We start from the raw sequence: 140616 nt of genomic DNA on the forward strand, positions 1-140616 counted from the left end.
ATTGTTCTTCAGACTCCCATCTCTAAAATAACCAGAGAAAAATGGACTGGAGGTGTAACTCAAGTGATAGAGTGTCTGCTTTGCAAGCCTGAAGCTCTGAGTTCAAACCCCAGTCTCACTAAAAAAACAAACAAAAAAACACAGGGACATGTAAAAAGGACACAAAAGGCAGTATGAAGCAGTCTCTACTAGTCAAATCTGGGACAATTTCAGCATCAAAATAGTGACAGTAAGGGATCGTACCCCATTGTATAAAAGTAGAATTCAATAATCCATAAGCCACCTATGTACATACCCACAGCATAATGGGAAAAGAAAGGTTTCTTTGTATAGGATGACAATAAATGTAGACAACTAGACAATGCTATAGCCATTATAGTAACAACCCATTCTGCACTACCAATGGGTACAAAATTGGTGTACACAAGTGGTGGTCTTTAACGTATCTCCCCAGGAATGACAGTTTCAAAAGGAAAGTCCATAGGTTCAGAGAGGATAACTGCCAGACACTTCCTTAATGAACCCAATAATCCAAGTTCACCAATTCCCCAGAAAGGGACAAACTTGCCATGGGCCTCCTAAAGTGATATAGCAAAGATGCACCATCACTATGGAGAACGCCTACAAAAGTGCTGGTGGAGAGGCTCAAGTGGTAGAGCACCTGCCTAGGAAGTGGGAGGCCCTGAGTTCAAACCCCAGTACCACCAAAAAGAAAGTGCACGTCCTTAGGATTTAGGAACAGGGGCAAATGCTCTAAAGGAAGTTTTTTGACAATTGGTGAACTGTGAAGCTGGGCTAACTCACATTGTAGTAATGCTAAGTGTTCTCATTTGACAGTTACATTATGGTTATGTAAAAGGAGTCTCCATTTTTAGGAGATAATCTCAGATGGCCCAGAAATTAAACTTTTCTCTCAAAATTAGTTTGTCCATAGGACTGAAAATTTCCAAAATGAAACAACAAACCAAAACCAAATAACCCCCAAAAAATGAAGATCGCTCTCGCAGACACGTGTGGGATGTTCCAGGGGAGAAAGTCAGATGGACTTGCCCTAAATGGGGAGGGGCACCTTGAATGATAAAATGATGCAATTAGATCTGCCATTCTCAAGTTTACTGGGGAGGCAGGGTGGAGCGTGGCCCATGAACCGTGCATGTGGCCAAAGAACAAGTCTGGTTTCCAAATTCTTTACTTTGATTTTCCTAAATACTATTTATTTATTTGTGAGACTACAGTTGAATTGCAAAGCAGGTGCAGAGATGAGGTGTCTTGAACTACTTGTCCTGGCTGGCTTAAACCATGATTCTCCTGATCTTAGCTTCTGAAGTAGCTAGGATTACAGGCGTGAGCCAACAGCACCCAGTTAGCAGCTAGATTTAAGTCAGAAGCAGAAGTGGTTTTATGTTTGCTTGTTTGTCTTTTTGTGGTGGGGATTAAATCTAATGCCTCTCATATGACAGGCAAACTTTCTACCCCCACCCCCAGAGTATAAGTTTTAAAATATGATATTTAATACTGTGAACCTAATGAAGTTATAACACATTAAATATGAAGACAGTGGTACTTTTTTAAAAAAGATAATATTGTTAAATGACAATTCACTATTGCTGACAATTTCTAGAAGCAGGTATCATGGGTCATCTGAACCTTCCGCTTTTTGTCTTCTGCATACCCCCTAACTTTGGGTAAAACAATTCACTTGAATGTGTCTTTAGACCTATGGAGAAAACTGACAGAGAATCCAACCTCTCTTCCTATTTGTGCTCCCCGTTTTCCTATGGAGAAAGGTGGGTGAATGCAGGGAACCTACAGTGGGTCAGGTTTCCTCTTGGAGGAGTCCACAACAAAAAACCCAAAAAATTTCCCAATATATTTGAATTGGGAGCCAATTCTCTTCCCAAAGCATAAAAGACTTTGCAAGGAATTTTCTTCCCAGCCACAACAGGAGACAGAGCAGAAGTTGCTTCTACAGTTCTGTATCTTCTTAAAATTGATGCCCTTGTTGCACGAAGAATGTCGGACCAGCCAGAACAAGACTCAAATCCAGGTGGTTGGAGGAAAGGAAGATTTATTACACTAGCGGGCCAGCACCTGGATCTTTTTAAAAATATCACCAGCCCCATAGCTTAGGGCTGTGGGGTTTTTGTGCCTCAGGATGCAGAAGCAAGCAATTGGGAAGGACAAAGGCAGACGTGGCAGTTAGCCTCTCGCCAGGAGGTTACAACATATCACACTAGCACAAGGTTACAGCATACCACACTAGCACATCTGTGAAGCCAGGGCCTTGCCCGGGGAGGGAGCACATCTGTGAAAGCGGGGTCCAGCGGAGGGGAGGGAGTTTCTACTGCCTTCGGAGCTTTCCCCTGGGTTTCTTTATCACCCTTTGTTTCCTTCCCTGTGGATCAGGGGAAAGTTAAGACAAAGATGTCCTTGTCTTGCAACAATTGGCAAAGGGAATGTGTGTAGGGAGGGCAAAGGAGGTTGTGAGCTACCTCAATTACCTGACTATCTCAGCGGATTGTCACTGGCAGCATATGCTGTCCTGCTGCACCATGCCCTCTGGAGGAGGCCTGGCAGCACTGGGCACTGGCTTGGCAGTTGGGACCAAAGGCAGAAGCAGTGGATCTGCAGCAAATTTTGTAGACTCCATGCTGGGCACTGGTGGCTGACACCTGTAATAGTTCCTGAGACCTTATGTCAAAAACAAAAAACAAAAAATCCATCACAAAAAAAAGGTGGGGGGCTGCTGGTGGAGTGGCTCAAGAGGCAGAGCACCTGTCTAGCAAGCATGAGGTCCTGAGTTCAAATGCCAATTCTGTCCCACCCCAAAAAAATAGAAGAAAGGGAGAGAAAAGACTTAGATTTAGGAAGCAGATGAGGATGGTGAGCTGGCAGTCATTGTAGGTAGACGCCTTCAAGGACGGGTTTGTGAACATTCTTCTATGTTTCAGAAATTTGGGCTGGGGGTATAGCTCAGTGGTAAAGTGCTTGCCTGACATGTGAGACCCTGGGTTTAGTCCCACAACCACAAACCAAACCAAACCAAATCTACATTAGAGGCTGGTCTGAGATTCAAAGAAGCTAATCCACCTTTAGCCATAAAGACTATTCAGTTAGATGCAATGGAATTTCAGAAACCCATCAGCAAGCCCATCACTCCACTCTCACCTGTGAAGAAGGGTGCTGGTCCTTTTCACTCTCTGGAGCCCTATTCTACAAGTAAACTCATTGTATGGCCTGGCATGGCTGCTTTGACCTCTGAAATGAGGGCTCCTCAGAAAACCCTCTAATAGGGCATGTGCATGAAGCCCCAGCACAGGGAGTCCAATAAGTGGTGGCAGTACAACAAATGCTAGTCCTTCCTTTTGTCATTCTGAGAGGCTTTCTGTCTCTGAACGTGGGGAAGTTCAGATTAATGCTGGCAATGCCCCAATAGCCAATAAAACAAAACCAACTCTTCTTAAATATGCTAGTGAAAATTTTAGTGTGTGTACATTTTCCTACAAGCCTCCCACCTGAACCATCTAGTGTTAATTCAAATATGAACCTTACACAAATTACTTATCTTCATGCAATTAAAGCTGTAACTCGTTGATTCTGGTGTGTTACTATTTCAACCACACATCATCGATCCATCAGTTTCCACTAATTTCAATGTATGATTTTAAGTTTTCAGAATACGACTTCCCTGAAAGATACATGCGAGAAAATGTTGTACAGTTGTTTTCCTGTTAGGATGAATTTCCCTATGAAAGATAGGATTTAATTTTCCAGTGCTGCTGAAGGACTGTTTCAGGAGCTCCTCTTTCCTTTTTTTGCCTCCCTTTTTAGGGTACTGCCCATAACGCTGAGAGTCAAAACCAGATCCACCTGTTCCCCAAGGTCAGACAGCTCTGGGGAAGTCAACCCAGAGAGTTGGAGAATGTTTTAAGTTCTCGCCCCAGGTTGACAAGAGCCACTTTATCTGTGCCCCTGTTGTCATTGTGAAAGGAGAGGCTTAGACATGCACCTTGTCTGAGGTGCATCTGTGCTATAAAATTCTATGATCAATGAATAGACAATGAACAAAACCTAGACTACTAAAGCACACACACTAAAGTGTTTTTCCTTGGTCAGATTCTCTAGCCTAGAGGTCAACTTATTGAACGGGAGGAAGTGTCACTCAAAAACAATTATCAACTGAGGTATTTTCTGTAAGGATCTACACACAACATAAAGCAAAATATAGAAAGGCTTAAAACTTTAACATGGATAGTTAGCATGCAGATTTTCACTCCCAAGAATAGAGGATGCATCTACATAGTCACAAATCATATGTCTGGTTTCTTAATGATATTATACCACAAAACAATAAAATTATACATTTGCAAAATATGAAAATGCCTAAGTAGTAAAATTACCTGATTATATGATTTTTTTTTTCTTTTATATAAAAACATATGCGTTTTGTTAGAATTTCTAGCCCATTCTATTTTAAGGTGACTCATGCCTGTAATCCTAGTTACTCATGAAGCAGAGATTAAGAGGATCTCAGTTTGATGTCAGCCCTGGCAAATAGTTTGGGAAACCCTATCTCAAAAAAGCACTTCATGAAAATAGGGCTGGTGGAGTGGCTCAAGGTGTAGGTCCTGAGTTCAAACCCCAGTACCACAAAAAAAAAAAAAAGTGTGGCAAAAATGATCTGATATATAAGTGAACTACTTGACACTTAGTTTGCCATTTAGGTAAAGTCACTCTCATAAAAACAATGTGTTGACCATGGTGGCCACGCCTGTAAAACCAGCATTTGAAAAGCTGAGCCAGGAGGATTATGAGTTCAAAGCCAGCCTGGGCTACTTAGGGAATTCCAGGCCAGCTTGGACTACATTACAAAGATAGATCCTGTCACAAACAATAACAAACAGACTAAATGTCACCAGATACTTGTATTTCAGAAATTCTAGGGAGCATTAGGACAACTTCCATGTCACAGCTATTCAACACAAGACCTGCTGCTTTCACATTTCTGATAACCCGTGCACTGCGAGGCCTTTCTGCCGGAGCTCTAAAACAGTGTGAAAGGCCTCTTTCTCCAGGGACTTGTGACGCCAAGGTTTCAGTTCATCAAGACTCATTTGCACAGCATCTCCCTGACTCCAAGTCTCTGGCTGTTTCTGTTACCCTACAACCATGTAGACCACTTTTAATTTAAGGTGTTCTCTGCTTTTCTTAGGAAAAGAGCGGGCAGCATGAACCCAAGCACTAAACTTAAGAAAAATTCCTACAGAGGTGTGATCTCTACTTCCAGGCTTTGGGAGACCATGCTCTACACTTACTTCCCTCATGCAGCAGTGCTTAGGGAAAAGTTCACAGCAATAGAAGTCAAATAACCCCTGAGGGAGGGGCACCATTAAAATGTGCATTTCTGACAGGTTTCCAGGGGGAAGGGCTCAAATTCTTCCTTCTCTTCCCCAGCCTGGCAGGATTCTGCAGACTTAAGATGTTAAGATGCTGTGGAAATAAGGAATTTTATTTTTCAAAGGTAGAATTTGGGGCCATGGGATCTAGAAAGACTGCTTTTAAGCTTTTCACCCTTCTAGACACTACTCTGCAGATTTGTCTTCCAAAATGACAGTTGTGTAAGTTCCAGAAAGACCAGAGATTTACTTGAACCCAAATCAACGACCATTTGTGGTGAGGATTGTTAATGGTGCAAGACTTCCAAATTCTTGTCCTGTGTGGAAGAGTCCATGGCTGGACACATGGGTATAAATGGAATTTATTAAAAGTTAGGGAAAGGAAATACAAAGGGAAGCATGGTGGGGCCCGGTAGAAGTCGGAAACAGAGCTCTTCAGATGCTTTCTAAACCTGTTTTAATTTAATCTATGGGAAAGGAAGAACAAGGAGATTCCCACCCAAGTTAACGATTGGGGCGGGGGATGGGCTGTTCCTGGCCAGATGAGGGTGGTTGCTGAGCCAAGGCATGGCTAAGCTAAGATGTAATCTTTTTTTTTCCCGTGAGTCCCTAATTTAGCCTGCATCAAGGATGACCTATAGTTTCTAAGATAAAAAAGTTCAAGTACTAAACTCGACACTTGCTTCAATCATAATATAATGGGGTCCATCTTTCCGAGGGTTTTTTTTTTCCTCTTTTTAATCAACTCAATGAGTCTTGGTCCTTTTGGTTTAAAAATTCTCAAGTTCTGCAGTCTACTCTACCTCACACCTATGGAGTTCTGGGCCATTTAACTTATTTTTCTACAAGCCGGCAGGGCAAAAGACCTGGAGTTAGGCTACTGGGAAGGGCTGTGTAAGGGATTTTTGGTGACTCCTTAAAGGAAGCTGGACACTGGGGGTGGCATCCGCCCGGGACACCCGACACCAAAGTTGGAGGGCAGGCAGACGGGCCCCCAGCACACTTTACCTCTGATTGGTGGAACCACTCAGACTGTTCTTTATGGCGTCACGGACTACCTGCCTGTAGCAAGGCCCCGTCTCCGTGACGTCACTCCCTGAGGACCAATGAGAGGCCTCGTCTGTGGCCCCGAGGAGGGTTGTGGGCCTTTTATTTTTTTTGTGAATGAAGCTGCACAGAACCGCGGTCCTGGGGTTCCCGGGAGTCGTCCTGGCCTCTGCGCTTCGACTCCTCCACGGCGGCGTCCACGGCGGCAGCGGGCGCGCGCTCACCCTTACAGCCCCTGCCGGGGGCGGCACCGCCGCCTCGGCCACGCGCTTAGCGGGCTGGGGGCGCCCGCGGCGGCGGGAGGCGGCCGTAGGGGGCGCTGTGGTGAGCGCTGCGGCGGCGGAGCGCGCGGGCCGTGCGCCGAGGACCGGGCCCCTGGTCCGGGGCTCCTGCGCCGCTGGCTCCCTCCCGCCCGCCGTCGCCGCTGGGAGAGCCCTCGGCGGGGCTGGCGGCGGCCTCGGCGGGTGCGCGGGGGCCATGGTCGTGGCCTCCTGACGGGCCGCGGCCGCCTCCATGAAGCGGAAGGGCGAGCGGTGGCTGAGCCGGGCCGGCGCGCCCCCCTGCTCGCGGCGCGGCTCGTCCACCTCGGCCGCGGTGAAGAAGAGCCGCAGCTCCACGTCGGAGGACCTGGAGCACCTGGAGCACCGGGACGACCTGTACCTGGACATCACCGGTGAGCCCCAGCCGCCACACCCCTTCCTAGATCCAGGCTCCCTGGAGAGACCCCCCAACACCTGGAGTTTCTACCTGCCATTGCTCAAAGCTGTAACTTTATCTCGGGTGCCTCCTCCCCCTCCTCCTCCTCCTCCTCCCCCTCCTCCCCCTCCTCCTCCTCCTCCTCCCCTCCTCCTCCTCCTCCCCTCCCCCTCCTCCTCCCCTCCCCCTCCTCTTCCCCTCCCCCTCCCCTCCCCCTCCCCCTCCTCCTCCTCCACGGCGGGCCCCAGGGTCACCTTTAAAGATTGCATGCGTCCCAGGTGCTCTTCTGCTCTGCACCTTTCCCTGCTGCATGCATGCTCCATTGGCCTTCACCCGCCGATCTGCCCATCCTCCCTCCGCCAGGGTTCATTTCCTAGGGCACGGAGCACTCCTGGCACCCTCTGTGAAGGTGGCCAAAGCCCTGTTGCTCCTTGGGTATGGATCCCCTAGGTCCCCGGCCAGGCATGGAAGAGAGAGCCTCCTGGCCCTGTCCTCCTTCCTTCCCCAGCGTGCACACGTGCTATCTGCAAACCTTCTTGGGAATCCGCACTCATCATCCCTGCCCCAAGAAGGAAGGTGTCCTGTTGGTGGCATTTGCACCATCAGCATGCTGAATGCCCAGAGCTGTCACTTGTGAGAAATGCCTGGCAGCCCGTTAGAGCAGGTAGAAAAAGCAGCCCAAGGTAGTGGGTTGATGAGTGCTGTTGTGCAGTTCTTGAAGACTGAATTAATGTGGTTTGGCAGCTGTTGGGTTTGCCAGGATTGGTGAGGATGCATGCATTCCGTGGGATGATGTATGTGGAAATGCTTCGTCAACACGTTGGTCTGCAGTGTAGAGGGGATTTGCAGTTTTCTGCGGATCGGGTGGAATTTTTAGAAACTGTTTCCCTCCTACAGCCTTGGTAAACCAGGTAGGATGGAGTGGTCAGTTAATTTAGGAAGGGGTTAGAGAAGCACAAAAACTTAGTAGAAACTGTATTCCAGGTTAGTGACAGTCTGAAAACTAAGGTCCATTTTAAAGGAAGATGAGGGTAGAGGGCAGGGAATTGAGGAGGGAAGAGGACTGGTTGTCCCTAAGTTGCTGTCCCTGGCTTGCACGTGCTCTGGTCCAAAGAACAGGGGTTATGTTGCAGGAGGTGAAGCCAGTTTGCTGAGCTGAGAATGCAGGGGTGGTGTGGGCTCTACATATTCCTTCTGTCTTCCCTTACTTGTCACCTCTTACAGGGACCTTTGTTGAATGGCATTGAATTTTAGGGCAAATAATGCACTAACATGGCACTTAACTGTTGCTCTAAATGAACATAACTCTCACTCTAAATGCATGCAGAAGAGCTGGTCTCACAGCCACTAGGTGCATCCTTGTCTAAAGGCAACTAATGTTGCCAGTTTCTCCTGACTTTCCAGAAATAGACTAGACTGCAAACATATGTATCTATTCTCGCCAGACTCAGAAGGAAAAATACAAACTGCTGTTTGTACATTGTTCTGTTTGCACAGTACTTATGAGCAGACTGTTTTGTATTGCTGCATACAAAACTGGCTCATTGGACTTAATTACTGCTTAGACCAGAAGGTATATGGTTTTAAAGGATAAAAGTATAAAAAGTAAATGTGGATTTAAATGCATATATCAGTTTAAATGTTTTACAATTTACTTAGGCAGCTCCATATTAATGAACCTTTAGGTTATTTTTAATCAAAGGTTTTCATTTCTTGTGGTACTGGGGATCAACTCAGGGCCTTGCACCTTGTAAACAAGTTTCCTACTCCCAGCAAAAAGGTCTGGACAGCACAGTCTTTGCAGTACGTCCTCCTGCTAGATAAAACATTAGGTGGGAAGCCTTCCCAAGGCAGTGATCAATGAAATAACTTCACAGAATGGCAGCAAGCAGAATAGAGGAGAAGTTGGTGTATATATTTAGGTTATCAGCCTGAAAATGGAAAGGTCCAGCCTCAATGTAAGGTTTTAGTTCTAGGGAAGGAAGTAAGAGTTACGGGATTTCTCCAGGTGTCCCTCAGTGAGGGAGAGTCTTGGCCTCTTGGAAGAATGACAGTGAAACAGTCTTCTGTTTTAGTTTGAGATGGAAGACAAAGTAACTTTGGATGGCGTTCAGACTACCTTTTACTCTCATTACTTTTGTTTGGAGGGAGGAAGACTTGAGGCCTTTTGCTTGGTTCACAACTTTGGTTTTTTGTTTTTTGTTTTTTTTGTAGTACTGGGGGTTTGACTCAGTTTTTTTTTTTTTTTTTTTTTTTTGGTATTGAGGACTATTGCATGTGCTGGGCAGGCACTCTACTGCATGAGCCAGGTCTCCAACCCCTGTTTTCTTAATTGAAATAGCATATATACACTTCCCCGTCATTTATTTTTATTTTTTATTTTTTTGCACTACTGGTTTTGAACTCAGAACCTCACACTTGCTAGGCAGGCAGTGTACCAGTTTTCTCTATGTATTGCAGTTTCTAGAAATCACACCATCCTGCAAGGAGAGTCCTCCTTTTAATTGCTGCTTGGTATTTCATTGTGTGATTGGGTTGTGACTTATTTAGAGACAATGAATGAATGAGTTCATAAGAGTTTGCTAGTCCCTGCCCCACATGATTGCAGGGGGTCTGCTACATGTGTTGACTATTTGTAAATTTCTCAAAGTGAGAAGTCCAGGGCATCATCAGTGCTCTTGGATTGCTAGGATAAGTGCTGTGGTGAGCATTAGCTTAACAGGTTTTTGCATAGGTTTTGAGGAACTGCAGGCTCTTTTCCACTGGGGCTGCATCAGCCCCATTCCCTCCAGCAATCCTTGCCAGCCCTTGTATTAGATGGCAAAGATTCGTTCACAGTGGAGTCATTTTGTAAAAATTAATGCTTGCTGTTACTTTTGCCTATGCTACCCTTCAATACATTGATTTTTTTTTTCTGGTTCTGGAGTTTGAACTCAGGACCTTGAGCTTGCTAGGCAGGGGCTCTACTACTTGAGGCATGTCTCTAGCTCTAAAAAAAACTTTTTTTTTTTTTTTTTGGTACTGGCGCTTGAACGAACTCGGGTCTACACCTTGAGCCACTCCACCAGCCTTTTTTGTGATGGGTTTTTTCATGAAAGGATCTCTCGAACTATTTGCCAGGGCTGGCTTCAAACTGTGATCCTTCCAATTTCTGCCTCCTGAGGGACTAGGATTGCAGGCGGGAGCCACTGGCTCCTGGCCTTTTTTTTCTTTTTTAACTGTAGTCTCTTGACATTTTTATGGCAGTCTGTTTAATCTGTAAATAGAATTCTTGTGGATACCAGGGTATTATCTGTGTGTACATTTAATATAGGATTAAATGTTTTTCTTTTATCATCCCTTGTTATGTAATCACTATTGTTTAGGGTCTAGCCAGCCACACCCCCATATTAGGCACTTATTCTTTTGTTTCTTTGGTGGGACTGGGGTTTGAACTCAGGCCACATCTGCAGACCATTTTACTCTGGTTATTTTGGAGATGGGGGTCTGTGCCCTGGCTGGCCTTGAACCTTGATCCTCCCAATTTCAGCCTCCCAAGTAGCTGGGATTACCGGAGTGAACCACTGGCGCCCTGGTGGGGCATCTAATCATACAGGAGCACGTTAATAGAGCATCCTCTCATGTGGCCTTTCACTTAGTTGTTGGCATGTTCAGTGCCGTGTTTGTTCTTAGCTTGAGCTGTGTCCTGGTGCAATTCCTGCATGCCATGAAGATGATATAATGCTAGCAAGTAAAGGTTCAGAATGAGCTGGTGCCAGTCAAGGAAGCAAGGAGGAAAGGGGAGGGGAGCATGATTTTCAGCTGGATTTGGAGCTAGTTAACCCTCAAGATGGGAGATACACCAAGAGAGAGAATGTTGGGCGCGGGCAGGCATTTGGCTTCCTGTGAACCTCCTTGATTACAAAGGTCCAAATTTTGTTCAGTTTCCCATCCTTTCAGTGTGGCCCTCCTGACAGTGCCTGTTCTCTTTCTTCTTTATTAACAACAGGAAAAACATTTTTAAACCCTCTAACACTGCTTCATAACTCTGGTCATTTATAGAATTTCATAGTTACTACAGAGCTTTTATTTATTTAAAAAAATTTACTTCATTATTTTTAAAATTTTCTGATTCATAAAGAAAATTATTGGTGAAAAGATTCTTATCAGTTTATCTGAGATTTCTTTACTTTTAGAAAAATTTCCCAGTGTCATGATTTCAGTTTCACTTTTATTTTTATTTATTTATTTTTTGGTGAGTCTGGGATTTGAACTTGTGGTTTCATGCTTGCAAAGCAGGCATTCTTACTGCTCGAGCCACACGTCCAGTCCGTTTTGCTCTGGCTGTTTTGGAGATGGGGTTCTCCTAAACTGTTTGTCTTTGCTGACCTTGACCTGCAGGTCTCCCAAACTCGGCCTCCCAGGTAGCTAGGATTACAGACATGAGCTAATGATGTAGACTTTAGAGTCGCTATATTACAGTGATAAATAATTTTGTTGGAGAAACTCCAGTTGAGATCAGGATTGTCACTTTTTCATTTTTTGGTGTTACTGGGATTAGAATTCAGGGCTTCATGCTTGCTAGGCAGGCTGTTACCTCTTGAGCCACACCTCCATCTCAGGACTGTCATTTTAAGGCTCTGGTTAATAGTGATATACTGATACCAATCAAATGAAATTGAACAGATACAGTGGCCCCCTCACCTTTCTTTTTATGATCTGTAAGAATCAAAGCAGTCATATTAGACAGGGAAAATTTATTCATGAATTCAACAAGTATTTATTGAATGCTTAACTCTGTAAGATACTCATGCATATTCAATGTTTGCAGAGAATTTTTCTGGATAGAAGAGGAATGCTGTTACCTAGAACACTGAGTCAAGGAGAAAATAAACTCACTGTTGATTAGGTTTCATGTTGTAACTAAGAGGATTGAATTTCAGGTTATTGACTCTCACCAAAGTGTGCAGTGTTCATTTGTCTTACTGCCTGTGACTTGTTTCTTGTAAATTAGTGCCTCATGTGAATTTGTTGGTTTGTACGCTTACTTAATTCTTTAGCATCTTTACTTTTGGTGTTTCATGTTAGTTATCTGCCTTACTAAGTAATTTTATTACCACATACAGGCAAAAATTTAAGTTTGAAATGTTACTCCTTCTATGGACATAAAGAGTGTTGGGCCCAGGTTCACGCCTGTCATCCTAGCTACTTGGGGACCTGAGATCAGGAGGACTGAGGTTCAAGGCCAGCCTGGGCAAGTAGTTCAAGAGACCCCCATCTCCAAAAATAACCTGTACATTTTGTGGCTTAAGTGGTAGAGTGTCTGCTTTGCAAGCCAGAAGCCCTGAGTTTAAGCCCCAGTTCCAACAAAAAGAAAGAAGGAAAGAAAGAAAAGCGGTTAGACATACAGAGAAGGGAAAGTGGAAGAACTGTGTTGCAGGAATGGTACTAATGCTAGGGAGTTGCCAGTCAGTGCAAGTTGTAGTGCCCTTGAGTGGGAACAAATTTCCCCAGTAGCTGTTGGTGTTAGGAGAGCTGGACTGGCACTGTGTTGTAGTTTTTGGGTGGAAGAAGGTGTGGATGTAGGCAAATGATATTTCTTGGAGAAGTCTGAGATAATCTCTGGGAATGTCTGTGTGGGTAGTGAAGGTGAGGTTTTTGTGTGTATGTGCTTAAAGAATTTTAAAACATTGTCTAGATATAACACATATTTCCACATTTTCCCTGCCGAAGGGCCAGAGATAGGTGATTTGGCTAAATTGATACTTGTTTTTTGGTGGAACTGGGGTTTGAACTCGGGGCCTCATGTTTGCTACGCAGTGTCTTGCAAGCTGTTTGCCTGGGGTGGGCATCAAAATGAGATCCTTGTAATCTCTGCGCCCTGAGTAGCTAGGATTACAGGAGTGAGCCACCAGTGACCAGCTAAATTTATTGCTTCTTTTTGGCAGAGCCATGACTACTGACTTTACTCTTTCCAACAGATGAAGCTGCTGCGCAGTGGTGTGCATAAGTGCTTCATCGAATACCTGCTAGTTAGTCCTGTGTTACACAGGCCAGGACACCATGTCACAGAGGGAGGTTGACAAATAATATCTGTAAAGTTGAATTTAGCCAGTGAGCAAAACAAATGATAACTGTGGTCACCACTCACCCTGTTCTCCAGATTGAGGTCACAGTGCCTGTTTTCCAGCAATGTCATTCCTTGAAGAATTCATTCGAAAACCTAATGAATGTTGCTTTCAAGGGCTCGCCATAGAGCAGCACTGCCGGAGGAACGGGGAGTCCCTGTTCCCGTGGAGGTGCAGTTGTTTCCGGTGTTCATTGAGAAAACAGAACTTGGGGGTCTGAGGGAGAAGTGGACAAAGGAGAGGCCAAGTGGTGGTTGAAATCTTCGGGGCAGAAACCCTGTGCTGGACGACTTTGGAGATCATGTTCTGTGAAGCCAACTAAGCTAGCAAGCAGTTAGGCTTCTGCTCCACTGGGACTGGGCACCAGTGGGGGCGGGCGAGGCTGGATTCTCTCATCCGTCACAGATTTGCCATGACAGTGAAGTGCAGGAACTGCGAGTCAAGTGCCTGGCCTGGTGCCCCATTACTGATGGCCAGGGCTGTACCCGCGTGCTGTGGAGCTGCCCTGTACAGCCGTGGGTGGGCTGAGAAGTCCCCAAGGTAGGGAGCACATGATCCCTCATCTGTGCAACTAGACATCAGGCTCAGTGAATCAGCAGAGATGTGGTGAGCTCCTCGGCTTCTGACAGAGATCTGGGGGCAGCAGGGCTCTAGAGAGCCTGGCTCTAGATGTGTCAGCAGGGAGCGGGAGGCTGGCACTGCCTGAGCAGATAAATGTTAGGGGTTTTCTTAAAGGGTCTTCAGAAGAGGAAGAAGTAAAAGCAAAGCTGAGAACACATTCTTGTGCTATTGTGATATATTTTTATCAAACTGAAAAGTCTGTAGGTTGCCTGATATTAAATAGCATCTGACGACGTAGAGGCCTGTGGGAGAGACACAGGTAGGAGGTTGTAGAAAATGCAGCAAACATCTGAGATTCTTTAATGGAGAAACATACACTTTTCAGAGTGGTTAATTTAAAGCATGATGTGTCTGGATAGCTATTTTAAAATTGTAAGCCAGGTGCCAGTGGCTCACGCCTGTAATCCTAGCTACTCAGGAGACAGAGATCACGAGGACTGAGGTTTAAAGTAGGCCATGGGAAATAGTTTGAGAGACCCCATCTTGAAAAAAACCCAACACCAAAAAGGGTTGGTGGGGTGGGCTCAAGTTGTAGAGCACCTTCCCAGCAAGTGCAGTGCCCTCAGTTCAAACCCCAGTGCCACCAAAAAACCCGAAAGTATTTCACAGATGATTATCCAGACGGTTTGATCCTGGCATTACACTTACTTTATTGGCAGGCAAGGCCCTTCCTATATACCTTTCTTTCTTTTGTAAAGCAAATTTCTTTTCAGAGGACCTTAGCATACTTAATGTGTAGCACAGAGACACAAATTTGGAAGGGTGGAGAATCTGATAAAAATAAGAAATTATATCTTTAAATGTAGTATTTATTACACTAGAAAGTTTACTTTTTATTTTTTGCAGTCCTGGGATTTGAACTCATGACCTAATGCTTAGTAGGCATGTGCTCTACCACTTGACCCACTCCACCGTCTTAAGAGCTTTCCATTGAAGGTGTTTATAATTATCTATAAGTTGAAATGAAAAACATGAGCAGATTGTTTATCTGAACATCTCAAAGCCTTTTCTCACTTGGAACAGGCACCTTTAGGAGTGAGAGACATTCATGCAGGGGCTCTTGTGGACAAAAGTGACAGAATTGTATTAAAGACAGAAACTGGTTTAACAGGAGTTAACCAGTCTGCCCGTTATTCTTTGCTTTTTAACTTATAAAGTTAGTCATTTAAGGTCTAGTTCTATAAGATGATCTGATTGAGAGGAAAGCATTTTCTAAAACAAATTAATTTTTATTGTTCCTGGAGTGAAAGCAGTTGAACTGCACTGTGTACTTCTCATGTGCATTCTGGACTACGTGAAAGTTTTACACCCTTCTCTCTCTCTCTCTCTTTTTTCCTATAGCTTTTCTTGGATACTGCGTCAACAAAGGCATTTGGAAGCTTGACTGCTTGCAGGTCCCTCTGATGATTTTGAACTAGAGTTGAATGTGTTAGTTGTGGTTCTTGATCCCATCCTTTCCTGTCTTCTTCTTTTAAATTAGTCTGTGGTAGCTGATTCAATTTTCCCAACTGTAGAGTACCTCTGCTATTTCTATGACTTAAGTTGAAGATGGCCTATTGAAAGGTTTTATGGTTTCTGTGTATAGATAGCACTGCAGTGGTTTCTGTCATAGTTTATTGGGTTCACCATGAATGCCACGCTTGGGGTGGTAGATGTTTATGGTGATACTAAACTTTGGCTTTTTAATTGAACCACTTTTGTGGGCTTTTTTTTTTTTTTTTTTTGCAGTACCTGGGCTTCAACTCAGGGCCTATACCTTGAGCCACTCCACCATCCCTTTTTTTTCTGATGGGTATTTTTGAGATTGGGTCTCTTGAATTGATCTCTGCTTCCTGAGTAGCTAGGATTACCACAGGCACCAGCTGTTTTGTGGGCTATTGCTGAAACAATACAGTGAGTTGTTAGAACTATAACAGCTATTTATTCTTGATTTGTTTTAGATTAGGAGTTCTTTCTAGGCATTTCTGTGCTTAGTGGGCGGGTTTACATCTTATTTACTGCCTGAGATAAGAGAGAAATTTCATGAGATGCTAACTTGACCTTGGGGAACCTTATGTATTCCTTGGGGCGAGGATGCTGGGGATCAAACCAGGGTCTTGTGCATGCTCAACGAGCACTCCACACCTTCAGACCCTATGTTCTGTGTTTTTTTTTTTAAAAATTGAAAAGTATTCTGACTCACTTTGTCCAGTTCCTCAAATAAGGGCAGTTAGCCAAAAAACAAATCTGAATGGACCCACGTTTTTTATTCAGTTAAAAGCTTGTTAACTTTATTGTCTGGATATAGCTCCTTTAATTCTTAGTATCATTTAGATTCCAGGGAGCAGTTCTCTTACCGAATGCCTTGTTCATCAACCAGTTTAGAGATTCCGTCCCATCGTCTTGGAGCTGGGGAAGCTCCGCTGGATATACTAATCCTAGTCCTGTATCACATACTGACTTCATTTCTCAGGTGGCTCACTTTATACCATGCAAGTGTGGTGGCCATGTACTTTTAACAAAAGAAAACATCTTGTTCCTGATGTCGGCAGAATTTGTTCCTTCAGGTTCTCATTTGAAAGTGAAATTACTTTCTTGGCACTGCTGTGCAACTTATGCCATTGATCTGTTTATGCCCAGTCCATAATGTATACCATCATTTATGGATTCTGAACTCTGCAGGGCCTCTCTTGTAGGACCTTCTTAGCTGACTCATTCCCTGCATTTTGCTCATTAACACTCATTTGCGTGACTTACGCTGTAGAATTAATGTATCCACTCTACACCTATTTATTGTGCAACTACTTGGGGTGGTGTCCTTTCCCTGAAGGTGGAGAGGGAGTAAATTCTTCAAGTCATCTGAGTGAAGATGTGCAGTGAAGGAATCGGTCGTTCTGTACTTTTCATCTCTTCATTGGAAGTGTCAGCTTGAGAGAATGTTATGTTGGAAGTGTCACTTGATCGATCGTGAATTCTTCCCAAAATCTCGTGGAAATGAGTGTGCACATTTTAACCTTTAAAAGCAATGAGGGAAAAGCTTCATTTTAGTGTATAATTAACTATATACATGACATATATGAATAAATATAGTTAATAATTTACTGAAAGGGCTGTCGGAGTGACAGTAAGAGCACCTGCCTAGCAAGCATGAGGTCCTGGGTTCAAACCTTAGTGCTACCAAAAAAAAAAAAAAAAAAAAATTTACTGAAAACCCTATCTACCAAAATCAGAATCAAAGTGAAAGGTCTACATTTCAATTGATCTGTATCTCTAATTTGAATCTCAAAGTGTCCTAGAGGATATAACTTAAAATGAGATGCCTTGTTTATTTTGGGTAAGATATAATTATGGCTAGGTACCAGTGGCTCGGGCCTGTTATCCTAGCTACTTGAGGGGCTGAGATTGGGAGGATCATGATTTGAGGCCAGCCCAGGCAAATAGTGCATGAGGCCCCATCTCCAAATTAACCAGAGGTGTGGCTCAGGGTAGAACACTTCTTTTGTTTTTGTTTTTCTTGTTGTTGTTGTTGTTTTTTGTTTTTTTTTTGCAAGCACCAAGCTCTGAGTTCAAATCCCAGTCTCACCAAAAGCAAAAAGAGAAGTGATTACAGCACTTTTTTTTTTTTTTTTTGGTATAGTATATCTTTCAAGCCAAGTATTATTTCTTACATTGAAGGCACCAAAAATTAAGATCGCTAAGTACTTCAGGAACTAGGTTTGGCATGTATGACTTGAACTGAAAATCTTTATGGTTTTCATATTCCCTGTTGGGTGCTAACGCAGAATGGCTTTGACATGAATGTGGAACAATTCACACCATGGTCTTAACTTTGCACATGCTGTTCTCAAACTGCTCTTGGAATTTATTATTGTAATACTGTCATTAGATAGCTTGAAAGCTCACTCAACATGAAACTGAATCATCTTAGCATGCATTTCTTTCCTTTTGCCAACAGTGTCAAAAGTGTAGCCAGCAAAGGCATCTGAGGCTAGGATTAATATAGTTGAATTTTAAGTTACTGCAACTGAAAGGCCAGAAAGCACAGATTCCCTGAGGATGGATGTGAGTGCATTTCACAGTCTCACCCTTGCGTTTGTGGCTGCAAGAGGACAGTGATGTCTAGGAAGTGACCTAGCACACAGAACTGGGCACCCATCCTTCATGGAGAAGAGAAGCTTGTTTGTAAATGTCACAGAGTCTCAAACATGGATGCCTATGAATGACTGGGAATCTCCAAAAGGAGCTAGAGCTGGCTTTAAAAGGATTTATTTCCCCTCCAGAACTAGCAGGAACTGAACTTGACCACATTGACCACAGTCAGACAAGAGCCCCTTCCTTTTTTTTTTTTTTTTTTTGTGCTATGTGGGAAATTGAACCCAGGGCCTCGCACATGCTAGGCAAGTTCTCTTCTACTGATCTACAAATCCAGCTGTCTTTAAATTTCATTTAGAAACTTGGGACCCTCCTGTCCTGGCTTCCTGGGCCCCTGTGATTTCAGATGTGTGCCTCCATGCCCAGCTCCTTTCTCTTCCTTGCCAGCATCATGGTCCCTCCCGGAGAGGCAGTTGGGCACATGGTGATCTCTGGGCTCGGGGACAGGACGGGCTCTACCCCAGCTCAAGAAAGATGTCCTCTGCAGATTTCCCACACCCCCATCACCTTGCTCTTACTGTGTCACAAGCATTGTGACATATTTAGTCTGAATTAGATAACAGCTTTGCCTCAGTGATTGGAGAGGGCAGGAAAAGAATCTTGATGTTTTTATCCAATAAATGTGTAGAGCTTAAATTTGTAGATTTCAAAGAGAACCGTTGGAGGAGGTGTGGCTCAAGTGGTAGAGCGGCTGCTTTGCAAGGACAAAGCCCTGAGTTCAAATCCCAGTCCCCCCCCCCCACAAAAGACAACAATTGACTATTGCAGGGACAGTGCTAAAGGAAGTTTTTTCTTTTCTTTTTCTCCCTGCCACTCCCCTTCCCCCTTCTGTTGGGCATCGAACCCAGGGCCTCCAGCGTGCTAACCATGCACTCTACCACTGAGCTATGCCCCGGCTCTCAAGGACTTTTTTCTTTCTTGGAGTTTGAACTCAGGGCTTTGCATTTGCAAAGTGGGCACTCTATCACTTGAGCCATGCTCCAGTTTTGTTTATGTTATAAAATAATGCCAGTGTTTTTTGTGTGTGTACCAGCTACACATTCTGTTTAACACAACCCAGTGCAATATTGCTTTGTTGTAATTACACTGTCTTTGAAATGGTCTACAAAATAAACAGCATTATGTAAAACTGTAGTCAAGGTAGTTATCAAGCATGTTGGTATGGTGTGAACCTCGGAGCCACTATGGAACATTCAGCGTTGTCCTCACTGTGGGTGAGTCCGGGGCCACTACAGATAAATCCGTCGTTGGTTGGGTTACTTGGGAGGGTGTGAATTGCCATGGCCTGTAAGAATGGGCAAATAGTTCAAGAGACCCCATCTCCAAAACAGAAAGCCCCAAAAAGAAAGGAACATAGGTACAACTGGAGCATGTGCTGCAAGGAGGAGAGGGTGAAAGTGTGGTTCTTAAGGTGCCTTTGCAGTTGTACCATTAATTTTCTTCTTTATACTCTTAGTGCTAGGACTGTAAGGCAGTTTGCTGTCACCCAGTATCCCAGTGTTGTTATCCTTCTTGTTGCTGGTAGGAATTTATTTATTTTTTGGCAGTACTAGAGTTTGAACTCACAGCCTCATGCTTCCTAGACAGGTGGTCTTACCACTTGAGCCACTCCACCAGCCCTTCTGGTAGGAATGTTTGGCAGGAGTATTTCTGTGACAGGGCAGATTTGCTAGAAAAAACAGTGGAAGAATACCAGGCCCTACGTTGAAAATGCACACTTCGTGAGGCTCTTTCAAGGAATTTTTTTTGTGGGTTTTTTTTTTTAATTGTTGTGTTTGTGGGGGGGTTACATTGTGGCATATACAAAGGTTATTACAACCCCTCCATCATTTTCCTTTATCTTCCCCTCTCCCATTCTTGGAATGGCTTCAGCAGGTCTCATTTTTCCATTTTCATACATGAGTACACAGTATTTGCGCCATATTCACCCTCCCACGCCCTTTTCTCACCTCCTCCCCTTCCCACTGCTACTAACCCCCTAGACAGGTCCTGTTCTCTGGTTTTGTGAAAGAAAAAAAAAAGACATTTTTGTGAAAGAAAAAAAAGACTTTTTTGTTTCTTTAAGATACCTACATAGGGAGTTTCCTTGTGATATCTCCATGTATATATATATGTATTATAACCCAAATTGGTTCTTCCCCTCTATTTTTATCCTTTCTACCTTAGTCCCCTTCTTGTGGTGATTTCAAGAGGTTTAAAAATCCTATATTCATTCTTGTATTGGAAATACATCAACCATGTTCACCTTCTTAAGTTCCTTCTTTTACCCTCCCTCTCCCGTTAGTGACCTCCCATTAGCGTGAGCTGTGTTTCATATGTGTTCCACATACGAGAGAAAACATGCCGGCCTTTGTCTTTCTGAGCCTGGCTAATTTCACTTAAGATGATGATCTCCAGTTCCACCCATTACTTGCAAATGAGAAAAGTTCATTCCTTGTGGCTGAATAAAATTCCATTGTGAGAAATACCACATTTTCTTAATCCATTTGTCAGTAGTGGGACATCCTGGCTGTTTCCATAGCTTGGCTATTGTGAACCGTGCTGCCATAAACATGGGTGTGCAGGTGCCTTTGTAATAACCTATGGCACATTCCTTTGGGTACATCCCTTGGAGTGGGATTGTTGGATCGTATGGCGGATCTTTTTTTAGTTTGTTAAGAAGCTTCCATATTGTTTTCCATAATGGTTGTACTAGCTTGCATTCCCACCAGCAGCGTGTGACGGTTGCTTTTCCCCCGCATCCTCGCCAACATTCTTGATGGTAGCCGTTCTAACAGGAGTGAGGTGGATTTTTTTTTTTGGTACTGGGGCTTGAATTCAAGGCCTACACCTTGAGCCACTCCATCAGCCAATTTTTGTGATTTTTTTTCGAGATAGGGTCTCACGAACTATCTGCCCAGGCTGGCCTCAAATCACGATCCTCCTGATCTCTGCATCCTGAGTAGCTAGGATTACACGCGTGAGTCACTGGCGAATTTAGTTTTTTGAGCTCTCTGGAGGTTCTGCTTATTAGTCCTCTTTCAAGGAAATGTTGAAGAGAACAGGTAAAGACCTAGTTTGCAGTTGCGTGCTTGGAAGTTGTTTGATTTTCATGAAGGCTTTATAAACATCACTGGGGCCTGAGGGTTTGATTAGCAGTGGTGTGCCAAGCATCCTGAAGAATCCTGGCAGTGACAAGTTCTGACTTTTGTGAATGTGAAGTGACTGGGGAGGCTGAGCACTTGCCAGCAGAGTGCCAGGAATGGATCTCTGTGGAGACTTTGTGGATTCAGATCTGGTTCAAGTTCCATTTCCAGGAACTCCTTGCCCTTGGGTGAGCAGTGTGTTCCTGGGTGTGAAGTCAACCACCTTGTGTTCAGGTTCTAACCAGGCCACGTAACTAGTGTCAGGCCTTCTTGTTCTGTTAAAGGTAAGTACATCTGGCTAAGTCAAGAGTTTGATCGTCCGTGTGTGATGTGACCGTACAGAGTTGCACAGGTGGGGTTCCAGATGTGATGTAACCACGCGCCTTTTTCCATAGGGTGTTAGCTTGCATGGTAGCTTTTTGGTTTTCCTCTGCAAGAATAATTCATTTTATTATTCTTAGATCAGGGGTAGAATCAGACATAGCACTCTTGTAAGAGCTGGAATTTAACCGTGCTGCAGATTTCACCTCCATGAGGATTCTGTGAAAACCTCAGCTTTGGAAGCATGAGCAATCCTTTCTCTTTGGTTCCTTGAGCATCAGTGACAGCGTTTAGAATTTACTTGAGTAAAAACTGTGGCTGCTCCTTGCCCCTCCCAGCCTGTCCCCTGAACTTGGGGAGCAGTTAGGATTCTGTGTTCCTGATGACATTTATTTTTGGCCCATGTGTCACAGAGTTAGTGGTGACTTCTGGTCGTACTGTTCTTCATGAACCAGTGGGAGGGAAATAATGAAATTGCCATAATAATGTTAGAGTTTTTCAGTCCAGGGACCCGAACAGAGGCAGAGCGAGTCTGCACGTCTCTGTGTCCGTCTTATTTCCGGGCCTTACTCCAGCAAGGGCCAAGAGGGCTTCTCTCCGGGACAGTGTGATTGTGTAAAGAGCAGTGATGATCTCTCACATTAGGATTTTCCTGGTGGCCGAGTTCAGGGCTGCCCTCTTGACAGCTTTATTGAGGGGCCAGTCCTTCCTGGGGGCTTTTGGGTGGTGTTAGCACAGCTCAGCGTTCTAAGAAGGAAACTCAATTTAAGCACTGTTAGGAGTATTAATTCATGTTACTCTTTGATGTGCATACTCCTAGATGTGTCTGCTTCCCCCTCCCCCGCAATAACTCCAGTTGCTAGGAACAAGCCACTCAACTGCTTGATGGCACTTGTCACATCCCTTCCCATGCCTGGCTGCCCCAAGTGGGAACCTCCGGCCAAGCAGGCCCTGGACAAACAACCAGAGCGCCTCCAGGACAGCCCAGCTGTTTCCAGTCCTCTGCTACCACTCCTAGGAGTACTGGACCTGGCAGCCAGGACCTCTGTAATGGAAGCCAGGATTCCTGCACCTTGGAAAACATCTCTCCAAGACCAGCCTCCCTGAACTCCAGATGACCCCGCTCACCCTGTAGCTCAACTCACTGGAGGAGACTGTCTCCCCAAGTGTGGGCTGTGTGAAATTCGAGGCCGCTTGAGCCACCCCTCCAGTCCATTTGCTCTGGTTATTTTGGTGCTGGGAGTCTCACAAAGTGTTTGCCTGGGCTGGCCTCAAACTGTGATCCTCCCAATCTTGGCCTCTAATGTAGCTAGGATTGCAGGTGTGAGCCACTAATACCTGGCTTTGGCTGACTTTGTGAGTTCACCATGAAACACCCTCCAGTGCTGCCCCCTGCTGTTGCAACACTTGGCCCAATGAAAGAATTCTAAGTGGTTTTTTTTTTTTTTTTTGGCAGCACTGGGGTTTGAACTCAAGGCGTCATGCATGCTAGTCAGGCACTCTGCCACTGAAGCCACCCCACCAGCCCTTTTTGTGATGGTTTTTTTTCGAGATAGGGTCTCATGAACTATTTCCCTGGGGGTAGCTTCAAACTGCAATGACCCTGATCTCTTTCTCCTGAGTACCTGGGATTACAGGCATGAGCCATGGCACTTCACCCGTGTTTTCTTCTGTCCACTTGTCCTCATTTTGGGTGGAGCAGGCTGAGATGGTAGCTGAAGGGGGTGGTGGGACACAGTGGTTGTGATGGTAACAGGAAAGCAACTGAGAGATCAGGGCTTGTGGGAGGACAGAGAGGGTGGGAGAAGGTGAAGAACTAAGGTTGGGAAAGGCAGGGGGCTGTGGGCCCTGGTTGCTGAACAAATGCAGAAAGCCACCAGAGCCAAAGGAGACGGGGTCCTGACACTGAGCACCCCAAAGCCATATATCTCAGGCTCCCGAGCCTCCTCATCTGTTGAGTCCAGCCCAGCTGATAACTCATGTGCAGACCTCTCTTTGGCTTGCTGGCTCTATTTCTTTCTGTGGCACCGCAGATGGAAGCCAGCGTCTTGCCACGATAAACAAGAGCTGTACCCCTGAGCTGAGCCTCCAACCCCAGTCCTATACCCCTTTGCCTAGAGTTGCATTTTATTTTTTAATTTGTCACTTTATCTAGTTTGTGAGTAGGTAATACCTGCCTATGATTGACAATTCCGCAGCACACGGCATGGAGTAAGACACCTTACCATCCCCTGGCTCTCTTTTCCTTCATGAGAAATGTGTTAGTTCTCATCTCTGTGATGGAAGCCTGACATAAGCAACTGAGAAGAGGAAAGATTTAGCTGGGTGCTGGAGCCAAACACCTAAAACCCTAGAACTTGAGAGTAAGGCAAGGAGAACCAACCTATGCACATAGTGCATTAGACCCAATCATGAAAATAATCAGGGCAAAATGGATTGGCGGTGTGGCTCTAGCGGTAGAGAACTGATTGCAAGTGCAAAGCCCGGAATTCAAATCCCAGTCCCAGCCAAAAAGAAAAGGAAGAAAGGTATATTTTGGCTACAGTTCCAAAGATTTCAGCTCACAGTGCTTGGATGTGGCGATTCTGGGCCCTTGGTGAGGCCTAGCGTCATGGCAGTCATGGCTGTGGAACACGGGGAGCAGGAGACTGCTCACCTCCTGGCAGACGGGAAACAGAGACCAAGAAAGGGAGTGGGGCTCAGTATAGCCCTCAAAGTCATGCTCCAGTGAGTGACCTAGTAAGAAGGTTCCCAGAACCTCTCAAAGTGGCCACACGGCTGGAGAGCAAGTGATCAACTCCTGATCTTGTGGGGCACATTCCATATTCAAGCCATAGCAAGAATCTTCATAACCTCTTGTATGTCTTAGCAGACGTGTTCATACGTGCCTTGGTTTGTTTTCTTCTGTTACAGCAAAACACCTGAGACCAGGTAATTCATAAAGAAGCAAAGTTGAAGCTAGGCATGGTGGTACATGGTTGTAATCCCACCAGCTGGGAGGCTGAGAGGATTGTGAGTTCAAGGTCGGCTTCAACTCCATAGGGAGATCCTGTATCAAAGAAACCAAAGAATCTTTTGAAGTTTATTTGGCTTGCAGTGTCAGAGGCTGGCATTTTCTTGGCATCTGGTGAGGGCTTCTTCATTTTCTTCCTGTCCTGACCTTTCTGTTACTATTTTCAAGAATTTTACTTTTGCAAATATTCCAGACCCCAGAGTATGTGGTCACTTTTGTTAAAGGAATCACCTTTCTAGAGAGTTCTAGATGACAATAAGTCTGTAATACAGGCGTGTGTGGTGCTCATTCCTTTGTATAGAATCAGGTTTCCAACTGGTATTGTCTTCTACCTGAAGGACGTCTTTCCACGTTTCTTACACGGCAGGTCTACCGGGGTGACCGTTTCCATCCTTTGTCTAAAACGTCTGTTATGCCTTCATTTTTGAAAGATTTTGATTGACATTTGACTTGCAGGTTGACATAATTCTCTCAGGACTTTACAGGTGTGGCTGCATGTGCGCTTGTTCCCAAAAAGATGTCTAACAGCCTCATCTTTATTTTCTCTGTAGGTAACAGGGCCCCCTTTTCTTTGGCTACTTTCAAGATTTTCTCTTTGTCACTGGTTTTGAGCAACTTGGTTATGATGTGTCACATGCGGTTTTCTTCATATTCCTGTGGGTTTCTGGCGATCAAGTTGGAAGGTCTTAAGTCTTTCTTTTCTTTTGGGGGGATGGCTGGGACTGGGGTTTGAACTCAGGGCTTCATGCTTATGAAGCAGGTGCTCTAGCACTTAAGCCACACCTCCAGTTCATTTTGCTGTAGTTATTTTGGAGATCAGGACTTGAGATCTATTTTCCTAAGCTAGCTTGGAACTGTGATGCTCCCCATCTCGGCCTCTCAAGGAACTGGGATTACAGGTGTGAGCCACCGGAGCCTGGGTGTTACTTCCTACTGAGGCAAGACCTTCTGAGGACCCTGTGAGCTAGGAGTTTATACCAGCTGATAGTGGGACAAGCCCTTGTGGGGGTCTGGCACTGTCTGCTCTGGGGCTCTGCAGTGCTGCCTTCCTGGGGCCCTCCAGCCTCCCTTACATACATGTTCTGTGTTCTGCTAAACACCTGAGACCATTTGCAAATCCCTGTGCTTCTCTCTCTCCAGCTTTCTTCTCCTTGGTACTGTGTCCTGTGAACTCTCCCTGCCTTGGGTTCCCTGGTCTCTACTCCAGCTCCTCAGTGCAGAGAGTCTGCTAGGTTCTGCCTCAGTTTACCCTCTGTGCAGTAGCCATACTCAGAGGCCATTGTGGGGGTTCATCTTTTTGTTTACCACATCTCAGGGCTTACTGTTCTCCTGTGCATGATATCCACAGTCTTGAAAAACATTTAATGTATTTTGTCTGTTTTTTAAAAAATGATTTTTTCAGAAGGAATAGTAAATGTTGTCTTTGTCAACATGGAGTGGACTAGCAGTGGAAATCCTATGCTTTGTTGCACATTTTATGTTTTTATTTTCATACATTTGCACATTTTTTTCATTTGAAATGTATTCTGCTATGCACTGGAGGCATGGTTCAAGTGGTAGAGCACCTGCCTTGCAAGTGCAAAGCCCTGAGTTCAGAACCCCAGTCCCACCACCACCAAAAGAAGAAACATACTTTGCTGTGAGGTTATTTATTTATTTACGGTGGTAGTGGGGTTTGAGCTTAGGGCCTTGTGCTTGCTAGGCAGACACTCTACCACTTGTTTCCGGATGCTGACCTAACAGCACATATTTACGTGGTATCTGGTTTGATTTGTCTGCCCTCCTCCCCCCAGTTCTCACTATGTAACCCAGGCTGGGCTTGATGTCATGATCCTCCACCATGTCGAGTTCTGATTTATCATCTTAAGCATGTGTTACATTCCCGACTATGTCAGGATCTGTTTTAGGGTTCTCTTCTCTTGTGTATGTTCATCAGGCGGCAGGAATACACTCTTGCAGTAATGCGGGTTTTTATTTGTTATTTAAATGGAACCCGGATCAATGTCAGGGCTTTGTGCACACTAAGCAGACCTCTGAGAGCTCCCTCCTGTCCCAGCCCTTGTGTGCTTATTCTGCCTGCTTTTTCTTTTCTTGTTTGGTTTTTTGTTTTGTTCTGTTATTTGGAGGCACTGGGGTTTGAATTCAGGGCCTCAACGCTTGCTAGGCAGGCACTCTGCCACTCGAGCCACTCCACCAACCCTTGTTTGTGAAGGGCTTTTTCAAGATAGGGTCTCCTGAACTATTTGTCCAGGCTGGCTTTGAACCTCAAATCTTCCTGATCTCTGCCTCCTGAGTAGCTAGGATTACAGGCGTGAGCCACTGATGCCCAGCCTTTGCCTTCTTTTTTCCATATGAACTTTAGGAAACTTGTCTATTCTATGAACAAATAAATAAAAATGCTGCTAATTACTTAACATAAGTAAACTTAGGGAGAAAAAAATTCTCAGTGACTCTTCTACAGACAAGCATGCATGTCTTTATTTGCTGGAGTCTTCCCTTGGGTCCTTGTTGTCTTAACTTTTCATCATTGTCTTGTCCCTTCCTTGTTAAACTGCTTCCTAGGCGCTTGGTATGTGTTATTCCTGTTATAAATGAGATTTTTTGCCTGTAATCCTAGCTACTCAGGAGGCAGTGATCAGGAGGATGTGGGTTTGAAGGCAGCCCCAGGAAATAGTTCTTGAGACCCTATCATGAAAACCTCCAGCACAAAACAGGGTGAGAGATCGGGGCTCCTCTGTGTTCTTCCATGCTGTCAGGCAATTCTTGGTATTGAGCTTCTGTATCTGACTTGATTCTGGGGGTACTGGTTGTGTGTGTCTAAACAAGCTGAGTGACTCCAGCAAATTACTCTTCTCCACCTTGGTCTCCCATCTGTAAAATGGGGCAATGATGCCATATCACCAAGCTGGTGGGAAGCAAGTGAGATGAAATAAGTGCCTAGACCAGGATGTACTCAGTCAAAGGGACAATGCCATTTTGCTAGCTTTATCTGCCCTTGCTTCCTTTACTTGTTCATTCAGTTATTAAACGGGTGTATAGGCACCCTGCCAGCTCAGGTATGTTTCTTTCTTTCTTTTTTTTGGTACTGAAGTTTGAGGTTAGGTCCCTAACTTGCTAGGCAGGCATTCTACCACACGAGTCACACATCCAGCTCTTTTGGTCTTTTCAGTTTTGAGACAGGGGCTCACTTTTTGCTAGGACTGCAATTCCTGCTGCTTGTGTTTCTGTTGTTGCTGGTTCAACACACATACACACCTCCATGCACAGCTTTTTCTGTTACGATGGGGTCTTGAGAACTTTCTGACTGGGCTGGCCTGGAGCTGCAATCCTCCACCATCTCCACTCCTTACTCCTTTTTATGGACAAATAGCATTCCTTTGTGATGGATGCCTAGGTTGGTTTCATGTCCTGGTTATTGTAAATAGTGCTGCAGTAAACACGCGCATGCAGATGTGTTTTCAGTGTGCTGATTTCATTTCTTTCAGATATGCACCCAGTAGTGGGATGGCCAGATGGTGTGGTGGTTCTGTGTCTAGTTTTTTTAGGAACCACATGCTGTGTTCCTTAGTGCCTGTGCTAGTTTGCATTCCCTCCAGCAGGGAATGGTGGTTCTCCTTTTCCTGTGTCACATCAATCCTGTTTTCAGGCTCCATTAGCAGTGAAATGTTCTCCTCCAGCAATTGTGTTATCATTCTAATTTTAGGCATTCTCTCCGGTGGGAGGTGCTTTTCATTGTGATTTTAACTTTTTTCCCTGCCTTCCAGTGCCTTTTTCGTGAGCTTATAGGCCATCCCTCTTCTGTGAGACATCTTCAAGTCTCTTTAAAAAATGTAATAGGGCATACTAATGCACTCCATACCATTAAATGAAACACAGGGAGGGGGTGGGGGCAGGGGGGAGAAATGAACCAAGCCTTGTATGCACATATGAATAATAAAAGAAAAAGAAAAAAAAAACAGAAAGAATAAAGGTAGTCTAATATTCAAAAAAAAATAAGTAAATAAATAAAACACAGTAAAATCGGGATGGCTAGTTGTCTAGAATTATGACAGACCCTAAATATTGTCAGGAGAGAGTTAAAATACTGGATATAAAGTATTGTAATAACTTGTTGCTGGTAAGGGAAGGTATACCAGCCTCCCCAGTATAGCTAGGATTACATTGTGTGTTTGTGTGTGTGTGTGTGTGTGTTTCTGGCATTGGAACCCAGGGCTTGTGCATGCTAGACAAGTGCTGTACCATGGCATATGCCCCCTCCCAGTTGCTCCTGGGGATGGCCCAGAAAAGAGAAAGGCTTCTCCTGCCCCCTTCACTTCAGAGTTACGTGTTTTCCGTTGTGAGTTATAACACCAAGATCCTCTTAAAAACCTCAAGTGTAGCTGAGGTGTAGCTCAGTGGTAGAGCAAGTGGCTAGCATGCTTGAGGCTGTGGGTTCAGGTTCAATCCCCAGCACCACAGAAACAAAACATAACAAGGACTGCCAAAATGGCTCAGGTGGTAGAGCGCCTGCCTAGCAAGCATGAAGCCCTGAGTTCAAACCCCAGTACAGCCAGCCAACAAAACAAAACAAAACAAGACAAAACCCCAAAATCAAAACAACAATCCCCAAGACTTAAAAAACATTGGGGATGCTGGAGGTATGGCTCAAGTGGTATAGCACCTTCCTGGCGAGTGCAAGGTCCTGTGTTCAGACCCCAGTATCAGAATAACAATTTTTTTTCCTGACATCCTGAGGATGGAACCCAGGGAATGCTGGGTAAGCTCTCTACACTGAGCTACACCCCAGAGCCCTAAGATGTTAAGATACCAACTTCTGCCACAAAGTAAAAGTTCCACATCATTCTGAGTGAGGTTAGCCTGGCCTAAAAGACCAAAAATCGTATGTTCTCCCTCATATGCGGACATTAGATCAAGGGCAGACACAACAAGGGGATTGGACTTTGAGCGCATGATAAAAGCGAGAGCACACAAGGGAGGGGTGAGGATAGGTAAGACACCTAAAAAATTAGCTAGCATTTGTTGCCCTCAATGCAGAGAAACTAAAGCAGATACCTTAAAGCAACTGAGGCCAATAGGAAAAGGGGAACAGGTACTAGAGGAAAGGTTAGATCAAAAAGAATTAACCTAGAAGGTAACACCCACGCACAGGAAATTAATGTGAGTCAACTCCCTGTGTAGCTATCCTTATCTCAACCAGCAAAAACCCTTGTTCCTTCCTATTATTGCTTATACTCTCTCTTCAACAAAATTAGAGATAAGGAGGGGGTGGGGGGAGAGGGAGGGGGCGGGATGGGTGGTAAGGGGGGGGAGGGGGAGGGGGGGAGAAATGACCCAAGCATTGTATGCACGTATGAATAAAAAAAAAAAACAAAAAAAAAAAAACAAAGTAAAAGTTCCACAGTAACCTCTGTAACTGTTCGGTGGGGATATTATTCTAGTTACTTTCATAGTGTACATTTTCCTGTAGTCATATGGCTGCTTTTTTTCTTTTTTTTATATGAGACTGGGGTTTGAACTCAGGACTTCACACTTGCTTGCTGTTTGAGTCACTCCTCCAGTCCATTTTGCTCTGGTTACTTTGGAGATGGGGGTATTTTGAACTGTTTGCCTGGACTGGCCTCAAACCATGATCCTCCTGATCTCAGCCTCCCAAGTAGCTAGGATTACAGATGTGAGCCAGCGGTGCCTGGCTTGTTGAATTTTTTAAACTCAGTTTTAAAGTCTTTTCTTTCACAGTCAAATTTGAGTATTCTGTATATATCATCTTAAGTGATGGGTTTGAAGGTTTGAACTTGTTTGCTGAGGCATTCCTACTGCTGGGTGGCTTGATACCTTACTCTTAGCTTTATTTTTCTCTCTTGCTCTAATGATTTGGAAGATCTGAAAACTTAGTTCTGGTATAAAAAAAAGTCTTACTAGATAAAAAAAAAATCTGTAAAAATCTCCCTTTAAAAATCATATATGAGCTGTTTCAGAAAACTAGGGAGTGGGGAGGCTGACAAGTGTTGAGATGTCCAGGACTTTGCAGCTAAGATGACCTGTTCTCCATCTTAGTTGTAGATGGAGTGAAAGAGGAGCGCAGATTGAACATCTCAGCACAGAGTGACTGGAGTGATTGCTGTCTGTGTGCACCAGGCTCTGCAGATACTGGCACAGAGTGTGACACAGCCACAAGGACACATTCCAGAGGCACATCTGCAAACACTAGAGCCCTTCTCCTCCTGGATCCTGGGCCACAGTGTTAGAACACAGCCTCCTGCACCCTTTTAGCTGGGATGGACAGGTAGTACCACCAAGAAATAAATGAGCCTCACCTGTTTTGGTGGTATATGTCTGTAATCCCAGCATTCAGAGGTAGAGGCAGGAGGATCATAAGTTAGAGGCTGCATGAATGAGACCCTGCTTCAAAAACAGAAACGAAGGCTGATGGAATGGCTCAAGTGGAAGCATAGAGTGCGAGGCCCTGAGTTCAAATCCCAGTACCCTCCCCCAAAAAAAACAATCAAAAAGAAATAAACCTCTATTATAAACAAAGTCACTAAGATTTTAGTTATTTGTGGCCATTGTTTATTCTAACTTTAAAAAAATTTTTTTCGGCAGTGCTAAGGTTTGAACTCAGGACCTCATGCTTCAGTTTTGACTGTTTCACGCAGTGCATCACAGGGCATAGAGCAGATGAGAACCCAAGTAGGCAGGTTGAGAAGAGGGGAAAGGGAGGGTAAGTTAGGTTTCTTCTTTTGTGTGTAGTTTGTACTCCCCTCCCCTCGCCTGCCCATCTATGCATTGAATAAATGCTTACTCCTGTTAGCATTTTGTTTTTCTCTTTGTCTCACTGTTCTTTGTAATTTTTTTTCTCTTCTTGAGGAACTGGGGTTTGAACTTGGGGCCCATGCTTGCTAAACAGGCTCTGTATCGCTTGAGCCATGCCATCAGTCCTTTTTTTGTGATGAGTTTTTTGAGATAGGGTCTCATGAACTGTTAGCCCATGATTGGCTTTGAAACTTGATCCTCCTGTTCTCTGCCTCCTGATTAGCTAGGATTACAGGTGTGAGCCACAGGCGCCTGGTTTACCTAGAGTTTTAATCTTGGTAGAGCGGGGAGTGGTCTGTGGTATGAGATGGATGGACACTCACCTGTCCTCACCTGGACTGAGTGTCGTGTAATGCTAACTGGAGCCACACCGTTTCCATGCAGATGTGACTCTGGGATCGCTACCTTTTGATGGTTAGATCTGTGCCTAGGCTACAGTGTGACTGCATTACTTTAAGTTTTCATGGTTTGGGAGGGCAAGGACCCCTTCTTGTTCTCCTGGCTCCTGTAGGTCTTCTGGATTGACCTCACTATTAGCATGTCAGCTTTCCTGGAAAGGTCTTCTGAGATTTTGATCAGAATCAGTTTGATGGGGATTATCACCTTTGTGACACTGTGCCTTCCTGTGGAAAATCCTGCTCTAGTTCTTCTCTGCTTATCTGTAACAGTTGTGTCCATCTCTTACTCTCTGCTACATTTCAGTCAGTTAATACCAGATATAGGAAAGCTCTTCATTCCTGTGTGTTCATCGTTCATGTCTGGAAACCTTAAAACTTTTCCTTTATTTGTTCAAACAGTTGCTCTACCTACAGAGGCCCTTGTATTTTCTATGTAGACAATTACTGTCTAAAAACCAGGACAATTTTGTTCCTTTCCAATTGTTCTCTCATTCCTTTTTCTGATGTTGGCATCAGAAAGCATTTCCGTCTATTCCAGTGTTAAGAGCAGAAATAACTGTGGTAGGGGTCTTTTGCTTATTTTTGTTTTTCAGGGGTTTAAAAGTTAGGCAGGGTCCTGGAGGCTCACTGCTGTAATCCTAGCTACTCAGAAAGCAGAGATCAGGAGGATGAGGTTCAAAGTCAGTCCAGGCTAATACTCCGGGAGCCCTAGCTCAAAAAAACCCCTCACAAAAAGGCTGGCGGAGTGGCTCAAGTGGTAGAGTGCCTGCCTAACGTGTGAGGCCCTGAGTTCAAACCCCAGTACCGCCCCCACCCACAAAAACGATTTAGGTATGATTGCTATAGGTAGTTGGAAGATAGCCCTGTTGTACAAAGACCTGTGAATGAATGTTGATTTATTTAACTTTTACTTATTTTTTTTTTTTTGCAGGGCTAGGGATCAAACCTAGGGTCTCACACATGCTAGGCAAATTCTTTACAACGGAGCTGCACCCCCAGCTCAGAGTATTAATTTCTAGGGATTGTATTGGCGGTACTGGGGTTTGAACTCAGGGTCTGGCACTTGCTGGGCAGGTGTTCTAGTGCTTGAGCCAAGTCCCCAGCCCTTTTAGCTTTAGTTATTTTTTGAATTAAGTCTGGTGTTATTCCCCAGGCCTCCTGTCCTGCAGTCCTCCTACTTATGCTTCCCAGGTACTTCTGATGACAGGCACATACTGCTATGCCCACCTTATTGGTTGAGATGGGGTCCTGCTGCCTTTTTGCCTGGGCTGGCTTTGAACCATGATCCTTTCTATCTCTGCCTCTCAAGTAGCTGGGATTATAGCAGTGAGCCAGCAGGCCTGGCTCATAGCATTAGTTTTAATGACTCACTTTTTCTGTGAGTATTTACAGTGTGTTTGTGTTGGTAGACTGAAGTGGATTTTTTTATGCTGAAGCAATGGTAAGATTAGTTTCTTTTCTAAATTGACTGTTGATAGTCTTTATAAATTCTTTCCCCGTTGGATTGTTATATTGCCTTGTAGGTACTTTTTATCTGTTGTGATAATTAACCCTTTTTTTTTTGTGGTACTAGGATTTGAACTCAGGGTCTCCACCTTGGGTTATTCTGACAGTCCTTTTCTGTGATGGGCTTTTTTTTGAGATAGGGTCTCGAGAACTATTTGCTCAGGCTGTCTTCGAACCTCAGTCCTCCTGATCTCTGCCTCCTGAGTACCTAGGATTACAGTCATGAGCCACCAGTGCCCAGCAATAATTAACCCTGTATTATGGTTTTCCCTCTGCCTAAGTTTCTCGTAGTTTTCCCCTTTAGGACTTCAATTTTGTTATGCTTTAAAATCCTCTGTGTTAAACTAAAATTATTTGGTATCATTTTTATAGTTACGTTATAGCCAGCCAGTCAGCCTGCCTTCCTCTCTCCCTCCCTCCCTTCCTTCCTCCTTTCCTCCCTTCTGTCCTCCCTCCTGTCCTCTTCTGATCCTCCAGCCTCTGCCTGCCGAGTGCTGGGATTATAGCAGTGAACTACCATACTTGATCTTACCATTTTTTCGTACATATAGACATTTGTGCTTTGTGGAATATGGCCTTCCTTGTCACTGAATTGAAAGAGCAATTTTCTCATATACTGAATATTCATATCTGCCTGGGTCCAAATCTTTAATTGCTGTGCTATTCATAGTGTTAGGGCACACCGTGAATCTGGGACTTAAAACCTTCCCATTCTGCCACTTCACAGGCTTCACAACCTTGTGCTGGCTGGGATTTGCTCCTTTCTCCTCCCCTTCCCTTCTTCATGCTGGGGATGAACCCAGGGCCTGGCACATTCCAGGCAAGTGCTCTCCCACTGAGCTACATCCTACATCTGCTGAGTACAGCCCCTAGCACTGACCTCTCAATAGGTGTTGCTGTCCTTGTTTTTTATTTATTCATGTTTTTAGTGGCCTCACACTTGCTAGGCAGGCGCTTTGCCCCTTGAGCCACTCATTATTTGGGGAAGGGAGGCTTCTCCTTTGAAATCAGCTCTTTGAGCATTTCTTCCTCTGCTCCCTTGGTCACTCCTTCTCTTAAAGCCTGACTGATGTGGACTGGAGCCTGATGTCTGCTAACCCTGCCTCAGAGGGACAGTCAGTGTTCAGGGGTAGCTGTGTTTTCCTGGTCTTTATCACTCCCCAGAGTGGAATGTGAATTCTCCTCTCTGTCTGTCTTGTAGTGAGAGCAGAAAGGTTGGCTTCCCTTCCTGTAGGAAAGCTGTGCTCTTCCCCACTTGCTCTGCCAGGATCTGTAACTGATGTCTAGTCCAGGGGGACACACTAGTAGAAAACCCACGGTGCTCCTTGATCCAGGTAAAATTCTTAAACTTTTAACAAGTAGATACAAAAATCCCTTCTCACCCAGGGCAGTATGTTCCAGGATCCCCTGTGGATACCTCATAGTTCTGAAATATAGAATACATGCATTATATATTTAATATATATTTGTATATGTGTATGGAAACCCTAAAACATATTTCTGTATAGATACGTAATTATGACCATTTAATTTATGAATTAGGCACAATAGGAGATTAAGGGTACTAATAAAATAGAACAATTATAGCAATACACTGTAACAACAGGTACACTAATGTCTCAAATTATCTTAATTTCCTAGTGTGCTATTTTTGGATCATGGTTAACTGAAACCTTGGACGGTGACTCCACCTGTTTGTCATTTGGTTTGAAACATAACCACTGTCTGATTTATGATTAATTAGCTCCAAGTAGCTACAGTTATTATGCAGGAAAATGTTTTTCATTGACCTAACATATTTAGTAAAGGAAGGGTAACAACCAGAGACTCAAATGTAAATTCTGACCTTAGACAAATGTGCCTCAAGAATGGATTAAATGTTTTTTTCCTTTGGTGTTGGGAATTGGACCTGGGTACTATACATGTTAAACAAGTGCTGTACCCCTAGATTTTTAAGTATTTTTATCAGCATTTGAAACAGTGAGATTGTGTTTGTTTGTACTGCATATTGGTCAGAGGAGCAGGAGTGAGGGTAAAGTGAGCAGGATGTGTAGGTAAGGGGAATTACTGCTTCCTGATGTCAGTGTTCTCTGATGACAAAGAAATGAAAAGGAGGATTGTAAGGTTAATGGTGGGCCTGTCAGCAAAGCTTCATGTAGTGTGGACCCTAATAAATGTCCCTTAACCCAGCACTCCAGGCTCTGTGGTGCTTTATTTCCATACTGCTCTGGCAAGAAGAATCCCCAAAGCAGTGATTTCTCCCCCTGTAATACATGAAATACTCCTTAGGATACTGACTTTCACATCTAGACGTGGAAGGCAAATCTTTTCCCACTTCCATCTAGCTACTTTTCTAGTTTTAACTGGAGCTAAACAATCTGGAATTCCAAGAGATGGTTAGAAACCCAAAGAATTACAAACTCGTTCTCATGTGGAGAACATTCTGTGTAAAGGGTGTTTTCCACTTTGCCTCGTACTGTGTTTTGTATTTTGGTGAAGAGTGAGCTTTGGAAGCACATTGTTTGCCTGCAGGTTTAGTTTTCAAGTCTTTGTCATGTTGAATAGGTAATTTATGGAACAAAATTCAAAGGCCATCGAAAGGCAGGAGTCACTGAGGACCCATGGTGGCTCACTCCTATAATCCCAACTACTTGGGAGGCTGAGATCAGGAGGATTGAGTTGAAGGCCCATCCAGGCAAAAAGTTTGCAAGACCTTATCTCAAGAATACCCAGAGCAAATGGACTGGAGGTGTGGCTCAAGTGGTAGAGCACCTGCTTTTCCAGTGTGAAGCCCTGAGTTCAAACCCCAGTGCCCGCTCCACACACACACACACACACACACACACACACACACACACACACACACACACATCTCTCTCATTCTTTCCTACTTGCTCTAAAGGTACCTACCACTCCCAGCTTGATGCATCCTAGAGATCTGTCTGCATGGTGCCATGGACAACACGTCAGTGGCAGTATTTAACAGTCTATTTTGGCAATCTTTGCAGTTTTCAATTTTCAGTCCTGAAAATGTTTGCCAAGTTGCTCTTCTGTGGCCCTTCATGGACATTGTCTCAGTGTCTGTTCCTACCCACAGGCAATGTTGTTTTTCTGCCTACAGTCTTCCCAACTCCTTTGAGTTTTGACAGTATGAGGAAAAACTACCTGGTAGTTTAAAATCGCATATCTAAAAAAAAAATAATAAAATTACATTTCTGTTATTTTTGTAATAACATAAGATCGAAATCGGGTACCTTCTTGAGATGAATTTAAAATATTCTTTCCAGTTTCTTCTTAGTACCATGAGAACATTTTAAAAATGTGTATCAATTTAGCAGTTGGTTCTCTTATGACTTTATGATTTCTGTCACTTAGAAAAGTCTTCCCCAGGTGGAAGTAAGAAACAGTTCTTTCTTTAAAAAAAACCAAAAAACCATTTAAAAGTGTGGTCCATCTGGAATTTTAGGGGAAGGGTAGGAAGTGTGCCGGTTTTCTTTGGAGATAAAAATGATGACATATACCGTATGGTCATTTGAGGGAAAGACTTGCTATGGTAAGGGGCTTCTCTGTTTTAAGGAAGGTCAGTGGCATATTTTTCACAGAACGTTCAGTTAATGCGTTTCTGTAGAAAACATGGGAGGGAATGAGAAAATTGATGTATAAAACTCAAGAATGGGATCACGTTCCCATTTCCTGCATGGGGAACAGGAAATGCTTCTCCTGTTTTCTTGTGACACGAAGTTTCTTTCCTAATAAACTTTACTATTTTTTTTTTAAAGACTGGGATCACAGTTACACTGTGTGATTGATTACAATTGATTACGTGAGCCTTGGTTTAGAAAATACTGTGGATCACACTTGTACTGCATGACTGGTTAAAATGCGGACATAGGTGTAGAAGGCATTCGGGGTGGCAGCTGGGAAGGGGATGGGAAGCCTCGGTTTGGGACCTAGACCTCAGCCCTTGCCTGACTGAGGGCGTGGTGTCCCCTTGCACTTAACCACAGCGCCCTGGGCGGACCTCGGCTCTGAGCCGGGAGCCCAGGCTGCAGCGCCCCCTGGCGGCAGCGCCGGGCGTGGAGGGCGGCGCCAGGCAGGCGGCTGGTCCCTGTCGTGGCTTCTGCCCTTGTCCCCTTCTGTGCCAAGTCCTTTTGATCCTGAGCAGCTCGTGGAGATGCCCCTTGGCCCGACAGGCGGCGCGTGGCCTCTGACCCTGACGATTGGGGCGCTGGGGGCTGTGGCGAGGAGAGGACAGGAAGGCGGGCTCCCTCCTTCCTGAGCCCTGCCATCCAGCTGGGGACCATTTTTGGGGGAGAGCCCTGCACTTCCGGGGTTGACTCACCCCTGCTTGTCACTCTCCTGGTTGTGTCAGTGCCTGGTCGCCGCCCTTTAAACTTTGTGCTGTTTAAACTTCGGGGGTGTGGCTTGCTTCCTCCCCCCACTTCCAGATGCACTGGAGTCATGAGCCGGGAGGGCTCAGGGACCCCCCTGCTGGCCGAGGTGATCCAAGGTAAGTGTGGGGACAGTGGTCCCAAACCTGAGCTGCTGCCCCGGGAGGAGGCCTTTGTGCTTGGGGTGGGCTGGCTGGGAACCTCCCCCCCCCTCCCAGCACTTGTGTGACTGTGACTCTTGTGTCCTTGCACCCAGCCCTGTGGGCGTCCTGTGCCTGGGGAATCAAAGGTCGCCTGTGGTTGGAAAGGAAGAAGCCTGGTCACCCGCTGGAGTGTTTGCTCCTGCAGGAAATTTTTAGCTGAGTTGAGTTGACAAGGACACAAACGCAGCAGTTGTGGGTTGAATTGCAGACAGCAGAGGAGAAAGTTTAAGTTTGGGGAAACACCTGGTCTCCTTTGTTGTCACCCCTAGCCCTGCAGACTTCACAGGCTAGCCTTGACTTTGTCGTGGTTTGAGTGTGCACAGGGTAGTCCCAGTGCTGGCTGACATTGTGGATGACTTGCTCAGGGAGGGAGGATTTTCACACAACTCTTTTTTGGGGGGAGGACGGGTAGAGCATCTGGCATTACTTACACTACTGTTCTTGCTAAACCTCCCAGCCGCCTACCTGCATTTGTGCAACCCGAGTTCACTCCCCTCTGGTCACGCAGAAACCTCTCCTTGGTTCTGTTTTAACAGTAGTTTATCTCAGTCGCCGAAAACCCCAAGCAGTGATTCCAAATTAAAAATAAATAGCAGTCCCTGGGAACAGTTGGATAAACATATGTTTTGTTGTGTTGTGTAGTTGTTAAATGGTAATCGTGGAGCAATTTTGAAAAGTGTTTTTTTTTTTTCCCTTATAAAAAAGTTTCTTAGCGAAATGACTTTTTTAGGATGTATTGTAAACAACAAAACTGTCTAGAAGTTTGGCAGAAGGTTGGTGGCTGGCCACCAATGCCTGCTGCTGGTTGCTGAAATTTCTTAGTCCAGGGGAACTGCAGTTTATCGTTGAGAGTTTGCTTCAGAAACCAAACCATAGCTACCTGAAATGGGAAATGAAGCCATAGCACTGTGTGAACAGTTAAACGAAGTTTCTGCTTGCTCTTACCCACCAAGAGAGCCACCCACCCTCGCTACCATCCAGAACTTGCATGGAAGAAGTAAAGACTGGCTTCAGCTGAAAGGCCCCATGTTTTGAGATAGGGACCTTTCTGAGATTCCAGGAAAGGACCATCACCGTTTTTCCATTTCAGATCGCCTTTGTTTTGCAATTCTGTACAGCAGACCAAAGAGTGCACCCCACGAGCATTATTTCAGCATAGATAACGAGCTCGAATATGAGAAGTAAGTACTGCTTTTTACACAATTGTAGCTTTTTTTTTTTTTTTTTTTAACTTTCAGACTCTAAAGCTATGTCTGAAATAAAGTAACCTCGGAAAATTTTAAGTCTGTAGATTGCTCACAGCATTCTGGGAGAGGAAGCAGGATGCGGTTTTTAAAACCCTTGGTAATAAAATAGATCTTTAGGGGGGAAAAAAGAACCTACATGTAAGCATTTGGATTAGACGTTCTAATAGTTTGCACTGTAGTACTGCAGTGAGATCCAAACGTGTGCTAAGATTTTGCTGGTGGGAAATCTGTGTGCAAGAATGCTTTCTTAATTAAGGTGATTAGGGCTGGACTTAGGCTTTGTACTTGTTTTTGTCTTGGGGCTGGGGCTGAGCTCTCTAGCACAGAGCCAGAGTCTCAGCCCACTCGTAGCTTGTTTAAATAAGCATTGTTTACCTGACTATTTCTCCCACTGTAGGCAGGACCTTTGAATTGTACGAGTTCTGCATATCACTTGGGTTAGCAAGTTCTTTCTTGTCATAGTTTGATCCTTGCAGACAGCCTGCAGACGGCATTTCTATTCGGTGTGTGTAGAATGTACAGACTTGTTTTCATTTTTGACTTTTCAAGCTTCTACGCAGACTTCGGACCACTCAATCTGGCAATGGTTTACAGGTACTGTTGCAAGATAAACAAGAAACTCAAGGTAAAGTCCTCTCACTTAAGATCTAGCTTCAGTTGCCCTCCCTAGTGTGGCCTTGGGGACGGACGGAAAGCATATGCTCTCTTAAAACAAATCCAGTTCACAGGGTGGGGATGGAACTCAGTCTGACTTTCAACTAGGAATCCTCCAGCCTCTGCCTCCAGAGTGCTGGGCTTACAGGGGTGTGCCACCACACCCAGCTTCTGTTTTCTAGGGTTTTGATAACACAGTTTAGTTTGGGGTCATTTGATTCTGGTTTGGATTGGTGATGTTCAAATACTTAAATAATTACAGTTGAAATTGGTAAATAAATTAAGGAAGCTGTTTATTTCCTGGCCTGATGGGAAATGAAGGGCAAAGAAGAGAAATTCTTCCCTTGCTTTGGTCATTGTCCTTCCGGCCTTCATTCGAACAAGGGAGGGCTAGGAAAACAGCAAGGAAAATGGACTCTGTTTTTCCTCCTGCATTTAAATTCCCGTATCATTGTATTGCTTGTGACTTTGACCCTTGACCTTTTAAACATGATTAGGGAGCTAGAGAAGCAAGGACCAGCAACATATAGTTCAGGCTGTATCACTGAGAGTTCAAAGTATCGGTTTGAACTTAGACTCTGTTCCTTGAATGAAATAACTTGAATTGTTGGCCAGGCATGATAAGAACTGTTTTATGTACTGCTTGTTAGCTGTTCCAAAGTAGTCATTATCAATTAACATTATCAGTTATCAAAAACACTGCATTTGGGAGCAGGAATTAAAAAAAAAAAACCAGCCACTTTCTATCTTCAGTGGTTAACTTGTAGAAAGCTATTCAAAAGGAGTAAAAGTTTTTTTTTTTTTTTTTTTTGTCGGTACTGGAGTTTGAACTCAGGGCCTCATGCTTCTTAGGCAGGTGCTCTACCACTTGAGCCTCTCCACCAGCAAATTTTATGTTTATTTTAATTTAATGTACCAAAATTCACAACTTGTATGTAAGGGAGATTTTTTTTTTTTCCTTCCCGCTTGAGCATCTAACTGTGTAATGTACAGATTTCTATAGACGTGGAGATCCTTCCTTCTTCCGGCTATCTTAGAAAACATTTATAACCTGCTACATTAGTGTCCCCTCATCTTTTTCCACTTGCCAGTAGAGAGTCCCCTCAGGGCTAGGAGGCTAAAAGTAATTCCCACCTCCCAACTGTTGTTCCTTCGCTTTAATTTTGAGAGTTCATCTTCCTCCCCGCCCCACCCAGTGCCTACCCTGCTGTGGACTGTTACCTTTTGAGTCAACTCAAAATGTGCCCCTTTTCCTCCTAAATACTGTTCTAGAACAACTTGTAGTGTGTTGACCACCGAGCTGCCTGAAGCATTGTTGTCTGTTGAGTTAAGAGTTGAGAGCTGGCGGAGTGGCTCAAGTGGTAGAGTGTCTGTCTGCCTTGCAAGCGTGAGGCCCTGAGTTCAAATCCCAGTGCTACCCAAAAACTCCCCAAAAGAGTGATAGAAAGTGCACTGAACATTGGAGCAGAATGTCTTCTGCTGCCAGATGGCTGAAGAGGTGTTTTTTTTTTTTTTTTTTCCTGTGTTTTCTAATCAACTTGGACCTCTGACTCCATGTAAACCTCACAAAGACAGTGTGCATGCATTTATCATGGGAGCCCTGATATATGGACTGCCAGAAGCCAAGCAATACACGCTTACACAGCTGATAGATCTGGTCCCTTCCTTACCTGAATTTCCATCTCTGCATCTTAGTGAGGCACAGCTGGGGAAGTGCTAACTGATGACGTGTTCTTTTCATTTTAAATTCCATTAAATTTTTAACTTTGTGTTGAAGTACATATGTGCACAGAACTCTACAAGTCCTGAGTGCCCTGCACCATGACGTTCACAGAGGGACTCTCTATGAGGCAGCTGTGGGGGACACAGCAGCTCCCAAAAGAGGCCTCTGTGCCTTCTTCACCTATGGACTCTGCAGCCCCTTCCCAGGTTACTCTCTGTCCTCACCAACAACAGCATGGATCGTTTTTATTTTTGTTTTGTTTTTCTGAGACCAGGTCTCACTGTGTAGCCCAGGCTGGCCTTGAACTCAAGACCTTCCTGTGTCCACTTTCAGAGTGCCAGGATTATAGACGTGGGCCACTGTGCCCAGATGCAGCATGTATTATTTTTGCTCTGCTCTGTGAACCCTTTTATTTAATGGGTTTTGGAATAGACTTCTTTCAAAAACAAAAGAAAAAAGCCAACAGTAGGTAACAGAGAAGTTTCTCCCATTCCCCTTCCAGCTTCTCATATCATCTTCTTTGAGATTATCATATTATTGTTGTGCTGGGCATACATCATGACATTTACAAAAGTGCTTCCAAACACATCTTAGTTAAATTCGCCCTTCCATCATTCTCCTTTATCCCCCACCCCCAATCTTCCTTCTTAGGCGGTCTGGGTCTGTGCTTTGTTGTTTTGAGCCTTGGTTTCCCACGTCACCAGTTGTGGATTTTGTCATGATGACGGTGTGGCTATATCTTACATCTCCACACAGCACTGTTGAGTGACGGGGGCACCCATGCAGAACTTCAGTCTTTGGTCATCATGTTAGGAGTTCTTGGTTTCACACCCCAGACCTCTTAGAAACGACCCAGAGGTAGCCTCCGTTAAGCTGTACTTATTCCCATCTCCTCCTCTCCTCTCTGCGTGCTTTCTAATTTTAGAATGTGTCTTTTATAGGAAGGGACCTGATTTTTTTGGGTATCAGTCTTCTCAAAGGTCCCTAATGCAAATGCTGATCTGTTGTGAGAGTTGGAACTTACTTTTATCACAAAGTAAAACTTGAGTAGACTTGAGTAGACTTGAACTTGAAAAGGAAATACTAACAACTATTTATTTTTGTGCAGTCCATTACAATGCTAAGGAAGAAAATTATTCATTTTACTGGCTCTGATCAGAGAAAACAAGCAAATGCTGCTTTCCTTGTTGGATGCTATATGGTAAGTACTGAACTAGTTTCCTAGCATGTCAGGGCTGGAATTCTGAAATCACTTTCTGAATGATAATGTCTTGGTTTGTTTCCAGAGGGAACATGCTTGGTTTTTTTTCAAAGTTGATTCAGAGCTGGGCAGATAGTGGCTCACACCTGTGATCCTTGGGAGGCTGAGATCAGGAGGATCACAGTTGGAGGCCAGCCTGGGTAAATAGTTTACAGGACCAAAATAATCAGACTGGAGGTGTGCTCAAGTGGTAGAGTGCCTGCTTGTGAGGTCAAAGCCCTGAATTCAAACCCCAGTCGTCCCCGCCCCAGTACGTTGGTTGATAACGTTGATGTGTTATGGTCTTAAGACTACCGGGTAATGCCATTATTAACTTGGGATATATTTAGTGAGTTGTAAAATCATTTTACTGGGAGTCAGGAGCAATAAAGCCCTACCAGAGGTAAGAGGCAGTTTTCGTTTCTTACCTGAGGTCGTTTCTGTTCAAGGATAGGCAGGCCAGTATTGTGGGAGAATGAGTAACAGCCATGGATGCTACATATGTCAGCAGGTTCTTGTTTGGATTGTGGAAGAATGCTTTGGCATAGCCAGTATTTACATAAGAGTTAGGGATTTCATTGATTTGTAAATTATGTTGAGGGGTCTTCATTATTTTTTTTGTGGTGGGTCTGGAGCATGCTGGTCAAAAAGCTCTATGGCTGAACTACCCCTCAGCCAAAGATCTTTGATTTTTTTAGAGTCAGATTTTTATCTTGCACCTAGTGTTTCATCTGAGCTCTTAGAACAAAGTTTTTCCTGAGTTAGTGTAGAACTAACTCAGAGTCGGTCCCTCATCTGTTGGATGACAGGGACACTGGCTTCTGACTCTGTTGGTGAATAGTTTCCTCTTTTCTTCCCACCCACTGTAGGCGGGGCAGATATTCTCCTACAGTTTTGTTTTGTTTTAAATCTAAGGACTGGTTTTGGAGCTGTCTAGATGAGTTCTTTCTTCTCCCCACCTCCAATTTTCTCACCCCACCTGGGGAGGGAGCAAATCCAGGGCCTCCCACAGGCTGAGCAGATCTTTACTACTGAGCTACATCCCCAGCTCAAGTCTTAACCCTCCTTGTAAAATTATTTTCTTCTATGCAGCTTGATAATCTGGAGTGTACAAAAATAATCAGGTCAGAAATTGCATCTGAAAATTGAATTTTTTTTTCTTTTTTCTTTTTTTTTCCGGTAGCACTGGGGTTTGAACTCAGGGCCTCACACTTGGTAGGCAGCCATTCTTATAGCTTGAGCCGCTCAGACAGCCCCTGAGTCTGGCCTCCAACTCAGAGCCTCCTGATGTCTGCCTCCTGATGTTTGCAGCAGCAAAACAAAAACTTTAAGAGGCATGTCTTAAGTGACAGAGTGCCTACCTAGCAAGTGAGAAGTCCTGAGTTCAAATCCCAGTATCACTGAACCCCGCCCCCCCCCCCAAAAAAAGAAAAAATCCAAACAATAAAAACTACAAGAAAATGTAGCCTGGAGAAGTGATCCTGAGAAAAGTGTAAACCACAGGCTGTAGATTACATTGATAAAAATTTGATTTCTTCAGTTGGAGTGTTGTCTTTTTTATCTCTTAGTGTTTCTTGTATTGCTAACAAAATCCTTTAAAAAGAAGAGAGCTGGGCCCTGGTTCAAAACCCATTTGTCACCCGAAAAAAGAAAGGAAGGATGGAAAGGCGAATGCTTTAATTGGGACATTTGAGGCTGTTACTTGGCCAGTCACTGAGGGGAGGAATCTTTGGAGTAAAATGAATCTTGACACCTTTACAGGAAAAGGGACACAGCCAGAATTCTTAGGGTCATGAAACATGAAATGGAACCCTGGAGAACTGGCCCTCCTTCTTTGGTAGGGGGCGGGGGGTGAGGAGTCTTGCCTTATTCTGCCCAGGAAAAAGCCTGGATGGCTGGGGCAGTTCCCTTGGTGCAGGTGAGCTCTGCAGGGTTGCTCCAGGGCGTGCCACTTGTCCCTGATCAGGTGAGAAGTCTCAAGAGCGTGGACCCAGCCATGGGGACTTCAGGGTGGAGAACCCCTCAGAAAGTAGGAGGGGGCCATAGTGGGAACGCTCGGGTTGTCTTCAAAACAAAAGCAGATCATTGGATGGTTTTATGAATAAGAAATTGTTCTTGTGAAATCTTGCTGGTTTTTTTTTTTTTCCTGGCTGTGCTGGGTTGAATCCAGGTTCTCGTGCACCTGCAGGAGCCACAGTGTCCCATTGCTGTTGGTTTTTAATTAATAGTGAAGAAAAATAACGTCTTGGTAGATCTCTGGACAGTTTGTTGGCATATTTTCTCAGTTTGGTGTGATTTTGACTTTGCTTGTGGTTGTATTTTGGCACACAAAAGCTTATTTTTTCTATAGTTCAATATATTTAAATTTAGAAAGCCTTCCAGATTTTGCATTTTGAGGTCAGTCCTGCTTTGGTTGATTAGGAAAGTGAGCTAATTTGGACATTCACTAGTGTTTATTCTACTCTGCTTGGCTAATACTCAGTTTGCAGAAGGATGACAGCTCGTGGTTGTGACAAAAGCGCTCGAAGCCAGGATGGTGGCTAAGAGGAGCCCAGAGCAGTAATGACATGTACTGGGTAAGCCAGAGAGAAAGACTTCCAAGAAAAGAGGTGATTAAATATAGCAAAGGAGTATCAGATACAATGCAGACACTTGAAAAGATTAAACATCAAAGTCAGAGAGGCTTTGATCTGGTTGACATTGATTAAAAACCCTCTGATTAAAGCTGCTAGAGAGGGTGATGATGTTTTCTTTGAAGTGTGGATAGCTTTTGCTGGAGTTACTGAGGAGTCTGGACATAGGAGAGAGAGAAAGGGAGAGAGAGAGAGAGAGAGAGGGAGAGGGAAAGGGAGGGAGAGAGGGAGGGAGGGAAAGAGGGAGGGAGAGAGAGAGGGAGAGAGAAAGAAGGAGGGAGGCAAAGAGAAGAAGTGAGAGACAGAGGGAGAGAGGGAGGGAGGGAGACAGAGAGAAGGAGGGGAGGGGAGAGGAGGGGGAGGGAGAGAGTGAGATTATGTTCTGTTCATCATTTTGTGTAAAAGGACTGAAAGATGTGACATGTTCCTTTGGGACAAAGGAATAAAAGCATAAATACTTTCATTCATTTTTTAAAAACAAGAGGTTAGGAGTCACGGAAACGCCACAAGCTGTGGGTCACTGTGCCTGCTTCTGATAGTCCTTTTACCAGATGGCCAGGTGTCCCATGTGTCTTCTGTGTGTTCAGCATATCCCAAAATGCTGTGAATTGCGTGGCCTGGCAGCTCAGCCCCAAGTGGTGGAATCTTGGTGACAAGTCAGTGAACCTGCAAGTCCTCGTGCCACTAAGGGAAGTAGAGGGACTTAGGAGACGAATGAGCTTTCCTTTTACAGAAAGGTCAGTGTGCTGTGTGTGTTCCATGAGGTGATGAGGTTGCTGTGACTGTCACCTACCTACCTAATTCTGAGATGACACTTTACTGGTCATTTCAAAGTAAGGTGACATTTTAAGTGGGAACTTACGTGCTTTCTAAAACAAATCCGTGATTAAAAGAGCATTTTTAAAATAAAAACTTGGAGTTCTATTATAAATTATCAAAATAATGCCAGGCACAATGTCTGTGTTTGTGTCTTTAAGAAATTTAAAAGCCTTATTGCGTCCCATTGGTGTACATGTACAGAGTCCATGTGCTCTGCTGTGTATTAACCCATAGTTCTTAAGCCCACTTTTCTTTTGTTAAATCTGTTCTTTCAGTGCCTGTTGTATTACCTCATACCCAGATCTTATCCATATTTCCCCAGTTGGTCCAAAATGTCAAACCTGTCTAACCCAGGCCACATGTGTAAGGTCGTGTGCCTTTCCTTTCTCTGACTCTTACAGTGACCCTTTTCTGGTCACGCTGGTGTCTGGAAGAGTCAGTCCTCTTGTGCTGTAGAGTGCATCTCCTTTTCACTTTCTCATTCTTGCCTTTGTGGCATCTTCTAATTCCATGAAAATGCTCCATTCTGTATACTTCTTGTGAAGTGGAAATTAAATGTCGAGGCTCATGCATTAGTAGCAAGAGTCGGCGTTCTATCGGAAAATATATAATACTAAAATTCACGCGACGGTGCTGACTGTCCACTCTGCAGTGTGTGGTTTTGTCCTTATGACTTTAAAGTATTATATTGGTGTTCATATGTACCGTTACCCATTAACCATTCCTCTAGTGTCTGTTTTGCTGTATGCTTTTGTGGTGGTGGTTTTTGTTTTGTTTTTTGGCGGTATGGGATTTGAAGTCAGGGCCTCATGCTTGCTAGGCAGGTGCTCTACCAATTGAGTCACTCCACCTGCCCTGTTTTTTGTTGAGTATTTTCAAGAGAGGGTCTCACAAACGATTTGCCCTGGCTGGCTTCAAAACGTGATCCTCCTGATCTCTGTCTCCTGAATAGCTAGGATTATAGGTGTGAGCCACCGGGGCCTGGCTGTTTTTGTGCGTTTGAGGCAGGGTGTAGCTATGCAGCCTGGGCTGTCCTTGAATTTCTTCCTGCCTCATCCTCCCGAGTGCTGGGATTATATGTATATGCCACCTGCCCAGCCTCATGTAGTGTTAACTGATTGATAATGCAGTCGTGCACTTTATAGCGATGTTTCTGCAAGAGTGGAGTACAGGCATGACGGTGGTCCTGTGAGGTTGCTGCCGGTGACAGCAGAGCAACTTGCTTTGTGGAAGTGCGCCCTCCCACGTTTGCATGATGCAGTCACCTGAGGGCACTTTCTCGGGATGAGTCCTCACTGTCCAGCTGTGCTTCGTTGGTGTTTTTTTTGGTCAGTCATTCTTCATCTATCATCTGGCTTGCTTTTATGGGTTGAGCATGTATGTAGTCCGGGCTGTATGGTTACCCTGGAACCAAAGGCAGAGTGAATGCTGATTTCCTTTTAACTGGTAGTTTTGAAAATACAGTATTTTAGTAACCACAAAATGGGAATTTCATAACCTGTTTTAAAATCATGGAAATAGAGTTTTAGTGGACACATTTACTGAACATGTAAAAAAGTGCGTGATTTTCCTTTTTTTTTTTTTTTTTTAACAACATCTCATTACTGTTGGGGAAGCTGGAAGTTTACTAAGTGTCCATCTTGGCTGGATGGGATTAAAAACGAGTGCAAGTCTCCTCATCTCCCCAGACCCTGGGGGTTTGCATCCATAGATGCAGTCAACCACAGAGGGCTGGAGGTGCAGCCCAAGCAGCAGAGCGCTTACCTTGCAAGCTAGAAGCCCTGACTTCAAACCCCAGTGCCACAAAAAAAAAAAAAAAAAAAAAAAAAGGGATTTTAACCCAGGTGCGAGAGGCTCATGACTGTAATCCTAGCTTGTTAGGGAGACTGAGATCCAGATGATCATAGTTCAAGGCCATCCCGGGCAAATAGGTCATGAGACCCCACCCCCAAAAATAACCAGAGCAAAATAGACTACAGGTGTGGCCATGAGGCACAGTACCTGCTTTGCAAATGCAAAACACCAGGTTCAAACCCCAGTCCCACCAAAAAAAAAAAAATTGCATCATTACTGAACATGTATAGACTTTCTTTCCTTTTCATTATTCCCTAAACAATTCTGTATAACAACAACTTACATAGCGTTTGCCATTGTATTAGGAATCAAATGGTAAGTCACCTAAAGATAATTTTAAAGTATACTAGAAGATGTGCAGGTATCACACCATTTTATGTAAGGAGTTTTGAGGTGGAGGGCATTCTGGAAATATTCCCCATGATATCAAGGGACAGCTGTATAATCAGTTGGTAAGCTAGCTAGTGATACCCTTACACGCTTGTATTTATGTATCATAGTAAAAACATCTTTTGGTTATGACAACCATTAAAATCAAGAACAGAAACTATTTAAAAACGAAGGGCTTAAAAAATGAAGCATATTGCTGGGTGCCGGTGGCTCACGCCTGTAATCCTAGCTACTCAGGAGGCAGAGATCAGGAGGATCATGGTTTGAAGCCTGCCCCGGGCAAATTGTACCCGAGACTCTATCTTGAAAAACCCTTCACAAAAAAGGGTTGGTGGAGTGGCTCAAGGTGTAGGCCCTGAGTTCAAGCCCAGTACTGCAGAAAAAAACCCATTTTAATAAATTTAATTAAAATTATTTTAATGAAGTGTTTAAAGCACAGTCATAATACACAGTGAATTTTTATGTGTGTCCCTTATAATGGGAGTGACATATATAAACATTCGTAATTCCTAATTGCAAACTTCCCAGAAGGGCTGGGGAATGTGGTTCAGTGGTAGAGCACATGCTTACTATGTTCTGGCCCTGGCTTCAGCCTCCAGTACCAAAAACCCAAACAAAACATTTAGAAGAGGCTATTGTAGAGTGGACTGAGTTTGATTTATAGCTTCAAACTGAGCTGTCTTTTAATTTCATTTTAAGCAGGTTCTCATGCAAATTAAACATTCCCTTTTCCCTGGCCCTACTACCCTTTTTGTACTTTAAGTCTCCTTTTATTTTCATTTAATTATTATTATTATTATGTTCTTTTTGGCGGCACTGGGGTTTGAGCTCAGTGCCTCAAGCTTCCCAGGCAGGCGCTCCACCATTTAAGCCATTCCACTAGCTCTTTATTTCATTATTTATGGTGGTGCTAAGGTTTGAACTCAGGGCTTTGCACTTAATAGGCAGGCTATCTACCACTTGAGCCACTCCTCCAGCTCTAAATCTCCTTTTATTTTATTTATTTATATATATTTTTTACAGTATTGGTGGTTGAACTCAGGGCCTATACCTTGAGCCATTCTACCAGACCTTTTTTGTGACTTTTTTCAAGATAGGGTCTTGCAAATTGTCCACCTGGGCAGGCTTCAAACCATTATCCTCCTGATCTCTGCCTCCTGAGTAGCTAGGATTACAGGTGTGAGTCACCAGCACCCAGCTTAAATCTCCTTTTGAAAAATAGCCAGGTGCCTGCTCTTTGGTTACATCTTAGTGTCAGGCATTTTTGTTTTCCTGCCGATGTAATCAGCTCTTCTATGGGTGAAATGGACTTTTGAGGGCTGGCCTGGAAAGTTAGCCATTGTTCCTAACAGTTTCTACGTGTAAAACAAATGCAGAACACTCCGAGTGTAAAAATTCATGACACACGCAAACCGTTGGTACCTAGCTCACAGATTTGCCTTCCCCGGTGCTTGACAAATTACTTTGGCAGAGTAATTGTGGTAGCAGGTAGGTTCCTTGCTCATAATTTATCACTGTTTTTTTTATTTTTAAGCAGTTTTTATGGCCTTTAGAATGGCTTACCTTGTAGATATTTACATGGGAAATTACGACAGTAATTAAGTTCTAAGACTATATTAACTCAGCAGTCCTGAGATGTATCCTACACAGCATTTATTTTGACATCGTCTCAGCATTTATGTAAGAGCTTGGTGACTTCATTTGTTATTTCATGATGATTTCCTGCACTGGTGGTCCACTTTTTCTTTTTTTTTTGCAGTACTGGGGTTTGAACTCAGGGTCTACATCTTGAGACACTCCACCAGCCCTTTTTTGTGTTGGGTTTTCTTGAGATAGGAGCTCGCATACTGTTTGCCCAGGCTGGCTTCGAACCTTGATCCTCTTCATCTCTGTCTCCTGAGTAGCTAGGATTACGGGCATGAGCCAGCAGTGCCGGTTGGTGGTTCATTTTTTAAATGATTTAATTATTTTGGACTCAGAGTGGTCAGTGCTGAGGTCAGGTAGCTGTAGGGGGAAGGGACAAGGCAGGGTGGAGGGAGTAGGAGGGAGGATCTGGAAACGGGGTCAGAATCACATTCAGTAAACAGCCCCCCAGATGTGGCAGCTGGCCAGATGGTAGAACAAGGTGGAAAGGCCAGAGGTTTTATAAACACCGGGCCTGCAGAACCTCCTTCCTAGGTCTTAGTGAAAGGCTGGGTCACCATCATAATGGCAGCCTGGTCCTCACACGCCATCAGGTCACTTCCCTGCTCACCCCAGCGAGCCTCCTGGTCTTGTAGCTGCCAATGCTTGTGGGTGGTGTGAACTTTGGGATACAGAGAGGGGAAGTGGCCCTCTGGCCACTTGTGAGCCTCATCATGGACATGGATCCTTTAAGCTTTCTGGAATTCTGGATCCCAGCTTTGTTCCATTCCTTGTTTTTGATTGTGTGGTTTCTTGTCTACAAGTAAGGGCCAAGCAGTGGGCCTGCCTTCATCAGTAACAAGCAGGGGATCTTGGATGAGCAGCTAATGGCCCAGCTGGCTCAGAAAGTAGCAGTCTGTCAGTTTATGGAGCTCACAGAGGGCTCTAAATGCTTGTAGGAGATCTCATTTAACAAAAAATGGGGGTCAAAATGTCCCCAGTGCTCCAAAGGGTGTTCAGAGACAGCACGCTTATCTTATCAGCTGGCTGGCCTCAGGCACATTTGCCACTGTGGACTTTTCACTTTCCTTTTATCTAAATTGAGATCATTGTAATAACCTTCAGTGTGTGTATGTAAATGAAATTAATCTGAAAAGTTAAAACCATTGAAAGGTATGTAAGGCTATCTGGTTACTTTTAAGAAGTGATTGAGGATTTTTGTACACAGGAGCTGTGAAAGAAATATTACTGATTTGATCATGTAAAATTGTTTATTGTATATGTTCTTCCTTGGCTCACCTTTAAATATAGACTTGCATTGATTTTGTGAACATTTTGTGTTAAATCTGGAGAGTGGTTTGTTTCTTTCTTTTTCAAAAAGATCAATCAAATTCTTGGCATAGGAAAGGCAGTCATCTGGCCAACATGTGAAAATAGTTACAGGAATTTTTAAATGCTGCAAACATTGGGACATTTCTACGCAGAGAATATTCCAAAATAGTTGACTGCTTTCTTGGGCTGCCATGTTTGTTGTTGGCTTTTAAGTGCTTTTTGTTGTTGTTCTCTCTCTGGTGTGATGACTGGTGTGATGTTTTGATTTGTAAACTCTACCAAAGGCTGTCTAAACATGTACACGCAGCTTGAAAGCGTGCGTGCGAAGAGAAAGACGTGATGGAAGATGGAGCTGCGGTCCTCTGACTCAGTCACTCACTGCATCCGTCTGTCACTGACTGAGCTCCTGCCAGGTCTGAAACGTGGGTTGGTGGCCCAGCCTCTGAGGTTCTCACGGGGGCTAGGAGATGCAGACAGCAAATTAAAAATGGCTGTGGTGGCAAGACCTAGAAATGGCTACTCTTTTTTGTGAAGTGACAAGGTCTCACTGTGCTGTCCAGACTGATCCTGAACTCAAGCAGCCCTCCTACTCAGCCTCCTTAGGGAGGTAGCCGAGACTACAGTCACACATTACTGTTCCCGGGTGGCCATGGTTGTATTCAGAAAAAAAAAAAAAGGACATTGTATTATGACTTTGAAAAACGCTAGTGACTTGTCAGACATCTTCTAGCACAATACTTAATTCTACCCACAGGTTGCTGTTTGCTTCTTTGGGGCCTTACGCTTGCTAAGCCATATCTCTGTGCTGGCCCTGCAATTTTTTTTGGTTGTTGCTTCTGCTTTTTTACAGACTGAACTGTTCATTTCCACACTTATTGCTGAGTGTGTGGCCGGATCATCTGCTGCTCAGCAGGTCACCCCAAGTTCCGTGACTTAGGACATTCTCAGTTCTTGTGAGCTAGGTTCTCGGACTGGCTTCAGCAGCATGGGTCTGGTTTGGGGGTCTTCCTGGGCTGCAGTTAGCTGGAGGGTCTCTTTCTAAGGTGGTTCGCTCACTTGCCTGGCTGGTCAGAGCTGGAGGCTCCCCAGAACTAGTGAGCGTCCCCTGAGAAGAACGCTTGGTTTATCCAGCCTGAGGGGGTCCAGGAGAAAATGAGGCAGAGCCACATCTGTTACGGCCTGGCCTCAGAAGTCACACTTTGCCACTTCTGCAAGAGCCTTTTGTGCACACAGGGGCTCTGCCACTGGGGGGAGGCTATGCAGGGGTGAAATCCCAGAAGATAAGATTCCTCAGGGCTGTCTCAGGAGCAGGCTGTCACAGCTGTTCAGTCTCTCTCTTGATCACCATTTGTTGTTTCCAGGTCTCAGATAGCACTGTGGGGTCAGAGTGGGCCTACTGTCTGCATAGCTTCTGACAAAAATGTCTGCAAGAATTTTAGGAGTGCACAGTATTCAAACTGCCAAGAGCACAAGGATAGATTGTAAGGCTATATCGATTTAGTTTACTAACCAGAGAATTTGTGTTAATATAGCAATCATTTAATAAGGTTTTTAAGTAACAACTTTAGAGTAATTGCATTTTGGGAAGGGGTTTTGAATTGGGAAGTTGAGTAGGTATAAAAAATAAAGATTGCTACCAAATGCTTCTTTGAGATCTATGTAAACAGATTTAGCCTAAATCTGTACATTTCTTTCAGCTTATCTCTTTGTGCCTTAATTATCTCTTTATATACAGTCATTGTTTCATTGTTCTTTTGCAGTATGAATTGAACTTGTGTTTCATGGCTAACCCACAGTTATTTAATGTATTAAAGACTACTCTTGTTTTCAAAGTTACAAGGAAATTATACCATTGAAACTTTAGTAATTAAACCCAAAAAACCCACAGTCTTGAGTAGGAAGAATTATCTTAAATTGGTGTTTAATGAAAAACTTGCCTAATCCGAGAGAAAGTTTTAGGAATCTGGGGAGATTCCCACCTAACCGCTAAAGACTTATTTGCCCCAAGCACTGAGCACTGAGTTGTTGCTATAATTTGGATCTTGAGTGTTCCCCAGAGGTCTCCATGTGTTGAAGACTTGGTCCCAGCCTGTGGCATACTGGGAGGTGGTGGAGCCTTTAGGATGGTAGGGCCTGGTTAGAGGAAGCTAGGTCACTGGGGTCATGCCCTTGAGGGAGATATTGGGACCACAGTCCCTTTCCTCCTCCTCACTCTCTGCTTCCTTGCTACCATGATGTGCTCCCTCTGCCTTGTGCTAGTGCCATGATACAGACCTAAAGCAACAGGGCCAGGTAACCATGGACTGAAACCTCCAAAACTCTGAGCTAGAGTATGCCTTTCTTCCAAGTTTATTATCTTGGGTGTTTTGTCACAGTGACCAAAAGCTGACTAACAGTTTCAAATTGGAACAAATACACAGATTTGTTATTTTCCAGAAGTTTTTCAAACCACAAATCAGACTCCATGGTTCCCATGCTGTGACCAAAAGTAGACATGTTTTTGGGATTCCAGTTTTGACTTGGGGAAGCTCATGCGCTAGGGAATAGGTTCTTCAGTGCCACTCATGTAGGAGCAGCACCAATGCTGAAGGCCCCGTCCTCATCCTCTCCTCTGATGCTTAGCCAGGAGGGCTGGTGCAGCAGCAGTGATGACAAGACCCTTGATAATAACCGGGTTTTGGTGGAAGACTTTGCTGTGCGTCAGTTACCCAGACAGCCAGAGTAGTGCCGGGCACTGTGCAGTTTTCTGCTGTCAGAGGTGAGTAGAGAGCAGATTTGAGTTTTGCAGTTCAGATCAGTGCTGTGACATTCATTCTGCAGCCCCCTGGAGCCCTTGTCCCTGGAAATGCGTTCCAGTGTCAAAATATGTCTGCCTTTTGTCTGTATCCTCAGGTGGTTGTGGCGCTGTGGTCAGGTCTTTTTAAATATGGTTTTGGTCTTTGGTTTTAGGGATGTGTTTTGGAAGGGATCTGATAGGAAATCCTGAAGGAGAGAGGAGAAAAGACTTTCCTGAAGTTATCTGGTGTGTTTGTCACCTCTGTATTACTCTAACAACTCCCCCAGACAATCAGTTTGTAATGAAGGAAGGCTTATTTTAGCCCAGAGTCTTAGAGGTTTATATTGTGGTCAGGTGGCCCCGTTGATTTTGGGCCTGTGACAAGCAGTGCCTCCTGGCAAGGAGTATGTGGTGGAGGGGACCCGTCCACCTCATGCAGCTGGGAAGCTAAAGGAGGAACAGTGACGGTGTCCCACAAGTCTCTTTCCCGGGGATACCTCCGAGACCTCTGAATCCTTCCATCCCCGGCGAGGAGCAGGCCTTCAACATGTGGGCCTTTGGGGACATTCCAGATCCACACTGTAACATCTGGTCAGTCTTAGGGGATACACAGGAGACGAGATGGGAATGAGAGACTGAGAAGTCAGACTCGATTTGAAAGAATTTATAGTTTATGATTTTCATGAAGTAGTTGTAAGCTGTTTTTCTAAATAAATAGTAATAAAAGAGAAAGTTGATTGATGGATTGATGTTTAAAAGATGTAAGTATAGCGTAAATAAGAAATATATTTCACCAATAGTCTGTTGAGTGAGATTATGGATATATTCTTGTGATTGCTTCAATCTTCTGTGAATCAGTAATACTGTGAAATTTGATATTAAGTAAGATTTAACAAAGCATTCCTTTGTTCTTGGAATTGATTGTTCTTTTGTTTGTTTTTGAGACATGATCCCCCCCCCCCACCCCACCCCACCGTGTAATTTAGGCTGGCCTCCTGCCTCAGCCTCCCAAGTACAGGGATTACAGGCATGCACTGCCATGATGGTTCTTTCATTAAGGCCTTTTGTAGGCTCATATGCTCCTGTGGGTAAATGATGTTTGAATAGACTTGGTGATAGTTTTCCAGTCTTTTTAGAGTAAACTGGAAAAAATTTTTATTTACTAGTCTAAGAGCAGTAAATTGAAGAAATGCCCTTGGGAAGCTGTCAACAAACACGACTAGTTGTAAGATAAATCTTTATGTTTCAAAGATTCTTGCTGGACCTTTAATTAAAAAAAAATAATAATTGCCCTAATATAATGATGTTTACATTTATGTAACTTTTTATGAACTATTTAAAAATTTCCCAAAAAATCACAGGTAGATTTGGGTTCAACAAAGTGAGCAGTGCATCTGAGTCCATATGTAATATTCCAACCAGGAGTTAAAATGAAAAAGTGGCTGGAGGAGTGGCTCAAGTAGTAGAGCGCCCGCCTAGCAAGCTCAAGGCCCTGAGTTCAAACCCCAGGGCTGCCAAAAAAAAAGAAAAGACGAACAAATGAAATGAAATAGTAAGATACGGGTTTTCACTTCAGGATGTTTAGAATTTGTTTGAGGAAACAATTCACGTATATAAGGTTAAGTAATGGAGATAAAAAGGGTTGTAATTAACCCCCTGGCCCTGAGTACTGGGGTTTGAACTCAGGGCTTCATGCTTGCAAGGCAGGCGCTGTACTGCTTGAGCCACTCTGCCAGTTTGATTTCTTGGTTATGTTATGCTTTGGTGCTGGGGGTCACCCCAGGCCCTGCAGCTGAGCTACACCCCAGCCTACTGACTTCTTTTTCACTAGTGCAACTTAAAGTGTATTTTCCCAAAGTAAGCTGTGGAATTTTTTAATTAGCATATAATAGTTGTACAGGGCAATACATTGTGATATTACATATGTGCTTAGGGTGTATCTTAATTCGATTCACCCCCTCCATTGGTCTCCCTGCCTCCTCCTCCCCCAAGCTTTGAAGATTCAATTTTGATAATGACATATGCGTGTGTGTTCCCTGCTTTCAACATGAGTTGAAAATGCCTTTCAGGATTGGGCACCAGGCCTGTAAACCCTAGCTTTTCAGGAGGCAGAGATCAGGAAGATTGAGGTCCTGAGTTCAAACCCCAGTGCTGTGACAATAAAAAACAGTGCCTTTCAGGAAAATTCTGAAGTCCTAAGCGAACTTAGTGGGGGAATGAGGTGACTTATTTAGACAGATGCTGGTGAACTTTACAGACTCCCAGGTTTCTAGAACAAACATTACTTGTAATGTTACTTACTTTGTAAGGAGGAGGAGGAGAGAATTAGAATATTTTAGTAACACTGGAAATGAAAAGACAGTGGAACAGCATAAACAATGAAGAGAAAAGAACTACAGACCAAAAATAACAAATGTCAAGGCAGAAAAAAAAAAAGACAATTTTGGAAATGCAAGGAATCCCAGATATGAAACTCAAAAGCTAAAGAATAACTAAAGTTTTCTACCAGATAAACATGATGAAGTTCTAAAGACAAAAGAAACAAGTGAAAGTGGGAAGAAATGCAGTTTGGAGAAACTTGTACAAAACGAACAGAGCTCAGCAGGAGCTTCATCCTGGACCAGGGGCATGGTTCAGGGTAGAGCGCTTGGCTGGCGTGCTCTGGTGTCATCCCCAGCACCACCAAAAGGCAAAGCAAAACAAAACAAAAACAGCTGCTGGGCACCAGTGGCTTTGCCTGTAATCCTAGCTACTTGGGAGGATCTAGGTTTGAGGCCAGGCCAGGGAAACAGTTCATGAGATTCCATCTCCAAAATAACCAGAGCAAAATGGACTGGAGATGTGGCCCAAGCGTAGAGCACCTGCTTTGCAATTGTAAAGCCCCAAGTTCAAACCCCAGTCCCACCAAAAAAAAAAAAAAAAAAGTGCTTTTGTGTTTCTACTTCCCCAAATTCCGCCCAGCGTTACTTTTTGTACTCATCCACTGGAACGTTCTGTGAAATCCTGGAAAGAGATGAGACAAAAGCCTGCATCTTGACTTGGAAATCTGTGTTAAAATGTTCCACTTCTTGCTTGGCACATAAGATGACCACAGAGTTGTCTGTCCACCTCATCTGGCAAGCAACAGCAACCAGCCAGGGCAGATTTAGGCAAAGCAGTGCACTGAGCTGGCACTGGGTATGGTCCGGGATCCTTGGGGAGGCTGAGAACCCACCTTTGCCGACTGGCTAGAAATTGTGCAGTTTATTTCCGCAGTGATGACCCTTTGCATTTTGAAGTAAACCGCCTCTTTCTTCTCTTTTCACACGTAGGTTATATATTTGGGGAGAACTCCTGAAGAAGCATACAGAATATTAATCTTTGGCGATACATCCTATATCCCTTTCAGGTAAATATAAGAATGACGTGATAACCGGGCACAGGTGGCTCTCGCCTGTAATCCCAGCTACTCAGAAGGCAGAGATCAGGAGGATCGAGGTTTGAAGCCAGCCCAGGCAAATAGTTCACGAGACCCTATCTTGAAAAAAATCCATCACAAAAAAGGGCTGGTGGAGTGGCTCAAGGTGCAGACCCCGAGTTCAAGCCCCTCCCCAAAAATGACGTGATTTAATCAGACTCCCTCCAGGAATACCTTGGGAGTCTTTTCTGAAAGCAGACCTGGTAGACAGGCATCTTAAAGTGGGTGCTAGCGACACAGTATCGGGTTCTAGACAGTGGCATCTTGTCATAGGGAATGTTTAGTCACATCCCTGACCTCTGCCTGCTGGATGCCAGGGACACACCCCCACCCCCACTCCAGTAGTGAAAACCCCAAATATCCCTGTTGGGGTGGAGCGGGACCTCACCTCCCCTGGCTAAGATAAAGGGTAGGCTTGCTGACCAGGTGAGAATCCTGGAGTCAGGGTGTCCCCCAGCTACCACTAAGGGTCAGCTCATGTGTTTCCCAACAAGCAGGAGTTACTTTGTGATGCAAAGCCAACCCCATTTTTCTAGGACCCTGGACAGCCAGCTCAGGTAGCCGTGGACGAGGTGGTTAATGGAGGAGAACCGCCAGCAAAACCAGTCAGGCAGACGTCTTTCTATACAGGCTGACGTCCCCACCTCAGACTCACTGTGGGGTTGTCTCAAAAGGGCTCTGGGGGAGAAAAGGTCGTGGGGTTTTTTTGTTTTTTTTTCTCATGAATTAAATCCGGAAAATTTTTCTACTTCTTTATTAAGTATTTAGCTGTGTAGTCTAAAACACTCAGATGGTGCTTAATGAGTAATTACTGAAATCATTTTACTAGTTGCACGTTTAATTGATATTTTCATAATTTATTGAAAATGGCATTGTTCTTCCTTTCACAAATTAGTTAGTTGTTTCAGGATTGCTGCATACAGCTCTGCTACCTGAGTTTGAAAGTCAAGCCTTGCCTTTAAAGGGCTGTGACTCTGACGTCATTGTGAATGAGCTTTGGGGCGCGTGTCTTCCCAACTTTAGGCAGTATCTCCTAGCTTTGTGGACTTACCATGAAAAAGAGATATTTTTGGGACAATCTGCAGAAGTCAGAAATGTGCTGGACAAGAAACCACGGATTAGAGATGGAGCAAGTTATAAGAACTAGACCTGGTACCTCCCTCTCTTTGTAGTTTTTATGTTTATTTTTGGTGGCACTAGGGTTTGAACTCAGGGCTTCACGCTTGCTAGGCAGGTGCTCTTACCATTTGAGCCCCTCTGCCAGCCCCAGCCACCCTCTCTTGGTGTCCTGTTATGTGGAGGGAAGATGAAGACGCTAAGCTGAAGTTGTGCCATGTGTCTCTGGGTTTATCATAGAGGTCATGTTGCCTTCAGGAGAAGTGCCTGTGTGTGTGGCCCCCAAATCACAGGCATGTTGGGCGTCGCTTGATACACTGACCATTTTCTTCTACAGAACTTCTTAGAACGTAGTCCTTCACAATGACATTCTCTCAGTTTTTGCAACACAAGGTCTTAAAATACAAATACGCTCAAACTCTTCCCACCATCTCAGTGAGGATCTACAAAACACTGTTGGTGAGAAAAGAAGTTTGGTGCTAATTTAAATATGCATGCTGAAAACAGAAGAGATGCTGTTTATAGCTATTATTACCATCTTTACAATTATTGAAATTTGACACTTGAGAAATGAAGGAAGTTTCTTCTGTTCCCAGCAGTCAGAAAGTCTAAAAAAAAAAAAAACCCACAAAAAGCAAAACACAGGACTGTCAGGGGCCAGTGGTTCACTCTTGTAATCCTAGGTACTCAGGAGGCTGAGATCAGGAGGATCGCGGTTCGAAGCCAGCCCAGGCAAATCGTTTCAGAGACCTTTTCCTGAAAAACGCTTCACAAAAATAGGGCTGGTGGAGTGGCTCAAGGAGAAGGCCCTGAGTTCAAGGCCCAGTATCGCCGAAAAACAAAAATGAGCCTGGTCTTCTCCTCTGAAACGGACAATACAGTTTTTAAAATTTATTTTAAAAAAGTACATAGAATAAATAAAATACTGACAAGTATTGCTAACAAGAAATCAAGCACTCATTTACAGTAAATAACTTCTTTCATGTTCAGTAGTGATACTTAATTAGATTTAATTCACCTTACATATAATTCTTTGACCACTTAGTTTCAAGGTACAGAAATAGTTCCTTTTTATTTTTTTGCAGTACTGGGGTTTGAACCCAGAGTCACCCTTGAGCCATGCCCCCAGTTGTTTTTGCTTCAGTTATTTTTCAAGTAGCATCTTGTGTTTTTATCTGGGCTGGCCTGGACTGTGAGCCTCCCACCTATTCCTCCTGGCTTCAATCCACAATCCTCCCAAAGTCTGCTCCTCAGGTAGCTAGGGTTGCAGTGTGTACTATCATGCCTGGTCAATGTATGACTCCATATTAAATATTTGTCTATCTTAAACTACATTTTACACTGTTTTTAATTAACATTTTCTTGATACCTCAGAGTCATTATTAGGAACATATATTTCTGCTCTTCGCTTAGTGTTTTTGGTCTTTTTTTGGGTCTCTATTTTTGAGAGATAATTTGTATGTTGTTATTAGCTTGCTGTTTTCATCACAGGTACAGGGATTGACTTTCAGCTGTGCTACTGTTGTCTCTGTGGTCCTTTAAAAAATGTGAGCCCTAGGTAGGTGCTAGTGGCTCACTCCCGTAATCCTAACTACTCAGGAGGCAGAGATCAGGAGGATCATGGTTCTAAGCCAGCCCAGGCTAATAGGTATAGGTCATGAGACCCTATCTCGAAAAAACCCTTCACAAAAATAGGGCTGGTGGAGTGGCTCAAGATGAAGGTTCTGAGTTCAAGCCCCAGCATTGCCAAAAAAAAAAAAAGTAAGCCTGGTCTTCTGTGAAAGGAGCACGATAATACCTATGTAAAGTGTTAAAAGATGAAGTGAAGCCTTGCAAGTAAAACACTTGCTATAGCTCCCAGGCCCTGAACTAGCAGTTGAAGCTTCATTCTCCTCCTTCCTTTGTAAAGTTGATAGTTAACTGCCAATTGATGTTTCTGTTGTTGTGGGAGGGGGGCAGTACTAGGGTTTGAACTTAGGCCTCGTGCCTGCTGTGTAGGCACATTACCACTTAAGCCATGCTCTATTTATATTTAATTATATTCAATTTAAAAAGGAAACATTAATTCATTAAAATGTGTGTGTGGTCTTTGTGTCTGTGTGTGTGTGTGTGTGTGTGTGTGCATGTCTGTGTGTCTACGTGTGTATGTGTGTGTGTGTGCATCTGTCTGTCTGTGCGGTGCCCTGAACCCAAGGCATCGTGCCTGCTGTGCTTGTGCTGTTCCACCAAGACAAACCCCAGCCTGAAAGCCCTCATCTTAAGTGACAGCAAGGCTCTGCCCATGTTCCTGTGCGCATGGGGATGCAGGACCTTGCCGCCACCCTGCAGATCCCCTCCTGCCCCTTGCAGTCAGATGTCATCCCCTGCCCTCCCCACCCCAAGGAACCACTGCTAAGACTCCCCCACCATGTTGGGGCTGGCGCCCTTGAATTTCACGTCGAGTCACTCAAGTCTGCAACTTGGCGAGGTGGGAGCTGCTTTTAAAGTCATTTCTCTGAGAGCTATCCTTGTGGCAGGTGGTTCTTTTTATTGCTTCTCTAGCATTTATTTGCCCATTATCGTTTTGATGTTTGCATCATTCTCATGACTTGATGAAAACTTACCATGTTTGGGACGAGTCTTTGATGTTGTTCTGCAGTTTTTAAACAGTACTCCTTTCTAGAGCCTCACTTGTTTCCCCAAGTTTGTTAAATGAGTTTAGTGTCAGACAAGGTTAGATCTCCCTCCCAGAGGCAGCTTATGTCGATTCCGGGCTGCTCTTCTGCCTGTTTCATGAAGGCTGGTGGCTCAGGAGGTGTCCACAAAGTAGAAGTGAGTACAGAAAGATGCTGGTCTGTTCTGAGAGGGTGGTGCGTGAGGCAGGGCTTGAGCCAAGCCTAGATGAGGTCATTATGAGCAGAGCAGCTGGCGAGGAGCATTACCAAGTCCAAATCAGCATGCCTGGACCTAATGGGAGAATGTGCATGGTTTCAGAAGGCACTGTTAGCACTTAACCGAGGGGGCGTGGCTGAAGCCATCCGAGTTCATCCTATTTCTGTTGACCATCTAGGGTTGGTTTGGGCTTTGGGCTAAACTCCTTTTTCTTGCCTTAGCTTCTCTTGTCTAAAAATGTTCCTTATTCCATGAGAAAAAAACTATTTCTAGAAAACAAGTTTTTGTGTTGAGCATGGTGTCAGTGGCTCACTCCTATAATCCTGGCTACTTGGGAGGCTGAGGTCATGAGGATCGAGGTTTGAGGCCAGCCCTGGTAAATAGTTCTTGAGAGCCCCCCATCTCTAAAATAAACAGCGCAAAATGGACTAAGGTGTGGCTCAAGTGATAGAGCACCTGCTTTGCAGGTGGGAAGCCCTGAGCTCAAATCCCAGTCCCTCCCCCCCCCCAAAAAAAAAGAAGGTTTTGTGTTGATTGCATCCATCAGCGAACATATTTACAGTCACCTGGATGATCTGTTGCTTTTGTTTTTGTCTGCAGTGTGATGAGTTGAACCCAGGGCCTTGCACATGCTGGGCAGTGCTGTACCACTGAGCTACACCCAGCCTTGGTGGACCTCTTGAAACACACATGACCTGGCCCTACCCCTAGGACTTTCACTGGGGCAGGCGTAGGTGACAGCTGAAGACTTGCATTTCATTTGTTAATCTATACATCTATATATCTCTTTATTTTTGCTGTGCTGGGGATTGAATCCAGGGCCCCACACATGCCGGGCAAGTGCTGTACCACTGAGCTATACCCCAGGCCCTGTTGTAACACTATAAAATCACCTTACAGAATAAAAATGGTGCATTGTAAGCTCTTGTGTCCAGTCTTCATGATGTTAACATGACTCGGTAATTCTAACCAAGTTGGTCGTAATACCTAAAACTGTAGGTGCTGGGTGTGATGACTCACGCCAGCTACTCTGGAGGCAGAGATCCAGAGAATTATGGTTCCAGGCCAGTGCGATCCCAGCTAGGGGAATAGGTAGGAGGAGGACTGTGGTCTGAGGACTGCCCTAGCCAATAGCATAAGACCCTATCTGAAAAATAACCTAAAAGGAAAAAGGGCTACAGGGTCCTGATTTTCAACGCCAGTATTGCCAAACAAAACAAAACCCAACAAACTACATTTTAGTTGAAAAATGATGTCCTGTCTCTTGTGGTTAATTGCATCTTGCTCTAATCTAGACTCTTAACGCTTAAGGTTTGGGCATGAATTAAAAGCCGATACCCAGTTGGAATTTGAGATTCCAACTCTGGCGGGCAAGAGCCACCTTGCTTCACCCGGAGCCCAAAGGAGACCTATGTCCACGGGCACCTTGTTTGCATGCCTAGAGTGAGGGTTAATTTTCATTTGCGTAAGTCAATGTAGTAATAGCCCACAGTAGCCGGAAAGACAAGCAGGGATTGGGGAGGACATGGACTCAACTGATAGTTAGACATTTGTATGAACATTACTGATACGTGTCTCTGCAGCATTGAGTGAGGTTTTCTGTAAACGGATTTAAGCAATTTCCCAGAGTGCAGTGATTCTGTCAGAGGTAGTAGTTCCCTTTGTTCCTGTCCCTTAAGAATTAGAAGTCATGCTGGGTGCCTGCTGCTCATGCCTGTAATCCCACCTACTCAGGAGGCAGAGATCAAGAGGATTGTGGTTCAAAATCAAGCCAGGCAAATAGTTTGTGAGACCCTGTCTTGTAAAAACCCATCACAAAAAGGGCTGGTGGAGTGGCTCAAGGTGTAGGCTCTGAATTCAAATCCCATAACACAAACCCAAAAGAATTAGAAGTCATGCAGTTCAGTGTTAAGTGTCCTGGCCTAATGATGGGGACAAAATGCTTATGACCTTGCACTCAGGATGTCAGACTGTCTTCACTTCTCAGCTGTTTTTTCTTAGCTGGTTGATGGTACAAGCACTCAGATGGCATATTCTGTCTCTCATACACGTGTACGTACACACAGAATGAAAAACAGTCTTTCTTAGTAACAGTTAGCTGTTTCTTTTCTGCTTCAAAGAAAAAGTTCAAATGTCCTGCTCTGTGGGGAAGCAGGAGTAGATATTATAGTGCAGTTCAGGACGGAAGCTCAGCTTCATTGAGCACTTGTTTGATTTTCAGTCCTCGAGAGCTTTGTCTTGAGGTACTACTGAGAACTAACTGAGTTGTGTTTCAATACTTTCGGAATTTCAGAGATGCTGCCTATGGAAGCTGCAATTTCTACATCACACTTCTCGACTGTTTTCATGCAGTGAAGAAGGTGAGTCACTTGGAGGATGCCCAGTGTCGTGGGGGCTGAAGTACAGCGCATGGAAGACTAATGTGTCTCCCAAGATGTGCCACACATGTCAGAGGCGTTCCATCTTCCAGTTACTTTATTACAGTGACCCCAAAGCACAAAGCCGTTTATTCTGAGTCTCTGATTGCTTCTGTGCACAAGTAGCAGGGAGATGGTACTGGAGATGTGGCTCAGGGTAGAGCGCTTGCCTAGCATGTGAGAGGCCCTTGCTGCCAACCCTGGCAACAGAGGAATGAACAAGGGGCAACATGGCACAGTGAAGTAATCAGGTTCCAGATACGGAATTAGTTTTGAGTGTGCTGTGACTTGAAAGGAAAATAAAAAGCAAATAGATACCCACTTCCAGGTTCCCTTCTGTGTTGTATTTTACCGGTCTGCTTCCCATCCAGTGCTATTTTCAACAGGCATCTCCATAGCACTGTAACTAAAACTGAGTTTGTTTCTTAATTCAGCAGGAGAATTTCCACAGCCAGTTAGTTTTCTATAAAAATAAATGAGTTACTATTGCTTTTTCAGAGCTGTTTTTTTAAGGACTAGGGTGTAGCTCAGTGGCTCACTTCCAGAAACAAGCCAAAAAATGTCATTTTCACATTACTCTCTGTGGTGTGTGTATGTGATTTCAGGGGACTTGCTTCTGATCCCATTCTAAATGACTGTGCCCCTGAGGATACGCAGTGAGACAGGCCCTGGTTATAATAGCTCTTCCTCAAATACATTTCTTGAATGTCAGGGCAGCACAAAACTAAAATAGTCAGTAGCCTGTGGATCCAAGACGCATTCAACAATAGGTTGTTTGATGGGACTTGATGTTTCCGAGGCAGGAAGAACCCTGGTTTACTTCTGGTATAATGAAGCACGGGGGCTTTCTGGGAAGTTTGACTGCAATCTTTGTCTTCAAATGAGAAGACCGGTTAGTACATGGACTTAAGAGACCAATGAGTGCGAGTCTGTATCAGTTGTGTCAGTCTCTACAAATTTTATCAATCTGTTATCAGTTCTATCAGTCTGTTTCATTTGTAGCAATCTGTCATTGTATCAGCCTGTATCAGTTGTGTCAGTCTGTTTTAGTTGGCTTGGATTACAGTCCAGTGGCCCTCCAGGCTATAGAGCTGGCTGTATGGTGCCACCAGCTCTGCAGCAGCGCCATCAGGCCTCAGCAATGCCAGGTGCTGGGCACAGGTGAAATTCGGAGAAGGAGGGGCAGCAGGTGTAGACAGTAACTTCCTTTTTACAGCAGTCCCTGCCAGAGGGCCTCAGGAGCAGCTAGTGTAGGAGACATAAATTCTCTGTGTAAAAGAGAAAAGAACCACCTGAGGGGCTCGGAAATGTCTGCTGTAATGTGGGAATTTCTCCTCTAACATGGAAATGTGTGCTCTGACGTGGGGAAGCCGTTTCTGTTGATTCTTATTTTTTGGTTTTTTATATCTGTTATTGCCCCCAAACTCTAATTAGCTGATATGGTAGGTCAGAGTGTGCTTTTTTAATTTTTTCAGGGGTTAAGATTTGTGGCTGCTTTTGAATATCATCACTTATGTGAAACGTCTACCGATGTAATTAGGTTTTAATTTTAGTGCAGTGTTCTTCCAGGAGAATCGTCTCATGAAATTAGAAGGGAACTTGAAACTGATTTTTTTTTTAATTGAAAAAGATTTTTTTTGTGTGCTAAGAGTTCCACTCCCAGCCTCTAAATCTACATATTACTGTATCATTCTGTTAGGAATAACTGTAGTCCAAGCATCATAGCATACATTAAATTCAAGAACAGAAAGCTTGGGGATTTGGGTTTTGAATTAGTACGTGAGGGTAGTTCTTCATTCACCTGTCTTCTATCCTTGGCTTCATTTCCCACAATCGGCTGCAGTCCTAAAATATTAGGTGGGAAATTCCACAAATAAACAAGTCAAGTGTTTTGGATAACTTTCAGGACAGTGTGTTGTTACAATTCTGTTGTATTATTAGTTGTCGTTTGTCTGTAGTTGAACTTTATCATAGTGATACTGGAATATGGTGTCCCAAGTTCGTGTCCTGGCAGAGTCGACAATTATAGACTCCAGACCAGGAGTTAAAGATTAAAACGAGCACAAAGTTTATTGAAAGGACAGCAAAGCTCCCTGATGGGTGGGACTTAGTGAAAGAGCTAAGCCAAAGAAAGGCTGCCTTGAAACTGTATTTGTGACTGGTTGGTGCTGAGTCAGCTTCTCATCAGATCCGCCCACCTGTGTGTCCCTCTCCTTATTGAACTGGACATTCCAGGACGGTCTGGTCAGGGCCCACTCCCCACATTGTGCAACTGCATCTTGTTGGTGAGAGACGCCTTTTTAGCTGTCTGCTTTTAAACTGCCTCTCTCATCCAAAATAGAGTCACCTTTGTCATTGCTGCCTTTACAATAGGTTTGTACGTGTTGTAAGACACAGCCACAGAATTTAAGCACCCATGAAAGAGCTCAGAGCTCACTCCCTGTAGGCCCCTGCTGCAGCAGTATTTTATAGAATGACGACTCTTTGGTGGCATTCTAACATTCTTCTTTTGTGTTCCTACTCTGGTACTTGAAATTTTGAAGACTGGGTTTACAAGGGTCAGCCCCTTTGAAGCAACAGTACCTTGTAGATCAAAAATTCTTGCTTCCAAGCCAGGCACCAGTGCCTCACACCTGTAACCCTAGCTACTTGGGAGGCTGACATTGAGAGGATCATGGTCCAAGGCCAGCCCCAGCAAATAGCTTGTAAGACCCCATCTCCAAAATAACTGGAGCAAAATGGACTGGAGGTGTGGCTCAAGTGGTAGAGTGCCTGCTTTGTAAGGAAGGAGCCCTGAGTTCAAACCCCAGTCCCACCCAAAAAAAAAAAAAAAAAATTGGGTAGGAAGTTTCTTACCTCTGTTCTTAAAAGCTTTCTTTTATATTTTAGGCAATGCAGTATGGCTTCCTTAATTTCAACTCATTTAACCTTGACGAATATGAATACTACGAAGTAAGTTTCCAAGGAAAATGTTGACATATATTGCTGAGTTGGGTTTATATTCTTTTTTCTTTCCTTTTATCCAAGGAGTTAAAACTGCTCATACCGGAAATCAGTTAGTCATTTAGGAAAATGGCAGTTTCCACATCCCTCATCCTAGAGAACTAGTTTGCTTTCTTGTCAATTAATTTTCTATATCAAGAATTTACTCAGTGATAACAACCAAGTGCTTAGTGCTTTGGTGGTGGCAGTCAGCTCTTCTCGGGGCTGATGACCCTATAGAGGGTCACTGTCTGAGAAGTGATCAGGGGGAGGAGAAGGGAACTGTTTTCTGGGAAACACTGCTACTCATAGCTGGCAAACTTTAGATTTCTGTCTCATGGCCATTTATAAAGAGCTAAGTGCTAAAGCAGACAGGTTTAAGTCTTTCAGAGACTCAGTGTTGACCAGGGAGGGAGGGGATGCCATCCAAAAATGAATCATGCTGTTCTTCTTCTTCAGAAAGCAGAAAATGGAGATTTCAACTGGATAATACCAGAACGAATGCTTGCCTTTTGTGGACCTCACTCAAGATCCAGACTTAAAAGTGGTATGAGAAACAATGGGGCCAGTAGAGTTTTGTTATTAAAAAATCCCCATTCTAGGTTTTTTTGTGGAAGAGACCTGAAGGCTGAGGCAGAAGGACTGCTTAAGGACAGGAGTCCTGAGCTGCAGGGCACTAGGCTGATAGGTTTCCTCACCGAGTATGGCTTTATCTGGTGACCTCCCGGGAGCAGAGGACCACCAGCTTTCCTAAGGAGGGGTGAACTGGCCCAGGTCCAAAAGCCACCAGAGGGTTAAACTAATCTTGACTAAGTCTTCATGATTTAAGCATATTTGGTCATTTGACTTCATCATTCTATCTGAGTTGTAACTTTTAAAAATTTTGGTTTTTACAGTTACAATCAAACGGTCCAGACACTGTTTCCATCCGTCTACGGGTGACACTATGATGGTTTTCTTTCTGCATTTCACGAGATCTGGTGTGTTTCTTTATGTAGGCTACCACCAACATTCTCCTGAGACTTACATTCCATATTTTAAGAGACACAACGTTACTACCATTATTCGTCTGAACAAAAGGATGTATGACGCTAAACGCTTCACGGATGCTGGTTTCGACCACTATGATCTTTTCTTCGCGGATGGCAGCACTCCTACTGATGATATTGTCAAAGGATTTCTGGATATTTGTGAAAATGCCGAGGGCGCCATTGCTGTCCATTGTAAAGGTAAAGGATGGATTGACGTATGAGTGTGTGTGCGCCAGCACAGAGTACCCATTCTATGCCAGGCAGGACACATGTACTGCCTGTATTTTTAAAACAATGCTTTTATAAGTCATATGAGTTCAAACGCTGGTAGCACATGCCTGTAATCTTAGCTACTCAGGAAGCAGAGATCAGGAGGATCGCTTGGCTCAGAGCCAGCCTGGGCAAATAGTTCATGAGACCCTATCTAGAAAAAACCATCATAAAAAAAGGGCGATGGAATGGCTCAAGTGGTAGAGCACCTGTCTAGCAAGTGTGAGGCCCTGAGTTCAAACCCCAGTAGCACCAAAATTATTTTCATAAGTAATCCTAAAAGGCTTATGACATTGAAATGTCTTCATTTATTCATCAAATATATGTCATCTGCTCTCTGTAGGGTAAGCTCTACCATCAGCGAGTAGAACAGATTCCTAGTAGCTTGTCTTTGTGGCCACATATTCCAGCCTCCTGCTGTGTTTTCAGCAGTTGTAACAATACCTGGTGCTAAATAAATACTTGTTGAATGATTGACCATGTAATAATGCATTGTGTGAATGTCCTAGGATGTATGTAATTTTCTAATCTTGTTAAATAGTTCATTAATGAGACAAGGAATATATTGTTAAGAAAAAAATCTAACAGTGAGAAAAACCCAGCAAACTGATCTCCAGAGTTAAAATTGCAGTCGTAGTTACAAATACAGCTAAAATTGTAATATTCAAATGTTCAGTTTTCAATGGAAGATCACAAGGTATACAGAAAAAAAAGCCCAGAAAAATGTAGCCTATTCAAAGGAAAACTAAATCAACAGACATTGTCCTTGAGAAGACCAGATGGTGGACTTCCTACACAAAGATTTAAAATCAACTATCTCAAAGCAGCTCAAAGAATGAAAAGAAAATGTGGAAAAAAATCAAGAAAATGGACTGGGCATTTGTGACTCATGCCTGTAATCCTAGCTATTCAGGAGGCAGAGATCAGGAGGATTGAGGTTTGAAGCCAGCCAGGGCAAATAGTTGGCAAGACCCTATCTCAAAAATACTCATCACAAAAAAAATGACTGGTAGAGTGACTCAAGTGGTGGTAGAGCGTCACCTAGCAAGGGTGAGGCCCTGAGTTCAGACTACAGTACCACCAAAAAAAAAAAAGTCAAGAAAATGATAACATAAGTGAAACGGACATGTCTATAAAAATGATAGAAAGCATAAAAGGAAACAAAAAATTCTGAAAGTGTAATATGTAAAAACTGTTGTGAAAAACTTACTGGAGGGATTTAGAAACAGATGTGGGCAAGTGGAAGAAAGATTCCATGGTGGTAAAGATAGAGCCATTGGAAAAACCACTGAGTCTGCTGAGGAAGAGAAAGGTACAGAAACCATGGGAGCTTGGAGGTACTGAGTAGACCAAATGTGGGTGGTGGGATTTCCAGAAGGAGAAAGAGAAAGAAAGGAGCAGAGAGATTTTTTTGGCTGAAAACTTCCCAGGTGTGATGAAGGACATGAATGTACTCACCGAAGAAGTTGGACAAAGTCCAAACAGGACAAAACTCAAACTCACATAGGACACATCACGAACTGTCTAGAGCCAGAGACAGACAGTGTCTTGAAAGCAGAAATGACTTGTCACATACAAGGGATACACCAAGATTTCATCAGATTTCTCCACAGAAACCTTAGAGGTCAGAGGCAGCAGGTTGGTGTGTTCAAAGAGCTGAAGGAAAAAGTCTGGTCAACCAGGAATCCTGTACCCTGAAAAACTCCCTCAAAAGTAAGGGAGAAATTAAGATATTCCTGGATAATCAAATGTGGAGGAAATTTCTTACTTCTAGACCTCTATTACAAGAAATGCTAAAGGTTATCCTTTTGATAGAGATGAAAGTACACTACAACGAAGTAAATATCTCTGATAAAAGTAAATAGTTATAAAGGCTACTATTGTAACTTATAACTTATAAAATATTACCTTACTATAACATAAATATTATAACATAAAATGAGTAGAAAAACAAAACAGCAAGAAAACTCAGGGTTATAAGTTTTTAGTTACGACACCAAAGGCACAGGCATACAGTAAAAGAAGAAAAGTTGGACTTTATAAAAATTTAAGACATGTCTGCATCAAAGAATAAAAACGGCAACCTGGAGGAGAAAGTATTTGCAAATCACGAATCAGGTAAGGGATTAATATCCAGAGTGTATATAGAAAGAACCCCTGGAGTTCAGCAACAAACAGAGAACCCAATTAAAAAATGGGGTAAAGAACTTGAGTAGAAATTTCCCTAAGAATGATGTAAAATGGTCCGTAGGCTCAGGCAAAGTTGTTCAGCCCCTCTGATCGTTAGGGCAGTGCTGGGCACCATGGTGAGAAACCGTCTGACATCCATTAGATGTTCTGCTTCCAGAACAAAGCAAATGGAAAACCACGCGAGCGAGTGAGGAGTAGAGCTGTCAGAACCCTGTGCGCTGCTGGTGGGACGTTAAGGTGGTCCAGCTGCAATTGGAAAAGACTTGGCAGGGCTTCAAAAAGCTAAAAATAGACTAATTGTGTGATCCAGCAGTTCTGCTTCTGCCTGTGTGCTCCGGAAAAACTAACAGCAGAGATGGGAAGCAATACTTGTCAACCTGTGTTTATAGAGGCCTTCTTCATAGTAGTCCAAAGGTGGAAGCAAGCAGTTGTCAGTCCCTCAGTGGACAACCAAAATGTGGTATTACATATAATAGGATATCATACAGCCTTAAAAACAAAGAGAATTCCAGGCTGTTCTGCAACCTTGGATGAACCTTGAAGACACTCTGCTAAGTGAAGTCCACTGGTCGGATGAAGACAGGCATTTTATGATTCCATTCACATGAGGTACTTGGAGTGATCAAAGCCAGAATAAGAGAAAGTAAGTGGTGGCTGTATGGTAAGGAACTGAAGGGAGATAGGGATTGGGAGTCGCTGTTTAAAAGGCAACGTTTCAGTTTTGCAAGAAGAGCTATGTCCTGGAGGTGGATGATGGCATGTCATCACACAGCAGTGTGAGTGGTTAAGGTTGTCTCAGGAAGCCAGCTCTGAAGAAATGTAGGTCTCTGAATTGTTTGTCACAGAATTTAAAACCATTGTGTTGAATAAGTTCAGTAAGCTAAAATACAACATAGACAGGAAAAGGAAATCAGGAAGATGATACCCAAACAAAAGTGGGAAAAATGTATGTTTCACTCCTATTTTGAAAAGTCATTTAAGCAGACAGAAACCAGCATGGATTATTTGGGGTTTGTTTTATTATACCATTCACTGATTTTATTGTCAGCCAGGGTGCTTTAGCCTTCTCAGGGGACATTAGAAGTTGTTTTTGTTTGTTTGTTTGTTTGCACAACTTGGCAGGAGGTGCTGCTTGCATCTAGTGGGTAGAGACCAGGGAGGTTGTTAGACATCCTTCAGTGCACAGCATTAGTCTCCTCCCCCCAACAAGGAATCGTCCAGCTTCACGTGTCAGCACTGTTGGGGCTGGGAAGCTCTGAACAAATGGATGTCCAGTGAAAAGCCTGGAAAGGATTTGATAGAATTAGGTCTTTGTTTTTGCTAGAACAGTGATGACTGTGAAAATCGGGTTGAGCAGTGAAAATGCAGATTATTAAGTGAGTTCATCTGCTCAGGGGGCTGTGATAGAGCACCAGTGACTGGGTGCCTCAGTAACAGAAAAATCTCACAGTACCAGAGGCTGGACGTCCAGGATCAAGGGACTGGTAGAGTTGCTTTCTGTAACCCAGTCTTTTTTTAGGGGGTGGGTAGTACTGGGGTTTGAGCTCACACTTGAGCTACTCCACCAGCCCTTTTTTGTGATGTTTGAGATAGGGTCTCTCAAACTGTTGGCCTTGGCTGGCTTCAAATCTCGGTCCTCCTGATCTCTGCCTCCCAAGTAGCTGGGATTGCAGGTGTGAGCCACCGCCATCCGAGGGTTCGTTTCTTCTGGTCCGGCCTCTGTTCTTGACTTGCTGATGGCTGCCTTCTCTTTTTCCCATGGGTTTTCCTCTGTGTGTGGTCCCTCTTGGTACCTCTTTGTTATCTTACAAGGACACCAGTGTATTGGATTAGCGTACACCTTTGTTTTATTTTTTCTTGTTGAGTAAAATTTTATATGTCATGGCAAGTGTAAGAAATATGAAACATTCCACACACTTGAAAAAAAATGAGGTACACTGTATACTTTGTAGTTTGGGATAGTGTTCCTGTCAGTTCTTCCTCGTATAACTATTTATCTCTTTAAAGGCCCTGTTTGCAAATACAGTCCTTTGGGAATTAGGACATCAATGTACAGATTTGGGAGTGGTGCAGTTCAATCCATACTACTTTGCTCCCAGGACCCTCAAAGTTCATGTCTCTGTGGCACAGTAAATACATTCACTCCACCCACAGGCCCACAGTTCTTAATCAAGTCCAGTGTCAAGTCCAAAGTCTCATTCAGATGAGACCAGATGTGACTGATCCTGACACAAAATAATTCCTTCCCACTTCTGAGATGCAATCGTGGAATAGGCCTGGGGTAGACATTCCTATTCCATAAGGGAGGAGTCAGAAAGAGGTCAGTGCTCCTGAGCAAGTCCAAAGCCAGGGAAGAAGGGAGAGAGGGAAGGAGGGAGCGAAGGAAGGGAAAGGAAGGAAGGAGTGAGTGCAGGAGAAGGAGGGAAGGGGGAGGGAGGGAGGGAGGGAGGAATCCTTTTTGGCTTCATATTCTGTCCTCCTGTCCGTCTACCTCCCCTGAGGTCCCTGTTGGTGGCTCTGCCCCTCAGCCTTTGGCCACTGTCACAGAGGAGGTCACCCACTCTGTGAAGCCAGTGAGCAGTCTGCACCTGGGCCCCTGTGCTCTGTATCTGGTGGCAGTGGTCACCATGTGGATCTCTGAATCGCCCTTTGTTTTCCTTATGAGGAAGGATGTATGTAGGTTTGCCCCCAGGTAGCACTGTTGTCAGAAGTCTAATCCTTCCTTCACTTCATCCCGTCTGTCCATTTTAGTCCATACTGGCTGTTGCTCTGTTGGCTTAATCCCATGTCCAGGCTATCCAGAGGCAATCTCTCTCTCTCTCTTTATTCTGGAGTGATTGTCTAGCCATGCCTGGATGTCCTCTCTGGAACTTGCCTTCCCTCTTTTGCAGTGTGTATAGGCTGAGGATTTTCTGAGTCTTTCTGAATCCCTTCTCCAATGTAGCTCTCCCTTTGCATCTTACCATTATCTGCAAGGAGAATCCAGGCTACACTCTCTTAATTTTCTTTAAAAATCCCTGCTAAATATCCAGGGTTAATTGTGTCTTCCAGGAAACATGAAAGTCCAGGGTAGGCCATTTTCTTCCTGTCTTTCCTTTGGTTTCCAAAAACACCTTCCAGCTGGCACCAGTGGCTCACACAAATAATCCTGGCTACTCAGAAGACAGAGATCAGGAGGATTGCAGTTCAAAGCCAGCCCTGGGCAAATAGTTCGAGAGACCCTATCTCATAAATACTCAACACAATAAAAGGGATGGCGAGTGGCTCAAGTGGTACAGCGCCTGTCTAACAAGCGTGAGGCCCTGATTTAAAACCCCAGTACCACCAAGATAAAAAGCAACAGCACCTTTTATACTTGACTCCGAGGCTGCACCCGAATGACTGGTGATGTCTGTTTTCCTGGCAGCAGTCCTTCCAAGACAACCGAGCTTTTTCCTAACACACCACCACCTGACTCTTCCCGGCAGTCACAGCGTCAAAGCCACCTGCACACTTGTTACAGCAGTGCCCGCTTCTCAGTCCACACGTGCATTATTGAAACAAAAGCAATAGGGTGGTTATCTATTTGCAAAGGGGTGTATTAAAGGAATTGGCTCCATGAACATGAGTTCTGGTGAGGTGAAGATCTGCAGTGCGCAGGTGGTGGTGGGATTGGAGTGGGAAGGCAGTCTGCAGGGTAGTTCTCCCTTGCTCTCAGAGACCAGGCTTTGTTCTGTTCAGGCCTTCAGCTGATTGGTTGAGGCCCACCCAACCCTGTGCTGTATGATGTGTTTACTGGAAACTTTACAGGTTAAACATTAACCTCACCCAAAAACTCCTTTCCAGTTGACACAACACATAAAAACAAAACTATCACAGCAGGTAGCGTTAATGGGCTCTACGTAAGAGGAAAGACAGATAGTGACAGTAGAGTAACACTTAAAAATTTAAAAATCTGGGCTGGAGCATAGCTCAAGTATAGTTTGCCTACCATGATGAAGGCCCTAGCCTCAACCCCCACCCCTCAAAAAAGCTGAATGTAAATGGGTGCAGAAGTAGTTGGATATAGTGGTAAATGCCAGGCATGGGCAGAAAACACGACACTTCCTGCTCAGAAGGCGGTTCTCTTATCTTCATTCACATCGAATGGGCTGGGGGATTTTAGAGATCCCTGTGTCCAGGGTGTGCTGCAGTGATCTGAATCCTTGGGGTGAGACCAGGCACTGGTCTTTCTTAGGCCTCTCCGAGTGACCGCAGTGTGTAGCCAGCCCTGAGAACCACTCCTGAGGCAGGCACAACCATGAGTAGTAGTTTAAAAATTTGCCACCTGCCCAGAAACTCCTGGACTCAACGAGAGTGGCTTTCATCCATTGTCTGTCCTCCTAGCTGGCCTTGGTCGCACGGGCACCCTGATTGGTTGCTATGTCATGAAGCATTACAGGATGACGGCAGCTGAGACCATCGCCTGGATCAGAATCTGCAGACCGGGCTCGGTGATTGGACCTCAGCAACAGTTTTTGGTCATGTAAGTCAACTGGAAGCTTTTGTGATTGATTCCTTGGGAAACACGGGGTCTGGAGATGGGGGAGAAGTGTCATTTCCATCAGTCTCCAGTAACGACAGGTGGTCTGGTAGGAGAAAATGCTGTCTCTTTCTGGAAAGCCATGTTTTGATCTTATTCACTGCTCTAGGAAACAGTCGAGCCTCTGGCTGGAAGGGGAATATTTTCGTCAAAAGTTGAGAGGTCAGGAGAATGGACCTCACAGAACTGCCTTCTCCAAACTCCTCTTGGGTGTGGATGACATTTCAATAAATGAGGTGGAGAATCAAGACAAGGAGGCAGCCGAGCCGGTAATGGAGCCATCCCCGTGGTGCTGCTTGTGTAGCCTTAGGTGCTGCTGAGAGTCCAGTAGGTTACGGAGAGCACTGTAGGTAAAAAGAATAAAGCATTTTGAGGGGCTAGCATCACACAGTTTCTTATGTTCATAACCCTCTCTAGGAATTTACTGGAAAGAGTTAAAGTCGTGTGTCCATAACACTAATATATATATATATTTTTTTACTCCTTAAGTACAGGTGGAAATACCAGTCTGTGAAGTCTCTTTAGATGGACCTAGTTACTCTCCTGCCCCCCTCTCCACACACTCTCCTTTAGGGAACCATAGTCTCAAAGGGAGAGTTTTTAAAGAAGCAAGGCTTTAGATAGAAGGTAGCAGTGCTACATTAAAAGACGGTAAGTGGATGGGGAAAGTCTAAAAAGAGTGTTTTCAAACTAAAAACCCACCATGTCTCTTCACTGCCCGAGTGTTGTAACAAGAGGGCTGTTGGGGTCTGTGCCCATGAAGTCAGCTTTAGTTGTCTTGAATGGGACCTGAGAAAAATACTTGAAGTGTCTGTGTCTGTGGGTTTATCCAAACAGGCAAAACTTAAATCATTAGCTCAGTGTTCTTTCTTTCTTTCTTTTTCTTTTTCTTGGAGATACTGGGATTTGAACTCAGGGCCTCACTCTTACTAGTCAGGTGCTTTACTGCTTGAGCCACTCCACCAGCCCTTTTTTGTGTGATGGGTGTTTTCAAGATAGGGTCTCATAAACTGTTTGCCCAGGCTGGCTTTGAACCGTAATCCTCCTGATGTCTGCCTCCCAAGTAGCTAGGAATACAGGCGTGAGCCACAGGTGCCCGGCTAGCTCAGTGTTCTTTTACTTACACAGTACAGTGATGACGACGAGGTCAATGGAGTGACACAAGGTGATCGACTTCGGGCCCTGAAAAGCAGAAGACAATCCAAAGCAAACGCTGTGCCCCTCACGTGAGTCCTGCTTCCCTCTGCTGGGGTTGCTTGTGTTGAGTTTTGTCTGTTGGGTTCTTTGTGAACACTTTTTTCTGAATGACCAGTAAGCCAGTTTGCAGTGGTGACCTGTTGTTTAAAATCTAGGGGTGCTTGCCTAAGAAGCTGTCAGCCATTCATTTATCTGTGTCCTTTGTGGTGACCTCAGGAACCACCATATTTGGGAAAGCAGCATTAGCAAAGCCTTTTCTCCACGGACAATTAGCTGTGACATCCCCAAGAGAGTAACAGCACATGGAAGGCCCAGAATAAGACTCGCCCTTAGTTACTGAAACGATGTTTCCATAAATTCACCACCGTATTACAGATCATCTGTTCTGAGATGGTAGATTGCAGACAGCTGTGACATGATGGCTTACCATTGTTATATTGCTTTGGGGTGACAATGAATTAGCCTAAACTATATTTTTGCTTGGGAGATTATTTTCAAATTACAGAAGAAGGTTTAGCCTGAAAATAGGAAGTTTCATACTCACTGAATGTGTTTTTATGGCCACATGCGATTCTTATGGATATGTTAGTTTGGGTTTGGTCAGTAAATACGGATTATCAAACTCCATGGCCAGTGTTCTCTTTTATAGGCTTTGGATCCCTTCCTTCTAGGAACCTCCCTTACGTGGGGAGCTACACTACCAGCCCTTTTTTGTGGGCAAGGACTCATGGAGTTAGTTCCTTTTATTTAGTAAGCACCTGGTGAGGAGCTGGATGGTGTAATAAGTCATTTGCATTGGCAGAGAGCAGGCTTTATTTTTAATTAGAAGTGGTTGCCCAGTTAAGTTCTGAAGCAGGGTTACCCGTAATGCACCTGTCATCATAGGTTGCTTCTTTGGCTCTTAAAGAACAGAGTTTTTCCATGTGAAGTGCCAGGTGATACAGGACATCAATTATGAGTTAAGGACTTTTGTTAAGAATTCTCTTTGCAGGTTCCTGGTGCTTTTAAGTCAAGCAGACTGTTTTATGAACGGTGCCTTTGTATAATTCATAAGTACCTAAAAATACACTGTATGATATATTTAACCTCAAATGCTGTTTTTGTTTTTAATTTTGTTAACATTTTTACCTGAGGCCTTAATGGTTCATTTTATTTAGAAAATAATGATCCTGAAAGTAATCTAGACTTGATGGAGGAAGGTAGGTAGTGCCCTCAAGCCTGGCATCTGGAAGTGGCTGTATATTGAGTCACCTGAGAGCTTGTTAAAACTGAGTGGGTCTGGGCTGGGGTCTGAGCCCAGCAAGCCTCCCGTGTTGCAGATGCAAGGGTTCAGAGACCACACTTTGAATTGCAGACCCTAGAAAGTCAGTGCTTTTGTGGGCTACTTTTAGCTGGGCCCAAGTTTTTTGTTTTGTTTTTAGGAATCTGCACCATGAGTTTATTCCTTACTATGCTGTTGCCCTCTGTTGGGAGTCAGATGGAAGTTCCGATGCAGATTCTTCTGGGTCAGGATCCCTGCTAAGGAGGACTTAGAGGTTCCCTTCAGTTGCCTCTCCACTGCACTCAGCAGTGTTTCCCAAGTTCGTATCACTCGGTGCTTATTTCTAGGAAAGCGGAGATGATAAGCCCGGAGCTGATAGGTTCACAGTCATATAAGAGAATGCAAATGAAGATTAGAATGGTAGATATGGTGTCATTCCATTCTTCGGGATGTGCCAGGTTTGTTTAGTCTTCTTGTTAAACCTCCCTTCCTCCCTTTCCCCAGAAAAAAGAAAGAATAAAGACTGCTGTATGCTGAAGTACTCTTGGAGTAAAACCAGTAAAATGGTAAAAGAAAAACAGATTGCTAGGATCCCCTTTTGTAATTGTAGTTCTAAAAACAATAGAATGCCCCAAACTGCTCCATAGCAGGCACTTAGGCCCCACTTTTAAAGACATAGCAGAATCTCAAATTGTTCTATTCTGGGAAACCTGGGGTCTTTCAGTGGAGTCGCAGGGAACCCTCTCCATCTCCTCTCCAGCATGTCGGTCTTCCCCTTCTCTGCTTCTCTAAACCCCCTTTGCTTTTATAATCTTGTCTCCCCCCCACCCCCTTATTTGTAGCTCTTTTAGCCATAGGAGAGTCAGTGGAAGTTCCCTTTCTGTCCCCTGCCGTGTCTTTGTTGGCAGTTGAGTTGAGAATCTCAGTTCAGGTCTTGCCTCCCCGATTGAGGCAAGTATCTGTTACTGTGGGCAAGCTGCTTTGCCTACAGTGTTACTTAGTGATAGGAAAATGCCTGCAAGAAGGGAAGTTAAGGAGGAATACACCAAAACTGCTGATTCTTTGGAGAAAGTTCCAATATATCAAATATTATTCCAGTGGTTAAGCAATCACTTTATAAATGGTGAAAGTCTGGCAGAGTTCAAGTTGCTGGAAATTGTAACAATAGCCCTTTCCTCAGAGAGCCAGTCAGATGCGGCTTCCACGAAGACCATGAATCAGGTAGCCACCCAATTCGGATCTGACCCTCAGGCCTCCGTGGCAAGAATATTGTCTGTGCTGAAGTTTATCTGGGATATTCCCTAACTTGAGCTCAGCTTCCTGTTCTGTGTGCTGCCGAGTCTGCTAGGGTTATATGAAATGACACCAAACAAGAGAGTTGTATCCTACATGGTAAATGAGGAAGAAATAGATATAATTAAAGTCCTTCCTAATGGTGTGTTGAGATAGGCCAGTGTTTCAGCAGCGGACAGTAATGGTCACGCCACGAGCTTTACCAGAGAACAAATAAAAATCTGCAGTGTAGACACCTGGACTTGCACCATTCTGTCTTTAAGATAACATTTCATTCAGTGGCTGCAAACAAAGGGTGGGATGGGTGGAGACTTCTCTAGGGTGTTCCTAGACTGTTCTGATCTGTTTAAATATTAATATGATATTACGTAATCTGACAGTCTGTTCGTAGATTTCTTATAGATATGAGATGAGATGGTGTAACTTGTGGGATGAAGTTAGGCTTTATTTTAGGGCCACCCTTTATCGTAATCTCTTTGCACCATAGACACACAGCTCTTGATGAAAGAAGACGCTACAGTGAACCAGATGAGTCATTTCCAGCTGGATCAGCCCTAATACTGTGCACACAGCAAGTGCTCAGTAGACCTTTGTATCTGGTCACAGGTGTGTCCAGGTGACAATCTGGAAGTGCTGTGGCTGGAAGGAACCATGACCCTTCCTAGGGTGAGGTGTCCTTGTTGGTAGAGCCCAGACCTGTGAATCAGATGGCACTGAACTCAAAGCCACCTGGAGGAAAACAACTGAGACAGTATGATAAATATCTGTGAAGTGGTCGCTCCAGCGTGGGTGTGCTTCCATAACCTGTAACAGACTCCACGTTGTCAAAGTGTGCGATACAACTGCACTCTTGCGTGGTCTTGTTGAATTCATAGGGCTTATCCTCTCCTTCCCCCTTGTGGTTTGGTTCGGGTTTTTTGTGTTGTATACATTTGTGCATTTAACTATGACCCATTTCAGTATCACAAAGTTCAATGAAAATGGGTCCTTTATCCAACTAGAGATTACCTCTCGCCTTTGTTCCCAAGTGTCAACCGCGTTTACCCCTCAAGACAGCATTGTTTCTTCACAGAAATTGGAAAACCTGCATCCTTGTTTCCTGCCCTTTCTGCATCCAGTTGCTGTTCTGAGCCTTTTGGGGGTGTCTAAAATTCCCAGGTGGCTGCATGTATGTATTGATTTGTTACAGTGTTTATTTTGGCTTCCCAATTTGAACATCTGTTCTTTCCCCCTCACCCCTTTCCAGATGTTCCCTAGCTGTGCTGACCTCTGCACTGTGTAGTGTTGTCATCTGGCGGATTGTGTGTGACTGCATCCTTCCCATCCTGCTCTTCTGTCTCGATGGCTTCAGAGCACAGTAGCCATCAGGACCCTTTGACAGATAGCCGCTGTGTAAGTGCCCTTCTGTTTCTACCGTCGCTTACTTCTGGTGTCCATGTGTCCTTCCTCGCCATGCATGGTTTTGCTCCGGTTGGCTCCTGGCTTCATTGGTTTGCCTGCTTTCAGAGATTCCTTTTTCAGAATCTTCTCAACGAGCGGGGTGGTGGCAGGGAGGGTGGGCCTCCCCATTCCTTTCATAGAGGGACGTTAAAAGTAACACACCCTTGTTTGTAAGTTGCAGTTACCCTTAACAGATACTCTGAAACAGTCACTTAAAGACCTTGAAATTGAGAGTTCTCTTCCTTATCAAAAACGTTTAGTTACTTTGGGATAATTGGGGTGGTTTCCTTTCAATCGGTTGGCTGTACAATTTCCCTCTCGTTTTCTGTGTCTTCAGTATGTCCTCTCCAGTCTAGCAAAGAGGAAAAAGAATTTTCTATCACTCCTCTCCTTTTAGCAAAAACTGGGCTGTATAGCTTAAGGTCTGGTTTCTGCCATCCTACAGCAGCTCTTTCCCAAGCCTTCTGTCTTTGGTGCACAGGCCTGTCTTCTCTCCCTTCATTTCCTCCTCTATGGGCAATCCAGTAATAACAACGAAGTGAAAACAGGAAGGCATGGTATTTGTTTGTGCATTTCCACTTGGCAATCCCTGGGCTCTGCTTTTCTCCTGGCCCTAAAATAATCAGAATGTCTTTATTAGCTTAATGTAGACAAGTCTGTATTCTCTTGCGGTCTTCCGTCCATGGAGTGGAAACCTTCACAGTGCAGAGGAACGTGGCAGGATGCTTGTGTGCGGAACATCACAGTTAAGACTCCTGGAAGGAGAGCGTGTCCTCTTAGGTGTGCATTGCATTGGATTTCCTGAAACTGTTTCTTTCTCTCTTATTTTAAAAATGTCTTTCTTGCCCTTACTTGGACTTGGAAATTACCAGAGAGTGCAAAAGTCCTTCTAGGATCTCTTCCAAAGTGCAATTCCATTGGAAGCCAGCTCTGGCACTTACTTTGTGGTTTCATTGAGTACTTTCACATGGCTAAGCAAGATTTTTAAGATGCAGCAGAATCCACTCTTCCCAATGGAAGGAAGCCTGCTAGCCATGTCTTACGGCGTTTCCTTGAATGTCCTCCGAGAAGCGAGGGTCATATATTTCTGACTGTAGATTAATCTTCCAAGTAATGCTTCCTTCATGTGTTTGCATATTCTGGCTGGATCATCACACACTGTGTGGATGATTTACTCTTCTCAGACCATTCCAAGTGGCAGGGACGTTTTGAATGGGTGGAGTTGTTACTAAAAATATTTAGACACTTTATGGCCAGTCTCTTTCCTTTTCAGAGTGCTCTGTGAGATGGATAACTGCTTGTTGTTACTGACTTTGGCTGACACTTCAAGACTTCAGCATTCAGTCGGCCCTGTCTGTTCATTTGGAATTGTACCGAGGCAGAAAGCCTTCTGCGGCCACAATGATGCTAACAGGTGCAATCTGCAGCCATTGCTCCCTCATGACTTTCTTTCAAAGAGGCTTTATTTGTAGGGTGACTGTCACTGCTCCATCCTGCTCCTTCATCTCCTGGCTTGAGAGGTTGCTGTGCTGAGAGACCCCTTAGCCCGTGGCCTGGAGCCTTAAACCAGAACTACACTCCCGTTCCTGTGTCACCCACAGGTGATGGGAACAGTGGGAGGTCTTGGGACCCTCATTCTGAAAAGCTTATCAGTGGCACCCAGGAAATACTACATTGTTGACCTTACAGATTGTTTTCTTGGAATTGGACACTGGCATTTTATGGCTCGGTAGGTGAAACACTGGCTCTTTGGTTTTTCTGCTTTGCAGTGTGCCTGACATTGTGGATCTTACTGTATCTAAAATCTGAGCGAGCCAAAACTCCACACATCTTGCAGAGACAACAGTGAACTGTCTAGGAAGAGATAAGCAGGCCCGAGCATTTGTTAGGGAAGACAGGGAGGAGAAAAATATTGCTTGGGAAGAGCCATGTGACAGACCTGGCCGAGCATGGGGAGGAAGAGAGAAGGCAGCAAGTCTGCAGGGTCCTCAGGGCAATGGCTGTCTTCAGCCAGCTTTTGTCCCTGTGTTAGGAGTTACTTCTAGGCTACCTGGTAATACCTAAGCATAGCAGCTGGGGGTTCCCACTTTATCAAAGCATACCTTACAGATGCAGTAACTGTAGCCAGTACAAATAACTGGAGGGGTCATGGTGTGACTGATGCACCCTAAATTTCTGTCATTCTCTGAGTATCAGAGTTCCACAGATATTCTTAGGTACTAATACCATTATTTCATATTCACTTACAAATACACTTCTTAATCAGCCTAAGAAATACTCCTTGGTTGAGAGTAATTTCTTGTTTTAAATAATATTTAAACATTTCAGTAGCAATTAATTTAAGAAATCAGGACTCAAGATTTCCTAAGCAGGCAATGTGTTTGTTGTTTTTCTCCTGAATGATTTTACAGTTGTGGAAGTTACGCATACTTTTGGCCATGGGTGGCTTCAAGTTATTTGAAAAGTAGGTGTGGTATTTCAGGAAAAGCCAGCTGGAGTCTGGTCTTCTTCAGTTGTAAAGACAGGCGAGGAGGGGGATTGAGAAGAGCCTGAAGCTGGGGCCACCCACACTGGGAAGCATCAGCAGGTTGTTTTGCTTTCTCTCTGCCCAGTTCTAGATTCAGATCTAGAATAAGTATGACCTCCTCACTTTATGTAATCAGGAAGAATTTTTAGCAGCTGGAAGGAGGCCTCACTAATGTCCTGTAGCCCCGTATAGGATAACTGTGGCTATCCCACAATCAGTTGACTATTTCAAAATAGCTAGGAGATTTTGAATGTTCCCAGCACAAAGAAATGCTGTTTTCTTGGAGTGACCATACACCACTTAGCTCTGAGCTGAGTCTGGCACAGTGTCTCCATGTGTTGAAATAGCTCGTGTACCACATAGATGTGTACAGTGATTGTGTACCTATTAAAAACTTTCAAAAGGGCTTTTCAATGCATCTCATTCTCAGAAGCAGAATTCATAAGCCAGGGTTCCTTCTTGAATCCTACTGTGTCCTGCAGACACGGTTTCTGCTTTGTGAAAACATTTGTGAGATGCTGAGTCAAGCGTGGGCTGATGTGTATGGATCAAAATCCCTGCAAGCAGCTGAGGGGACCCACACGGGGCTTCCTGGGGGCGGGAGGACCAGGTGCAGCAGCTGGCAGCCCTGTAAACTGCCGTGCTTGGCCGAGACGGGCTCAGGAGAACCCCAGGCTCCTCTGAGGGATGGCGGAGTTAGCTTTGCTAAATGTCGCATGGTCCTGCAATCATGGGAACTTGCGTCTTTGCTGTATTTGAAGGACGCTGTCATTAAATTTCATGGTGGTGCTATTAGTGGTAATGGCTTCTTTTTATTCTGTGGTGATGAGCTAGGTCCCTACAAGTTGTCAGTGGCTCTTTCACCTTCCTGTTCGAATATGAGAGGAGAAAGTACAACAAAGCCAGTGTTTTCTCTTGGAGACAAGTTAAATATTGGCACGCAGAAATGAGTGCCCGTGGCCTTCAGTTTTTCAGTTATTAACTAAGCTTGGAGCAAAGGCTTGCATGCCAGATCTTTTGGTGTTCTGTGACTTTCCCTGCGACAATTTCGCAAGGTAAAAGCAAGTGCTGTCCATGTATGAACAGGGTGTTCTGTGTGCCCTTTCCCTGGGACTGTCCTGTTTTATGAGTTTGCCTCTGGGGCAATCTACCTCCTGACTTTCAGAGTTTAATGATGGCAATTTTCACACTTAACTGATTTCACCTTCATTGTTACTGTACGTGGAGACAAAATGAAGTTTTGCTTTGAATGTATTTTAAGATTTTGATCTTTTTTTTTTTTTTTTTTTTTTTTTTAATTTTGACGGCACTGGGGTTTGAACTCCGGGCCTCATGCTTGCTAGGCAGGCGATCTACCACTTGAGCCACTCCACCAGCCCTATTTTAAGATTTTGAAACGTGACAAAGTTATTACTGACTGAGTGTCTTCAGGGATATTTTCATCTCTGATTGATGACTGTTACATAGCTGTTTCCTAGACTTACATTCATGTCCTCCAGGGTTTGGGTTTGTGACTTGTCGTCATGAGTACAGAGCTGCCAGTCTCTTTATGGATTTGTGTGGCTGATGGATTCCTTTGGTTAAGGCATTGCTTTTAGTGACAGGTCATTCATTTTTCCAAAAGCAAAGCACCCTGAGTATCTTTGTGTAATTTTAAAAGGCAAATGAGTTGCTTCATTTCAAAAGGCCTCGATGCAAAAATGTGTTTCAGTGTTTTTAAATTTTTTTTGGCAAATGTGCTTATGGGAAATTGTGTTGATTTGCAAAAAAAAAATAATTTTGCATCAAACATCCAAAATGCCTTCCTCTGTCAATTGTTTCGGTGACTATAATCCCCTTTTTTTTTTTCCCAACTGTTTTCAGAGTAATTCTTCAGTCCAGTGTTCAGAGCTGTAAAACATCTGAACCTAACATTTCTGGCAGTACAGGCATTGCTAAAAGAACCACCAGATCTGCTTCAAGGAAAAGCAGTTTTAAAAGGTGAGAAGAATCTTGTTCTTTCCGAGAAGCTCCAGGCATTGGTTTTGGACCCTACCTCTGGAAATGGACGTGAAGACAGGAGGGAGCAGAGTCCCTATGGTGGGAAATAATTAACCCAGTATGTTTTACCTGTTCGTCACCTGCGAAAAACTGGACCACTGAGTGTGGCCTTTTGTGTTCTTTGTTGTTCAGAGAACATTTTTTACCATGGAAGTGTGGTCACATATGGGAAAGTTGAGAATGTTGTTCTTAGAACTTTTCAAATTAAATATTTCTTTGTCAAGGCTTGGAAGAAATCTTCCCATAGTCACTAGAGAACTAGCTTGCATATAAGTGTGATGCCAGAACTGTGATGGTTCTCAGAGGTTTGGGGACTCTTTTCGAGCTAATGTTTCCTTGTTCTCTGGCCACAGTCCTGTCCCAGATGTGCTGCTTCTTTCTTTTTTGTCCCATTAGTTGTCACTTCCTTCATAGGCTATCAAGAAAATGGACGTGCCCTAGACCAAACCAGTGGCTCTGTTGTCCCCCAGTGGCTCATTTGTCATGAACTGAAGGTGGACATTTTGTTCAGATAGTCTAGAAACAGTTCCCTTTTGAGGGAGGAGTAGAGCCCAGCTGCCGTCGCCTCAGAGTGGAAGGTGGAAGATGGTGTTCCTTCATGCTTGTGCATCGTTGCCCGGTGTTGCAACCCTGAGGTCCTGATTTTGCCCTTGAGGCAAGATGGGTCTCTTCTGATAGCCTGTAAGTGGCCAGAAGATAATCAGAACCAGACTTGAAAGCATCCGCCACAGTTTCCCTCATTTCTTTTTCACTTTCCTCCCTGCATCGTTAGGAGGCTTCGGTCCCTCGGGCCTTGCTGTCAGTGTGGAGTTTGTCCCTGGTGCTTCCTGAGGGCTCCTCGTGCTTGGCCTTGATGTTTGGTGGAGTCCTTCCATCTTGTCCTTTTTTCCTCCTTGCTGACTCTCGTAAACTTTGCTCCACAGTCACAGTTCCATGACAGTGGGACAGTGCCCTAGCATCAGTATGGGAGAAATTGTCAGGCCCTGACTCATGATTTCAGCAGTTTAAATTTTTCATTAGAAATCATAAAATACTACACTTGAGAAGAAAATTAGAGGAATGCCGACAAAAGGTCAGAGATTTAGGCACACCTCAACAAGACGTCACAATGTTACTTGTAACTAAGAAACAGGAAGTTACCTTTAGACAGCTAAATTGTGTCAAATAAATTGAGAATTTTTTTTTTAATTTATTTGTTCATTTGCAACGTTGGGGACTGAATGCAGGGCCTCAACGCATGCTGGGCAAGTGCTCTACCATTGAGTCACACCCCCACCCGGGTCATTTTCTTAAAGGAAAGTTAATGACTCGGATAAGTGCCTCTGAGACAGTAAGTGAAATAAGCCATGTATGAAAATTCTGAGGCATTGCTCTAATTTTGTAAATACTTTTTATAATATACATAGAAGTGGATAGCTATAGAAATACTTACACATATACACGTTTCTAAATAGGTATTGAGACGAGGCAGAGAAAAAAATCTCCTCCAATACTGACCTTGCTTCTGGTTCTAGGGGAGTGTTTGTCAGTTTCCAACTTCTCTACCATAAATGGCAGGAGTGGAGAGTATGGTCAGCCTCGCACTTCTGGGTGACGCACACTGTCAGGAGGTAAATGAGCAGTAGGTGTCAGGGTGCCTTTGTGAGTGCGGTCTTTTCCGTTCTAGATGATCACGCTGCCATTACAGACTCTCGGGCCTCCCTCCTTTAATTCTGCCCTTTGCTCTTTTGAACCATTACAGAGGGTAGAATCCGGGATGGAGCAGACTTGCCGCAGCATCCGGACTCCTTCGGGAAGGGCTGGCCAGGCCTCAGTCTCTCTGTCTAGGTCCCGTTGCTTCTCTGTGTTGCTCCTGTGGTCACTGTGCCTCTCTGGAGAAGCAGTTCCTGATGGCTGTGAGTGCCCCCCGTGGGCCTGGACAGGACGCCTCCAGGGTTCTTAAAGTAGATTCCAGGCTGGACGAGCTAGACTCTGTGGTCCAGACAGTTCGTAGGAATCCAGGGCAGTTCTGAAAGTCAGATTTCTGCTCCCTTCTGAGAGGACCTCTTAGAGATAGTCAGAGGCAGAGAAAGGCCACAGGGGCGGGTCCCTAGGGTTCTCAGCTCACTTAGCCACCCTCCTCTGCATGGGTGTTTGAGAGGGCATCGGCCTGTGCACCTGAAGTGCTGTCCATGTCCAGCTTACAAAGCAGAGGTGGGGAGATTACAGACAGGGCCCCACCTGCTTCCTTGGCAGCCAGGCTGTAGCCTGGAGTCTTTATCTTACTGCATGTTTGGTTGGAGGGTAGTGAAGGAATTAACAGTGGTGCTGGGAATATTGAGTAATTCCAAAGTTCTGAACTGAAATCTTGGAACACGCACGCACAGCCTCCCTCTTGGAATGTGTTGCTCTGAACCTTCAGGGAGCCAGGCCCACCAGCCGCTCGGCTGCTCTGTGTGGGACACCTTCAGGTCTGTGCTGTCCCTCGTCACCGCCTGACGTGCATGACCTTGACTGTCCAGTCACACACCCTCCTGTGTTCTTTGAGGCGCCTTTGGCTTCTGACGGTTTACTGAGAGACTCTTCAACCCTGAAGAACTTTTCTCCACACTTACTAAAAAGCAGTTGCTAAGGGGCGAGGGCTGAGAGACTGGGGACTTTGTCCTTGGGATCTGCGGCCTTGGAAGAAACACTGCTTCTCAAGCCACACGACCATTCTGTCAGGAGTCTGTTAGGACGTAAGTTGAGGTGGCTCTGTGGCAGTGCAGACACAGCATGGTCACACTAGTGACGGTGCTGAGGCCCTGTGTGCTTCCTTCTCGGTCCCTTCTCAGCTCCAGAGGGGAAATTCATGGCCCAGGTGTGGTGGGCCACCCCTGGAATCCCAGCCCCTGGGGAGGCAGATGTGGGAAGGTTGCCAGTGCGAGGCCAGCCTGGGCTATGTAGTGAGTTCAAGGCTAGCTTGGGATCCACAGCTAGACCCTGTCCCAAAACAAAAGCAAAAACTATAGCAAGAGTTAGTAATCCAGATGGGGTCATAGCTCAGTGGTTGAGTGTTTGCCTAGCACGCGTGAGGCTCTGGGTTCGATCTTCAGTACTGCAAAAAAAAAAAAATCGATAAATGCAGTGAATAACTGACTAAAAGGAAGTAGCCTGTTTTTCTGTGTTTCTGCATGAATTCTGAAGAGCTCTCAGAATGAGTCACAAGAGGCCATCACGCCTCCAACAGAGAACTCACAGGCACCTCATTTGCTAACGTTTGCCTCAATTCATATTTTTAGCAGCTCTTCCACCGAGTGCATGCTTCTGGAAGCTTCTGCTGTTTCTAAGTTGCATCTGTGGGAACCATTTCTCTGCTCCAGCTGCCAAACCAACTGGACGTCAGTCACTTTGGGGTGTCTTGTGCCATCCATCGCTTTGGGGTGTCTTGTCCTGGTTTTCCATCACTCTGGGCCTTCACGTTTCGTTCTGCCATTGTGTCCAAAAGTTCATCAGTGGAGGAGTCCTGGGATGGTCTCTTCTGTTTTTCTCTGATAAACACTGGCTCCTGCTGAGCTTTTCAAAGATTGATAAATATCCTTGGAAATTCCAGCTAATTTTCCACGTGGCTCCACCAGCTGACAGGACCTTCTTACTCAGTGCTGTTGGGGTCTCTAAGAACTCACCCATCAGTTGGGACCAGCGTTCTCTGGTCAAGCAGCCCCATGCTCCAAGTGACTGGAAGTGGTGGTTCTGACTCTCTTACTTTCCTTTTCCTCTGGAGGTTGCTGTTGAGTGAAGTGCAGTGGAGCACGCTGAGGCAGGACGGGAGGGAGGGAGGGAATGAGGGAAGGAAGGGGCGAGGGTGGGTGTCGTCCCCTTGCAGGCAGGCAGGTGTGCTGAGGAAGGTGGGGCCCGAAGACTGGAAAGTGCTGGAGGTACCGGAACTTCTGCTGGGACCACTTCTGGCCTTGATCCCTCCAGTGACCCTTCTTTGTCTTCTCGTTCCTTCCTCGTTCCCCGCAGCCTGGTTCCTCAGAGGGAAAGAAGGAAAAGGAGTGCTTTGCAGCGGAAGCCCTCCGTGGCGTTCTGGTACTTTCCTTGCTCTGCTGCCCATCTTCGTTGGTTTTTTAATTTATTCCTATTGGTTGTTTTTTATTTTCATTTTTTGCAGAACTGAAGCTTTTTTCTGCTCTGCCTTTCTCGCCTGTGTGTCTTTCCTTTTATTGGTTGATGCTGTACTGTCTCCTCTGAAGTATTTGTCCCTAAAAGATGATAGAGCGTGTGTACTTTTCAGCATGTCGGTATTTTCATTGTCACCTCCCTTGTCTTTGATAACTTCCTCTTGACCTTTACAACCTTCGCGGTAAAACCCCCTTTTTTTTTTTTTCTCTCCAGTCCATCCATTTCAAGGACTAAAGCAGTCTTGCGTTAAAGTTAAGCCTGTGACCAGAACTGAAAGGAAGGACTAGGAACAGAAAACTGCAGCAAGACTTAGCACAATTTATCTGAGAACAAAACAAACTTGTAAGAGCCTTAGTGGCTTGCCACCTAAGCACGGTATCCAATGAAGAAAGTGCCACTGGAGTTTCTTTGGGGTGCACTTGAACGACATGAAGGGCCCAACTCTCCTTTCTGTAGTATCGTCTCAAGCCGAACAACGAAGATCCTGTGGCAAACTTAGTCTCAGGTGTACATATCCCGGTCCCTGCCGTCCCAGAGAGCTGCCTGGTCCCGGTGGCGTGTGTCCTCTGTGATGGAAGTCACGTCCGCTGCTGCCCTTGAGAACAGCGAGGACTTTTACGTGTTTGGTTTTTTTGTCCTCCTGGGCCCGTGTGTGGAGATGTCTAAAGATAAACAGACATGACTGCGTGATACTTTCTGTGACAGGACTGCTTGGTCACCTTCCCTTCTTTTCTGTGACACTGTTGCAGCGGTCTCTCTGTGAAGTACCCAAGCTGCTGGCTTTCCACCAAAGAGTGCTTTACTGACAAGAATCTGTGAACACTGACCACGTTTACACAGTGTCACACGTTGGGTGTGACATTGGTACTTGGGTCACCTAAAACGTGCCAGAGAATTCAATGGAAGCTTTAGAAGACTCAGGAGCAGAAACCAGCTTCCGAGTCGGAGGATTAGCTTAAGTCCTTTTCATGTCACTTAGAACTGGAGGTTTGCAAGGCCAAGCGTTCTTGGGTTGCTCAGTCCTCCCCTGCGTGGGGGGCAGGGAAACCCCACTGTTGCCTTTCACCTTGGCAACAGCAATCTCAAGTGATGCTGGCTTTCCAAACGCAGATGTCCACACTCCGGAGTGTCTTTCTCGGTAATGCTGTGCATTTCTGTTTCTTCATATGTGGTCAACCCAAGACCACTCACCTCTGATTTCAGTGGTTTTCGGTTGTGTGTAGTCGAGAGCTCACCGCTGCCTTTGGTTAGGGAACAAAATTAGTAACTTTGCTGAGTGCCTTCCCCCCAACCCTTCTGAAACGCAGCAGAGCCTGTGACCTAAAGCAATCGCAAAACCAGAACTTATCTGCTTCTTTAAAAGGAAAAAAATTCACGGTCCAGAATGAAGGCCTGTTTTGGAGTCACCTCGGTAACTGCCGTAGTATTTACTTCTTGGGAGCTGAGTTTTGTCCGTCCTAGTTTGGAGGGACACAGCGTTGAGACAGCAGACAGCAGATGCCTTCCTAAGACAGATGAATGTACCAGGTGAGCAGGTGATTCCTCTTCAGAAGCTGCCTGTTTCCCAGTTGGGATAAGCAGGTTAAAGTTCGTTAATGCAGAAAGTCACTGGGAGACAGTGGCGGTCCTGTTTGTGTTCTGCCCTCGGAGGAAAGGCTGGGATTGAGTGGGGATGAGGAAGTCAGGGTCACAGCCACACCAGTAGCTCTTTCCCCATCAGGCACAAGGGAGTGGGACGACGCCTGTGTTTACACACTGGGGACCACAGTGACTTTCTGTCCCTGGAAACACATCGGTATGGGGTCCGGGTGAGAGGAAGCACTTGCTGTGCTGTGCTGAGACAGTTTTAAATATTCAGACTGCGCCCGGGCACGCATGCCAAGTTCTCAGGGCAGCTCCCTCCCCGGGCACCACCGTGACTGACCCATGCGAGCCCCGCTTGGTCTTTTCCTTCCATCAGAACAGGCAGTCGTGCAGCCCACAGCGGTTCTGCCAAGTCCTGCCTCCCTGCTGCTGAGTAAGCCACTTGGGGTCTTTTCCAGAGGTTAAGACCCTTGGGCTTCAGTGGTCACCACAGTTTGTTTTTTTATTTATCAGTTGCTTTTCTGGTGTTGGCCGCTCAAGTGTCAGTCTAGAATCGCCATCCCTGGGGTCCCTGTCCTCAGCTCAGCGCAGTGAGTCACAGGGAACTTGTGACTTGGTGTAGACCAGTTCCTTGGCACTCTCAGATGGCTGGGGCAGTGTTCGGGGTGGATTGCGTGGCAACAGTGTTAGCTTAGCAGGACACCTAGACAGACTCCAGGAAGCCCGGGGGTCTGACTGACAGAAGGTTCTTTCTGCTGTGCATGGGGGCACTGCACCCAGCACCCCCAGAATCTTCTGGGGTTCTAACTTCTGATCCTAGTCACAGAAGACCGTGTTACTGTGGAGTACGAAGCAGGGTGTGTCAGATGGAGACTCATTTAACCAAAGAGCCTTAAATAGTGTTGAAAGTACGCCAAGACCACGTCCAGTGGGATTAAAATTAGAAACGAATAAGCTTTGTGGGGACCCAGATCCCCAAGGATCAGAGAGGGTCCAGAGGGGAGTGTGTGCCAACCTGGGCTCCTGGAAGTGTAGCCAGCGGGGCAGAGGGCTTGGTGAGCCGTGCCTCATTCAAGGCAGCCTTATCTTAACTTGTCCTCTGTGGCTGCTGCCCAGCCACACGCTGCTCTGCTTGTCCCCTCCCAGTTCCAGACTCGCTGCCCTTCACCCGCCTGCCCCTCTCCAGGGCTGCTTCTCCCTCCTGGCGAGTTCCCAGGCTTCTGGGCACCGTGTGCCAGGAGGTCCCCAAGGAGCCTTCTCTTTGTTCAGTTACCGTCCATGACAAGAGAGCGATGGGTTCGAAGTAGCCCGGCTGCTTTCCCTCACACACTGTCCCCAACGCTCGGTGCACTTTGGAAAGCAGTATTCACCCGGGCAACTTTCACTCCTTCAATGGCTCTCTCCCCCGGACGTGCCCTCGCGAGGCTGGCTGCCAGAATTCCCCTAAATCTAGCGTGCTGCGTGTCGTCGGGCGGGAATGCTGCAGGTGGGGTGCAAAAGTCGGGGCAGTTCGCCTCTGCTGTGCAGGAAATGACCGCCTCAGAACTGTCACCGGATCGGAGTACTGTGGTTTTATAGTAATAACCTGCAGACTTTTACCTAATGTGCACTCATGTACAGGTTATTAAAAGTTTTGAAATGTAGCTGATTAATCAGTATTTGATCAATCATTGTCTTTTTTTTTTAATTAAAATGTATATTTCTAATCATATTTTTTTAAAGCCGAGAGAACTGGTTGGATGTCTATTTTCCTGAAGGTATTTTTAAGACAAAAGCTTCACGATGGCCTGTAAACTTTTTGCATATCTGTGCGGTTTGACGTGTATTGTTCCATTGGAAAATACTGTGTATTGTAACTAGTTTTATACAAAACACTGCGTAGTGGAAACTGTGTAATTACAATCACGTAATTAAAAGTATTAATCAAACAAACTTTTAGTTTATTGCGTTCACTTTCCGAGTATCCTGAGTTCTTTAAATTAGTTTGCAAAGCCCGCCAGCGACAACGGACCACACAAAGTCCCCCAGTTCTGGATCGGTGTGGGTTCTCCTTGGCTGGCAGATGGGCACCTGCTCACCAGGCCCTCGCAGCCTCGCCTCTGCGCCTGCCCATCCCTGGTGTCTGTCCGTGCGTCCTAGTCTTAGAAGGACAGGGCACCAGCCAGATTGGGGTAGGGCCGCCCTCAGGCCTTTCTCACTCCAGGTGCAGTGAGATGCAGAGGATTAGGGCTTCAGCATTTGAATTTTGGGAACGTGGGAGAAAGACTTAGTGAGTGGGGATCTGCTGCTATGAAGTCACTCCACAAACACCCCCCACCGGCTCAGATGCTGCAAAGGCTTAACCTTCTGGAGAGCCCGAGGCCTGTGGGTCACGGATCCCTCAGGAGGACCGGTGGTAGCGCCCTCCACCACATCACGCCTAGGACGCCAGCCTCCGTGCTCTTTTCTGCTTCCCTCCTGATGGCCTTTTGCAGGGCAGGGTCCTAAGTCCCAGTGCCACCACCCCACAGAGGCTGTGTCTAGGACTGAGGACCTGAGGACTGTCCAGTTCCCAAGGAGCTGGATTTTGCTTCATGCTGGGAGAGGTAAACGCCGCAGAAACCTGCCTTCCCACCGCTGTCCCACGTGGCTCCCCAGCCTGGGAGCTGCCCGCTCGGGCCACCCCGGGGCTCTGCCGAGCAACACGCTCTCCGGTGGACCTGCCGACAGGCTCAGGCACTCGGTTTCAGCCTGGAGGCCCACTGTCCACGCCCATTTAGTTGTGCAGAGCCAATTATTAAATGAGAATTAAATTCCTACCTTAGCAGTTAGTTGAAGAATTAAATAATACATGCATAGGCGGCAGTCAGTTCTTTTGTCACGCGTTTTGGCTAAGTGTAAAGCCTGATTTGAATAGATCGCAGTCCCTCGGTGCTTCTGCTACGGGAGCCCATGCTCCTTCAGAAAAGGTGACGTGATCTTGACTTTGAAGGTGGAAACCCGTCCACTGAGGGTGCTGATGGGTAGAAAAGACCCCTTCGTGAGCCCCGGCAGTAACAACTTGAGATGGCAAGTCCAGATGAGCTGCGTCCCTGTGGCCTTCAGGATCCTGCTGTTGGTCCATCGTTAAAAGTGGGCTGCTGACCACCGAGGACTGTGACACCAACTCGGGTGCCCGTGGCGGGAGCTCTGCACACGTCCTTGCTGCCTGCGTACCTACCATTCTCTGCCTCCCCCGTGTGAGCGCCCAGTTCCAGGCTCATGATGTCAACGGTTTGTTGGGGGAGAGAGCGGAAGCCCGCTCCAATCCCCGGCTCCCTCCCTGGGGACGCTGGCCCCTGTGGCAGTGGAGGTCTTTCGTGGCATACCAGCCACCTTGCCTTGTGTCTAACTGTGGTCGTGTCTTTGCCAGCAAGTGTGCGAGGTCCTGACACGCTCCAGGATGCCAGGTGCGCCGTCTACGCTGAAGCCCTCAGGTAAGGAGGCTGCGGGTGGGAAAAGAGCCAGGAGAGGAGGCGGTGTGGTTTGTGTGCCGCTTGCTTTGCATTAGGCCATTGGTTTGTCCCCGGTGCCTGGGAACCAAGACGCCCGCTCAGGCAGGCAGGATGACCGTCCCCGGCGTGGGACTTCCCAGAGGACGCAGCGGGTCTGACAGAGCTGGCACCCCGCACCTACTCAGTGCCGCTCATGTCCCCAGCCACGCCACAGGCGCCTCCCCCCTGTGAACAGCCAACGTGAGGGAGCCCCACTGTCCCCACTCGGGAACTGCTGACTGGGCACCGTGACAGCTGCTGTAGGTACTCTGGGGACCTGCGGGAGTGAAGGAAGACTGGTTCCCTGTGGCAGAGGAAGGTGCCACAGGGACAGTGCAGACGTGGGCTTGCCCTGAAGTAGGGCTCATGAGTCACTAAGAGACGGGGACCCCTGAGGCTCCAGGGCAGGCAAGCATGTGCCCCTGGTGGAAAAGCCATAGAGACCTTGTCCCCGTCCCTGGGAGGGGTCTATGTGACCCCGCTGGAGGGCACATGGGGTACTGGAGGTAGGCCTGGATTCACAGGTCCTTTTAGTAGCGGGTGAGTGTCCCGTTGTGGGGCAGGACACATGGGGACAGGAGGTTGGTGACCACCCTGGCCCGCTTCCCTTTTCTATGGCGCTGGGGCTTGAACTCAGAGCCTCCACCGTGAGCCATTCCACCGGCCTTCTTTTTGTGTTGAGTATCTTTGAGACGGGGTCTCGAACTCTTTGCCCTGGCCGGATTCGAACTGCGATCCTCCTGATCTCTGCCTCCTGAGTTGCTAGGATTACAGGAGTGAGCCACCGCCCACTGGGCTCTGGCCCAGTGTAGCTGCCTCCTTGCCAGGTGCACAGTGACTCCCAGAGATGGCGCTGGTGGCCGCACACCTACCAGGTTCTCGCCTCCCTCTGCCAGCGATGGGCGGCTGTTGCGGGCTGTGACCGTCCAGGCTCGGGCTCCGCGGGGCCTAGACCTGGACGCACGTGCAGCCTCCCCGAGGTGGCGTGGTGGCGTGATCAGGCTGGGGGAAGGGCCAGGGTGACAGCCTCCCGGGTGGCGGTTCAGTCCCAAAACCACTAGAGCTGTGCTTCTCGAACCCTCTCAGTTAGGAGCCCTGACGCTGATGGACATCCTCCACCCCCCAGGTCACGGCGGGCCGGACGACGGGCCTCCCTGGCTGTGTGGCATCTGCTCACCTGTGGTCCCGAGGGCCCCTCTGCCTTCTAGGGATCCTTGGCAACTGGTCACTATGTCCACCTCCCTCAGAGGCCACCGGGCGTCCGTTTCTGCTGCCTTCACCTCCTTCCCGGCACTCTCCTGGGGCTGGGCTGTGAGCAGCGTGGGTGCACGGGTGCCCCAGAGGCTGGTGGGGTGGATGTCGCTCCATTCCCGCGACAGGCGTCGCCCGCTTCCGGATGCCCCACAGTGATGTGGCCAGCCTCGGAACAGGGCAGAGAAACAGGGGTTAAGGGGCAGCTGACTCTGCTCTGGGGACCGGGACCCCACTCCTGGCCACTCCCGCGGTGTCTCTGTGCTGGGCGCAAAAGCCGTTGTCCCTGATCAGGGACATTGCTGTCACTGGGTCCTGGCGTCCTCTTTCCTGGAGCAGCGGGAGGGATCAGCGCAAAGGCCGCCAGAGCCTCCAGGCCCTTAGCTGTGCGGTCGCCTCCGAGGCTCCTCCAGGCCGTGCTGGTGACCTGGGACCTCACCTCTGGGTCTCTCAAGTCCTGCCGCCAGTATCTGTGCCAGAGGCCTAGCGGAGTGCCACCGCCGCATCTGGCTCCCCTCCTGTCTGCGAAGAGGACACGGGAGGGTGGGTGTGGTGCCACTGCTGCCCTGGGGTCTGTGTCAGTCACCACGGCCCTCAAGATTCACTGAGAGCACACAGTCAAGTGGTCCCTTTGGTCCCCTTTCTGCACGTCTGACGTGAAGTTGCACCGGGGTTCCGGAAGAAACCTTACTCTGCTTCCTCTTCCTCCCACTGCTGCCTGGTGGCTGTCACGGGCTGTCACCTGACCTGTGAACGATGGGGTGGTTACCCGAGGGTGCTGGGCCCCGAGGTAACCTGGCCCTGCCGCAGGTGCAGGGGAGGTGGCCGCTAGGAGGAGGGCGTCCTTCAGACCTCAAAGACGTCCTTGTCCAGGGTGTCACCGTACTGTGGCAGAACCCAGCACAGAAAGGGCTGAGGGACTGCCTCAAGGGGTGGCATGCCTGCCTAGCAAGCGCAAGGCCCCGAGTTCAAACCTCAGTATCACCAAAACAAAACAAAACGTTACTCCTGCAGAGGTGGCAGCTGGCTGCAGTGAGCGCGGGTCCTCGGGGGCAGGTGGCCCAGGAGAGGGCACTTCTGTTCTTTTCTAGCCCCGGACACCCAGGTCCAGCTACCCGGTAGGACTTGCCAAAGCCACCCTCCCCATGAAATCCCCATTTGCACTGCGATGGCAGGGCGGGCATGGGTGACCTCAGGCCAGACCCACCGGCAAGAGGGTGTCGCTGGGGAAGAAACCGCAATGTCAGCCAGACCAGGTTCAGACCAGCTGACCTTCCAGCCTCAGCAGGGCCTTCCAGATGTGCGTCAGCTTTCCACTGTCACAGCAGGACCCGTCCCGCTCGCTCCCATTGTCGTGTGGACACTGCCTAGGCCAGACCGGAGGACCTCAGCCCCAGCTCCACCTGCAGCTGCTGCCCTGGCCCCGAGATGAGGCCCAGCAGAGGAAGCGAGACTGCCCAACCTCCACCTCCCCAAAGAGCTCGGGTCAGGGTGCTTGGTTTTAAGTCGTCAGCCAGAAACCCAAACCCGGTGCCGCGATGCCCCGTCCGGCCCTCAGGGGACCCGGGAGGTCCTGCCCTGGGTGCAGGTCCACGCCCCCAGCTCCTCTGCCTCTGCACTGGCTTCTTTGCTGCCACTCAGGCTGCAGACAACTGAGCGCAATCCCAGAGAGGGCAAAACAGAAACGAAGTCATTTGCCCCACCAAATCAGCCAGGTGGCCCGCGATCCAAGCTCATTCCAGAAAGTGCCATGTCCCGCTGTTCGTGACTACAGATGGTGTTGTGGGACAGTCGGGGTGTGGGGAGAGAAGCGGAGTGACATTAGGCCAGTGCTGTGAGCTTTTCCAGGGTCACTTGGAACCTGAGAGGGAACCCCTTACAAGGGATCTGTTTTGCCACTCTTCAGGGAAAAGCAGAGTGACTTAATGACGGAGCACACGGAGCAGCGGCTGAGGACTGACACAGGCTGTGTCGTCTCCAAAGAAAAGGGAAAAATGAGCAGTTAAAATGACTCGGCACTCATGCGCTTTAGTAAGGACAGCAAAAGCACACTGCTGCCCAAAGCAAACACCACTCACAAGCCATGCCTCCTGTCCACTGTGGCGCGGCTGTGACCAAAATGACGGTCTCTGCACACAGTTCCGAGGGAATGCCACTTTTATTTGCACGTGGGTTTCGGCTCAGAGCCGTCTCAGCGCAGCCAAGTGGGAGCAGCACAGGTCCTGGGACTGAGGTGCCAGTGCCACCACACGCGCGACAGGCCAGTCACATCTCTTCAGAAGAGTGGAGCCTCACCCCACTCCCCACTGTCACAGCTGCCCCTGCTGCCTCCTCCTGGCACTCTTCCTCAGACACCGCGGGCTCTGTGGGGCAGCTCGGGCGAGTGGCTGGGCCACACTTCCGGCACAGGCAGAGCAGCGCGGGAGCTGGGTGAGGCCCGAGCGAGAAGCCTGCACACGGTGCTCAATAAATGCGCATGACTGACTTACAGGTGTGCCTGGGACAGAGTGCCTCTGTACACGGCTGCTGAACTGTGACCACGTGTGACTAATAAAAGGATATGCTTTTCATTTGGTGAATTAAATAACACAATTTTTAAATCATATACTTAATATTCATCCTGAAAGCCACCCAAACACTAAATCTGCACGTATGTATGCGAAGTGAGTGTGTGCGCACACACAGAAACCACGAGGTAGTTTAAGTCACCATTAAGAACCAAGACTTGGACTTGTTTGTCACAGAGTGGTGATCACTGGCTGCACAACAGATTTAAAATTAGTGGCTGAATGAAAGCAGAACTCAGGAAACTTGAGTCTAACATTTACAGGTCTCTGAAAATTAGGCTGGGCCAGCTTTAAGTTACTAGTTCAAGTTCCGCGTGCTTCCTGTGACACTAGGACTTACGTGTGCAGCTGCCTGCCTTGTGTCCGTGGGCTATATTTTACAGCAGTCTACTCCATGCTTTGGTGGAGGGTCAGTACATATGTACACACTTTAAACGGGATTCCTGGACTCCATCTGGGGTGCTCTGAAGCACCTGGAGAGACCCCGCCACCCCACACCTCAGGCCAAAAAAGTGCACGGAATCCACAGGCCCGGGAAAAGCAACATCTACTGTTCTTAGAGTGCGCCTCTCTCCCCACGCAAGGGAAGTCTCTTAGAGGTTCGCCAGCGCCGCTCCGTGTTGCCGGGACAACAGCTCTTCAGGCCAGAGCAGGGAAGTCTTCAGGGTCATCCGGGTTGGGGGCGACGTCCCGTGTCTAGGGAAGAAAAGAAAGGTCTGAAACTGCCTGCTATCCACGCACCCCGATGAGGCCAGCACCAGGCGGCCCATGGTGACACGGGTGGCCACGCTCACCAGGGAGGCCTGAGGGGAGACAGGCCCACAGTGCAAGGAGGGTTTGCAGGTGACCATGAGGGCAGGCAAGGCTCTGAGCGGAAGCCGGGTCGCCCGCTGCTGCCTCTGCTCCCTTTGTCCCTCAGAATGGCTGAGGGCCCTCGCGCCTGGCCCAGCTTTCTCCCATGAACTCACTGCTCGCCACGTGCCAGGCCCCGAGTAGGGCGAATTCAGATAGTGCCTGCTCTCAGGAGCAAAGACTGAGGGCAAGTGGTGACTGGCCACCCACAACAAGGACAGCCAATGTAACGGAGGCCGGCGAGGCGCTCTGGAGAGAGTTCTCCTGAGGCGAGCCTCGGCGGGTGAGTAAAGGGAACGGAACGGCTGTGGCAGCTGGGGCCTGAGGGGGAGGGAGAGGCAGGGCCCGGAGCGATTCTGAGCTGGAGCAGCCAGGTCACCCGGCTGTCTGGACACTCCACACCGAGTACTGCAGATGGCTGGGGAGCTGCTCTTTGAAAGGAATATATAAATGTATATATTTACACACATTCTGTTTCCAGAATGGATCTTTTTTTTTTTTTTTACACCTGGCCTCAGTGAACCAGGAAAAAAAAAGTTGTTTTTGCGCTGACTTAAGTGAAATCATGCTGTGGGGCCCTTTCCTCCACGCGCTGCTCCAAGCACGGGGGAATCAGGCAGCAAGGGAACATTTCTGTGACCAGCCACAGAGAAGGGACTCAGGTCCCCTCCTGCCCGGCCCCAGATCACAAGGCCACATATGTTGGCTGAGGATGGCTACAGAACTTGAGCCAGACACCCAGCCTGTGTGCGTTCTCACGTTTGCTCATAGGACGCTTACGGAGCCTCACAACCCCACAGCAAACTAAGCACAAGCTTGGCCCTGGGGCTCTGTCACTAGAGAGAGAACAGATGCCCATCAGAAGCACACCAGTGACACACAACTGCTCAGAGACCCTGACCGGAAACTCCTCGGGCAGTGGAAGACTTGTGGGTAAGGATGTGCTGTGGACCTTCAGGCCAGTGCTGGCAGAGCAGGCAAAGGCAGCACAGGCAAGGAGAGCTGGGTAGGGGTGGGGACGAAGCTGGAGCGGGAGTCGTGTGTGCCCTGACAGCACGGCACTGCCAGGACATGGTTCCTGAGCAGCTGTCAGGTGGTCTGACTCCAGCTCAAGCCTGGGGATCTCTACCCACGCAGATTCGGAGTAAGTTTTTCTCCGGTTCACAACAGGCAGTGGGTCTCCCGGCTGCAGAAGGGTCTGTACCTGACTGATGGCCCAGAATCAGACACACTGGCTGGAGGAGGCAAGAGCTGCAGAGCCTGACGCTCCTCCCACGTTACATCAGGGGAGGCCGGCATAGCCCAGGGCCCTCGCTCAGCAGCCCGTCCCAAATTTCCAACACAACTACTCACCACCACTTCTGCTCTGGGTCCGTAGTTCTCTGCCCTTCTGATCCTTCCCCGGCCTCCCCGGGTGCCACCTCTGGCTCCACGTCCAGGACGAGGGAGGTTACCAAAATTAATCTCCAACTGGGATGTGATGTCATTGGCGGCTTTCCGGAAGACATGGGACTCATCCTCATAACCGTCCTTTACCATCTGAAACAGAGTTGCAGCATCCAGCTCAGTGTCCTGGGAGTAAGATCCCCAGTGTGGCACAAGGAGGCCTGAACGCCACCACACTGCCAAGAGTGGACCGGGAAGTGCGTTTCACAGCCACAAGCCCTCCTAATCTCCGTCCTGATGTAAGCATCTTTGGACTATTTTTCAAGTGAGAGCAAATTTCCGTCAGTTTTGTAGGCTAAAGATGTAAGATCTGACTTGACTAACAGCAAAACCAATGTCTTGAGTATATTGTCCTGAGAGAAAAATGTTTTCCTTTCTGCCTGTCCTCTGTCTCATTTCTCGGTAAATGTTAACTTTGATAAATAAGGAAATATCGCCTTGCAGGGAAGAACCCTGCAAGTGTGGGCACGGACATGTTGGGGAGTGCGCGACTTGCACCCGTGACCCTGACTCTGGTGTTTGGAAATGAGCAGCAGAGGAGGCCACCTGAGCACCACTACCGTGCTGCACACCCGAAGCTGCCTGGGGAGCTGCGATACGAATTCTTTTCACTGTAAGAGTCCAAGGGAGCTCCACCTCTTAGTAAAGGGAAATAACAAATAAACCTCATCAAAAGTGATCTGGCTTCAATTCACCATCATGGGCAAACCTTACAAGAAATCTAAGCCTTCAGCAGAGAAAGCAGGGCAGGGATCTCAGGTGAAGGTCTCATGGTGCCACAGCGTCAGACATGCCTACAGCTCTGCCCAGAAGATGGAATAAAATTCCTTCACAGGTTCCCTTAACATGTGTCTCCTTCAACGTTTCACACAAAACAAAGCAGAGGTTTTGGGCAGATGGCCCCTTGAGGCTGAAAAGGAGAAGGAGAGAAGTCACAAGCCATAAAATAAGATGAAACAGGCTACCAGCGCACAGCAAGGAAGCCACATGGGCCACCAAAGGCCCAGCTTCCACTCTCAGCTGTCTGGCCCCCGGCCAAGGTGCTCGTTTCACAGTTGCTCCAGGTTCCACACGTAAGGATAACTTTCCATGGCTGCTTTGCTTCTCAAGGGTGCCTAGCACGCAGTAAACTAACGGCCCCGTTATAAGGTCTGTGTCGCTTTAAGAACAATCCCTGGCTGAAATCTGCAGTGCGGTAAGATTAATGAGACCAAACACAGGCTTTACCGAGACCGGGCTGGGTGACTCAGCTAACCCAGCTGCCTCCATGCTCTAGCAAATCTGGAGCCAGGAGGACAGATCTATTTTTACCTGACATGTCAGCTGTGTGTGTCATAGCCTGACAGCACAGTTGTTTTAAAGTTTTAGTCGCAATGCCCAGAACAAAAAGGAACCATGAAAGTGGACCAACAGCCAACACCATTAGCTAATGGGCTTGTGAAAGCCTCGCAGAGATCCTAGCTGGAGAAGGAGACTTTGGTCTGCATTCATTTCTGGTGCAGCATCTCAAAACTCAGCAGGCAGGCCTCCTAAACCCTGGACTGACCGGAACAGGAGGCAAGGGGGCAGTGCTCAAAGACAGTGCTCAAACATCCCCACCCAAAGTGTCCGTGGGGTCTGTGATGGTTGGGATCGTAACTGCCCCTTAAAGGCCCCTATGCTAAAGGCTTGGTTGCCAGCCTGTGGCATGCTGAGAGGTGGTGGGGCCTGGTGGAGGGAAGTTAAGTCACTTGGGGTGTGCCCTTGAAAGGTATTGGAGCCCTGGCTTCCTGTCTGTTTCTTTCCCTGCCACCATGAGGTGAGCAGTTTGTTCTGTCATACACTCCCCCTGTGAGGTACTGTGCTGTCACAGACCCAAAGCCACCGGGTTAAGCAAACATGTGCTGAAGCCTCTGAAACTGTGAGCCAAAATAAGCCTTTTGCCCTTCGAAGTTGTTCATCTGAGTATTCTGTCACAGCAGCAGGAAGGTAATGAAGGAAACGCACAAACCTACATGGTATTCTGAGCATCCAACCAAACCCAATGAGTGACATCCAGCAGAGTTCACTCATTGCCACTGCCCACAGCGATCGAAGGACACAAATTCTAAATTCTATGACTGCAACGCTCCAGTGCAACCCTCAGTTCAGTAACTTGAAGAGCACGTGATTAAACGACCCGAAGCTCAGTCTTTTTTCTTTCTTTTTTTTTTGTGGGACGGGGTTTGAACTTAGGACTTTGCTCTTGCAAAGCAGGTGCTTTAACACTTAAGCCACACCTCCAGTCCACAAACCATTTGCCCAGGAGAGCCTCGAACGACAATCCTCCTGATCTGAGCCTCCCAAGGGTGAGGCACCAGTGCGTGACCCAACGGTCACTCTTACCAACAAGGGGAGAGGTTTTCCGAGACATGTCCCTTTAGAACTTGAGGCATCTGAGAGAAAGCTGCCGTGAACCGTGCAGGCAAGCTCCCAGCACGCGGCCTGTTGTAGCGCAGTGCTCCGTGCTGCCGCACCCCTCAGGAAGCCTGGTTAGGCAGAGGAGAAAGCTCCTGGGGCACGGAACACAGGCCCAGCTAGAGTTTGGGATAATCAATCAATCCCAGTGCTAACAAGAATTAGGGACAGGGTCTGGGGGCATGGTTCACGCAACAGAGTGCCTGCCTAGTGGGTGCAAAGCTCTGAATTCAAACCCTAGTACTGCCAAAAAATAAACCCAAAAATCCACTGGGTTGAATCCGGAGAAGAATTAGAGGCACTGGGATGCCGCTCAGTGGCCAGTCCCCAGCACAATGACAGCGCTACTGCAGAAGGCGGCGCCATCACAACATTGCAGAGCAGCCGTCATGTGAAATGGCAGCGTGCGGTGCCTCTCACCTAGAGGCACAAATGAACTACAGTGAGCGTCGGCACGGCCCCGGCGAGCACGTACACACTGTCCTCACGCCACGCTCGATTCCTGCTTGTCACCCGTGAATGCTCTTAACAGCGGTGCTCCGCTCTGAAGACAACTGGAAGGTCTGCTGTCCACAGTAAGGTGACAGCACAGTTGTCGCCGACAGGAAATGGAATGCTTACGTCATCTCTGTATTTCGACTTGTGAATCACCACCGCTTTGGAAGGAACAGAGGACTCTGGCTTCCGGATGTTAAACTCGGGCTTTGGTCGGGTCTGTTCTTGGAGATTTTTCCACTCATCTAAGGTCATTTCTTGAACTTGAGTTTCCTCTTCTACCTCCAACTCGGGAACTCTATAAAGATGGATAAGCATAAAAAGGTGCTGATGGCACTGAAATGTCCACTTTATCAAAGAAAAAGCTGTCACCATTAGCTTAACATATTTTGTGCACTGAGGAAACCTCTGACTCATAGCGTCCTGTACTTTATTTTCATCGCTGTATGCCGTCATTGCCAACACAAGAGACTTCCTGTGTTCAAAGCAGTCTATGAAAGACGGGACGCCAACACCCAGGGCCACCACCCAACCAGATGGCATTGCTGACACAATGAGGTAATTGTGGGAGAAAATGAGAGAAGCTATGGAAACAAATAGGAAGCCACGCACGGGAGTTTTAAAACAGTGCATTACAGACGCACATTTTGTAAATGCCTTCTTTAAGTTAATGAGTTTTAAGAAGAAGCCTTAAGCATTGGTTTAGCCTCTCCCCAGGCCCACGCCCCCACCCCCTTCCTTGTTTTGCCTGGCCTTGTTTTATGGTTGAGTTTATTGGATCCCTGTTTCTTGCAAGCCTCGCTTAGGTGGCTCATGTGTTGAATGATAGGTTTTTGTGCGTGTTTCCTCCATACCAAAGGGTTTCCTAACCTACCTTGGAAGCCTATGAACGTTACCAATGTTTTATTGTCCTCTTGGACTCCCGGTTTTGAATGTGGTATTTTTACTAACTTGTTTACCTTTTTTGCAGTGCTGTGGACTGAACAAAGGACCTCATACATGCTAGGCAAGTGCTCCACCATTCACTTACATCCCAGCCATGTGATCACTCGAATCCTGGCGACACATTTAAGCCCCAGGGTAATTTGCAAAGAAATACTTTTTCCTGCTGACTTTTTATATCCACTGCCATTATCAAGAAGCAGAAAGTGACATCACTAACGACTCTGAGGGCATCACAAAGCAAACAGCCAAGAGGTGTGACCAGATTAGATGAAGTAGACAATTTCTTAAGACACAATGTATCAGAGCTCATTTAAGAAGAAACAGAATAGCACTCTACCTGCTAAAGAAACTGAGTTTATGGCAAAAAGCAAAACCCGAACCTTCCTGTAAAGAAAACTTCAGATGGCTTTACTACTGGATCCCAGCAAACACTAAGGAAAACCAATACAAATTCCATCAGAAAAGAAAAGTTTGGAACATTCTGAACTCCTTGTGGGAGGCCAGTATTAACAGACAGATCAAAAAGAGACATTTCTGAAAAATGCAGACCCTGAGCTGCCTGAACATAAATATAAAACCTTTCGACAAAATCAGGTAAACCAGCCAATAAAACATGAGAAGCAGACTGTATCAAGACCAATTACAGTTAATCGCAACAATATACATTGACTTAACACTCAGAATATTTCACTGAAAACCAGGTGCGGTAGTGTACACCTATAGTCCCAGCTAGTCAGGAAAATAGGCAAGAGGATCGCTTGAGCCCCAGGAATTCATGGTCAGCCTGGGCACACAGAGAGACAGAATTCTAAGTCCCAAATGAAACTCTCACATTTTTGGTCAATTCAAAGTAGAAAGAAAACTCTTTTCAAAAAGTGACACTGTTGGGCCTCTAGCTCCCCCCGTTTAGTCCTCAGGGATGCTTTACTGTCATCAGTCATTAGGGAAGTGCAAACTAAAACTGCAATGCGAAATGCACCTATTCAAATGACTACGAGTTATGCAAACTCACTATCACACAGTGGCAAGGATGCAGAAGTCTCAGTGCTGCTGGGAAAACAGCAATAGTACAACTCTGGAAAATAATTTGGCAGTTTCTTACGAAAAATTAAATATCTAGTCCACTCCTAGATTTATCCAGAAGATATGGAAGTGTATGATCACACGACTTGTCCACAAAAATGTTTGTAAGCAGCTTTTAAAGCAAAAACTGGAAACACAAAGGAGCACCACCAGGCAAACGATCTGCACGATGGAGTATCACTCAGCAGTAAAAAGAAATGGACTATTAAGATGCACAGTGACCCAGAGGAGTCTCAAGATCAGCGCTCAGTGAAAGAACAAGGACGTGAAGGAGTGTGTGCCATACAACACGGCTGCAAACCAGTCTCGGGGCAGAAGGAAGAGCAGTGGGGCAAGGGGCAGGAGAGGCTGGGGAGGCAGATTGCTCGTTAGTTATTTGATAGTGGTAATGGTCTCCAGTGCACACATGGAGCACAGCTTGTAGTGCCGTCCACATTAATTATGTGCCATTTGTTGGATGTGAATTATATCTCAGCTGTTTTTAAAGAAGAGGCATGGCTCAAGCAGTAAAGCACCAGCCTACCAAGGGTGAGGCCTTAAATTCATACTCTAGAACTGCCAAGAAAATAGACAAGAGAGAGAGAGAGATAAGAGAGAGAGGGAGGAGAGAAGCCAACTCAGACAGCAAATTTCCATGGGGCAAATCTTTCCATGTGAAGATGGAAGTGGGCCTGAGAAGTAAAAGATCACTAACCAGATGCCTGACTTGTAGGAAAATTCAATACACAAAAATTGGGCTGGTGGAGTGGTAGACTGCCTGCCTAGTAAGTGTGAGGCCCTGAGTGCAAACTATAGTACCTTCAAAATACCCCACAAAATCTTCACTGATACACAGACATGCCTGGAAACAAGTACAATCAAAATGATTCATGGCAGGTTCCTCAACCTTCCATAAAGCACTTTTATCTCATTTTTATGTCAGTCTTACTTCAAATTCTGCACATACTAGCTAGGCAACTGTAAGGTTATTTAACCCTACACTTCTGTGTGAGAAAGACAACAGCATGCCTTCTTCCCTTCCTTCTCGTTCCCAGAGGTCAGGGAGGTGACACATAGGCTCTGTATTGAGCCCATCACAGCTCCCAGGAAATGCTTCATAAATGAATGTTAGATTTATCCTTAAAGTACTAGCTGTGACAGGTATCCTCACACATTACACGTGACAAGAACATTTCATACTTCTGTAGTGAAGCAAGGGACAAAGGGAGGGAATAGCACACAATTGTCAGTCAAAGGGGTCACATTTGAAGAAAACATGTTTTGGGTTGTACACTTAACGTTAAGTGAGGGTGCATGAAATTCATCCATGGAGAGGTTCGAAACCTGACACACTGCGTGTACGTTTTGCCAAATGCTAAAGCGTCTGGGTGTTAAATCTCTATTCAGTCAAAGCCAAGGTCACAGAGCATCACCGTCTTTGAATGTGACTCTGCAGCTCTGTGGATGCGTCAGTGGAGCAGGGCTGCTCACGCTGCCCGGACGCGGCTCCCAGGAGCGTCATTTTCCTTCAGAGTCGCATCTCAGCATTCTGCAGGCTGCGGTGGTGCTGACCGCCTGTCACTCTAACTTCTATCATCTGAATACACGCACATGTCCAGTGGGTCAAGAAGAATATAGCGTTCTCCCAACAGCATCTACTTAGCACACGTTCCCAACAGTCACATGAGCTGCTGACTGCTTCTTTAGTGAACTCCCTGCCTAAGAGATCAGACTGACTGTCAGTCCTGTTTCTTTCAACCCATTTATACTTGTTTTGAATGGTGAATTAATAGCTTTCACAGTCATCAATCAATGTGGCATTTTTTACTCTTGCAGTAAGTCACAGTGACAACAGCAGATACCATATAGCACTAACTGCGTGCCAGGCATATGCTAGCTCAGTCAGTCTCTGTCTCTCCTGTCTCCCTGTCTCTGTGTGTTTCTCTGCCTGTCTCTTTCTCTCCTCACAACAACCCTATGACCAAAGACCACCTTACTCCTCCTGTAGTTGAAGAAAACTGAGCCACTGAAATAGAAAGATCCACGGCCTGCAGAGTCGCACTCAGCACACGGGCGCAGAGCAGCCTCTGGCAGCTGAGGACGAGTAAGGGTGCTGACAGCTGAAGGGTGAAGAGGTTTACTGGGCACAGCACAGAAAACCAGGGAACACTTTTGAAAGCCGTAGGAGATGCGAGGCACAGGCAGGACAAAGGCATGCTTGAAACACGAGAAGGCACGAGGAGAGTGGCTGACCTTGAGGGTCCTCAGAGCAGACCACACAGTACTGTGTAGGCCGGGCCAGATACAGAACAAGAGCAGGAAACCTCTAAGGGTGCGTCTTTGTGTGTGTGTGGTACTGGGGCTTGAACTCCAGGCCCTCGTGCTTGTGAGGCAAGCACTCTGCGTCTCCCATTTTTCCAGGAGCTGGCCTTGGACCACAGTCCTCCTTCCTACTGCCTCACATGCAGTAGGTGTGAACCATCATGCCCAGTCTATTTGAGATGGGGTCTCTCTAACTTTTCACCAAGACTGGCCCTGAACTGTGATCCTCCCAATCTCCACTTCTGAAGTAGCTGAGATTATAGGCGTAAGCCACAGCACCAGGCACTCAGTGAGGGGTTTTAAGTGAGGAGGAGAAGCATGACAATCAGAATGCCAGTGTGAAAGCTACTCTGGTGTAAAGGTGAGAATGCAGGGAGCCACAGGAGGAGCTACAGTGACATCAAGGTGACAATAACTTAGACTGTGCTGGTGAGTGGAGATGGTAGGTAGTTGGAGGGAAAAATCACCAGGGCAGAGTGAAGGACTGGACTTGGGGAAGGAGGGGTCAAGAAGGAGGACAGTCCAGGGATGAGTCCTAAGCTTCTAGTCTGCAAATGGGATGGCTTGTGACACTATTCCACAGATGCGGACACCTCATGAGGCCCAGGTATAGTCCTGGGCCTGCTAAACAGGAACATTTAGGATTTCAGGGGGAGGGAGGTGTCCAGGAGGCAGAGGATGGAACCAGAGATGTATATTCTGGAGTCATACACGATCACTGAGGTCACAAGCATCTAAGATTCCAGAAAGAAATGCCAGAGAAGAAGCAGCCTAGGTGAAGCTCTGAGCAACACGACATTTTAGAAACCAAAAAGACAAGGGCAGACCTGCAAGACCACCAAGGGTATGGTGACCAAAGAAACCAGGGAGAGAGAGTTTCAGAAACCAACAACGTCAAATTTTTCTGTGAGCCAGGACAGACTCACACTGCAGAAGGGTGGTGAGGACAGCTTGGAGGGGAGTGAGGAGCAAGTGGTGGCGGGGTGGGGGGTGAAGAAAATACACACAACTCAGAAAAGGAAAAGGTAGGGTTAAGAGAAAATTTAAAACATGAGAGTGACCGTACTTAAAATGCTGATTACGGGAGCAGAGCTGGGAGGAAGGTCACAAATGCATCAGAGGGTGAAGCAGACCGCAGGGCAAGGACCCCATGGAGTCAGGGGCAGAGGAGCCAAAGCTGAAGAGCGAGAAGAGAGGTACTGCCTCTGTTTTACACCAGGGAGGGAGGCTAGGAGTATGGAGCCATTGACAGTTTGCACTTTTGAGACTGCTCGCTCCTAATTTCTCTATGACACAGAAAGAGCAGGTGAGGGGGGATTTGGGAGGCACAGTGTCAGGGCTCTGAGGAGGCAAGCTGAAACAGACACTGTGGAAGGCAGGAGAAAGTGAATCCAGGAAAGAACTGCTCATGTCAGTGGCAGTGATCAAGACTTCACAGAGGCTCCCGTACGCCACGCTCAGCTGTGGGTGCAGAGAGAATACCAACATCAGGATGGGTTATAGCGAGGTACAAGCCAGGGGCCAAAGCGGCCAGCCTGCTTGAGGTGATCAAGCCCCTAAGCTACGTGAAGATGAGACAGAGAAGAATGATAGGGATGGGAGTGACACTAGGCACAGGAAAGGACTTGAACAGCTGACAGAAAAGGTTGTGGACAATGGTGGATACTTGAATGTAACCCACTAGCTACCATTAACAATCATTCGTGATATTACTTTAACTAATTAATTAGTGTGATATTAGTCATTAATACATTAGCAAGATCAGCCCTCTGTGACATGCAAAAGGGCTAAGCTCTCAGAAGTCACTAGGAAACGCCCCACAAGCCAGTGGGAAAATGAATGGAGTGTTTGAAATGCCCTACTTGGCTGAAGATTCCTCGTCCAGGGCGCCCTGGGAATCCTCCGCCAGCAAGGTCTCCTCCACCAGGGCAGTCGGTTCCGTGTCACTGAAAAACAGAGGCTCTCCAGTCACACAAATGTGCTTACGGCAGTGCTCTACAATCACTAAGATCAAGAAAATACATCCTAATGTCCTATTTCTTTCTGCGGTGCTGAGGTTTGAACTCAGCACCTTGTTTGCTAGGCAAGCGCTCTACCACTCCAATCACTCCACCAGCCCTTTTTTGTGATGGATTCTTTTTGAGACAGGGTCTCACAAACTATTTGCCGGGGCTGGCTTCGAACCACGATCCACCTGATCTCTGCCTCCTGAGTAGCTAGGCCTACAGGCATGAGCCACCGGCGCCCGGCAAGGTACGTTACTTTTAAAAGTATGTTATCCAAGTAAAAATAAAATAAAATTAAACGATTATCACTGACATCCTATGGAGTCCCAGACTGAGAAACACTCAACAAGTTTCTCTTAAGGACACCACAGGAGAGAACAGCAGCAAAGCTAATGTGACAGTTGGATATATCTTATATGTTTGTTGCTTAGACAGAGATTTAAGAAAAATAAGTTCTGCCAGGTGTAGTGCACACCTGTAATCCCAGCACTGGAGAGGCAGAAGCAGTAGGATCACAAGTTGGCTAGCCTGGGTTGTACAAGACCATGTCTCAGAAACAAAACAACCAAAAAAAGAAAAGCAAGTTCCTATAAAAAGCTTGTATCCTTCAAAAGAAAAGTGGAGGTTTACATCCTGTCAAGCTTCACCCTTGTGGAAAGCTGGCCCTGCACCATGCCCGGCCTCTTCCTCTCCGGACACAGGGAGGCGTCACCCCTGCAGCTGTGAGATGACAGACACAGAGCAGAGTCAAGTACGCACTCTAACTCAGTAACGTGGCAAAGGTCAGAGCAGAGCCAGAGCTTTGTGACACTGTCACTGAGCTTCAAGATGTCGGGCCAAGGGTCCACAGAACTCTGCAAGGTCAGGAGACATGCAGGCTGAGTGGGGATTTTATAGACTTCCCGAGACACGTGACTGTGCCATGCCATGTGCTTACAGGACCATCAGCAGATACTCGGTGTCTGTCACAACTATGTAGCCAAAATGAGATAAACAGGTTTTAAAAAGAAGTTTCAACTCTAAATACAAACCTGTTTTAAAAATTGGTCTCCCCTGCTAGGCATGGTGGCACATTGCTGCTCATCTGAGTTACTTGGGAGGCTAACATTGGGAGAATTGAAGTTCGAGGCCAGCCTGGGCAAAAAGTTTGCAGGACCCAATTTCAACAGAAAAAAGCTGGGCATGGTGGTACATACCTGCCATCCTAGCAATGGCAGGAAGTATAAAACATGAGGATTGTGCTCCAGGGTACCCTGGGCATAAAGTGAGACTGGATCTCCAAAATAACCAACGCCAACAGGGCTGGCAGTGTGGCTCATGTGATATGGTGCCTGTCTAGCAAGTACGAAGGCCTGAGTCCCACCAAAAAAACCTCGGTCCCGCCAAGAAAAGAAAAAAAAAGTTATCTCCTGGTCCAAACCTAGGTATGGACACCAAAAAAGAAAACAAAAACAATTATCTCCCTAAAGCACAGCCCCAAGTCAGTCTTTCTGTAGGGACACACAGGTATCCAGCACAACGTGGAAACCACTGCTTTCAAAATAGCGAGGAGCTGCGGCTTGCTCTCTGCAGCCACGCATGGCCCCTCACCTGGAATCTTTTCCTGACCCCCAGGCTCGAGCTCCATACCCGCCCATGATGTCATCAGTTCTGATTGCTCTAGAGAAAGAAAGAACACTGGCTTAAGCTGGAAGCCGCACTCCACTCCATCTCCAAACTGGAAAAGGTTCATCATAAAAGTTGGCTCAGGCCCAGGCCCAGGCCCAGGCCCAGGCCCAGGCCCGTGAGAATGACAGCACATGAACACAAGGCTGACTAAATATTAACACGTAATGAACAGGTTCTTAAAGTGTATAACCAAAATCTCCAGGGAAAACAGCATTTACAAAGCAACTTACATTTTATCATTCCCACTGTATCTTTCAAAATCTCGCTTCCCTCTCTGGTCAAAACCGTCGAAAGGTCTGCTCCCAGGCCCGCCACCTCTGCCTCTGCCTCGAGGGCCCCCTCTCGGGCCTCCACGTCCTCTGGGTGGCCTGTCCCGATCAAACCTGTCAGCTAGTCTGGGAAAAGATGAGGTGAAAATAGGTGGTTAAGTGATGACAGGTGTAAACTTCCTTGACAAAAAGCTCCAGAAGGGCGTGCTGGCTGCAGTAAGTTGGCAAGAATGGTGGCTTGACTCCACACAGTGTGCTGGGCACTCTCCACACAGCATTTTAGTTCTCACAGACAAATCAGTAATAGCCACCACCGCCAACAGGTGAGGAAACTGAAGCACAACAGGCAGGTCACACACAGCTGCCGGCAGGGCAGTGCTTTCCCAGTGGGAGTGGAGCGGCTCTCGCTCACACCATGGATCTGGTTCCCTCATCTGTAAAATGAGGGTGTTAGACATAGGAATGCTCAGGTGCATTCCTGTCTTGACTTCCAGGTCTTCAAGTTAAGTTAGGATGTTTTGTGTAATAAGAAAAGTACTTCAACTTTTCTTATCCGGAACACACAATCAGTGGTGACATTTGAGACTGAGAACATCAGCCTGCTGCAACCTGACTTGTCACTGCTACCCACATAAACTTCACGGACAGTGAGGACCTCTGCTAACCCCAATCACAACCTTCGCCACTATGTCATTTCACCAAAACACATCATTTTTCTCTGGCCTGTCTAGATTCCTTTTCCTTTCCTAACCTTAAAAAAATTATTTTTGGCTGGGTGCTGGTGGCTCACGCCTGTAATCCTAGTTACTTGACACTGGGAGGATTGCAGTCTGAGGCCAGCCTGGGAAAATAGTTCCTGAGACCCCATCTCCAACATAACCAGAGCAAAATGGACTGAGGTGTGACTCAAGTGGTAAAGCACCTGCTTTGAAAGTGGGAAGTCCTGAGTTCAAACCCCAGTCCCACCAAAAAACAAAACTTACTTTTGGAATGCACAGCACCCACACAAGGTATGGAATTCACACTGCTCCTCAGCCACTCAGCTCGGCCTCTCAGAAGCAGCCACTTGCAGACAGACACACAGAGCTACCTTCTGCATTCTTCTGGACTGTGTCAGCATTCCTGCTTCTCCCACCCTGAGCACAGCCTTCTGGTCTAAGCTAATCCTACCTGACCCTGTGTTTCACTTTCTTACTTCGTGGACCCCTTCACGTGGATGACCAGCACAGAGCCTCGGTTCATACCTATGGCCACGGCTACACAACTTGAGACAGAACCCAAGGCACTCCTCTCCCCCCATCCGGGGGCTTGACCACCACTCATTCCTCCTTACGCCCACCCTCCTGCCCTGTGTCTTCACACCACCACTTTCTGAGGACTTGTCTCTCTTCCACCAGATCGTAAGCTCCTGCAGGAAAGGACCATGCTTTTTATTTTGTTCGTGATTATAACTGCAGTTTAATGAGATAATTTTTAAAACTTTTTCAAGGCTCTTCAAAACATTTAGAGCAACAAAAAATTACTTATGTAAGAGGTCCTGACATCAAGAAATCTAGCGTGATTAGTAGTAATCTTCTTGCATGCCTAAGACTGATATATTAAGAAGCCACAAAACTCAGTTTTCACCTCCATAAGGTGGAGGAATAAGAAACATGACACCATGGGGTGGGGAGGGGACTGAGTGGGGGAAGATGATGGGGACAAGGTAAATAATGTACAATATAAGTCTAATAGGAATTGTCAGTAGGAATCACCCCTGTATAATGTATATATCCCAATTAAAAAAAAAAAAAAAGAGGGCAGAGAATAGGAATGAAAATGAAAAAAAAAACCAAACATGACACCAGATAAATTCTCCAAGTTTGCTTTTGTATCACACAACTCCCCAACCAGAACCAAGCTTGTTGTAGAAATCTTTGCCAAACCTAATTATGAACTGCAGTTAATATCTAAAGCAAAGTTCTAAAGCAATAACAAAAGAGAAGTAAAGGTGACCTCTTAACCAGGGAGATGAGCAGGGCAATAAAGAGAAAAAAAAAAAAAATCTGCTCCCAAAACTGAGTGAAAATGAAAAGCAAAAACATACAAGGGAAGTAATGTCACACTGAAAATCAGATCTAAACGTACAGAAATACCAAGTTCTTTCCAAGTTTAGCAGTGACTGAAACCAAGCCTAAAAACAGTCCTGTGTGCTCTGCACAATGTAATCCATTAAATCTGTCTTCACTGCAGACTCCCCACCTCCAACTAAATGCGTTCTCAATAGCTTCTGTGTAATCCCTTTTATACGTAGATATAAAATACATTATATGTGTGTGTGTACATATGTTTTGGGTTTTTTTTTATTCTTTGGAGACAAGGTCTCCCTATGTAGCCCAGGCTAGTTGTGAACTCACAATCCTCCTGCCTCAGACTCCTGGATTACAGGTTGGTGAAGACTGAGTAATGACAACACCTGAGCCCCGCCCCCTGCTTTCCACACCTGCAACTCACTTTCTTACAACAATCCCAATGCTGTGGTTTGGATACAAGTGTCTCCCAAAGGCAGGTGTCCCTAGCCCAGGTGCTACTGGGAGGTGGTAGAAACTGGGATATTTGGGATCACAGGGATGTGCTCTCAAGGGGACAGGGGACCTCCCCTCTCCATGAAGTGACCGGCTCCCTCTGCTGTGCACTTCCACCATGGCGTGCTGTCTTGCCACAGGTCCAAAAGCACAGGCTGAAATCTCCAAAGCTGTGACTAAAACACACCCTTCCTCCTGCCGGCCAGCTTAGCTGTTCTGTTACAGTAAGGGACAGAGGACTGGCACAGCTCATGAGGACACGTGGGTGAAACTCATGGAGGGCAGGCAAGAAGGCAGGGTTCAGTCTGGGAAGTAGCTGTGCAGATGGATGGCGCTGGTGCACGCACAGCAACATCAAAGTACTGAATGCCTCAGATGGTACAATTAGGACTGCTAGCTGTATTTCGGCGGCACTGGGGTTCAACCTCCAGGCCTTGCACTTGCTAGGCAAGGGCTCACCACTTAAGCCACACTTCCAGCTTTTTACTTTACTTTTTAGATAGAGTCCTCATTTTTGCCCAGGGCCACACTCAAACCTCAACCCTCTCCTACTTATGCCTCCAAAGTAGCTAGGATTAAAGTAGTGTGCCACCATGTCTCATCTTCTTTGTTGAGATGGGTCTGTTAACTTTTTGCCCAGGTGGACCTTGAACCATGATCTTCCTGATCTCCACTTTCCAAATAGCTGGGATGATAGGTACAAGTGATGGTGCCTGGCTAAAAGTGGTAAATTTTTATAGTATGTATATATTACTGTATGTATTTTTTAAAAGCTTCCTTGTTTAGGAGATGGAGTAAACATCTGAATACCTGATTCTCTTGTAATCGGAATTATCTTCAAATGACCAGAAGTAAACCACAGAAAGGAAGAGCCAAAATGTATCCAGACAGAGGAAGACTAATTTCTTAATAGTCTTCACCCTCAGAGTTCAAACTAAGTTCATTTGTGGCTTAAAGAAAATTTCCTACTGCACCGCAAACACCAGCTCTGTACTGGCAGAAGTGGCACTGGGTGCCAACCCCAGCACACACACCGCCTTGGTGGAGTCAGAATTCACAGGGACGTCCCTGGTACTCCAGGTGTCTGTTTTCTCATCTATAAACTGACAGGGGTGAACTTAGGTAATCTTTCAAGAGAATCAAGATTCTGTAATTCTGTAAAATGACAACCATGTTTCTAAGAAATTCAAGGCCAGTCAGGCATCAGTGGCTCACTCCTGTCATTCTAGCTATTGGGAGGCTGAGATCAGGAGGACTGTGGTTTGAGGCCAACCTGGGCAAACATTCATGAGCCCTTACCTCCAAAATAACCAGAGCAAAATGAACTGGAGGCAGGGCTCAAGTGATAGAGCGCCTGCTTTGCAAGCATGAAGCCCTGAGTTCAAACCCCAGTCCCACCAAAAAAGGAAAGAAAGAAATTCAAGGTGATACCACTTTTCAACTTCCAATAAGCAAAAATCAAACCTCACTGTATTTAAGTTTGAAGAAAGCCCTGTAATACATGCTTTCACAGACTGCGACAAAGGCAGTGGTTACTGAAGCAGTGGTTTGTCACTGTGCATCAAAATTCCCCATCCACCCCTACTGAAGCAGAAGACTGGTTCTGGTTTGTGCCTGAGAACTACTGCCTTACAGCCTGCTGGCATTCTACTTCTAGGACTCTGCCTAGGAAACTGTCACACATACAACAGCTGCTCACAGGGGCCAGGCATGGTGGCTCACCCCTGTAATCTCAGCAGTAGGTAGGCTGAGATAGGATGATCATAAGTTCAAGGCCAGCCTAGGCTACACAGTGAGATCCCACCTCAAAATGAAAGCAAAACAATGAAAAAATGACGAAAAGAGTACTAAAAAAACAAACTGCTCACTCGGTTTTCAAAATTTATTTTGTGATAGGGTCTCACTATGAGGCTAGCCTTGAACCCAAGATCCTCCTGCCTCCGCCTCCTGAGTGCTGGGACTACAGACATGTGCCTCCTACCCGCGCCCCTGCCTGGGTATGATGTTATAAAGCAAAGGAATGGAAGCTGAGCAAAGGTCCAACACTAAGGGGACAGATGGTCACGATTCACCCAAGCGCCACACCATAAGCCATTAAAACTGGGGCTGAGCGTTGCTAAGGACAGAGGAAAGGCTCGCGCAGCCAGGAGGAGGTCATGCAGCTTTCAGTGCACATCATCACTGAACATCTCAGTAGATCCACAGAGCACAGAAAAAGAGAAAGAAAATGAGGCCGTCTTCTCACATGGCATGGTAGGTAGTTTTCATTTTCTTTGTAATTTTACACATTTTCCAAATTGTCAAAAGTGACTCTCATTATTAAGGAGCTTATAAACTATCATCAGAAGAGAACCCTAAGGAAAAGAACTTTTCTGCTACCATGGGACTTCACTTCAGATTTCCTTGAAGGTAAAAATTCCCTCTGCACCCCCGCGTGATACATGAGAAGAGCACGTCGCTCTGGGTGTGGTGTTTCCATCACAGTGCATAGCCACCTTCTATGGGGTGACAAGGTATGCTACAAAATAAAAACGTCAAGCCGGGTGCTGGTGACCCACGCCTGTCATCCTAGCTACTCAGGAGGCAGAGATCAGGAGGATCATGGTTGGAAGCCAGCCTGGGGAAATAGTTTGTGAGACCCTGTCTCTAAAAAACCCACTGCAAAAAAGGGATGGTGGAGTGGCTCAAGATGTAGGTCCTGAGTTCAAACCCCACTACTGCAACATAAATAAATAAACAAACAAATAAATAAATGTCAGATTCTAAACGGTAGAGGAGGACTGAGGAACAATTGCAGACCCCAGGGGACCACAGGCAGTGCACTCCTGGATTGGCTCCAGAACACAAAGTTTCTCCTTTGCTAACAGGACATCAGGACAGCTACAGAAATGCGAGTAAAGCATGGAGACTGTGTCACTTAGGAGAATTAGAAGGCAGTGTTGTATCCATGGTAACAAGGCTGACAATTGTGCTGTGGCTTTAGGGTGTACACTCGTACACCTTGCTTTCATGACAGAGCTAAAAGCGTGCATGTGCACATTTGTGTGGCGGGCAAGAGAAAGGACGGCAAAGCAGATGTGGTAAAAAGTGCACATCTAGGGACTTGGGGTGACGGTCACAGGGGAATTCTTTGTACAATTCCTGCAGTTTTTCTATAAATCTGGAATTACATGTAAAGAAAAATTCCTCCATAATCTCATGTCCCTGCTAGGGCCTTGGCTCAAGTGGTAGAGCATCTGCCTAGCAAGCACAAGGTCCTGAGTTCAAACCTCAGTACCCCAAAAAGCAAAGCAAAAAGAAAAAGCCACAATCCTGAATCCGGCCCTCCACGTTTATTTCCCTTCACAGACGCCTGTTCATGCCACATACAAAGACCTCTTCTGTCCTTGCTGGAGGTAACATGTTCATACTGCTAAGAAATGGTGACAACAGGGGTCTGTGTGCTTGAACGGTAATTCCTTTCCCCATAATAAATCTCTGAGAAGAGAAAACAAATGCTCAGCTATGACCCAAGAGGTCCTTCCTAACGACGGGCTGTCCCTTGTGCCAAGCAAACCTTTCTGTCACCAGCTCTCTCCCCCACGGTGCGGATTCACCACTTTAGTTTCCCTTTTCTTTTTGTGATGTTGGAACTTGAACTCAGGGCCTTGCACTTGCCAGGCAGGTGCTCTACCACCTGAGCCATGTTCCCAGCCCTTTTAGCTTTAGGTTTTTTTTTTCAAATAGGGTCTCTCATTTTTGCCTGGGCCCGCCAATTTACGTCTCCAGCATAGGTGGGATGACAAGAGCTAACCTTTTGCCCAGGCTGGTCCCAAACTGTGATCCTCCTGAGAGGATTACAGACGTGAGCCCATTGTGCTCGACTCAGTGTTTTAAACATGAACCTTCCTCACAGGTGACTAGATCTGCAGAAGCCACCGCCTGCTTCACCCTCACGGACTGAGCTGCTCTGGAGTGCGGTTTTACAAAGCCATGTTCCTTGGTTACAATTTGTGGCCGGGATCCTACTGAAGCTAGTGCTCAAGAAGCCGAGAGCCTTGAGAGCGCTGGCTCCTTGACACGTCCTGGGCAATGTGCCATTCTCCCATATCGTTGGGTTACAGTCAGATTCCACATCTGTGGACCCACCAACTTGGATAAAAAATATCGAGGAAAAAACACTGTACCTATACTGAACATGTATGATCTTTCTCTTGTCAGAATTTGCTAAATAATACACAATACCTCTTTATATCACATTTACACTGTATTAGGCACTACAAGAAACGTAGACATGATCTAAAGTAGTCAGGAGGTATGCACAGGTGATTTGAATGCCTCACTGGGTGCCAAAGGGTCTTGCGCATCTGGAAACTTTGGTTCCCTTGGGGATCCCTGGTTGATCCAAGGGAGAACTGTCCTTTCATTTAACTGTGGTTCACTAGCTGCTCCAGTTTAGCCTCTAGTCTGTGCGAGGTAGGCTTAATGACTGAACAAAGGCTTCAGGTCAACTGCACCCATCTTGCTGGTGCCAAGCACAAGACACGAATACCTGCTAGCTATGTGCACGTGAGGCTCTGAAGCCCGGGTGCTGCTCTAGCACTCAGGAGCTGCATATTCTTCCATGTTGCAGTGCTTTCTAGAGAAATACAATTGCCCTTCTAGAGCCAATACAATTTCTCTTCGAATTTTATCATGATAGCCTACTGTCCTGACTGTGAAACTAGAATTTGTTCAAATCTGTTTTAAGAGCCTGAATTTGTAGTGCTAAACCAAAACCATAATTATATCCCTACCCAAAAATTAGCTCAGTAGTCTAGAACTTCAAAAGAAATGTGAACCAGTTCGATACACTGTCTTCCCCCCCACACACAAAAGTGCTTTTCACAGTTACAAAGAAGAATTTTTTTCTTTAATGTGGTGCCGGGGATTGAACCCAGAGCCTTGTCCATGCGAGACAAGTGTTTTTCCACTAAAGTACAATCCTAGCCCACAATTCATTTTTAATTGTCTAATCTGATTTTAATGACTGATACGTGAGGTCATTTTTGAAATACGTGGAAGAGCTATCATTTGTCACCTAAGGTAATAATGGCTGCCTGACACCCCCTAACTGAGCACCATGGTACCTACTTTTCATCTGGAAACTTCTCAGCTGTGAAGTCCACCTGCCTGTCGGTCTCATAGGGTCGATACTCCCTGTAGGATCTCCGCTCTGCTCTTTCCAGCGTCACCTCTGTCCCACGGCTGTCACTCCATCCTTGTTGCTCCCCTCTTCTAGGAGTTCGTTTCTGGCCTGCAGCACAAAGTGAAAGCAACACACTAGACCTCAAAAGTACTTTACATTTGCATTTTTCTAGAAACCAATTCACTGGAAAACTAGGGAAATCTGGGGAATTTCAGGGAAAAAACTTGCTGATACTATTACTGCCAAGAATCTACTGATTTTCAATCAAACATTACTATTATTCAAACCTTCCTTTATGTCTGAGAAAGTATAACAAAAACAAGCCATACAAGCTACCCTACAATTACAGGGGGGTTTTGTTTTTTTGAGACAGGGGAGACTAGCCTGAACTCGATGTATCACCCCAGCTGGCCTTGAACTCATGATCTTCCTTGCCCTGGCCTCCCAGGTGCTGAGATTACAAGAGTGTACCACCATGCCTGGCTAATTACAGGTATCTTGTAGTAGCTCTGTAACCTCTATTGGTAATTTTACTAAATTAAGCACATTTTACAAAGGCAGCATTTTTACCAGACAATGATTCTAAGCCCCATTCAGAAAATTAAGATACACACCCTGCATTTCTGACTGCACCTTTAGAATTCCAACGGCACATAAAGCAGCTATGGTTTAGCATCAGCTACCAAGGTTTTGTTTGTCAACAGCTAATCGTGTACATACATCCGTATTTTGAAAGCAGATTTTCCTGCTCTCTGACGGGACTTAGACACTTGTCATCATGTCTCAGTTGTCAGCTAAAGTTGATGTTTTCCAAGTCACGAGCCAGGCAGTGCTCGAAGAGCTCATCTTCTTGGTTCACTCAGAGCTTGGCACCCGGCTGGCCAGGGAAAAGCTGCTGGGGCCGCCATAATCTTTTCCTCTCTGGTTTCACTCCTCTCTACTTTTGACACTACAATTTTTAACCCAAGTCTATGTTTGAAGTCATCTCATAGTTGGTAAATACTTCGTGGAGAACTGTGTCGCTTGCCAAATTATCTTCCAGAAATGTCTTTTTTGCATATATTCAAAATATCTTCTCTCAAACATTATGTGCAGTTTCCACTGTTGTGCATTTTCTTAGCAGAAATTAGTCTACCCCGATTATACAGCTATAAAACACTATTAATTTTCTTCAAGTAATGGGTATGATTGTAACGCTGAATTCCCCTCTCAGGCGGATGCACACATAACTTAATACAGGTGTGTACATATCCCCCATTTTCTCACTAGTATTTCCTAACTAAACTTTATTTTGGTGCAGTATTATCTGGTCTTAGTTTAAAGCAAAAAATGTCTGTAGGGCTGGTGGAGTGGCTCAAGCAGTAGTGCGCCTGCCTAGCAAGCACAAAGCTCTGAGTTCAAACTCCTGTACTCCCCAAAGAAGAAAAGAAAATCATGTCTGTAACATCACTAACATAAAATTGGGTAGTTTATTATCTTCAACATATTTCTTTTTGAGCATGAAAAATTATTCAAGAGACCTAAGTTCAACGTGCTATGGTTTTAATGTCCCATAACTAGAAATATTTAAATCTAATTTACATCCTTTTAGTGAGGTCACAATCTGAGCTTGGTTAGGGTGTGGGAATGATGTTATTCTAAGTAGAGTGTTCTGCTATAATTGCAGAAATGTACACAGCCAAGAGACCCAAATTACAAGAGGTATTTGAAATGTAAGGGAGAGAAACCTCATTTTAAAAGCTGGCAAGCTGAAAATGTAAAAGGTCTCTCCATGACACCAGTCATGCACGCTGTCAACAGCAACAGTGCTGCTCCCTCAGTGTAAAAAAGAACGTGAGTACAGTGTCAGGTTTCCCACTAGGAACCCAAGGGACTTTTCATTCTCTCTTTTTTTTTTCTTTTTGGTGGGACTGGGGTTTGAACTCAGGGCTTCATGCTTGCAAAGCAGGCCCTCTATCACTTGAGCCACACCTCCAGTCCATTTTTCTCTGGTTATTTTGGAGAGGTGATCTGTTGAACTATTTGCCCAAGCTGGCCTCGAACCTCACTCCTCCTGATCTCAGGTCCCCAAGTAGCTAGGACGACAGGCATGAGCCACTGGTCACCAGCACCCACATAGTTTTTAATCACATATTTTCTCCTTCCAATTACACAATTCTTAGGTGCTTAGGATGCCTGCTTTCTGCTTCTTCTAAGTTATTTTTTAACTGTATTAACTAACTTTGGAATTGAACATTCAAAACTTAAAATACATTTACTGTGTGCTCTATCATAAAGTCTCTCCCAAAGTTCCCATGTCTTAATTGAAAAGTGTCCAATACAATAGGCTACTTAGTAGGGTCACTCTGCAAACTTTCATTCGCCCTACAGAACTCAAAAAAAAAAAAAAAAAAACCAAAGTCACTAGTGACTGACCCCCCACCACCACTGCCGCCCCGGCCGCCATAATTTCTAAGAGATCAAGTTCTGTGCTGGGTCAGCTCCATGTCGGTAATGCAGACGCTGCAGGCCTCCCCAGCCCTTTCTGACAGAAGGCTGACATGTGCAATTCCATCACTTAGCTAAACACACAGGCAGAGAGAAACAGAATACAATGAAACTCACAGCAAGCTTTCCTAAACGGTAACATTGAGCTGTGGCTCAGAGACTATAGAAAGGCTAGGAAAGCGCAGCTCAAAGAGCCTCAGATGATTCAAGAATGAGTTTATTAGGCGAGGCTGTCCAGGGCTTTCCATAGATTGGACAGACAGTCCAGGACACTGAAAACCCACCTTTCCATGGGAAAATCTTTCCACGTGTTTGAGATTCAAAAATGTTCCTATTACATGTGAAAATGTTTACTATTTGTCTACACTAAGCATTCACTTGTAATAGTCACACTGAATGAAAATGTCAGTGTAAAAAAGCAGTCCCCATTCCAATTAGGGCTGACAAAACATTGCCAGTGGCTCTACCACCCGTTACAGATAAATTTAGTACAGTAACTACAGAAATGGAAGTTAATGAGACGCTTTCTCCTGAAATTATGCACATTTGAAAAAGAACTACATGCAGACGGGCTGGAGGTGTACCTCAAGTGGTAGAGTGCCTGCTTTGCAAGCATGAAGCCCTGAGTTCAAACCCCAGTCCCACCAAAAAAAAGAAAAAAGTGTTTTAAACTGGGCGCCAGTAGCTCATGCCTGTAATCCTAGCTACTCAGGAGGGAGGGATCAGGAGGATCGAAGTTCGAAGCTAGCCTGGGCAAATAGTTTGTGAGACCCTAACTCAAAACACCCTATCACAAAAAATTGCACTGGTATGGCTCAAGGTGAAAGCCCTGAGTTCAAGCCCCAGTACTGAAACAAAACAAAACAGCAGAGTCTCCACCCTAGCTACAAAATTGACTAAAGATCTTTAATACAGCACTGGAAAGCCACGTTGCATAAACTGAACCGACAGGAAAAAAAGTTGTAAGTATACTAGATGACTATGTCAAGTAGAAGAAGTAGGTTGCAACCCAGTTTATGTAAGTCTAGAAAAAAAAGCTGCTCTATGCATTTAGGTTAGAAATTATGCATGAAAATGCACAGTGCTAATGGCAGGAAAAATAAGGGGTCTTCACTTAACTTCATACATTTTGAGGTTGTTTAAAATTTCAGTAACAAAGACTGGGAATGTGGTTTTAGTGACAGAGGGCCTGTCTAGCATGTATGAGGCCCTGGGCAGGATCTCTGACATGGGAAAAAAAAAAAATCGTAAAATATATTTTTAATTTTAAAAAGGCTAAAAATCAGTCTACTGGCAGCACTAACTACAGCTTCACAGTCTTCTAAAAGATAGTTTCATTAAAAAGATTAATTAAGCCAAGTTTGGTGGTTCATACCTGTAATTCCAGCTACCTGGGAGTCAGAGATTAGGAAGATCCTGGTTCAAGGCCAGCCAAAGCAAAAAGTCAGTAAGACCCCCCCCATCTCAACAAATCAGACAGGAATGGTGGTACGTGCCTGTAATCCCAGCTACGCAAGAGGCGTAAGATAGGAGGGCTGTGAGCAAGACCCTGAGTTCAAATCCCAAAACAGTAATAAATCAAATTAATAAACGGAGAGAGAAAGTCTAGCCTTACTCAATTTTTAACTCCCATTATGTTTACCTACATAACTGAGAAAAACTCATCTCAGTGTTTAGGGCCACTCGCTTACTGAGCTACATTCAGTTGCATTTTTGTTTCGTAATTTTTTTTTTGGTGGGACTGGGGCTTGAACCCAGCAAAAGCCTATTTTATAATTTTCAACATCTTCCTTGTAGTGACCGCTCTGTCACTGGCACCGTCGTCAGAGGTGCTGTTCCTCCAGGGCGGCAATGCTCTTCTTCGAGAGCAGGGCTGCAAGGCCCCTGCAACACAGAGCCCAGCGCCGGCGGGAGTGGGCACAACGCACGCCCAACCCTAAGGTCCTGCGGGCGCTGGGGCCGGCGCTGCACCCCAGGGTAATGGGGGGGGGCCCTGCCGCGCAGGCGGTCCAGCCGCGTGGAATGAAGGCTGCAGCCTCCCTGCCTCCCTCCCCGCGCCATCAACACCCAGAGGCTCTGCCTGCCAAGCAGCTCGAGCTGGCCGCAAGTCACACGTCCCCGCCGGCGACACCGCGGGGACCCCGCGCCCAGCCCACGCGCGCTCCTGACGTCACAGGGCCCCCCTCGCTCCCGGACCCAGGCCCCCGCCGCGCCGTCAGGCTTCTCCGCAGAGGCCAGGCGGAGGATGGCCAGGGCTGCACACCGGGGGACCCCGGGGCCCCCTCCCTCCCTCCCTCCCCGGCAGTGCCCCTCAACTTTGCCCAACTTGTCGCCTGGACAAGTTCCAGGGTCATGCGCCCCCCGCCCCCGGCCGAGGACACTCGCGGGCAGCGGTGACCTCCGCGGCCCCGCGCGCGTACCGGGCGGTTGCGGGCCGCCCCCGGGGCTGTCGGGCTGCTGCTGCGCGCCGGGGACCGGGAGGCTCTTGCGCTCCTTCTGGGACTCCCTGCGGCCGCCGCCCGCGCCGGCTCGGTGGCCCGCGGCCCCGGCCGGGCTCCTGCCGCCGCGGTTGCCGCCTCCGGTCCCGGTCCCGGTCCCGGTCCCGGCGCCGGTCCCGGCCCCGGCCGCCGCCGCCTCGTCGCGCCTCTTGCGCTGCAGCTGCTGCTGGTGCCGGCGCTCGGCCTCGCGCAGGATGTCGAACGGGTCCGACTCGTCGTCCAGCAGCTGATGGAAGCGGTTGGCCACCACGCAGCCGAAACTCTCCTGCATGGCGGCGCCGGCGGCCGCCGCGGCCACGGGGCTCCCCAGGACACCCTTCATGATGCCGCCGCCGCCGCGGGCAGCCCACGCAAAGCGAGTCTCAGCGAAGCCGGCGGCGAGGACCCATCCCGCCCGCCCGCCTCAGCCGCCGCCGCCCTCCCTAACCCTAGCCGGCAGGCCGCTCCCTCCCGGTGCCCGCCCCCCGCGTCGCCGCTGCTGCCGCCGCGGCCCGCCTAGCCGGCGGCGGGGCAGCCAATCAGAGCGCGCGGAAACGCCCCCTTTTCCTAACTGGCGCGCCCGGGGGCCCAATCACGGGCAGGCGGCTGTGACGTCACGCAGCGTCTGCGCCCCCCTCCTCCGACTCGGCAGCGAGGGGCGGGGCCCAGGGGAGGAGCTAGGAGCTGGAGGAACGGCCGTGTGGTCCAGGCTGCTGCGGCTGAGGCTGCTTCGTGGCCATTAGGTGTGTGCCCTCCGGGACCTGAGTCCGTATCCGTTATCCGCCACGGTTCTTTGAAGGATGTATAACCATCTGGCCATTCTCCGGCCATCTACGGAGCACTTACTATGTGCCAGGCATAAATTGCGCTGGAGGAGAGGAGATACTCGCTGCCCGTTTTCCTGCATCTTAGGAAAAGCGCCCTACAGGAAAGGCAGCGTTCTCTGCTAGCCCGCAGCGCAGGGATCCGACCCAATCAAGTGACAAGGCAGGGTGACCAGGCACAAGTGCAGACGTCTTGAGGGCAGACCACTGAAGTCCAAAGAAAACCAGTGTGACTGGAACACCAAGAGCTGGGGCAGGGCCTTATTTTAGGCATCACTCCAGAAGCGGTGGGAAGCAAGTTTTAAACGGATTTGTGTTTGACACTGACTTGGACTCAGGCTGGTGGCAGGGGAGGTGACTCAACTCCAGGGCTGTTTTGGAGGTTCTGTCAACAGGGCTTGGCTCTGTACTAGGTGTGGATGGACAAGGAAGAAGAAAAAGAGTATGCAGGCTCCTGTTTTTCCGGCTTGGGCACCTGGAGTGGGACAGCTAAGTCATCGCTGTGAGGTGAAGCATGAGTTCCATCTTGGACGTGTTGAAGGTTGGGTTTGGGGTGTTTTTTTTTTTTTTTTTTCCTTTTCAGACATTGAGTTAAGGCCCGGAGCTCAGAGAAGAATGCACTGGACTTCCTCCAGGAAATTCTGACTGGGGAATAGGTAGAGACACTCTCGGCTGCCCATCCTCCTGTCATTCCCTCCCTCTTACAGTTCGTATTGTGCTCAAGAATCAGGTGGCCACAGGGGAAGTGGGGCCCCTTCCAGCCTCAGCCCTCATTAATCTTCAATCATTCATTGTAATTCCACTCCCTTGCCTGAAACTGCTGAGGAATAGGCTGTGTTGCAAATCTGGTGGAACAGATTGGAGGGGAAGGTATTCTGGGAGAGGTTTTCTTGCACCTAAAAAGGAAATGAGAGGTTTGGCAGAGTGGCTCACGTAGGAGAGTGCCTGCCTAGCAAGCATGAGGCCCTGAGTTCAAACCCCAGTACCACCGAAATGAAAAAAAGAAAGGAGAAGGAATCTCCCCCACTACTTCCCCCACTCCTGTGCTTTGATCCTTGTTATGTGAGGAGCTCATGGATGCCAGGGATCTGGGGATGCTGTCCCTTATTGTAACCACAAGGATGGAGAAAACCTCGGTCCTTAATATTGTTGAACTGCAGACTTCACCCACTTGGGAACCTCCCTACCTTGACTTGTTATTATGTAAGATGACAAATGCCATTACCATTTAAACTGTGCTTAGTCGTGTGTTTCCTCTATTTAAAAGCATCTCGTTAGAGCATGTTGCTTTGACTTTCTTTGCTCAACTCTGAGTTTATTTCAACAGCAGATGAACAAGGAATTCTTAAACCCAAATACCACAAGGAAGGTCTGTGTTTTACTTACCTTTCTGTCATTCCCGAGGCAGTCAGTGGTGACTCCTGTCTGGTTCATGACAATGTGTGTTCCCAGAGGTTGGTATTCAGGTAGCTGTATAGGTTACCAAACACAGAGTTCCCTTAGACAGAATGTAAAATACACTGAAATCTTCAGGTTGACATGAAAGTCGCAGAACAAATCAACTGAGAGTTTCAAAACTAAATTACATGTAGAGAGCGACACCTGGGTGAAGGCCAAGGTGGGACGGGGGCTGGGTCACATAGCGCCTGGAAAGGATGAATTTGTTTGTATGCGTGTGCTGATGGCAAAGAGTTTTTTCATGTGCTAAAAATAAAGTTAAAATGCAACAAATTAATTAATAGATGAGAAGCTGAGAAATGTCTCAAGAGCAAGTGGGTATGATAATGTTTTTTTTTAAAAACACGTACTAATAATCACAGTTGAATCTTATACAGTACTAAGTACCAGTCATCGTTCTAAGCACTTGCTCTTGTGATCCTTACAGCAACCTGGTAAACATGGAGGCTTTCAATGACCCTGTGTCACCTAGGATGAGTGCTCTGTAAGTGGCAGAGGTAGGCCTTGAGCACAGGCAGTCTGGCCTGCGTCTTTTCTCCTGGTGGTGTGTTTTCCTGCTAAGCACTGAGCTAAAAGCTGGGGTTTTAGTAGGACATCGTCTCTCCTAAAGATCCATTCAAGCAAGGGACAAAACTTATTGTGCATTTACAGCACCAATTCTCAGAAAAACCTCAAGGGGACCTGTCTGTGGATCCATAATTACATCAGTAATCAAAATTATATAAAGGAGAGCTTACTGGGATTCTAGTGGGGCAGGTGGTATACTTTGATCCTCAAAATAGCATTTAGCGGTGGGAAAGCTATTTTGTGTCCACGTTAAGGTTAGACTAAGATGCTGAAATAGACCCCACCTCTTACCTTTCACACTTCCTATCTTACTATGACCCTTCAGTGCATTAACCCTTTGATTAGGCCAGAGTCCTCACAAGCTAAGCATCTCTGAAAGCACCTTCACAGACACTAATCTCCTTAGGTGTTAATCCAATCGAGCTGACAAGGAAAAATCCATGATCAGAGCAGTTTAGTCCTACCTGACACCTACTACGTTTGACGTGTTCAGTCTCCGTCCTGGGCACATGACTGAAAAAGATAACCTGATCCCAAAGAGAGAGAGGGATTCTCTGACTGAAGTGCAGGCCTGTGTTTTCTGGGCCTCCTGGATTTCCTGTCACTGACCAAATTGAGAGATGGGAAAAGCAGAAACCTGGCAGTCAGTAGAGGAGGGAGGGAGATAGAGAGAGAGAGAGAGGAAAGAGAGGGGGAGAGAGAGGGAGAGACAGAAAGGAAGGAGAGGGGGAGAGAGAGAGAGTGGAGAGAGGAGAGAGAGACAGACAGGAAAGAGAGGGAGAGAAGGAAAGAAAAAAAAGAGAAGGAGGGAGAGAAAGAAAGAAGAAAGCAGGCAAAGAGGACGAAAAAGAGGAAAAAGGAAGAAAAGAAAGAAAGAGTTGAAGGAAGGAAAAGAAGGGAGGGAAAAAGGAAGAAAGGAAGGGAGGAAGGAAGAAGAAGGAAGGAAGGGAGAGGGAGGAAGGAGGGAAGGAAGAAAGGGAGGAAGGAGGGAGGAAGGAGGGAAGGAAGGAAAGAAGGAAGGGGAGGGAAGGAAAAGGAAGGGGAGGGAAGGAAAGAAGGAAGGGGAGGGAAGGAGGGAGAAAGGAGGGAAGGAAGGAGGGGGAGGGAGGGAGGAAGGAAGAGAGGAAGAGGATGAAAGGGAGAGAGGAAGGAAGGAAGGAAGGGGGAGGAAGAAAGGAAGGGAGGAAGGAGGGAAGGGAGGGAGAAAGGGAAGGAAGAAGGAAGGGAGGGAGGGAGGGAGATGGAGGGAAGAAGAAGGAAGGAAGGAAAGACACATATGGGACCAAACAGTGGAGAAGAAACTCACTCTGCAGGAGGCTGGTGAGCAAGCTGCCCCAGAGCAGGGAGGGAGAAGCTCTTTTTCCCACCCAGTGACTCTCCAGCTCCCTCTGCTGGCAGAGCCTGCCATTCTGCAGAGGAGAATTCGGGAGAGGAAGATTATTTGAAGCGTGCAGTTCCATTTGCACAGAGCAGGCACTGAAGGGTGAATTGGGAGCTACCAGGCAGCATCTTAATAACTTGTCAACCATGGTGTACTTAGCCAAGTTCCTGCTCGTGGGCTTTTTGACGCTTTCCATTCTCACCATTCCCAATGCCACTGTGAGCGACCTCAGGCGTGTATAATCTCACACTTGAGTGATTCTTTAAACAGAATGTTCAGTGGAGAGAAGGACAAGGAGAGATTTTCATTCCCTGAGTGGATTAACCGATCAAAGCAAGTCCTGGGGAAATGTGAATGTCAGGAGCTGTCTGGGTTGCTTAGAGATGGCCAGAACTTTGTCTTGAGGTGGCTCAGTTTCCTCGAGGCTCACCATAAATCTAGGAGGAGCCTCTGTTTAAGACATCTTCATGGGCCCCTCTCCACCTCCCATCCTGATGCTCACTGAAGCCCAGTCTTGTGTTCTGGCCTGTCGGGACTGACACAGCATTCTCTACCCTGCCCCCGCCCTCAGGGGACCCTTGACTCCTCCTTTATCCTTCCAGGATTGGGACATCAGTACTGCAAATGTGCCCAATATCTTGGCTATTTCTATTTCCATTGTATAGACAAGAATGCAGGAGAGCAGACAAACATCCTGAGTGAGAAGAGTGGTTCTAGATCACAAAAGGCACCTTGGCTCAGTAACTGTCAGCTAAAAAGACATTTCTTCCCTGGTCAACTGAAGTGTTCAAAGCCTTCGTGGTGTGTAGTTAAGGAAGCTGAGATGTACAAATGTGACTTATTAAACAGCAAAGACAAAAGCATCTATAGGAGAAAACAGGATGAATAAATAAAATGACAATATTTTCTTTTTTTGACAATACTGGGGTTTGAACTCGGCCTTGTGCTTGCTAGGCGCTCTGCCACGTAAGCCACTGCAGCAGCCCTTTTTGCACTGATTATTTTTGAGATAGGTCTTGTTTTATGTCTAGGTAGACCTGAACAAAGATCTTCTTACCCCAGAGTAGCTGGGATGATAGGCACGGAACACCGCTTCCAGCCATCACTTGAGATGGGGGGGTCTCGTGAGCTTTTTGCCTGGGCTGGTCTTGAACCATGTTCCTCTCATTCTCCACCTATCAAACAGCTTGGGAGTACAAGCTTGAGTCCCTGTGCCTATTCTCTGTCTCTCCCCTCCCCCCATTCTTTCACTCTTTCCTGGGGATTGAACCCCGCCCAGTAATCTCCAAGGCCATAACTCAGGGACTCAACCTAACAGCAATCTTGTGATTCTCTCTGCTAATAGAACGCAAAGGCACTATTCTGGGCTGGTGGCAGAGCGCCTGTCTAACAAGCATGAAGCCCTGAGTTCAAACCCCAGTATTGCCAATAGATAGACAGATAGATCCAAAGCAGCAAGGGATGGGAGCCTGGCTTAAATGGTAGAGCACCTGCCTAGCAAGCGCAAGGCCCTGAGTTCAAACTGCAGGTCCACACACACACAAAAGCATGACAGAATTCTCTCTCCTGCCCCAGGGCTTTTCCACCTGCTGTTTGCTTTGCTTGACACCAGGGCTTCCCCAGTGTGACTCACTCTCTCATTCTTTTGTGACTGCAAATGAACAGGATGATTGAGTAGGAGGGGCGGAGTTCTAAAAACTCTTGGCTAAACAGAAATGCTAAGCAATACAGTGTACTTGGCTCTTTTGCTTAGCATCAAAGATCATTTCTGCATTACCGGAAGTCTTTCTAAGTGGCCGGCCTTCCTAGGTTATTATGTGATCAGGGCTGAGTGAGCACTGACAAATGCCATCCCTAGGTGTTTTTACCTATAAAACTCCTTGCTGCTGACACTGTCACTTACTGCTGCTATGGGCGTGCCGTCAAAGCTTGCTGTGGAGAAGTCGAGGCTCTCATGAGCACTGAGGCATAGAGCGCAGGAGGCGGGGAGGGTCAAATAGGAGCCTAAAGGCACCCTGAGCGCCCAAAAGCAGTGTGGAGGCGTAGGGTTAGGACAAATCAGAGTCGCAGTCACCGATGTGGAGCACCTGGCATGACCCCAGGTCCCTGCGAGGTGCTGAGACAAGTCGGCTTTGCAAGTGACTAGGGAACCCTAAGTAATTGTTCATCTAACTAACTCATTCCCAAGTTGGGCCTCAGATACGAATGGACGTTTCTGGTTTTGGCAACACTAGGGGCTGGACTCAGAGCCCTGCACTTGTTGGCCACACCCCCGATGTTTTAGTTTGCTTTTCAGATGGCACCAACCTCTAACTTTGCCCACCTGGCCATGGACGGCCATCCTCCTCCCTCCACCTCCTGAGTAGCTGGGATTACAGATGTGTGCCACCACACCCGGCTTCTTTTTAACACACTATCCCATCGTTTGCCCACACTGGCCTCAAGCTGTGATCCTCTAATCTCTGCCTCCTGATAACAAATGTAAGTTTTTTAAAGAACTGGCTGGCTCAAATTGTATAGTGACTGCCTAGTTTATACCAAATAGGACTGACTGGGCCAAAGACACTGAACGGTGGACATCTATTGATAGAGCCCACCTTGTGTGTGTGTGTGTGAGGTGTGTTGTGTTGTGTGTGCTGTGTGTATTGTGTGTGGTGTATGTGGTATGTTGTGGTGTGTATGGTGTATTTTGTGTGGTGTGTGGTACGTGTGCTGTGTGTATCCCTTTTGGGCTTTATTCTTTTCTCCATAAAGCTTTTTTTTTTAAAAAAAAGAATTCTGTAATAAATGAATATTTCCACTCTAAGAGATTTGAATAAGACAGAAATATACCAAGAAAAGGAAGAAAATCTCCTTTTGCTTATTTACACTGCATACGTTGTATTTTTATTTATTTATTTATTTATTTTGGCAGCACTGGGGTTTGAACTCAGGGCCTCACTCTTGCTACGCAGGTGCTCTTACTGCTTGAGCTGCTCCACCAGCCCTTTTTTTGTGATTTTATTTTTTTTGACATAGGATCTTACCACTATTTGCCTAGGCTGGCTTTGAACCTCCATCTTCCTGATCTCTGCCTCCTGACTAGCTGGGATTGCAGGCTTGACCCATGGTGCCCGGCTCTAGAAATCTTTTAAAGGACAAATTCCACAGAAAGAAGAAAGTTATTATATATGACTTCTCCAAGGAAAAGCCCAGATGATTTCACAGGGGAATTCTATCAGTCTAGACCACTAAACAGGAAGGAAAATGTCCTAATACTTTCTGTGAACCAAAGACAACACTGATATTTAAAATGGAGATGACACAGAGACTACCACACAGTAGTATCACTTATGAATACCGTTGTAAAACTTTTTAACAAAATCTCAGCATGAGTAATTCAATACCACATTCAGAAAATATAACACCATGACCAAGCAGGAGTTACTTCAGCAATGCAAGGCTGATTTAATATTCAGAAATCAATTCCTGTCATACCATACTAATAAATCTAAAAAGAAAGATCAGGGGTTTTATCCCCATAGAAGCTCAGGAAGCCTTTGGAAAAATCCATATCCGTCCCATCAGAAAAACACTCAGGAAGTTATGAACTGAATACTTCCCACGATTGGGTATGTATATCTTACTGCTAAACTAGCATCTTATTTAATGGGCAAACTCTGTAGACAGTTCTTCTAGAAACTACACTAACATTGTATTAGACATGTTAGCTAATACCGTTAGATGAGAGAAATCACTTACAGGCTTAAGAGTGGATAAAGAAGAAATAAAACCACTTGTAATTAGCCAGGCATGGCAGTACACACCTGTAATCCTAGTAATTGGAAGTCTGAAGCAAGAGGGTCTTGAGTTTGAGGCCAACCTGGGCTACAAAGCAAGTTCAAAGGCAGCCTGGACCACATAGCAAGACCTCATCTCAAAGCAACAGCAACTGGGCCTAGTGGAGTGTCTCGAATGGCAGAGTCCCCTCCTAGCAAGCATGAGGCCCTGAGTTCAAATCCCAGTTCTGCAAAAAAAAAAAATAGTGCAAAGAAGAAAATGTGAAAACATTCCTAAAAATAGTGAAAATGGACTTGAAGGGAAACACGTTCCCTGCTCTCTGACAGGATGACTAAATGTCACAGACATAAGTTCTCCCTAATTTGTAACTGTACTTCAGTACCAACAAAAATAGCGACAACCCATTTTATTTTATTACTCATTTTTTTCTGCAAAACTGTTTTATTTCTAAAACAGTTTTAAGCAACTCTCTGTGTAATGTCTATGCACACGTTAAGTAACATGTATGAGACTCGACGTGCATACTCCAGCTGGAAAACAGCTTGGTTCACAGTGAATGATAAATACTCACTTTATGACATCTTGAAAAATTATACTGAAGCCGGGCACTGGTGGCTTATACCTGTAATCCCAGCTACTCAGGAGGAAGAGATCAGGAGGATCACAGTTCGAAGCCATTCCCGGCAAATAGTCCAGAAACCATTATCTCAAAAAAATTCATCACAGAAAAGGGCTGTCGGAGTGGCTCAAGATGTAAGCCCTGAAGTTCAAATCCCAGTTCCACACATTAATTAATTAAAAATAAATAAAATAAGTAAAATGTAAATAGGTGGAAAGACAGCCATTCCAAATACTTCCCAAATTCACATACAGACTCATGCGGTCCTTGGCAGAATCTGAGCTGACTGGTGCAGCTTCAAGGAGAGAAACTAGTTCTTTCTTTTTTCTGTTTCTTTCTTTCTTTCTTTCTTTCTTTGTGGTGCTGGGGATTGAATTCAGGCCCTTGCACATGCTAGGTAAGGGCAATACCTCTTGAACCACCCCAGCCCTCTGTTTTTTTGGTGGGACTGGGGTTTGAACTCAGGGCTTTGCACTTGCAAAGCAGACACTCTACCACTTGAGCCACAGCTGCAGTCCATTTTGCTCTGGTTATTTTGGAGATGGGAGCTTGTGAACTATTTGCCCACGCTGGCCTCAAACTATGAGCCTCCCGATCTCAGCCACCCAGGTAGCTAGGATTACAGGTGTGAGCCACTAGCACCTGGTATAAATGACATTTTTAATTAATAGACTTTACTTTTAGAATAGTTTTATATTTACAGAGAAGTTGAGCACCTAGTAGGGTGCTCCCAAATACCCCTGCAGTCTCCCTTCTTATTAATTTGTGACACTAGTAAGATGAACCACTAGAGGTGACATAAATAAGTCCATAGTTTGTTGAGATTTTCCCTCCTATTGTTTCAGAATACCATCCAGCATGGAAAGGAAAAGTACTCCTTGACTCCTTGACTCCCCTGGGCTGCGACAGCTTCTTGACACTCTTGTTTTTCTTTTATTTATTTTTTTGCAGAACTGGGGTTTGAACTCAGGTCTTTGTACTTGCTAGGCAGGTCTCCTGCTTGAGCCACCCCTCTAGCCAACACTCTTGTTTTTAATGATCATGACATTCTTGAGGTGTTCTGAGATGATAAAAGGTGCCTTCCTACTGGAAGTTGTCTGATCTTCTCTCCCAGGTTAGAGTGGGATGTGGATTTGTGGGAGAAAGGTGACAGAGGCAAAGTGACATGTCATCTCAAGAAATGGGAGTGCACTCTATCACTGTGATGTGTGACTGCTGCCACTGGCCTTGATCACAAGGCTGATGTCCTGGGTGTCAGCTTTCTCCAGAGTAGTTACTGCCTGTTCCCCTTTTCCTGCTGGACTCTTTGGAAAGACCTCACTCTGTACAGCTGCCCTGAAAGAGTAGGGAGTTGAGCGTCCACCTCGTGGTCTCCACAGACTGTAACTTTGGTTCTTCTGCATGAGGCTGGACTCTTCTCTCCCACTGGTTAATTGATTCAATCACTTACCAGCGCAGTGTGGACTCATAGTGTTTATTTTACACTGTGAATTATAACCCCATATTACTTTGTTTTGTTGCTTGTATCATTACAACTCTGACCATCAGGAGCCTTTTCCGTTGGCTCCTGTTTCTTTTTGGAATACTCATGTAAATGTAGGCTGTTATTTTATGTATTTATTTATGTATTTAGCACTTCCATACTTTATGGGACCAGAAATGCTCTGGGTGGATCCTGAGTATTTCCTGCTCGAGTCTTGGCATTGGCCATTTTCCCAAAGAAAATGGCTCCCATCATTCAAGATGGATAATAGAAAGAAAATCTGGGAGGTAGGTGTGTCAGCATTTTGATTTTAAAATGATATTAAAAGCCAAGATTAGGTAATTGCTTCCTAAATATGACATCAAAAGTCTTCACTGAAATTAAAATTTTCATTTCATTTATTTATTTATTGTAGTGCTGGGGTTTGAACTCAGGGCCTTCACCTTGAGCCACTCCACCAGTCTTTTTTGCGATGAGTTTTTTTCAAGATAGGGTCTCTTGAACTATTCATCTGGACTGGCTTTGAACCACGATCTTCCTGAGTAGCTAGGATTACAGGCATCTGACTCATTTAATTTCTTTATTTAGGTAGACTTGGGTTTGATCTCACGGCTTCATGCTTGTAACACAGACACTCCACCACCTGAGCCACACCTTTTTGCTCTAATAATATTCCAGATAGGGTCTCACTTTTTGCCCAGCTCAGCTTAGACCACAGTTTTCCTATTTTAGGTCTCCCACAATGAACTGGGATGACAGGTTCATGCCATCATGCCCAGATTGTTTCCTGTTGAGATGACATCTTGTGAACTTGTTTTGCCTGGGCTGGCCTGGAACCGTGATCTTCCAGAACACAGCCTCCCAAGTAGCCAGGTGTGAGCCACTGGCACCTGGTTAAAACTAAAAACTTTACTTATCAAAGGACACTACCAAGAAAGCCAAAGACAATCCAGAGAATGGGAGGAAAGATTTGCAAATCATATCTCTACTAATGATCCAGCATTCAGGATGTATACAACTTAGCAATAAAAAGACAGCCCAGTTAAAACCATCGACACAGCTCCAAAGAAGACTTACAGACGGACAGTGAGCACATGGGAAGATGCTGAAGGTCATTACCGTAAGGAAAATGCAAAGGAAACCCACAGTAGGGTAACCTAGTATACTCACTGGTATGATTATCATTTTTCATGTGTGTGACAAGGTCTTGCTATATAGGACTTGAACTTGTGATCCTGCTGCCTCAACCTTCTGATTGCTGAGATCACAGGTGTGTGCCACCCATGCCTGGTTAGCATGACTATCAGGTTTTGTTTTGTTTTGTGCTGGGACTAGGGTTTGAACTCAGGACTTCGTACTTGCAAACAGGTGCTCTATCACTTGAGCTGCACCTCCAGTCCATTTTGCTGTGGTTATTTTGGAGACATGGTCTCTTGAACTATTTGCCCAGGCTGGCCTCAAACCGTGATCCTCCCGATCTCAGCCTCCCAAGTAGCTAGGATTACAGGTGAGAGCCATGACTCCCAGCTATGACGATCATTTTTGCAAGAGAATAAAATGCACATCGGTGAGGATACACGATTATTTTTTCAAGAGAATAAAATGCACATTGGTGAGAATGCAGAGAAATTGTAATGGGCATATACTATTGGTGGAAATTTAAAATGAGGTGTCCGCTGTGTTGCAACTCCTCCAAAAATTAAACCTAGAATTACCATTTGACCTAGACGCTCTAGTCTTTAGCGTATAAAGAAGACAATTCAAAACATCCACAAAAAAGCTTTATACAAATCATCACAGCAGCAATATTCCCATCACAGAAGCAACCACATGCCATTCACCGATGGATGGATGAAAAAATTGAAAACATTGTGCTAAGTAAAAGAAACCAGACACAACAGGCCAAAGGTTATAAGATGCCATTTATATAAAATGCCATAGGAAAATTCATAGAGACAGGGTGGAAGGGGGGAGAGTCAGAAAGGATGGGTTTCACTGAGATGATGGAAATGTGAAAACTCATAGTGGTGATGTTCAGAATAGACTAAAAAAACAAAGAATGGAGCCAGGTGCCAGTGGCTCATGCTTGTAATCCTAGCTACCTGGGAGGCTGAGATCAGGAGGATCACAGTTCAAGGCCAGCCTGGGCAAATAGTTTTCGAGACCCCATCTCCAAAAGAACCAGAACAAAATGGACAGGAAGTGTGGCTCAAGCAGTAGAGTGCCTGCTTTGCAAGTGCGAAGCCCTGAGTTCAAACCCTAGTCCCACTTCCCCCCTAAAAAAACTCAAATTGTATACTTTCAAATGATTCATTTTATGTTACATGAATTTTATCTCAGTATAAATATTGAAATGATAAAATATTATGATCCTGCATAACTGTGCTCTATACCTCCTTTTTGGGCCAGCTAAAAATCTCCTTCCTTCTTTGGGGTTTTCTGAAGTTCCTGAGTCTCTTATCTATCCTGGAAAAGTGTACACCCACTTTTACATCGCTTGGGGTAATCCAATGGTGAGAGCTGTTTCTGTGCTAGCCTGCCATCAACCAAAGACAGTTTCCTCAACTTTGTTTCATTAAATTCCTAAACACTACGGGACAAACTAGCAGGTGTTGGGTACAATGCCAAGATCCTTAACTCTTAGTGTGATCCCTAGGTGGGATAAGGCTAGACCATGTGTAAGTTTACCTCCAGGAAGTGAGAAAGCCTGAGAACACCACATCAAGGGTGTTCTACTGGGCACAGCAGTCTCCACAATCGACCTGGAACAAGAGCAGGACACTGCATGGCCAAATCACAGCCAGGAGTTAGGGTTCCACTGGGTGTGGAGCAGTGGAGACCAGGGAGAAATGCTCTCTTTTGGTGAGAAGAAACAACCAGGGTTTGAGCTCGTTCAGGTGCAGTGGTAGTGGGGAATGCATCAGAAGACACGCTGGAGACGGAATCTACAGGATTTGAAGGTTCATTGTGTATTGGGAAAAAGAAGTCAAAAGTGAAGACCTTGGGTATTTTTTTCTTCATTTCTCAGATTAAAAGCAAATGAAAGCTGGGTATATTGGGGTATGACTGTAATCCCAGCACTGGGGAAGTGGAAAAAGGAGGATAATGAGTCTAAGGCCAGTCTGAGCTGCATAGTTAAGACCCTGTCTGAAAACAACAACAAAAAAAGCAAGTGTAAGGTTTTGATTTCACTTCTAGGAGGTACCCGTAATAGGCAAATTTACATAGAGAGGAAGTAGAATAGAAGTTACTAGGGGCAGCTGGGGATGGTGGCTCACATCTGTAATCCTAGCTGCTCAGGAGGCAGAGATAAGGAGGATCTTGGTTTGAGGCCAGCCCAGGCAAAAAGTTAGTGAGATTCCCCATCTCAATCAATAAGCCTGGTGTGGTAGTGTATATCAGTAATCCCAGCTATGAAGGAGACTGTAAGTAGGAGGATCAAGGTTCAAGGCCAACCCTGGGCAAAAAACTAGACTGCACAAGAACTGAAAAAAAGCAAAAAAAGGGCTGAAGGCATGGCTCAAGTGGTACAGTACCTGCTTAGCAAGTGTGAGACTGAGTTAAAACAAAAAGTTATCAGGGTCTGGGTTAGTAAGAATGGAATCTCAGTTTGGGAGGATGAGAGCTCTGGACAAGATTAGAGTTGGTGGTTGGTGTAACTTGCTGTCCCTGCATTATGTACTTAAAACTGATTAAAAGCCAGGCTCTGGTGACTCACTCCTGTAATCCCACCTTCTTAGGAGGCTGAGATCAGGAAGATCGCAGTTTGAAGCCAGCCTAGGCAAATAGTTCTTGAGACCCTATCTTGAAAAAATACCCAACCCAAAATAGGGCTGATGGAGTGGGTGAAGTGGTTGAGCACCTGCCTAGCAAGCATGAGGCTCTGAGTTCAAACCCCAGAATCGCCAAAAAATCCCCCCAAACTCATTAAAGTGCTAAGTTTTGTTTTAGGTATATTATACTACAATAAAGGTTTTAAAAAACAAATGAAAGCACATGCATTTTAATTAGACAATCAACAATTTTTTTATACACCAGAATTACTCCTAACTCAAGGAGGTACTCACTATACAGCCCCTTTTTGTGTTGGGTATTTTTCGAGACAGGGTCTTCGCAACTATTTTCCCAGTCTGACCTCAAGCAGCGATCCTCCTGATCTCTGCCTCCCAAGTAGCTAGGATTACAGACATGAACCCCTGGTAGCCTTCTTTTGGAATAATTTTTCTTACTTTGGCAAGTACACATTTGAAAATATCAGTGGGTCAGACTAAATTATCTGTAACATTTCACTCACCATATGCCTTCTGATCAGTGGTTTTTCAAATTTAAACACTAAGAGAATGCTGTAAGACTTGAGACATTTCCATAGAGTCGCTGGGCTCCATGGGTGGGATTTCACTCTCTCTCTCTAGACTATCTTTCAACCCTTCTCCACCCTCGTGGCAGACCCTCGTGCCCCACAGCTCCTCATGTACCTGCTAACATTCCAGCTTCTCCTAGACACGGGCCAGCCGTGTCAGACCCAGGCCAAATTCAGCTCATGGATTAGTTGGCTGTGGCCAGGGGAGTACAGTCAGGCAACAGAGACAAGAACCAATTCGGGTCACGTGCTTTGAGCTTGCTTCAAAGTTAAGAGCTTGAGCTGTTTTCCAAGACCTGTAGAAAAATCATAATTGCATCAGCAGACTATTCTAGAGCTTCTACTATGTATTTTACACGTACAGCTGAGGACAGTTTCTGTATCGGTAGATTTCCATAGGCAGTTACAAAACGGGTGTCTCTACCCGAGTCCTGGGTGGTGTGAGCAGGTGGCCAGCAGGACTTCCCCCGTTACTTTGCCCTTCCACGTGCTTCTCGGGATGCTGAACTGTTGGAGTTGTTGGCTAGCAGAGGAAGAACTCCAGCACACACTGAATATTGCTTTTCCTGAGGTCCTAGGTCAAAGAAGCTAGCTCATCCCTCCACAGGGATTCCTCTTTCTTGCCCCAATCCCATGGCCTCCCTGTCATCAAGGCCACGCTTTCCTATGAAAGAGCCTCTTCCTACACCCTGTCATAGAGCTTTCCCCCACCTTTGGCACACTTCAAGTGACCCTGGTCCCTTCGCCAGGACTAGGCTTCTCCCTGGGTGATTTCAATCCTCAAGTCTGAGTTAGTCAGTCTAGGTTACAATACTACCCCAGGGTGTGGTGCTGGGGCAGCGAGGGTAGGAAAAGTTGGGGGTGAGAATGGGGGCGAGGCAGGGGGAGACGTTGGTGTTTTAAGATTTTAGGAGGAGTTTAGGGTATCTGTAGACACTCAAAATCCGGGTGTCCTCATATTTCTCCACCATGCAAGCCAAACATAGCTCTTGTTCTCTGTGTGGTCCAGGCTCACTACTGAGTAAAGCACCCATGTGTACAATCCCATTCACCGAGTCATCTCCCAAAGACAAATGTGAATTCTCAGCAGCAGTGCGGTAAGCCATGAGGAACAGAGACAAATTTTCCTGCTGATTCGTAACTGACAAGCCACTTTGCGATCAGTAGAGATCTGTTCTGTGCATTATTTACTGGATGTTATAATATCAACAGCATTGCTTCTTTTCCCTCAGCCTCACTCATCCTTTTCCCATTCTCTGCTTTCAAATCAGGACCTCTTAGCTCTTCTAGGAAAACAAAGCAATCCTATTGTTCACCCATAAACTGTACCTTTTACTGGCTGTCTCCTTATCTATGTGAGACCAAGCTGTAAAATCAGGACTGGCAAATTCTCCATGAAAAGAAAAAAAAATTTTAGGGGGGGCAGTACTGGGCTTGAACTCAGGGCCTGCTCACTAACCCAGCTTGACATATTTCAGATTTTTGTCACATCACCACCCCACTTCTGATACCAATTACCATGATTAAGGTAGTTTTGGCCGTTGTAACAAATGAACCAAAACCAAACCCATCATAGCACAGACAGGATAGGTGCTTGTTTCTCAGCCATCTAAAGCTCCAGGATGCTCATAGTGGTGACAGAGGAGCCCCGCCTCCTCCAGATTTTCACTCTGCAGTCTGACAATTTTCTGCCTCCAGCTAACAGACAGGAACAGAGACTCTGAAAAAGAAACATTTTCCTCTTAATGTCGTTTGACAGAAACCACTCCCATCACTTCTGCTCAGTCACCTGACCACATCCAGATGTGGAGTACAAAACCAGTGCGCTCTACCTGAGAAGTCCCTTGATAGCAAAGCGTTACACGTGGAGAGGAAGTCCAAACCTTTGGTGGCCATCTAGACTAGTGCCACCCTGGTTCATGTGATCACTACTGCCATCCAGTTGAAGTTTGACTTGGGTATATACACTCTACACCGTGAGAATGGCTTTGGAGTGTTAATACTACATCCCAGAAATAAGTGACTTAAATCAGACCAAAGTGTATTTCTAGCTTACATAAAGGTACCCAGAATTGGGCAGTTCTGAGCAGGTACTGCTCTTCCATGAAGCCACCAAAGACTCATTCTTTCAAAACAGCTGCTAGATCTGCAGTTATCATATCTGCCAACATTTCAGATTAGC

General features: G+C 45.9%; 2 protein-coding genes across 13 annotated transcripts; one reads left to right on the plus strand and one right to left on the minus strand.

Moving 5' to 3' along the window:
• The first annotated feature begins 6941 nt into the window (after window positions 1–6941).
• Window positions 6942–92368, plus strand: Cdc14b (cell division cycle 14B). 11 transcript variants are annotated; one of them, XR_012440570.1, is made up of 15 exons: window positions 6942–7116; window positions 38856–38946; window positions 39562–39637; window positions 42498–42590; window positions 57368–57444; window positions 63794–63860; window positions 66807–66869; window positions 67359–67446; window positions 67898–68128; window positions 74756–74894; window positions 75061–75220; window positions 76080–76177; window positions 79949–80094; window positions 88694–88759; window positions 89066–92368. XR_012440570.1 is itself a non-coding variant. In XM_074052540.1 (15 exons), the coding sequence occupies exons 1-15, from the start codon at window positions 6957–6959 to the stop codon at window positions 89100–89102; spliced, it is 1563 nt and encodes a 520-aa protein (XP_073908641.1). In that variant the 5' UTR covers window positions 6942–6956; the 3' UTR covers window positions 89103–92368. The 11 variants fall into 11 exon arrangements, 8 of the variants coding, with proteins under 8 accessions (XP_073908641.1, XP_073908643.1, XP_073908642.1 ...); XR_012440569.1 differs by lacking the exons at window positions 88694–88759; window positions 89066–92368 and adding exons at window positions 79190–79308; window positions 84533–84636 and having other exon boundaries at window positions 79775–80094; XM_074052540.1 differs by lacking the exon at window positions 79949–80094 and adding an exon at window positions 84533–84649.
• A 4970-nt stretch (window positions 92369–97338) lies between these two features.
• Window positions 97339–124378, minus strand: Habp4 (hyaluronan binding protein 4). Of its 2 annotated transcripts, XM_020158904.2 has the most exons (8): window positions 123906–124378; window positions 118944–119106; window positions 111229–111393; window positions 110921–110989; window positions 109187–109270; window positions 103122–103293; window positions 99972–100157; window positions 97339–98462 (listed from the first exon to the last, which is right to left on the minus strand). In XM_020158904.2, the coding sequence occupies exons 1-8, from the start codon at window positions 124303–124305 to the stop codon at window positions 98406–98408; spliced, it is 1296 nt and encodes a 431-aa protein (XP_020014493.2). In that variant the 5' UTR covers window positions 124306–124378; the 3' UTR covers window positions 97339–98405. The 2 variants fall into 2 exon arrangements, with proteins under 2 accessions (XP_020014493.2, XP_020014494.2); XM_020158905.2 differs by lacking the exon at window positions 110921–110989 and having other exon boundaries at window positions 123906–124376.
• Window positions 124379–140616: the final 16238 nt, after the last annotated feature.

The sequence above is a fragment of the Castor canadensis genome, chromosome 13, assembly GCF_047511655.1.
Source record: "Castor canadensis chromosome 13, mCasCan1.hap1v2, whole genome shotgun sequence".
NCBI lineage: Eukaryota > Metazoa > Chordata > Mammalia > Rodentia > Castoridae > Castor > Castor canadensis.

Bases quoted from the DNA above. Each gene is read 5' to 3' on its own strand.
- Cdc14b (XM_074052540.1), top strand. From the start codon at position 6,957: ATGAAGCGGAAGGGCGAGCGGTGGCTGAGCCGGGCCGGCGCGCCCCCC. The intron at 63,861-66,806 runs GTGAGTCACTTG...TTTATATTTTAG, and splicing joins GTTTTCATGCAGTGAAGAAG to GCAATGCAGTATGGCTTCCT. The intron at 76,178-84,532 runs GTGAGTCCTGCT...AACTGTTTTCAG, and splicing joins GCAAACGCTGTGCCCCTCAC to AGTAATTCTTCAGTCCAGTG.
- Habp4 (XM_020158904.2), bottom strand. From the start codon at position 124,305: ATGAAGGGTGTCCTGGGGAGCCCCGTGGCCGCGGCGGCCGCCGGCGCC. The intron at 111,394-118,943 runs GTAGGTACCATG...ATCTTTTCCCAG, and splicing joins GAGAAGTTTCCAGATGAAAA to ACTAGCTGACAGGTTTGATC. The intron at 110,990-111,228 runs GTAAGTTGCTTT...TTCTTTCTCTAG, and splicing joins TACAGTGGGAATGATAAAAT to AGCAATCAGAACTGATGACA.